Source organism: Rosa chinensis, chromosome 4 (genome assembly GCF_002994745.2).
Source record: "Rosa chinensis cultivar Old Blush chromosome 4, RchiOBHm-V2, whole genome shotgun sequence".
NCBI classification, from domain to species: domain Eukaryota; kingdom Viridiplantae; phylum Streptophyta; class Magnoliopsida; order Rosales; family Rosaceae; genus Rosa; species Rosa chinensis.
The window spans coordinates 60,801,439-60,935,845 of NC_037091.1; the positions used below are offsets into that span (position 1 = coordinate 60,801,439).

The 134,407-nt window shown below is 37.4% G+C and overlaps 14 protein-coding genes and 1 non-coding gene across 25 annotated transcripts in view; 8 read left to right on the forward strand and 7 right to left on the reverse strand.

Annotated features, from left to right (window-relative positions):
- Positions 1-161, forward strand: part of LOC121052525 (E3 ubiquitin-protein ligase RNF126-A) — a 1,667-nt gene extending 1,506 nt beyond the window's left edge. The window contains exon 5 of the mRNA XM_040517744.1: positions 1-161. This exon is cut by the window's left edge and continues 67 nt beyond it. The gene's annotated coding sequence lies outside the window, so the exon portion shown is untranslated.
- Positions 162-2,055: 1,894 nt separating this feature from the next.
- On the reverse strand, positions 2,056-5,512 carry LOC112196399 (truncated transcription factor CAULIFLOWER A). 2 transcript variants are annotated; one of them, XM_024336724.2, is made up of 9 exons: positions 5,352-5,512; positions 5,048-5,267; positions 3,545-3,623; positions 3,397-3,461; positions 3,184-3,283; positions 3,057-3,098; positions 2,749-2,790; positions 2,513-2,637; positions 2,056-2,427 (listed from the first exon to the last, which is right to left on the reverse strand). In XM_024336724.2, the coding sequence occupies exons 2-9, from the start codon at positions 5,230-5,232 to the stop codon at positions 2,322-2,324; spliced, it is 744 nt and encodes a 247-aa protein (XP_024192492.1). In that variant the 5' UTR covers positions 5,233-5,267; positions 5,352-5,512; the 3' UTR covers positions 2,056-2,321. The 2 variants fall into 2 exon arrangements, with proteins under 2 accessions (XP_024192492.1, XP_024192493.1); XM_024336725.2 differs by having other exon boundaries at positions 5,048-5,502.
- Positions 5,513-13,324: 7,812 nt separating this feature from the next.
- On the reverse strand, positions 13,325-18,343 carry LOC112196400 (agamous-like MADS-box protein MADS2). Of its 2 annotated transcripts, none has more exons than XM_024336727.2 (8): positions 17,909-18,153; positions 16,542-16,620; positions 16,291-16,355; positions 16,012-16,111; positions 15,556-15,597; positions 14,393-14,434; positions 13,955-14,094; positions 13,325-13,863 (listed from the first exon to the last, which is right to left on the reverse strand). In XM_024336727.2, the coding sequence occupies exons 1-8, from the start codon at positions 18,091-18,093 to the stop codon at positions 13,779-13,781; spliced, it is 738 nt and encodes a 245-aa protein (XP_024192495.1). In that variant the 5' UTR covers positions 18,094-18,153; the 3' UTR covers positions 13,325-13,778. The 2 variants fall into 2 exon arrangements, with proteins under 2 accessions (XP_024192495.1, XP_024192496.1); XM_024336728.2 differs by having other exon boundaries at positions 13,334-13,863; positions 16,291-16,352; positions 17,909-18,343.
- Positions 18,344-45,329: 26,986 nt separating this feature from the next.
- LOC112196064 (protein BIG GRAIN 1-like E) lies at positions 45,330-47,002 on the forward strand. The gene has a single exon (XM_024336346.2). The coding sequence runs from the start codon at positions 45,807-45,809 to the stop codon at positions 46,788-46,790; it is 984 nt and encodes a 327-aa protein (XP_024192114.1). The 5' UTR covers positions 45,330-45,806; the 3' UTR covers positions 46,791-47,002.
- A 7,514-nt stretch (positions 47,003-54,516) lies between these two features.
- Positions 54,517-59,139, forward strand: LOC112196084 (squamosa promoter-binding-like protein 6). Of its 2 annotated transcripts, none has more exons than XM_024336382.2 (5): positions 54,517-54,730; positions 55,487-56,186; positions 56,981-57,093; positions 57,798-58,556; positions 58,815-59,139. In XM_024336382.2, the coding sequence occupies exons 2-4, from the start codon at positions 55,549-55,551 to the stop codon at positions 58,535-58,537; spliced, it is 1,491 nt and encodes a 496-aa protein (XP_024192150.1). In that variant the 5' UTR covers positions 54,517-54,730; positions 55,487-55,548; the 3' UTR covers positions 58,538-58,556; positions 58,815-59,139. The 2 variants fall into 2 exon arrangements, with proteins under 2 accessions (XP_024192150.1, XP_024192149.1); XM_024336381.2 differs by having other exon boundaries at positions 54,518-54,730; positions 56,981-57,117.
- Positions 59,140-60,324: 1,185 nt separating this feature from the next.
- LOC112199700 (UDP-galactose/UDP-glucose transporter 2) lies at positions 60,325-61,383 on the reverse strand. The gene has a single exon (XM_024340676.1). The coding sequence runs from the start codon at positions 61,381-61,383 to the stop codon at positions 60,325-60,327; it is 1,059 nt and encodes a 352-aa protein (XP_024196444.1).
- A 622-nt stretch (positions 61,384-62,005) lies between these two features.
- On the reverse strand, positions 62,006-63,848 carry LOC112195812 (protein CRABS CLAW). The gene is made up of 7 exons (XM_024336011.2): positions 63,692-63,848; positions 63,218-63,382; positions 62,924-63,023; positions 62,725-62,773; positions 62,556-62,631; positions 62,353-62,418; positions 62,006-62,266 (listed from the first exon to the last, which is right to left on the reverse strand). Exons 1-7 carry the CDS (start codon positions 63,782-63,784, stop codon positions 62,261-62,263), a joined length of 555 nt encoding a protein of 184 aa, XP_024191779.1. The 5' UTR covers positions 63,785-63,848; the 3' UTR covers positions 62,006-62,260.
- Positions 63,849-74,779: 10,931 nt separating this feature from the next.
- LOC112199701 lies at positions 74,780-77,045 on the reverse strand. Its single transcript, XM_024340677.2, has 2 exons — positions 76,169-77,045; positions 74,780-75,831 (listed from the first exon to the last, which is right to left on the reverse strand). The coding sequence occupies exons 1-2, from the start codon at positions 77,043-77,045 to the stop codon at positions 74,780-74,782; spliced, it is 1,929 nt and encodes a 642-aa protein (XP_024196445.2).
- Positions 77,046-78,339: 1,294 nt separating this feature from the next.
- Positions 78,340-78,411, forward strand: TRNAD-GUC. The gene has a single exon. It is a non-coding gene; the product is annotated as a tRNA-Asp (tRNA).
- On the forward strand, positions 78,363-85,721 carry LOC112196523. 6 transcript variants are annotated; one of them, XM_040517542.1, is made up of 15 exons: positions 78,363-78,799; positions 79,171-79,278; positions 79,374-79,508; positions 79,607-80,167; positions 80,395-80,542; positions 80,673-80,735; positions 80,833-81,174; positions 81,299-81,847; positions 82,237-82,979; positions 83,064-83,149; positions 83,233-83,451; positions 83,814-83,942; positions 84,343-84,681; positions 85,102-85,217; positions 85,371-85,721. In XM_040517542.1, exons 1-15 carry the CDS (start codon positions 78,686-78,688, stop codon positions 85,481-85,483), a joined length of 3,765 nt encoding a protein of 1,254 aa, XP_040373476.1. In that variant the 5' UTR covers positions 78,363-78,685; the 3' UTR covers positions 85,484-85,721. The 6 variants fall into 6 exon arrangements, with proteins under 6 accessions (XP_040373476.1, XP_024192657.1, XP_024192656.1 ...); XM_024336889.2 differs by having other exon boundaries at positions 80,860-81,174; positions 82,126-82,979; XM_024336888.2 differs by having other exon boundaries at positions 80,410-80,542; positions 82,126-82,979.
- An 11,115-nt stretch (positions 85,722-96,836) lies between these two features.
- LOC112197583 lies at positions 96,837-100,579 on the reverse strand. The gene has a single exon (XM_024338318.2). The coding sequence runs from the start codon at positions 100,501-100,503 to the stop codon at positions 97,012-97,014; it is 3,492 nt and encodes a 1,163-aa protein (XP_024194086.1). The 5' UTR covers positions 100,504-100,579; the 3' UTR covers positions 96,837-97,011.
- A 4,748-nt stretch (positions 100,580-105,327) lies between these two features.
- LOC112196132 (cytochrome b5) lies at positions 105,328-107,996 on the forward strand. The gene is made up of 4 exons (XM_024336436.2): positions 105,328-105,633; positions 105,847-106,317; positions 107,276-107,342; positions 107,487-107,996. Exons 2-4 carry the CDS (start codon positions 106,231-106,233, stop codon positions 107,729-107,731), a joined length of 399 nt encoding a protein of 132 aa, XP_024192204.1. The 5' UTR covers positions 105,328-105,633; positions 105,847-106,230; the 3' UTR covers positions 107,732-107,996.
- Positions 107,997-108,485: 489 nt separating this feature from the next.
- LOC112198015 (peptidyl-prolyl cis-trans isomerase E) lies at positions 108,486-109,805 on the forward strand. The gene is made up of 2 exons (XM_024339021.2): positions 108,486-108,851; positions 109,324-109,805. The coding sequence occupies exons 1-2, from the start codon at positions 108,551-108,553 to the stop codon at positions 109,536-109,538; spliced, it is 516 nt and encodes a 171-aa protein (XP_024194789.1). The 5' UTR covers positions 108,486-108,550; the 3' UTR covers positions 109,539-109,805.
- A 2,290-nt stretch (positions 109,806-112,095) lies between these two features.
- LOC112197901 (fructokinase-like 2, chloroplastic) lies at positions 112,096-115,284 on the forward strand. Its single transcript, XM_024338859.2, has 5 exons — positions 112,096-112,341; positions 112,623-112,903; positions 112,987-113,627; positions 114,029-114,500; positions 114,863-115,284. Exons 1-5 carry the CDS (start codon positions 112,301-112,303, stop codon positions 115,090-115,092), a joined length of 1,665 nt encoding a protein of 554 aa, XP_024194627.1. The 5' UTR covers positions 112,096-112,300; the 3' UTR covers positions 115,093-115,284.
- Positions 115,285-115,925: 641 nt separating this feature from the next.
- On the reverse strand, positions 115,926-120,088 carry LOC112198111 (probable 6-phosphogluconolactonase 1). Of its 3 annotated transcripts, none has more exons than XM_024339163.2 (4): positions 119,945-120,088; positions 118,953-119,144; positions 118,733-118,868; positions 115,926-116,887 (listed from the first exon to the last, which is right to left on the reverse strand). In XM_024339163.2, exons 2-4 carry the CDS (start codon positions 119,120-119,122, stop codon positions 116,396-116,398), a joined length of 798 nt encoding a protein of 265 aa, XP_024194931.1. In that variant the 5' UTR covers positions 119,123-119,144; positions 119,945-120,088; the 3' UTR covers positions 115,926-116,395. The 3 variants fall into 3 exon arrangements, with proteins under 3 accessions (XP_024194931.1, XP_024194930.1, XP_024194932.1); XM_024339162.2 differs by lacking the exon at positions 119,945-120,088 and adding an exon at positions 119,709-119,871; XM_024339164.2 differs by lacking the exon at positions 119,945-120,088 and adding an exon at positions 119,541-119,692.
- Between the last annotated feature and the right edge of the window lie 14,319 nt (positions 120,089-134,407).

The window sequence follows — 134,407 nt, forward strand, 5'->3', positions numbered from 1 at the left end:
ACAGTCGTATATAAACGCAGAAGTGGATTGGTTAAGCAATCAAAATTCTAAGGATTAAGAAGCCTTTTGAATGATCTCTATATGTTCCATTTCTTCAGAAAGAGTGAAGCTGTAAATACAATAATTCTGGGCTTAAATTCATTTTTCCATGGGGAAATACACCAACTCAATTTAATTCTATAGATATAGTATGTAAACTCCATCCACATTCCACATAATATCTTCACTCACACACAAACACACACACATCTTTCTTAAACTCAGACCAAAAAGAATATCTTTCTTTATACAACTAGAAACAACCATTTAGTCCCAAAGAATATACTAACATCTTGTACATGATTTCTGTTTTCATTAGTTTTTTCTTTCATGATAGTCACTTCTGTGCATGTATACTTGTCTTTGTTTTCTTTTCGTACCTTGTGACATTATTTGCCAAATTAGACAACTTAAGGTATATATATATTATGTCGCAAAGGGTTTTTACTTCCACTAAGATAGAAACCTTGATTGGTCACCTTAATGTAGAAAAGCCCAGCCCTGAATGTAGTTCGCTTAAATAGACAGGAAGACTGTCTCACAAGATCTACAAGTTAACAGAGAAGTCACAAAACAATTTCCCGAAAGTTACTGCGCAATTGATATGCAGAAATCTGTAGAAATTTATAGGAAGTCATCAAGGTTTTTTTTTTTTTTGTTCCTCTCTTTAAAAGAGGATCAAAATATTTCACTCTTACCCCCACGGTGACTCAAACTTAGGATCTGGATCTTAGGTGATGTAGGACGAGAATGGATCCAGTTTAGCCGAAAAACCATAAAAGTAAAGAAGCGGCGTAGAATCAAGAAAAGTGATTGGAAAATAGGTAACTCAAGCGTAATCAGATTACTAGCAGCTGGAATTTTCAAGAAGATTTGGTTTTGGACTTTTCGGGTTTCTCGTACGAAAAGTCAGGTTTTGATTTTGAATCAGATTTGACTAACTTTTGGCCAGAATGTTCATTTGAGACGCATGATACCTTTCCAGAATGGGAACGACGAGATCTTCAAGACTCACTTTAGTGAACCCTATCAGATTTAGGCCAAAATGTATCGTCTTAATTATCCGATTCGTAATTTAATATTTTTAGGCTAGTTTTACATTCTTTTTATTTTAGGTTTTCTAGTTTATTTTGGATTTGTTTTGTTTTAATCCGTGGGCTTTAGGGTTTCATTGTTAGTCGCCCTAGGGTTTCTTTCCCATATATAAGCAACCTTAAACGGCTGCAGAACCGATCTTTCAACTTTTAATCAATAAAATAGAGATTTTCTCTTTTATCTCTGGTGGACTCCAGAACCCTTTTGTTAGGTTTATTGCTGGTAAACCTAGTTATCAATCTGATACCACTTGACGCAGTCGGATTGATAACTAGGTTTACCAGCAATAAACCTAAGCAAAAGATTCTGGAGTCCACCAGAGATAAAAGAGAATAATCTCAATTTAATTGATAAAAGATGAAAGATAGTTCTACAGCCGTTTAAGGTTGCTTATATATGGGAAAGAAACCCTAGGGCGACTAACAATGAAACCCTAAAGCCCACGGATTAAAACAAAACAAATCCAAAATAAACTAGAAAACCTAAAATAAAAAGAATGTAAAACTAGCCTAAAAATATGAAATCACGAATCGGATAATTAAGACGATATATTTTGGCCTAAATCTGATAGGGCTCACTAAAGTGAGTCTTGAAGATTTCGTCGTTCCCATTCTGGAAAGCTATCATGCGTCTCAAACGGACATTCTGGCCAAAAGTTAGTCAAATCTGATTCAAAATCAAAACCTGACTTTTTGTACGAGTAACTCGAAAGGTCCAAAACCAAATCTTCTTGAATATTCCAGCGGCTAATAATCTCATTACGCGTGAGTTACCTATTTTCCAATCACTTTTCTTGATTCTACGCCGCTTCTTTACTTTTATGGTTTTTCGGCTAAACTGAGTCCATTCTCGTCCTACATCATTAGGAAGTGAGTGTTCTAACCACTGAGCTAACACTATTTCGTCAAGTCATCAAGTTCACTAAATAAAATATTGTGAAATTTTTTGCAAACCGAATAAAGTTTGGCAATACATAATAATTAGCATCATCGACAGAGCTAGAGAATTGTTCCAAAACCCAATAATTTTGGATATCCTGATCGATCGTTGGCTTTGTCTGAAAATCTACCTTTCACCACTCAGGTTCACATTATAGCAAAATATGTGGTGAAGTACTCTACTAAACCTTAGCATCATGCTACAAGCTAGTGCACTTAGCAATTAATAATATTACTTGGTGATGATATTCATGAAGCAAAGCATCCAAGGTGGCATGAATACAACGATGGCTCGAGAGTAAGGTCGAGCTGGTTCCTCCTCACTTGAAGGAACTGATCATTTTGCTGAGTGCCCCTGCATATATCAAAACCATATACTTTATTATACACAGGCCCAAAATTTTATTATTTAACTGTGAAGAATGGTTTTAATATATTACCCCATGTTCAAACATGGAAGTGGAGCCTGTGCTACCAGGTTAAGGCCATGGTTTTGCTGCTGTTGCTGCTGCTCCCAATTATGAACCTCCTGAGCTTCCGCTACATTCTTCTCCTTCTCCTTAATCTATATTGGTAATGTTGATTATTCATGAAATCAGAACCTAATGAAAAGATGAGCCATGCATTATCACATTAAGTAGAAAAGACTTTGCTAGCATATTTTTAAGTTGATGACCTTCTTTGAAAGCAAGTTATTTTGCTCCTGCATTGCCTTCTCCTGTCACAGTGCAGAACAGAAAGAAAATTATGAACAGATTCTGAGACTGCGAAAGTTCAATTTAATGGATGTATATACATATATATGTATGCATGCATACAACTTACAAGTCAAGTATAATTGTCCTCTCCTTTCACAGTCAAAAAAAAAAAAAAAGTAATGTATAATTGACTTATATGAAACAAAGCCCTTAAGTAATTACCATGAATAACATTAATTTGCTTAATATTAAGTTTAGTTACTAAGTATATGCAAAATAGCCGAACCTTTCTCTGAAGTTCGGACATAGACTCATGCATGAGTTGGTTCTGCAAGAAGTCAGAAAATATTTAGTGCTATAATCAAACTAGCTAGCTGTAGACCATCATTAATCAACCCATGCAGCTAGCATACCTTTCTTGATCGAATTTGCTTAAGAGAATTGTCAAGCTGTTGCTCCAAACTTTGGATCTCTTTGATACTCAATGAATCCAGATCTTCTCCCAAATAGTGCCTGCAGATCGATTGGTTTAAGTAGACATATACAATGAAATAATCAATTCAGGACAGGAAAACTTAATTAGTTGGGGCAAGTTATTACGAGAGTAGTAAATTAACCACATATACCTAAGGTTTCTTTGCAGAAGCTCAACTTTCACCTTCAGTCTAGCATGTTCGAAGGTCCAGTTACCCTGCATTAATTACCAAGTGACCTAACTAATTTAGCATAGAACGCATGAAGACCTCAGTCAAGTGAAGGCAAAATGGCAAGTACCTGTGATTCCAAATCAGGTTCGACTAGCTGTCTCTCTGCGTACGAGTACCGCTCATAGCGTTCAAGTATATTCTCCATGCTGCACAGTCATTACGGAGCATGACCATATATATCTAACAAGTACTTAACTCATATATGCAAAAAAGAGAGACAATCTACAGTGCCTGACTATCTGTACTTAACCGTATTAAGGATAAGTGCAGAGAGTGAGGCACTACAGATTATGAAGTCGATCGTGTCGATTCAATTGGTTGTTGAATCTACACGAAGATATATAGCTTACTAGGATCAATATATAGTCCCACACTCTATGGGTAATTCAACTTAATAATAAGAAACACATATGAATATCCTCGTCAAAGATTGGTCAATAAAAATCTATTATATTAATTAAAGTGGTATAATTACTTGTTAAAGGTTATTCTAAGGCATCTTCATATATACCACACCTTTTTCTAGTCCGAAATATAAATCCCGGGCAAATTTATAGACTGTTAATTTCCATAATTCTTACCGATAGTTATTTGAACTTTATTGTTTAAAGACTAAACAAGTGCATTACACAAACAAAATGAGACTCTTTTTGTTTGATGAACAAGAATAGGGACTTCTGTCAAAGATTTATTGAGAAAACAATGCCCTAACTACTGAATTACATGTTAATTGGCAACAAAGGGAACAATGATGTAAGAAACTAAGAACTAAAAGTTAGCATATTTCCATTCTTTAGATTTAATTTTTAATACTCAAAAAAACATTACACAATTTACAAAAATCAATAAATAACGGTTTAGCTTTGTACACCAAAAAGTCCATGATTTCAAGTTGCATTTAATTTCTTTTAACTTTTGACTGTGCTGTCCTGTTCTCTTGAGGACATGTGTGATGATGGAATATTCCAGCTTCCCACTCCTTTATTTTTGTTTTCTGTGTTGATAGATTTCTGCTTTTTTCATAATTTCTTTCTTAATTTGCTGAAAAAAAATTATCAAACATTTTAAATTATGATCTGGGTTCAATTCCATAGTTAAATTTTGTGTCAATTGCAGTAAAACGTACAAAATGATATACTAATATAGGAAGTTGCACATCAACCCAAACCCAGGCCATATATGCCTGAGTATTCCAAAAGCAGATGAAGTACTCATAAATCTCACATTCATATAGGATTTTTTCTAGGTCATTCACACTTCTACTTAAGTTAGCTGGAGTCCTGCTTAATATCAAATTAAGTACACTTGACCATCATATCATTTCCCAGCTAGCTTGAATCCACATGACAAATTCACAACTTTAATAAGAACTTGATCTTATTAATTTTTTTTTTTTCTGACAATAAGAACTTCTTCTTAATAAGCACCGTTGTACTTGCATGATATTCACCAAGCTTGAATTTAAAATGACAGATAAGAAAAATAAAACTACTAAAAGAAAACGAAGCAGGAGGAGGAGGAGGAGAAGAAGAAGAAGCAGATGGCTAGCTAGGTTAAGAGAGATTAGTACCATGAATCAGTTGAGTATTCAAAGAGCTTCCCTTTGTTAGAGAAGACAATCAAAGCAACCTGAGCATCGCACAAGACAGAGATCTCATGCGCCTTCTTCAGCAACCCAGTTCTTCGTTTCGAAAAGGTGACCTGCCTGTTGATCTTGTTCTCTATCCTCTTCAGCTGAACCCTACCCCTTCCCATATTGATGATATACAAAGCTACCTGCTAGCTTCCTCCTGAATCAATGACTTTCCTTTTTTATTTCGATCTTTCTGATAACTACCCAAACAAGTTGAAGCACCAAAAAAACAAAGACTAACCTGAAACTAAAAGTTTCTAGCAAAACTGCAAAAGGCAGTGAGAAAAATTTAATGGGTTTTTTCTTCTTGTAGCTTATAAATTAGCCATATATATGAGAGAGGATTGTCTGAGGAAAAGAGCATGTGCAGAAGGTATATATGGAAAAGGAAAATGGGAGCTTAAAAGCGGTTTCATAGAGAATAGGGTGGTTTTGGTGGAAAACAAAAAACCGGTGTGGTTTTTAAGGATGCGCTGTCGACTTCCTATTCGCTGCAAGTACTATGCAGTCCTTTCCCTACGATTGACAGCTCGCACATTGGTACGGACGGACTTGTGTGTATTGCTACATGTGTACGTCATCGCGCGGTTAACTATGAACAGTAGGAATAGTTATTACAGTAAGGTAATAGTTCGGTGGGTTCACTTCATCACTCGTACTATTGCAAAGGATAGATTCGGAAATAAGACTAACAAAACCTATATGGATCGTAAAAAAAAAAAAATTTGAGTTGAAAACCATTTATCTGGCCTTCGAAGGTAAAAGAAAATCTATCGAGTCTAAGAGACTTTAGTGTCTGAAAACGCGAGTAGTGCTATTTAATTAGTAGATTTTGATAATAACTGTATATGTGTTGTACAGGTAATTTTTTTGTTATGGGATTCTTTTTTCCTTTTTCGACAAATTTTATATAAACATTTTACTATACTAATAAGAAAAGCCATGTGTGGATGCCTGCCTTCCAAGCAGGTGCAGGATATGTAATTTATGTGATCCAATTCCTGTCCATATAGTAAACATCATATATTTCAAACCTGCCGACAATCTATAAGGGAAAGAATGGCCTACATCCTGACCCCTCCAACCCAAATTTAGAAACCCAGCTACTCCCCATTCACAAAATCAAGGATTAAAATATCGAATATCGAGAAAATATCGATAGTCTAAAAAATGAAAATTTTGATAAAAATATTGAGGAAATTTCGATTTAAGTAAATTTTTGAAAAAAAATGATGGAAATTTAGAAAGTAACATGGAAATCATTAATTAATTTTCATGAAATATTTACATGCATGATCAGTTATCTATAGTATTTAAAAAAAAATGTTTGATAAACTTAATTGTATAATGATTGTAATAATTTAGATCATAATAAGATACACTGACATAACAAAAAAATAAAAATTCTACATGAGAAATCTCAAAATGACTTAAATAGGAGATTGTAGAGTTAATTATCAATTATAATAATATTTTACAATTAAATAGATATGTTAAAATGAATATCGGTCTTCAAGCAAACAGGAAAAGTAGAAAATGGTCTATAGAAATACATAGAAAAACTTCTTCTTCTTTTTTTTAAGAGAGCCAAATGTTTACTATTTAGCAAATTAGACAATCAGAAGATTTATAAGCATGGAGGGAAAAGACTCAAATCGCGATACATGACCCTATAATTTTTTTAAAGTTTTCCTCTTTAGATGTTATATAGTCTAGTCGGATTGGATAAGGACAATGGCTAGTTTTCATGAGGTATCAGGTTCGAACCCCATCCTCGTCAAAATTTGGCTTTAATTTTAGTCAAAATACTTTATGACCAACCCACATATCTCGGGAGGTGACAATAATCTCTGAATTTCTAGAAATATCTGGAAATTTCAAAAATTTCTCACAATATTCTCTTGGTAAGTCAAAGATATATCGAGATCCTAAAAAAAAAGAAATATCGAGGATATTATCGATTTTTAAGTCCTTGCACAAAACCTTATCTCTTTAGGAATTCTTGTCCAGTTGTCCCCAAGGTTATATAGCCACTCAAATATAGACAAGAACATGTTCCACGACAGTGTAAAACGGGCTGTAACCGAGTTGTTTTCTTTCTCAGCCACCTCGAGCTCTACCACCACTTGGGTTGTGTTCCTCTCTTCCTTGTAGTTCCAATGTGACAATGTCACCAACTATGCACATCAAATCGATTCCACTACGGTGCATCGAATAAAGAAATTAAAACGGGTTCCAATTGGGTTTTTCCTCTGGCCACCTCATGCTCCGCCACCATTTGAGCTGTGTTTTTCTCTTCCTTACGGTTCCAACTCCACCAACCATGCACAACAAATCAATCTGTAGAGGGAGAAAACATATATAATTGGAAATTTCTGGCCTAAAACATTTCAAGGTGAATTCTTCATTCCTCGTTCATATATACTTGGAGTAGGCTCCAGTTATAAAAATTATAGGCGAGGTATAGACACAGGCAACGCCATCGATTTCATCATTTTTGGCAGTGAACGGCCGCCAGTATATGTACACTTTGGTGTTTGGTTACCTAGAGTTATATGAGAATGAATTTCTTTCTTTTCCGAAATTTGAAAAGATGAGGGGGGAGAAAGCATTCAGTAATGATGAACTCTTTTGGTAATCACATAACACAAGTCGTTAACTTATTTCTATGCTTAACTTTTCACTAACCATCACAAGTGGTTGAGTTGGTGAGAGGCTCCAGGTTTGGAACCCCCACACTCGGGTTTGAATCCCGACGATGTTGATTGGTTAAATCCCAATCTATTCTTGGTAACCGGAGGGAGGAAGTGTTCTGACATGATTCCCCGGCACGGACTAGTTTCTGGGCCTATGATGTCTTTGAGAAAACCATGTGATCTCAATAAAAAAAACTTTTCACTGCTAATTTATCCCTAACAAAGAGATGTAGAAACAATATGTAAAATTTTGAAAACTTGTCCATGCATCACTACACCAATAATACGATCAGACGATAGTTTTTCGCTGTCGTCTGATGACCCTCTTTGCTGTTAACTGAGCTCCTACTGTCTGATGGCTCAAACAGACAACAACACGGTAACTGTTGTCTGAGATTGTCCTGCATAAGAGCAACGACTAACATGAATGTTGTCTTAACACAGAAAAAACAACAACGTCTTATATGCTTACTGTTGTCTCTATCAAGTTTCTATATCAAAGGATTAGCTTTAGTCTGTTGATTGAATTTAAACAAGACAATAGGTTGTTAAAAATGACACTGGCTGTCCAATTTTGATACTATAGATTTCTCTAAATAATTGTTGTCTGAGTTTTTACTGGACAATGATTTTTGATGTAGTCTCGTTGTGCTAAAATGGCTCCAACAACAGTTTTTGTTATCTTTTTAGTTGTGTTTAACTCTCTCTGACAATTGTTTTTACTTAGTTGAGAGTGGTCTGAAAGTGAATCATGATGTATTTTTTCCTTGTATCAAAGAACGCCAATATTTATTGAATGAAACTAAAGAGTACATGGGGCAATGCAATAGCATTGAAAAAAAAAAACTACTATGAACAACATTTGGACTTCCATAAATGTAACAATTGTTCCATATATGGGAAGTAGTCAGCTTGGAGGCTTGGATGGTTCATTCTTGGCGTAAGCCTTCACTGCATGGGGTGCTCGCTTTTCCGCTATGTAATATTCCATGACCAACGTAGAGAGCACATCAATGTACAACTGGCACTTGCTAATATCACTTCCAAAGTTGTTGACACACTTCCAAAAACAAAAATAATTTGCTGAGAAGAAATCAACTAGGGGATGAATTCAATCACAATTTGCAATTAGGTTGAAAATACAATCCCAAAACTGATTAAGACTAATACCAATGGAATTTTGACCATACCGGAGTTACTAAGGTACAAACCAGAATGGGGTAGATAACTGTAAGCAAGTGGTATTCAAGAAACTCAAAAAGTACCCAAATGGCAATAGCTTTTCCAAGAACAGCCCTAGAAATTTTCTTCTTCCTCCACAAGAACACATCAGCAACTGCAATATTTAATAAACCAAAGACAATTTATTATAAACAAAACAAATGAAATACAATAAAAGATGACAAAAAAGATCGATCTTTTGAATTTCTCGACCTCAACAACAAGTGATTTTACAATTCAAAACAAGCAAGAAGCCAAATTGAAATTGATACTTGAACCAACCTAACTTACAATTCAAGTACAGGTTAGGTTAGGGAACAACTGAAGGAAGATAATTTAAAGTTTGATTAATATGTGAAAAAGTATAATCCTTCTTAAAATTGTTGCTTGCATTACTTGTGATGAGGACAAGTTAACACCTTTATACTCATATTGACCTTTCAAAATGGAGAAAGAATATGCATTCTGCTGGTATAAACTTTCATGATTTGTGGCTTGACTAGCAGCAGGGTTTTGGTATTGGTTCACAACCAAATTAGTGTTCAAAGTCATGATTTTGTCTATTACTAACTTAGAAGCTCTACTTCAAATGGTCATGATTTTGTCTATTACTAACTTAGCCCATGATTAAAATCCAATACTAAATCAAAAAGAAAAGATATAGTAAGTTATCCCACAAGATTGGCTGATCTTGAACAAAAGAAAATAACAATAAACCACTTAGTTCAAATGCATAGATTCTATCGTCTCACTTTTAAGTAAAAGAAATGCAAGACAAATGTTAGGATGCAGAGCTATCCCCAACACCACAACTAAGTACCACCAAAATGAAGTGGCTGAAAAGCCACATGGATGTATCAAAATCAAACTAAGCAATCCAAAATCCATCATGTTTCAATAGCATCTAACTTCAGCACAATAAAACCTTTTCATTCATACTCAATGCATTTTCATTTGGAGAAATTTCAATTTAATAGTATTCTCCAATGTTTTCTATATAGTCTTAATGTCATGATGTTTCTTTTTGGGTCTTATGAGTGACTAAAGCATAAGAGGTAGTGCTACAATTTGTACAGAATTAGATGCTTACCTAGAGTAATGTAGAAGCATGACATAACTACCTTTTGATGCACAAAGGCAAGACTGAGGGATTTCTTTGATGGCTGCAGTACTTTCTCAAAGACACTTGTTGTACCAGCCCTGAGGACACCAACCTTAACATTTGGAGTTCTGGCAGCCCTAAAGACTAAAAAGAACCATGCTTGCTTATGAAAGGCATGTTTACAATTTCAAGTTCTCATAAATCACCCAATCACTGCAATCATGACATATTTAGTTTCTAGAGTTAGTTCCTTTAAATACTAGTCAACATCAAAGTAAAATTTAGTCAAACGGAGGGAAGTAGTGAAAATTAAAAATTTGGCTAAGTGTTAAATTTAACTTCGGCGCACAAATATTTTGAATCCTAAAACTCATGCAACATCAATTTAAGTACATTGTTTGAAAGAGAGTGACACAATAGACAACTAAAAAACTGTTGCGTGAATCAAAACAATCAGACGACATCTTTTTCAACCATTGTATTAATAGTAACTGCACAATAGCAATGTAATAAGAGCTGTCTGAGTAAATTCATTCAGGCAACATCAAATTTCAACCATTGTCTGAATAATAATGAAACAACACCAACATTTATTATGATATCTAAAACTAGTTATTTGAACAACATCAATCTGAAAATTTGTTGTCCCTTTAAGAAATGCGGACAACATCACACCTATTTGACAATAACTGTTGTATGATTGAATCTTACACAATAGAATAATTCTTGTTGTTGTCTGAATATTTCAAAGAGAAAATTAGATATAAACCCAAAAATATAAGCTTCTTTTGAGAAAAACCCATAGATATTTTTTTTCTTTCAATTTACACCCATTCTACATAAGCAAACCTTCCATATAGAGTATATGTCTATAATTAATAGTTTTTCTCATTCTTTGATATATCTAATATGCCCTTCTGATTATGGAGAGTTAAATTAAGTATCTTGCTTAATCTTATCATCCATTTGAATTTGAAATATTAAGCTAAAAAATCAATTCATTTTGACTTTATCATAATCAATTACGTCCTTAATTTCTTCCTTACTTTATATTTTGATTACTGACTTGAGTATATATTTCTATATATGCTCATTACAATGGTAGTTCATTTCCAGCACAAATTTCAATTCTTGTTTTCCTTATATGTAGGTATTTTCTTTTCAAATAGATTTTCAATTTTCTTTTCCTTGATGGGGTCAATTATTGTTTCAAAAGATGGAAAGAGATTTTGATTCAATCACTGGGAGAAAATGTTTTTCTTGCTTGAAAGAAAGGGCGAGGGGCAAGCAGGTATGATACTTTTCGCTTGTGTCTATGAAGCACAACTAAAGAAATGTTCTTAAAGAAAAGAAAAGGATTCAAGATGGGGTCAAGAAATGGGAAAAAAGCTTGTGTTATTATGTTTTCACTCCTAGGCTCACATTCGGTGCCTCTCTATATTCTCGAAAGATTTCTAGTTGTAAGGTATATTTTGTTCTTGGATTACTTTTTTCTTCTTTTTAGGTATATTGTCATATTAATCTCATGATAGCTTTTTACTCTCAACTACTACATTTCTAATTTACCTACTAAGTAATTAAATGAAAGTGATGCTTGAATACCATAAACCTTCAAGCTAAAAAAAGATCGTATCTTCTACGATCATAGGTATAATATAGTAGAAAACCTAATAAAGAGGTATGATACAAAAAAAAAAAAATGATTGTAATATAGAGGTGTCCGTGTCATACAAAAAAAACAAAACAAAAAACCTCCTATATATCAGATACATACTTGAAATCAAATTAACTAGAAAAAGTGTTTTGATGATTAGGTACCTAGCTTATTATATAGGCATACGCATATAGGTATAATATAGAGAATTTCAACCTAATAAACATGGTCAACTCGCAATGATAGAGTACCTAAGAAAGAGGTTGATGTTAAAAATGATTCTAATAAATAGGTTGATATGAAAATTTCTAGAAATCAAGTTAGCTAAACATACCTGTCTAATCTTTAGGTTGTAATTTTAAAAAAAAAATACAATCTATTAGTTGGGTTAAAAACTTTAAACTTCTACCTTTAGGTTAGGTTGCAAGTAAAACATAAAGTTACTTTTAAAATAGAAAGTTTAGATTATCAAAAAGTAAATATCACATTCACTTAAATCTATATAACTTTTGAATTCAGAAAATTATGTCAAAAAAGATCTATAATTCTAGCATCATGATGAATTTAATGAAAATTGCGATAATAATGGGACCAATAAAAAAATATACAATTAAGGTATTTAAAGATGACGTTAATTTTGCTAGTTGACTTATGTTTGTCAGATTTAAATTATAGCAATTTGTGTAATTTTTTGGAAAATGAAATCTAATATTTTATCCTAGTTGGCAATAATTGGGTGTAGATTGAAAAGAAATAATAGGTTATAAAAGTAAATTGAGATTGGAATTTGTCTACTCATTTCATTTCATAGCCCTTTTATATGATAAAGTAATCTGGGGTTCACATCCAAAACCAATTGGCAATGGGTGGAGTGGCCCAAACCCTTATAAACCCATAGGCAAGGTCCCATTTTTCCCATGTGGGATGTATATATATTCTCAACACGCCCCCGCACGTGTGGCGAATTTTCAAGCCACACACGTGGACAACTTGGGTGACGTGGAGCCCGTGTGGCCGTTAGACATGCACACGTGGGTAACCTGGCTCTGATATCATGATAAAGTAATCTGGGGTTCACATCCAAAACCAATTGGCAATGGATGGAGTGGCCCAAACCCTTATAAACCCATAGGCAATGTCCCATTTTTCCCATGTGGGATGTATATATATTCTCAACATTATATAGGGATGAAATTACAATGGAAATATCGATTAACATCAATTACAATGATGATAGTAAATATTGATTGTGATGTGATTGCAATTCCTTGATTCCCTCTCCGTCTGTTTCTTTAACAAAGGCACATAATGTGCTTTTCCTTTAACATAGGTGGGTTTTTTCCAGTAAATTTTCTAGAAATTGGGTGTATAATGAAATGTCCCTATTTCAGATGACAGAAAAAATGTGCGTAGTTGTCTTATTCAAATATTGGCATAATGATGTCCGCTAGACCATTATTAAGGTTCCATTGCTATTTTGAACAAATGGTAAATGGCTCAAAATTCAGAATTTTAGATGAAATATTGAAGAAACACTACAAATTGACAGATAAAAAGATAATGGCAAGTCTTTCAACAATCGGTGTTTATGTGATTTTTCTAATGTCTTTCTTTTGTTGGGATAAACTGACAATTTGGTGAAAAGAAGTGGAATAGTATTAAGTTGGTAAGAGCCTCCAGGTGTGGAACCCCTACATCCGGGTTCGAATCCGGCCGACGCTTATTGGAGTTAAATCCCAATATATTCTTAGTGGCCAGGGGGTAGGAAGCGTTCTGACAAGATCCCCCGAGCACGGATTAGTCTCTGGACCTAGAAAGCTTTTAAGGACACCGTGTGAATGACAAATAAAAAAACAAAAAAAATTGGTTATTTGACTTTTATACCTATTCACGCTGGTTCGATAATCATATACAATCGAACAACACTAGCACTACAGTTCACTTGTGTTTGATCGATTGGTCCGTAGAACCACCATATTAGACAGCTCCGAGACTTCACAGCATCCATTCTGGGACAAATCCGCTACGAGTTTGGGTTGAGGTTGCTACATTTACCTCAGTTGTTACCTCACGACTGTGGCTGTAAATCCAAATGTAGAACACAAAGATCAAAAGGAGAATATTTTGATCATTGTTGATTATAAAACCCCATAAGTCAATTATGTAGTTACCCTATCTGCAGTGCTTTGTTGTTGCATTGTAAACGCTCAAATAAACCTTGATCTGATTGAGCAGTAGACGGGTGGCCATTTGGAATACTTAGCTGCTTTGCTTTCCAGGAACGTTGAAGGCCTTCATTACTTTCTTCCAACTGTGACCAACACGAAAAGTCAGAACCAAAATACATTGATTAAATTCAAGATTCAAGTATAGGGCTCCGGCCATTTTGGATATTAGTTTGAAAATTCTATCAAGTGGAAGGACAAGACTCAAGTAATGAAGATAGTATATGATTATATATATATATATATATATATATATATATATATATATATAAAATCCTATCCAGAGTGAGGCCTCACTCTGAAATTAACGTGATATATATTAAATCATATATATATATATGAAAGACCAAATATATGATATTAATTATTATGGCTAATGTATACCTTCCTTCTCAATTCATCGTTTGCTTCTAGTAGCATCTTTTCCTGCATATGCAATTCTTGAAAGACTTAGATTGGTAAAATAGCGCAGTCATATATATAGTCCTTCTCAGGTAAGGATATCCTTACCTTAGCCTTAGGAACAGATTTTCAGTTTTTGATCACTTTTCGATCACATATTCACATTTTAACCGTTCAGTTTTTAGGTCATAATGTATAGATCACTTCTGCAAATTTTCAGCCAAATTGATGATCGTTAAGATATCGAACTCGATTAAACCAATGAACGAACTGAATCTGTCAAACCGGATCCGTTCGTGTTCATTATTGTAAATTGCAGTTTTGAATGCCTTGCCGATCATAAATTTGACTGAAATTTTGCATAGATGATCTATACAATAGGACCTAAAAACTGAACGATTAAGATGTGAATATGTGACCGAAAAGTGATCAAAAACTTGAAATCCGTTCCTAAGCTATGGTAATGACATCCTTAGCCAAGAAGGACTATGTGTGTGTGTGTGTAGGTTTGCAATGCTAAGGTGGTCCGTTCCTTAGCTAAGGAACGGATTTCCATATTTTGACAACTTTTCGATCACATATTCACATCTTAACCGTTCAGTTTTTAGGTTCTAATGTATAGATCACTTCTACACATTTTCAGCCAAATTGATGATCGTTAAGGTATCGAACTTGATTAAATCAATGAACGAACTGAATCTGTCCAACCTAAACAGTTTGTGTTCATAATTGTAAATTGCAATTTTGGATGCCTTCACGATCATCATTTTGGCTGAAAATTTGCATAAGTGATCTATACATTAGGGTCTAAAAACTAAACGGTTAAGATGTGAATATGTGATTGAAAAGTTGTCAAAATATGAAAATCCGTTCCTTAGCTAAGGAACAGACCTCCTTAGCATAGCAAGCCTGATATAAATATATGTATATATATTAATTGATTGATGATAACATATTAGAGTAATGCTATGTGAATTACTATTTTTTATCCCACTTGAATCCTACCTTATATGACAACATCGATAAATGAAATACTCTAATATGGAGGCTTTTATACTACATTAGGTGTCATATAAGATAGGATGAAAACGAGTTCCAGAAATATGGTTCATCTAGCATTATGCAAAAGATTAAGATTAGTATACCTTCCTCTGAAGATCTGAAAGCTGTTCAAGTATATGTTGGCTCTGCAAACGAATCAGGGTAACTTTTATAAAAGTATTCATATAGATAGTGTCTGAAAATGATGGTTTCTAAGCAGCCAAAAACTCGTTTGAAGATGATAACCACAAGCACAGAAGATATACAACCAACCAGGTTGATAATTGAAACTCTAATATTCTCACCAATCATTGGATGCATTAAGATAAATAGCACAAAATATAAGTAAAATAATAAATAATTAAGCAACAGATATGCTAAAACCGCATACTTGTCAAATTTCAGTCTCAAGAGTAAGTCTGTTGACGGTACTCAAAAAGAGATTAGCCTCGGCTAATTAGAAACTGATCGGTGAAACTCATTGTCCTTAAACTAACTGTTACAACTAGATTAGCCATTCACAACTACTATATTTCGTAGTCAGGAAACAAAATTGATACCTGTCTTGACCTAACTCGCTTCAACGACAAATCTAGTTCATTCTCAAGCTGCTCAAGCTCCTTTGTGTCTAAATTTTCCAAATCTTCCCCAAGAAAGCGTCTAAGAATACCAAGTGAAAATCCACAAATGAGTACTAATGACAAATGTGATCTATCATTTTGGAACGTATCAATAAGGTGCATTATGTGCAAAGTGATCCAGTGCCAAATTCTGTTGACAGAATGTACGAGTCCTAGCTAGAGTTCAAATCTATCAATTTGGTATCAAGATCGATCTACCTCTGCGTACGTTGTAGGACCTCAACTTTCAATTTTAGGTTCTCATATTCTTCATATCTGCTCTGCTAGATAACATGAAAGCAGTTCCATCAAAATCAACAAGGCATAAATAGGACATGCGAGATTTGGAAAAGAAGCTGTATGGTGGAGGAAATGTCATTACCAACATACAGCTAACACAGATTGAGAGATTTAACTCAGAACAAGATTTGGAAAACAGGCAAGTGCTTCATATAACCTAACTAATTAACCTGTGTATTCTGAGCAGGCTGACCCGCTTCCAGTGCTGCATAAGTGTATCTTCGATATTTCTCAAGTGTCTTCTCCATGCTGAAATGAAATTAAGCAACCACCAATAAATGTACGACAATTAGAATGAGGGCATGCACCGCTGCTAGGAAAGTAATTAATTTACAAATTGCTCAAAGCATCTTAATTATCGGTACAGTTGATTAGGGCATGGAACGGATCCTTGTGCATATTGTAAATTTGATAAGATATATATGATAGGCAAAACAAGGAATGTAGACACAATCTCTTTCTCATTGAACATTCAAAACTTGATATCTTAAGTAGAAAATTATGAAAGGAGAAAATGATGATAAAAAACCTTACAAGAGTTATCAATTAAGTTCACAATAAATTATTAACTATTAAAACATTTCATTAAATAATGTGATAATGTCACATCAGCTGTCACATAAGATGAAATTTAAGGCTTTGTTTGGTTCGCGGAAAGAAAAGTAATTCTTTTGTTTTTCTCTTGGGAAGAGAAATATAATTTCAAAAAAACTTTCAATTCAATGTTTGGTAACATAAGAAAAGTTATCCGAAAAGTTGCTAAAAAAATTTGTAAATAATGCAATAAAATAATGTGTTGTGAGTAATAAATGTAAGAAAAAAATAGGGAAAAGTGATTCCTTTGAAGTATGGAAGAAACCATTTTTCCCCTATTTTCTTTTGCTTCACGAAAATATTTCCTTTTCTGTTGCATCTCAAACACAAGAAATGAACAAATTTCCTTTCACGATGCTTACTTTCCGCAAACCAAACGAAGCCTAAAAATGTGTTTTAGTTAACAATATTTCATATATATTATATCTACCATAATCACATTCAAATAATTAAATATATATGATTCTACTGAAGATTATTCTAACTTGTGGTTTGACAAAGAGAGAATGTCTATGAACTGAAATTTTCTCACTGGTTGAAATACAAGTGATACTAGTAAAATCAGGAGTATTTGGAGGTTCATTAGTCATTACACATAATTAATTCGTGTATAACAAAAGCTATTAATCTAAAATGTTGTTTTAAATCCAAATATAATATTAATTAGAATTTCAAGAGGGATTACTCGATCTGCACCGAAGTTAAACAACTCTACAAACATATTAAAGGGAATTACCAGATATTGGAATGCCCCAAATATCAAAGTGGAAATTTCAATACGTACAGTAAATCTATATATCTTTAAACAGTACCTGTATATAATCATCTGCAAAAGCAAACGATCAATTTCCCTATTATATTATAGGGTACCCTTAAACCCGAAGATTAATCCTCAAATGTAAGTATGTATTTATAGATTAGAGGCCGGCGGGTGTGAAGGTACCTGGGCCCGCTGCAGAACTCATAGAGCTTGCCACGGCTAGAGAAGATGATGAGAGCAACCTCTGCATCACAGAGAAGGGAGAGCTCGTACGCCTTCTTCAGCAGCCCGTTCCTTCTCTTTGCGAATGTTACTTGTCGATTTATCTTGTTCTCGATCCTCTTCAGCTCCACCTTCCCTCTTCCCATCTCTCTTTTTGTCTCGCTCAATAGCACCGCCTTAGCTTCTAATATTTTATTAATATATAAATACTGTTTGACATGGTACTAGGTTTTAGTTTTCCCTTTATTCTTGTTCTCTGGGGCTAAGCTACCTCAAATAGCTAGGCTTTACTTTCATTAAGGTTAGGATAATAAGAGGGGAATAAGGAGTTAGAATATGTACTGTTTTTATTATAATTTCTAATGTACTCTGAGGGCTACTTGCAATCTAACGATTCTAGGAACCAGAACGCACTATACACAACGCCCTATTTTCTTTACTGGTTTATGACTGATGAAGTGTTGGTTACTTTGTTTCTCTCCTTTTCAGTCTTTCTGAAAGGATTCATAATTGTTTGCGACTACTTATTGCTACAAAAGGACACCAATGTCAACTCCTATTGTACATTCCCAACTTTAGGGTTTCTACGTGTCGATCAGACACTGGACTTGGGACCTTGGTGCTATGTACTGTTATTTTCATCCGGACGATTTTGCCCCTGGTGGGTCGCATTTGTGTAATGTGTCTCAACTATTTTGTGTTGGACTAAAAAAAATGTTTTTTATGTATCTAGTTTGAGAAATTTTATATACACATCTTTTAATTTTTGATTTTTATACATGCAATAAATTTCATTAATTAGATTTGTGTTAGATTCAATTAACGAAATTTCTAAACTATATATCTTATTTCTTACATGGCTAGCGACAAGTAACTAAGGGATTGGATTTGACTTTATCATAATTACTTTGATTTTTTGAATGATAAAGTTTTTTGGATTTTCTTATAGAATTCCACAAACAATAAGTTGTGAACAAGATGAAACAAGTAGAAGGAATGGAAAAGAAAAGTCAGCCTTTGATATCTATGAGGGTTGTTGTATCAACATCCTGGACATATATATTCTTTTTCGTAATTTAAATTTTGCTACATCCTTGAGGGATGTATAAAGTAAAAGCCAGACAGACAAGAGAAGAGAAGAGAAAAAAAAAAACTGAACATCTGTGTTAGGGAGGCAAAGCGGATAGAGAGGGGCAAAAGAGGAAGTTCAAACTAAAAGTTGGCTGAATTTTTAAAGGGATGTGTATTAAGAGTTTGGGGTGTTGTATATATAATTGGATTAAATACTGTTTACTCCCTATACTTATAAAGTTTAATCGTTTCAGTCCTTGACCTTTGAATTTCACCTAAAAAGTCCATGAACTCTCAATTTCCTCCCAATTGGTCCCTGCAGTCAAAATTTTCTGTTAAAGTTGCTGAAAATGTCTATTATGCCCTCACTTACTTTTTTTTTAAAAAGTTATTTTTTCTCTGTTTTATTTCTTTTTTTCATTTCACCTCTTGAAGGTCTGTGGATTTGAACCATCTTGATGAGGAGATAAACAGAAGGAGGCAAAAGAGCCAGAAGAAGAAGAGGTAAAAAGAAAAAAAAAGAATAAAAAAAAGAGAGAGGAAGAGAAATATATATATTTTTAAGTAAATGAGGGTATAATAGACTTTTTAGGGGAAGATAACCGAGTTTTTGATGGCAGGGACCAATTGGGAGTTCAGAGACTTTTTAGGTGAAATTCAAAGGTTAGGGACTGAAACGATGAAACCCTATAAGTATAGGGAGTAAGCAGTATTTAATCCTATATAATTTCTCATCTAGATTTTGTTTCTATTAATTTTCTTTTTCCCGTTACCTTGTCAAAACTCTGAAATTTATTATAGATTGAGTAGAAGCATGTGCTTTATCAACCTTTTAGTAGGTTTGGTTGTTGCTTATTGTGGATACGATTTCTTTTGTGGGCACTACATCTTATTTTTTTAAAGCGAGAGTAATGAGGATAATAAATCACATTTGCAATGATCGTGGACTAAACGTACTGGTACGTAAATCTCGTTGCACTCGTGACTAAATGTACGCGTAGAACTTAGGTAAAGTTGTTCGATGCAGGACAAATCAATGTTGTTGTATATACGGCAGTGAAGAACAACGAGCGGACCATCAGTGTTATTGGTGTGGTACCGGTAGTGTGGTACTACTACCTTACTTGTCCTTGATGATTCCAGTGAGAATAGGCAAGTGGGTTTCATCGTAAAAACCTCCATGGAAAAAAAAAGGCGTCTGTTTTATAGACCTATTGCTATTGATGGGGATTGGGATCTCCAAGAAAGTTCGACATGGAGTTTACGTACCACTCCTGGAAAAGGACCTAATGATCATTCACATCCCAACTCCGTAGTAGTACCCGTATATACATACGCATGCGTATTTTACTGTGTCCGGTTCTTGGTAATTGACTGCCTTTGACGCGATTGGTTGATCGTAATAAGCTTCCGTGTCTAGTTTCAATAGGTTGATGGGTGCTAGTTGTACAGAGACGCGATTGATGAGACCACGCTGACTAGTGAGCAGTGACTACTACACTTTTTTTGTTTTTTTTAGGACTAGATATCATTATTGACCTGAAGAAAAACAAAAAAGCATCGACACGTGTCGAGCGCTGAATGTTTCGTTTTTGATTTTAGTGTGGCTCATCTAATTGGGCTTAGGCCCAAACCGAATTTGATTAGAGTGCGTTTTTAAGTTGATTAGTTCTCGCCCTACTCCCTTTTACGCATATCGTGTGATATGGACGATCCGATCTGTTTCCTTTTATTTGCGAGCAAATTTCATAAGACCATAGCGATGAGAGTGACCTCAATTCTTGGTTTTGAGTCTTGTGGTTGGGCGTTTTCGTCTAGGGTGTGCAACAAAGCCGCTCATAATGTGGCTGAACAGGTCTACTGCAAGTACTCTAGTCGACTGGATCGTCAAGGCTCTTTAGAATTCGTTATCACGATGTTTTAGTCGATAACTGACCCAATGGGATGTGTTACTTTTTCCATCTTGGGGACTCAAAATTGCAATCCCTATTTATGATGGAAGATGTTTATCGTTTTCATGAAAACACGGAAGGACCCAAAACAAGGAGGAGACAAGAGTGACTTTCTTTTGGAAATAGTCACTACTAGAGCAAGCAATGACTTTCCAAAGGGCATTCGAAAAACATGAATGCGATATGAAGCAAAGAATTTTATGTGATAGCTAATGGAGCACTACAAGTGTAGCTAATATAGCCACGTCTTAGTTTGGGTATTTGGTGATGCGGGAGAAATACTTTGATTGGTTCCATGGAGTACTTCAGGTGCCCAGACAAAGACTGAAAAAATCAAAAGCCAGCACTTGATCGATAATAATTAATCTAGCTTTCGTTCTCATTATAATATAGGATCCTTGACCTAAAATACCAAAATAAGCTAAAGTTATCTCACTTACCCCAGCAATAGATTTTTATTCTCACTAGCCCAATTTAAAGTAAAATATTAATTTTGCCCTTAACCCACTACTACAGAAATTGAATCAGACGACACCTCTCAGACGATGCTATGCAATTATCTGTCGTGTGATTGAATTTTTTTTTCAGACATCGTTTTTGTAAGAGCCGTCGTCTGATAGGGACTTAGGAATTAGTTCAGAGGACGTTTAAGATAAAAACTGTTGTGTGACGCTAAAAAAAATTGAGCGCCAAGTTTCCCACCGCGTTAGGGCCCCAAACCCCATATGAAACCCCAAATTTTCCGTAGCATGTATTGATCATACGATGAGAAATAATATAACTGTGGTATGATCAAATAGTTTAACAGAAAGAAGGGAGATTTCCCACCACCATTTTTCTCCAACTCCCTAAAGGAGGAAGTCAAATTGATAGGAGACAAACTTCAAATTTAAAACTGATACTTTCAGACCACATTGTTATGAATTTCTGTTGTGTGAGTCCTCGTCCAAATTGATAGGGCATGTCTAAATTGATACAGGTTGGGCTTGAAACCCTAACACTTAAACTAAAAAAATAACAAAAAACTCAAACCTCCTCACACAGTCACACTACACTCTGCCTCGACACCGACCCAAAATCGAAACCTAAAACCCCTCACTCTCCCGACAGCATCTCCGCAAAACCAAAACCTACAACCATCACCGCCTACACTTCAAATCCATCAGATCCAAGACCTCTGTTCTACACCAACACCAAATCCATCATATCCAAAACCTAGACCTCTCTCCTTTCTCCCTCTTATCTTCTACACGACTACACCTATACCCCAAATCCATCTCTCTGACAAGCAAACCAGTTTCCACATCAACCTAATCTGCGAGGAGCCTCTCCGGCCTCAATGATGATGTCGTCACCGTCCAAACTCTTGGTTCAAATCAAGCCTTTACTTTCCAGCACCGATGGGTATCCAATTTCTCTTCTTTTCGATTTTGACCTAACTTTTTGATTCTCTGAATTTTGATTTATGATGCGATTGTTTTCTTTGTTGCAGTAAGAGGACCAAGAGGGAGGTCATCGGGCTCAAATTGGAGGGTCCGAAGATCATAATCGGAGCTCTGGTAGATGGCGGAGGTGAAACCTGCTGGAGCTCTGGTCAGGAAGGAGTTGGTGTTTGAGCCTTTATCAGAGGACTCCCAGAGGCTCTGGTGCCAGAAGCTCCTCGAATTCATTGATTCTCTCGGTAATTGTCGAGATGTTCTTGTTTCAGTTTCATTCAGCTCAAGCTAATCTTCGCTCGAAGTTAGATTTTTTATTTTCAAATTTTTCTTAATTTTTGTTGTCTTTGAAAATGATCAGGACAGCCAAATAGGCTGTTTGTTTTTGTGAATCTGTTTGGAGGGAGCAAATCGACTTTGAAGATTTTTGTTGATGAAGTGAAGCCGCTTTTTGATGATGCTGTTGTTCAATTTACACTGCAAGGTTTGAAATCATGTGCATAAGATAGTTATTATATGTTGTTGAGCTTAGGATTTGAAGTTGTATTATTATTGAATGATCTATGGACATCTTAAAGAGTCGGTTCGGCTCTTTCTTTCCTCGCTGTCATAGCCGACAAAGCTATGCTATCAAACAATTTTGACTATTATCTTTAATTTCTTAGATCTAACTTCTTCTTTACAGAGCTGAAAGAATTGGCATAATTTTGTTTGTGTTCAAACTGTAGAGAAGGTGAGAATCTTGACATTTTTTTACAGGGAACAGATTATGACATTTCAACATTAGAAGCAGTAGTAGTTTTGTCAATTTGACTACACTTATGGTTCTTTACATGTGCAGGCAAGTACAGAAAGAATACCAAAATTGTTGGAGTATGGTTCATGTATTGGGCAAATATGAGAGTTGTTGGTTTTGGTGCTTTGAAATACTATCTTCTCCTTGGGTTGTGTGGTGAGAGAGGAATAAAAGAATTTTGAAAGATAGGGCAGAGAGGTTGTAGTTTTTAGGGATAATTGAATATCTGACATCCTAGTGAATACCTTTTTATTTAAGCACTTGAGCAATGCATACGTTTTGAGTCAAACACCTTAATTGGGCTTGAGTTTATGAGGGCTAGTTGACTTATTTTTGCTTTTAGTTGGTCATGCATAGGTGTTATAAATTGGTAATTGTCCATTTGCTTTTGTAAGTATGTTATGTAAACAGTAAAGCCTTGATTATATTTTTACGGTTGTAATTCTTTTGTAATCTAGCTAGGTAACTAGTGCAGGTTAATTTTCTATTGTTACACTAGAAAGGTTGTTAGAGTGGTGCACAGATTGTTGACATGTGGTGCTAATCTGTGCATCTATCTACTTGTATAAATAGTAGCTGCTAGGACCACAATTGTATTCATTTAGTCATTTTCTAAATTGAAATATCAGTTTCTTCTTCTGCATTTTCTTTCTTTTCTCCAAGAAATACACAAAGCTTTCATGGCATCAAGAGCCAGGTTGTGATTAGGACCGGAAATATTCATCGGAGAACTGGAAAGCTTCATCGGAGCCCTAGCCACATTCATGGTGGATTCTAATCTTGATCGATTCTGTTCTTGATCATCTTTTTCATAGAGTTGGATTTCTCTTTTCAGATAAGCTCAGCCTCATAGTTCTATGATTTGATTTTTTCAAGATTTGTTGAAAATTGTTGTTGATTTGTTGAAGATTCATAACGCAAAAGCACATAGTTACTGATTCAAGCAAGATATTCATTGTGATTGATTGAAAGTTGGAAAAGAAAGATTGAAACCCTAGCTTTTTCGTTGAAGAAATTCAAGATTCAGATTCTCAATTTACCTTTTCCAAGAAGAGAAAATTGATATCACTCCTACCTAGATAATGTTCAAGTTCACAGATCATTTCCTTGTGCTCGATTTGATGTTCCTTTGAAGTTGTTCATCCATAGTATACAGTTATGGCTCTTTTCTAGCTACTACTAGTTCTCAATCTCTCAGCTCTACTTGTTGATACTGAATCTACTTGTTCACACTCAGATCTTGCTCTAATTCACTTGATCTACCTATAGTTAAAGATTTTCACTATGGTTCTACCTACTGCTTCTCTTGTGAGTATGGGTGCTATGCGCTCTTCTTAGTGTGTGATGCATATATATTGAATTCAAGAGCATATTCTTGCTGCTTGTTAGAAAGATTATTCAATATTGAAGAGTTTACTTGTGTTGGTATATTGGATCTACACGAAGAACTGGTAAATCTCAGAGAAGAATGTTCATGAGTTAAAGTTTTGTGCCACAACCTTGCCCATATAGAAAAATACAGAAGAAACAGGGGATTTCTAGTTTTTTTGGCTTTTGTGAGGAACTGAAATTTGCTCATTCAAGTTGGTTGAATTGTCTTGGTTTGGTTCTGGAAATTCTCTTAACTCTTACAACACTGAGGAAGTATTGGTTTTCTGTCGCCTTATAGTCATGGATAACAACAAACAACAACTCATCTATACGCTTTCGAGCATTTATAATTTACTGCTTGTGAAGCTGGATGATAGCAATTACATTACATGGTTATTTCAAATGAAAAATATGCTCAAAAGCCTTGGGTTAGAGGGATACATTGATGGTTCATATTCTTCTCCACCTCAATTCTTGGTGACTGATGGTAGCATAAATGCTGGAGTTACAAGGGAATTCCAAGAATGGGAAAAGAATAATAAAGCATTTAATGACTCTTATCATTGCCACTTTATCTAGTGAAGCATTATCATTTGTGGTTGGAAGCAATAATTCATGTGAAGTTTGGAAAAATTTGAGGGTGAGATATGGTGTCTCTTCTAGAACAGCCACCATGCAACTCCAAACAAACCTGTACACAATTCAGAAAGGTAATGATACCATATACAAGTATTTTCAGGGAATCAAGGACATTACTGATCAGTTAGCTTCTGTTGGTATTCATATTCCCGATGAAGAGATTATTATCATTGTTGTTAATGGCCTTCCCTCTGAGTACATGACTATCAAAATTGTGGTCAAAGCTCTGATCACAACTCTGTCAATGAACAAATTGCGTTCTCTTTTACTTGATGAGGAGTCTGCTATTGATCAATCTACAAAGACTATGCAGAATAGAAGCATACTGTTATCAATTCTAGTGTCGTTTCTGGTATACCTACTTTCAATCACTACAACACACCAATCACCTCTAATGTGCATCACTTTAATGCTCAATCACCTAGTTCTACTACGCACTTTGGGATACCACAGAATGACATGATCTCACGTGCTGCTATCAATGTGCCTAATGCTGCCTCTATTAATGTGCCTAATGCTGCCTCAAGTTGTCAAGACATGATTCTGCGTTCTACCAATTTTGGTGCCTCTTAGACAATGCCTAATTCTGGATACATGTTGAATAACAATGCTGGTCATGGAAACTACTTTCCTGCACCTACACTTTCTTATGGCTATGCACCTCAAACTGATGGTTTCATGCCTCAAAATGGCACCTTTATAACTTCAAATGGGAGATTCATGGCTCAGAATGGTGGTTACACTCCTTCTTTTCAACATAACCACTCTAAGCAAGGTTTCTCTCATAATAATGTGTCACAGCAGCAAGGTTCTCTTTCACAAAAACAAGGCTCTTTTTCACAAGCTCCAAACAACAAATCTAAGAATGGTCCAACAACGATGGTTGCTCATAATAGCTTCAATAACTTTGAGGTTACATTATTACACTCGAGCTCATCTCATCTTGATTCTGTTGCACCAATTGATGCTCAAAGATTTCCAACATCCAAAATGGAAATTAAACTAGAAGCTCTGGGGAATCTTTCACAATTGCATATGAAAATAGAAAGGATCCTGTGCATGATGTTGGCAGCCAAATTGCCATCGTCCCTTCCAAAGATAGTATCCTTTATGCACAAGAAGACTCAGATCATAAGGAGCCTATGGTGTTGTCTCGAGATGGTCATGAGCTCAGTCAGTCCACCGTGCTAGAGTCAGCTTTGCAACCTGGGACAAATGCTGCAACAAGAAATGGATTTTCTGAAATTGAAAATGACAAAGGTAGTAAACTGGAGGTGCTTTCAAGGTTTGAACTTTCTCCAAACATAGTTGGCAAAGGTGGCTCCAGAAAGCAAAACTATGAGTCACCAAGACTAGCTGAAAACATCTCTAAACGCATGAATGCTAGTATTGAGCAAGCTGAGGCACAACCTCAATTGGCGTATGGTCGGGAAACTATGCAGCTATTGAGTAAAAATCTGATGAATTGTAGGCAATATTGTCAGCCTATGCAACTATGGCCATCACTCCCACTTATTCCTCCTGGTTGAAGTTAGTACTTGGATTGCTATCTTCATCAAAGACATGTACTTTTCTTCGCAGCATACTTGACTTTCCAGCAGATTTGAGAAGCAACTAAGGTGCAACTAGCATATCAGTTTATAAAGGATTGTGCTTCCACCATATCAATATCTTTGTGACAGCTTGATGATTGCTCCCCCTCATCAAGCTGAGGAGGGGTGTTAACAGTAAAGCCTTGATTATATTTTTACGGTTGTAATTCTTTTGTAATCTAGCTAGGTAACTAGTGTAGGTTAATTTTTTGTTGTTACACTAAGGTTGTTAGGGTGGTGCACAGATTGTTGACACGTGGTGCTAATCTGTGCATCTATCTACTTGTATAAATAGTAGCTGCTAGGACCACAATTGTATTCCTTCACTCATTTTCTAAATCGAAATATCAGTTTCTTCTTCTGCATTTTCTTTCTTTTCTCCAAGAAATACACAAAGCTTTCATGTTATACATAAACTTTGTTTTACATGTGAAAATAACCATGCATTTTTTTCTTGGAAAGTCTATTGTACTACTTATTGATGATATGCATAATGTGGTCCGTATTTGTTTTTGACATGCTAGCTAAATTACAAGTGAAGGATTGCATATGCAGATTATTCCAGAGCAGTGTCGAAAGCGGTGCTAGTCTCCTTCTTGACGGAAGAAATGTTATGGTATTTAATTGTTCTCACCCCAGTTTAACATTAATAAATTCTTGCTATAGACTAGTTTATACAAACTCAAGAAGCATGCCACAGTCTGTTTGTTGTCTGTACTTTTAGAACCAAATGTTGATTTTAGTATGTCATGAGACTCTGGAATGTGTTTTCTTAAATTTTCTGTAGTTGTGGTTGTGTTCTCTCGTTGCCTTTTATTAAAGCACTAATTACCTTAAAGAATAATGTGACTGTTCTTTAAATATGTAAAAGAAGAAAACAAGGAAGAGGAAAAGTATAAGACTTCCACCATATTAGCTTCACATGCAGACTAATGTTTACTCACTGCTGATTGTTGCTGTACCTTAAGTACTATCTGTGGCATTGCTATCTCTATCAGCAGTTTTTGTGCTTTTTGACATCCTTGGGTATTCAAACAGTGTCTTATCTTCACTGCTCCTTGTCCTTGCCCTTTTCTGTTAATATGAACTCTGTTTTGTCTTCATCTGTCACTTTTGCTAGCAAGAGTTATATTATCACCTCATGATGCCAATTGAGGAACATGTAGTGTTTTGTTTTGTTTTTTTTTTCAATATCAAATGTGACGAACTTATTTTCCTGAATTATTGTAACTTGGGAGGTTTCTTTGTAGATACATTCCCTGAATTTTCTGAACTTTACCATAGGGCTTTTGCGCTTTGCTATTAATATTTAGTTTTTAATATTAAGAAAACACATTCCAATCTTTGCTATTAAGATTGTCATCTGGTCCAATCTTTTCATACGTGGTCAGTTATATTTTCATACTTTACATCCAATCTTTGTCATCTGGTCCATAATTATTGAACATAATGTAGGCAAACCTGAGGGCTTGGTCTTACTACAGATATTATTTACCACTGCAATCTGATTATCAAGTATTCAGAAGGAACTAACAGGACCTGGGTTCGTTTACTCTTTACATAGTCACCATAATTTTTCTTTACTTGTACTTTTTATTTATGTTAAAGTAGCCTCTGATTGCTAACTAGTCTAGTCCATTCCTGTATTGCAATATAATGTACAGTTTAAAGTTTTTTGAACCATTACAGTACAAGTTTAATGTTTGTGAGGTAGTCTTATTGTGGGAGCAGGTGTGGATGTTTTTGGTGACAATATATCATCGCATTTCACATTATTGTCTTATTCAGTAAAAGAATACATGAATTAATGCAATGAAGCTAGGATCAAATGGTGGTGGAATCTAGTCCAACTACACAAATTGGGTAGACATAGTCTAAACATTGGGCGGGGGGTAGTTTTAGAGACATTCTTTAGTACATGCATGTTTGGCATTTGTTATTTGTCAATTTATTTCACTATGGGATTGTAGTTAGTCAAATGAGTATCCATTTTTCTCTGTTGGTGGATCTTATTATATCATTAATTAAGGAAGCAGTGTATACAGAATGAGCATAACTAGAATGTTAGAGCTTACAATGCATTTCAATTCTCAAAAGAATTCATCAGACCTATGATAATTGCTATACCATGGAGTAGTGGTTACCATTGCTCAATCTTGAGTTTGATAAATTCTCTGTCATCACTCAGTTTTTATATTAAACTTTCTTGTTGGGAAATAATGTTCTCAGCTGTGCCTTATTTATGTAAAATTCCATTACAGTGGGCTAGGAGAGCCAACCATGTTTATGGTCAAGTGAAAATTGATGAAGTGCGTAATGAGCTCGCAAGTTATGTGTTGAAGAACATCCTCAAGCTGTAAAGTATGCAGTTGCTCATGCCCTACAAGCTGTGAAGTGAAATAGGCTAGAAATGTGTTTTTGTGCTCCAAAGTGACAATTTAAAGTACATTTCTTCACTTATTTTGCTAGTGGAGTAGTATAGATGTGCTCCATATTTTGGTGTTGGAGTAGTATAGTGCTCCTTTTTGGCAATATTGTCTAATACATTTCGGTACAATTATGTGGATTATAACAATATTAGATATATATTGGTAATTACTATTCATTTGGTGATTTTTGATTTCATTATTGTCAAAAGCGTTACACCACAATGCATGCAGTTCGGCATGTCGTGTGAAAGCAAACATATCAGTACACAATGTTCACAACAGCCATCCATACTGTTGTCTGAGAGTAATATAGATCATGGATGCTTTCAATGTTTTAGTTGTGTGAATAACAGTCACACAACAATTATAAAAAAAAATGACTTCTGAATCACAATCACGCAACGGGTTCTTGAGTTGCCCGTTGCCTGAGTGACGTTCACACAACAGTTAATGATGTCGACAAGCTATCGACAGCCTGTCGATATGCTGTCGATATGGATGCCGAGTTCTTCAGATGACAGTTCTCTAAATCATGTTTCATCAGACGGCAGCGAGATATACGACAGTCAGCTCCGCATCAGACGACAGTTTTTAGCCGTCGTCTGATTCAATTTTTGTAAGAGTGACCTAATTAATAAACTACATTTGCCTCTCTCTCTCTCTCTCTCTCTCTCTCTCTCTCTCTCTCTCTCTCTCTCTCTCTCTCTCTCTCTCTCTCTCTCTCTCTCTCTCTCTCTCTCTCTCTCTCCCTCTCTCCCTCTCTCTCGCTCCCCCTCCCTCCCCCCTACACCTAAGATCAGGCTGACCTGATCCTCCTGTGAGAGAAAGGGGTGTTCATTGCCCATAACTGTAGGGACAATGTAATACCCCAAAAATTCGTTATTATTTTTTGAAGATTTTCTGAATTAATTTAGTGGTTGTTGGTACGAGTATGTGGTTCGTGGATGGAGCGGAAGTGTTTCGGACGAATTTTTATTCGAAAAGTATGGTTTTAGGGGGGGTGCAAAGGTTGACTTTTTATATGTTGGGTTTCTATGAAAACTTCCTTCACGAAAGTCGTAGAGTGTGTCGATACGAGTTCGTGGACATGTGGAACGCAAAAATTGGAGTTCGTATGAGAAAGTTATGTGCATTTGATAATTTGGGAAATTTGTAACGTCCCGAACCTAAATTCACGTGTTTACTAGTCATTTGGACGGTAAACAACTTTTACTTTCACTTTTACTTTCGGTTTAGTACTTTTAATGGCCCTAAAAGTTGACTTTTTGTTCGGGTCAAAATTTGAGAAAATGTTCTTCATGGAAGTTGTAGAGGACGTTAAACCGAGCGCGTGCATATGTAGTACGTAAAAATCGGAACTCGTATGCGAAAGTTATGAGCGAAATAAGGAAGTTACTGTTCATGGTAAAATTTTGATTAAAATAGAAATTTACCCAGGGTAGGTTTCCATTTCCGGAAACCCACCCCAGCTCTTTCTCTCTCCTCCCCCCCGAGCTCTCTCTTCTCCGGTTCGGCCGTTTTCCTTCTTCCTTCAATTTCCGGCGATTCCGGCCACCAACCGGCGTGCCACCGGTCATCAGAGGAGCGCCTCCTCCCTCCGATCACCCTAGCAACCTTGGTTTTCGACGATTTGACCGGAAAAGCACGGATCGAAGCAAAATCCCCTCTGGCTGCAGTTTGAAGCTTTTGCCGATTTCCGGCGATTCCGGCCACCTCCGGTCCCCATTTTTCCGTCGAAGGTTCGGTTTTCATCACTGATCATTTCCCCTATGGCCTTGTATCACGATTTATTGTGTAGATGCCGAATCGACGAATTGAAATTCTAGGGTTCTTGAGGATTTCTGGGTTTTTGTTCATTGATCGATTTCGGCCGTTTTTAATTGTTATTTGGGAATGTTGTAGTTGAGAAGTTGAATCAGTGTGTTGAAAAGGTGCTACTGCCAAATTTTGGTGGCCATCGGAGATGGTGGCGGCGGCGCCGCCACTGTGGGCGGCGGTAGCGGCGGCTAGGGTAGTTTATAAATTTCAATTTTTAGCTAGTTAAATTCTATAATTATCATAGAGCTTATATATGAAGTTTGGTGAATTTTGGAGGAGTTTGGAATTGTTTGTGAATTTTTGAAGTTTGGAGTTTTGTGGTGGAATTATGGGAAATCCGGCCGTCGGATTTCCCTCGTTTTCATTATGGAATATGTAAATTGAGGAATTGGAATTGTGGAAGAGATTTGGGTTGAATTTGAGAAGTATTGGAGATAGGGATTTTCGGATTTCGTTTAAGTTCGTAATTATTTTATCGGATTACCGTTTATGGAAATATAATTGTGTACAGGGCAATGTCGCGAGCTACGGATAGATGAAGGAACTCGTTTGCGTGGTTGCCAATAGTACTGTGAGTGGACGTTTGTTTTTAAATAAGTGATGCATGCATTTATTTATTAAAGCATGTTTTATTTTATCAACATATTATTTTCCGAGCATATAAAGTTGATTGCAAATGATCTTATGGATTTGCTTTTAAATAATGATTCTCATGAATAATTATGATTTATACCGGTTGTGAGTTTCGGTTATTAAGTTATTATGCTCGGATTCGAATTTATAATTGATGTTGATTTTCGACGAATTATTTCCGAGGTGATTTCCGGAATTATGCTATTTATATTATATTCCTATTCGTGGATTTGAGATTTTTGGAAAGATTTTCGAAATGGGATTTCGATGGAATTATTTTCTTGTTTATTTATTTGATCATTGGTTTTGGCATTGGGAATGCCTCATTGACAACCTACTTATTCCTTTAGCGTGTGGGACACGCTGTCAATTTATACTACTTTACGAGAATTTCCGAGTACGGTTGGGAATCGTACCCGTGTTTTCTTTATTCGTGGGATATGGGGAAGCCCTAAAGATTTATGGGATTTTATTAGTTTTTACCCACCATACCTGGGTCGTTATATATATATTTATGGCTGGCTAGCCTATTAGTACTCCTCCCTGCTTACTATGTGTTTGTGGGCGAGTAAGAGCAGAGCATGGGATGCTCCAGAGTGTGGGACACTCCGACCCGAGCCTGGGAGGCTCCCTTCTTTCGTATGGTGAAACTTCTTCCCCATATTTTATCTTTATTTGACTAGCGGGGCTAGTCCGATTTTCACTGTATCCAGCGGGGCTGGTCTTATTTTTCTTGAGAAATGAGATTTTGGTTTTACGATATAGTTTTCGAATGTGGTGACTAGCGAGGCTAGTCGATTTATCGTTTTGGAATTCTTGGATTTAAAGCTAAATGTATTTTTCTAATTGTTGCATGCATCGGTTATTAAAGAGAATAAATGTGGGAAAGTATGAAATCCTTTTTACTTTAAATTGTTTATTTTTGTCCACTCACGCTAACGTTTTTCGTCTACTTTCCCTGGGCCTTTCGGTTTCTAATGCCCAGTTTGCAGGCGAATTAGTGGAGGTCGGGCGTACATGACATTTGAGGCATAGTTGTCACTACTTCCGCAGTGTAGGATCGCTTGATCCTTTACTCTTTTTTTATATCCCTGCGTATAGTAGTATTGCTCTGATTAACCTTTGGGATTAGTATTTTTGAGTTTTGTGTTTTGTGAAAGTGGAGTTGTTGGTAATTGGGAGCAGGGTGACTCCAAGAGTATAAGGTTGGTTTGCTTGAAGTGTTTTGTGTGTTTTACAGGTTTTTGGGTAGTCCATTTTAGAGGTAACTCTGCCGAATTTTTGGTAGAGTTATCCCTAAGGTGGGCCCCACAGGGCCACATCGGGTTTCAGGGTGAAATTCGGGACGGGTCCTGTCAAAATTTCTATAAATAGGAAAGAATTCCGGATTTTTTCATAAATCCCAGAATTTCTCTTCTTTTTTTTTTTTTTTCCATTTTCTCCCCCAAAATTCTCTCTGTTCTCTCTTCTCAGCCCCTGTGCGACCCGACCTGAACCAGTAGATCCGACCCTACTCAATCTCCCTCCTCTGACCACCTCTAACGACAAGACAAGGCAAGGAACGTTCAGACCAGCATCGCGAGCCGCCCTATGGTGGTCGGTTGCATCGTGGTTCGCCCGAAACAGCAGATCGGAACCGACGAAGAATTCACGATCGGGACTTGTTCGAAAATCCACTTTTCCAGCGATGTCTCGGTCGATCCTTCTTGGTTTTGGAATCTCCTCCTCCTTTTGATCATCCATATCCCTGCCTTGAAGGATGATTTTTCATGAGGAGCGAATGATCAAAGGTTGAAGATCAGCGGTGCACAACAAATATGAAGATCGATCAAACGACAGCGATTGGTCGATCTTGCAAACTTGATCTAGGACGATTGACCGATCTAGGTTTAGCTCCAGGTATAAAAGTTGCTCAACTCTTCATGATGAACATTTCTGGATGGCTTGATTGTTGTGATTTTGAGCTTGGCTGATGGTGGTGCACCACCGCCTGTGGTGGTGTTCCGGCCATGTAAGGAACAGTTTTTGGTTTTATATATTATCTACTCATCAATACGAGCGTTTTGATATATAATACGTAATTTTTGGAGATTGTATGAATATGTTATGATTTTTACAGTTTCAGATCGTTCAATTATTCGATCCGTGAGGATTCGAGCATTCAATCGACTTGTGGTTTTGTTATATCGATCGTAGAAGTACTCCGGAAACTTTGGATGGTCTCGGATGTGGTTTCACCTCGATTGGTGTTACTTTCGGGTTGTAGTTCGATTTGGGGATTCAAACTTTAATCGCTTGCTTTGAAATTAGATGCTTTTGTACCACAAGTGGTATTAAGATGTGACATTGATGTGATTAGGTACGTGGAAAGTGTGTTGAGTGGATTGTGGCGATTAGTGCTTCTCTTGATTTGTGTGTGAAGACGTAGCGGGATTCAGAGGTGAGTAATCTCACAATGTTCATTTACGAATGGAGTTACCTTTATCGTTTTGGGAATTATTTATTAACTGCAAACTATAGTTGGTATTATTAGGCAATCTTGAGTGAATGACTCCGTGTATATATATATATATATATACGTGAAATATATATGTATTGGTGGTTTTTGTTGATTGATGAAAACAATATGCATGATTATGCTCATTTATTGTTTTGTGGTGTGGCTTTTCGGAAAACAAATGATTGTGGAAATGTGGATTTCTATTGTTTTGAAAAGCATTGAGATTTGTGTAACATTTTGAGTCCTGTGCAATTTCTTTAATGTTTTATTCTGAGGCACTGAGAGGTCCGAGGAATTAAGGTCAGATGGTGACCTTAGGCAGTATATCGAGTAATCACGTCTTTGGCCGGATGAGTGGTTACGATTTCAGTTAGAGCTCTAGTCTGTCTGCCAGTGTAATTCATGGGGTAACGGAGCGAGGTTATATCTAACTCATAAGTTTGTATTTTAAGGAATCAAGGAGTTAGTTGCTTTCCTTATATACGATTTATAAGGAATCAAGGTGTGAGTTGCTTTCTTTATTTCGTGTTGACAGAAATCAAGGTGTGAGTTGCTTTCTTTTATTACGATTTGAAAGGAAATCAAAGCGTGAGTTGTTCTCATTTATTTCGTGTGTTAAGGAATCAAAGTGTGAGTTGTTTTCCTTATCATTTGGGTGAGTTGCATTACCATGGCTTTGGATATCGTGATTTGGAAATCCACCTTTGAGCATCAAATATGATTTCAAACACTTGAAGGGTTTTGTTTTGGACTATGATCATGGATTTAAATTCTGAATTGAGACATGAGCATATAGATTCCTTTATGAGTAGTCTTGTTGATGCATGCTATTGAAATAAGTGGAATGTTGACTCCTTAAAATTTGCTTATTGACTGTTGGGTTGAGAGGACTTAAGCATGTTGTTTTTGTTGCTGGTTTTTGAGTTTACTCATACAACCTTGCAAAAGCTTACCGGGTTTGTGTTTGCAACCCGGTGCACTATTCCATGGTGTAGGAGTTTATCCTGCAGGTTAGGGTGAACGTGGTTGAAGCCGTAGATTTTCCTTGCTTTTGTAGTGGTATGTTTATTACCTAATTGTGCCATGCACTTGTTAGTCTTCCGCTGTGTAACGAGTGTATTGTGTGCAGTTACTTATTGAATTGATATTTCAGTTTAATTTGTAAACTTTGCTTAATGTAATATGTGACTCTAAATAACGAGTCTGTATTTACATTGTGGGTTCACGATATCGTTGGGTGCCTTGTTTAAAGGAAAAAATTTCTCAGCTAATTAGTATTAGTGTCCGAACCATCACGCCCAGTGCTCTGTATTTGATGTAATTGTATTATTATTGTGTCTGAAATTCGGGACGTGACAGACAATTTCGTCTCTCTCTCTCTCTCCCTCCCTCCCTCCCCTGCACCTACGATCAGGCCGACCTTATCCTCCTATGAGAGACAGGGGTGTTCACTGCTCAGAACTGTAGGGACAAGTTCAACGACCTCAAACTCCACTTTGTTGTTTCGCAGCAAAACGACGCTTGTTGAGTAAAAATTGCACACAGTGAGCGAAAATGTCACCCAACATAATTTCACTCGTATTCATTTAGTGAATGGAGTTTTAATTATTTCGGGTTCAACCCATTCAAGACAGAATGTGTCTCTTAATTACAATCCTTTATTTCATGGAAACACCCTTTGATTCCATTTATGAAGAAACCAATTGTGGATGTGTATTTGTTTGTTTTTGTGACTGCACCCGAATTTGAATGGGTTGCCTGCGTACCCTTGGAGAGGGATCAAGTCACTCATAGTTCAAGAATTCCAATGAGTGAATGACCCATTGGAAGGTATTGCTTTTTTGGAATGAGAATAGTGTTTGGACGAATTTGGTGTGAGTGAACCAGGGATTCAATTTGTGTCTGTGCTTTCTGGTGTTTGGATGAATTTGACTGGTGAGGTCAGGGATTCAGATTGGATGAATTTGACTAGTAGAGTCAGGGATTCTGTTTGGACTTGCGGTTGCATCTAGTGGGTCGCTAGATTGCCTACATACCCTTGAATAGGGATCAAACCGTTGTAGTTCACATGAATTTCTATGTCTAGTTTTATACCAACTTTTGGGCTCGACGGGTGTATGTATTTTGAACCCGTCAAATGTATTTCTTTTGCAGACATCCAAGTCGTAGAGTGCCTGTTGATCTACTTTGGGCACCCAAAATCCCGAACATTGTAATGGGCCTGGAAATGGGTTTTTTGTGTTGTCCCTTTACATGTTGACGAACAAATTCAGTTGGGCCCAGGCTCAAAAAGTGATCTGAACACCCATTGCGAAGAGTTGAGTTTTCATGCCGAGTCCCTACTTTTATTTTCGACAAATCGAACTTTCGGGCTCGGAATTTGCAGTAAACCTCTGTTGATGAGCTTGCTTCCCCTTTTTATTTTTAGGAGGCCCAGTGACTCGTGTTACTTTCAATGGACATGCAATATTGGTGAAGCGTCTAATCATTTATTTTTGAACTGGATATATGAGATAAGCTTGCTTCCAGTTGTATTCGAGGAGGCCTAATACACCGGGATGGCCGAAGACTTTTCCACCATGCTGGTCTTCAAATTAAAATTAATGAAACATCTTGTTTTTCATTAGTTTAGTTTGTTTGCACCAGTAATCTTGCATTGCACCACCGCTTCAAAAAGAGACATGCTGCACCCAACTTTCATGTAATAGGCAAGCTTCTTTAATTAATGCAAACCTCATGTTTAGGTGTAGCTTTTGTTTTGGCGTGTGTAGGTATTCAACTACAGACTATATTGTTTCTCAAAGTGCTTGTTGCCATCTTCATTTGTTTGATTAATGCCACCGTGTGTTGTCTTCTTTTGCTTCCCATTATTGTGACTAGGTGACTGCAGTGGCTTGATTTGATTTATATGACCAAAAATGTTGGTAATTAAAATACCAAATGGTCCAGCCGTTTGTATTGCTTTTCTGCAGCCATTTAGTAATTAATCAACGAGAATCCCATTTTGATGTCGAGATATTTATTCTCTTTCCAGTTTTGGTATTTTTTTTAACTCATATGTATCAGTTGGAGCAAAAACCACTTGACTGCAGATTTGTTCACTTTGTGGAGTCATCATAAGCAACAACTTCTTGTCAACTTCAAATAACGATTAACTAAAAGCGTTGGTCGATCACGGAGAAAACTTTGGTCGTATTCATGAACGACCTCAGTTCTCGTAAGTTTTGGTAGGACGACCATGATAGCTTCATTTTGGAGGGAGCTTTTAGCACTTTAATGGCTGTTCATGAACAACCATTTTATACAATAACTCTTGGAGGAGCAGCACCATGTCAGAGGAGTTTTGAGCATGAAACTTGGCTATTCATAAACAACCATTCTTATTTCAATGCTCAAGCATTTAAGAATAGCAACAACGTCGTCTTGACTGGTATAGGAAGACTCTAATAGTTGTGGTCATTCATGAACAGCCTATTAGAGTGTTAAAGGGCCATAAGACATACGAGCATCAATTGGAGATGCGGTATCACAGGGAAGGCATATGTATGATAAAGTAATTTGGGGTTTACATTCAAAACCAATTGGCAATGGATGGAGTGGCCCAAACCCTTATAAACCCATAACCAAGGTCCCATTTTTCCCATGTGGAATGTATATATATTCTCAACACGTCCCCGCACGTGTGGTGAATTTTCAAGCCATACACGTTGACAACTTGGGTGACGTGGAGCCCGTGTGGCCGTTAGGCATGCACACGTGGGTAACCCGCTCTGATACCATGATAAAGTAATCTGAGGTTCACATCCAAAACCAATTGGCAATGGATGGAGTGGCCCAAACCCTTATAAACCCATAGGCAAGGTCCCATTTTTCCCACATCCAAACCAATTGGCGATTGAGAATATATATACATCCCACATGGGAAAAATGGGACATTGCCTATGGGTTTATAAGGGTTTGGGCCACTCCATCCATTGCCAATTAGTTTTGGATGTGAACCCCAGATTACTTTATCATGGTATCAGAGCGGGTTACCCACGTGTGCATGCCTAACGGTCACACAGGCTCCACGTCACTCAAGTTGTCAACGTGTATGGCTTGAAAATTCGCCACACGTGCGGGGGCGTGTTGAGAATATATATACATCCCACATGGGAAAAATGGGACCTTGCCTATGGGTTTATAAGGGTTTGGGCCACTCTATCCATTGCCAATTGGTTTTGGATGTGAACCCCATATTACTTTATTAATGTATACCTGCAGATTGCTTTTCTTCTCTGTGCGTCTCCTCCTCTCTGTATTTCTTTTCTTCTTCTGCTCTATAACATCTTCTTCTCTCCTCTGATCCCCTCCTCCCTGTAGAGAACGTGCTTGCTTTTTATAAGCAGCCCTGGTCAGCTCGAGATAAGGATATCTTCAATCTTTGAATTTGACTTGAAACTATAAGTTTCAAATTTGAAACTTGAGAAACAGTCTCCATATCTCTGCGTGAAGATTAAGCTTGCTAACTTCTTTGTTTTCAACGTGGCTGAGTTATGAGTTGCCACAATTCTTATCTTGAATTTCCAAGAGGTGGAGCCAATCTCATTCGGTGGATAAGCCAAAATGTATTTGAAATATTTGGATGATCAGTGTTACTTTCAAATGCAAGATTTGTAGTTGACCCACCTTAAATTTTCAACGGGGTTTGACTCCTCCTTGTTAATCTCAAAGCTAGAGTCCTTTCTTTTTGAAATGAGACCCACTAGAAATTCTTGATTATGATCAAAAGAAGACCACTTGGAGCTATTCACCCATAATTCTTCTTCTCACCATAGTGGCTGGGTCTTATCCCATCATTTCATTAAGAAGGTTCATATATACAAACATATATAGATATGTGCATATAATTTTCACCCTTTTTTTTCCTTGTCAACAACACTGAATCGCGCGACGACGTTGGCCTAGAGTTTATGGTTGACGAGCTCCACAGGCTCCGGCGCGAGCTCCACTGTTGCAACATTTCGATCGTGTAAAAATTCTCGCCGTCCCTCTTTGATTGAGATCTGACTGTGAGACGTCGTCGTTTCAATGTTCTTGGAGATCTGAGAGTGTGTGTTTGTATGTGTCTCTTGTGTGTTAATGTCATTGGAGTTGAAGGTGAAGAGGATGGAGGAGGAGGACAGAGATCGGAGCTTGAAGGCGGCAGAGGCAGAGCAGCCGGCTCAGGCCTCGTCTCTTTTTCTACATGTACAGAGCTCATAATTTTAAGGGTGGTTCTAGTTGGACCTCCAAATTTGGTATTTGGACCTCTTATACTTAGTACACCTCTAATTTACTTTTTATAATACTTGAAAAGCTAAGTAGACCTCCTTATTTTTACCAAAACACCCTTGAACATGAGATACAATAATCTGTTACTCTTACTTTTTATCTCTATCTTCAACCACGAGAAGAAGAATGAGGAATTAAAATCATATCATATTGCTCTCTTATGAGTATGTCTCTCCTCCACCAAAATTAATTAGAGGGTTGGTTATTGATCTTGATATGTTGCTAGAATCGCTTTGAATTTGCTAAAAGAATGATTTCAAGGGTTTTGGATTGGAAGATTGAGTAATAACTATATCATAGTGTTCAATTAATTTAGTTTAAGAACATTCCAAATCAGATATTTTTGAATTTAGTTTTGTATTAAATGATGGACCATGTATAGAAATTATTATTTTTACTTAATTGTTTTAGGTAAATTATAAAACTATATGGCAATATAAGGAAATTCCGGAAAAAGGAAAAAACAATTAAATTGAATGTTATATTTGGGGAGGTAAGAAGAGTATTTTTTTTTTTTTTTCATTTTTCTCTCTTTGTCCTTATTTGTCTTTTCATATGACTTGACAAAATCTATTAATAATTGAAAAAAATTGGATGTCCAACTAGAACCACCTAATTTTAACCTGAAAAAAAAAATGCAAGGCGGCGGTGGTGTTAATGGGCAGTAGCTTGATCTGCAAAATGGATCCAAAGCAAAGTAGCTAGATTGAATCATTCCATTTCTTAAGAAGGGAGAAGACATGGGTGCTCAGAGTATTTTCTGGGTGCCCAAATCAATGTTTTTAGGTCAAATATTGCAGGTTTGATTAATATCCATATTTGTTATATAGGAGAAAAAAGAAATCGATATTAATATCCCTTAATATCCATATTTGAGGGGGCAATAAAGGTCTATTGGGGGACAATGAATGTTTTGAATTGATGTAATCGATCTCCTCTTTTTTTTCGTACTCAAAGTTTTATTTATCTAATTTTAGGGAGATTAGTTTCCATTTCAGCGACCGAAAAGTTTATTGGGGGGCAATAAACCTTTCCGTCTCTCTATGGGATCTCCGACGACCTTTTTAGGGACATCTGACGAGGTTTCATAAACTTTTATGGCCTCCCAATAAAGGTCTGATGGGGGCAATAAGGGTTTATTTTGGGGGGGGGGGGGGGGGGGGGGGAATAAACCTCTCCGGTGACCTATGAGATCTCCGACGACCTTTTTGGGAACCTCCGGTTAGGTTTTTAGAGAAGTCCGATGGGTGGCAGCAGGTCACCGGACTCCGATGAAGTCTCATATGACTTCTCTCTCTTCCATTTTCTCTCTCTCCCTCTATGTAATAAAAGAGTGAGGGCAAAATAGTCTTTAAAAAAAACCTCTCCGGTGACCTATGAGATCTCTGACGACCTTTTTGGGAACCTCCGGTTAGGTTTTTAGAGAAGTCCGATGACTGGTAGCAGGTCACCGGACTCCGGTGAAGTCTCATATAACTTCTCTCTCTTCCATTTTCTCTCTCTCCCTCTATGTAATAAAGAGTCAGGGCAAAATAGTCTTTAAAAAAAAAAATTTAAAAACCTAATTAGGTATTAGGGAAGACCGTATTAGAGTCTTTATAAGTAAGTGACAACAAAAATAAATGGATGGTGTAAGGAGGAAAAAAGTCCATAGAATTAATGTAAATGGTCAAAATCCAATATAATAAATATTCATTCCTCTATAGTGGGATTCAGGTTGTTAGCTTACAAGAGCACATCCCACATGGAAGAAAATGCATGCATATATATCCACTCTTATCTTATCTAGAACGCTTTTTTCTTCTCTTTAGCTGAGAATATAGCTGGTAACCCAAGAATTGATTGAGAACACCCCAGCCCAGATACTTGACGACTGAGGATATTGCTTGCCAGCAATTCGGTACACTCATTCTAGATCGATACTGTGGCCTAGATATTGGGTGAGACTAGGCTAGGGGACATCTTAAGGTCCTGTCCCATACTGTCGTTGCAATCACAAAAGAATTGGGGCCGCTGTTCCCCGAGTTTCGAATCGGCTGAGGGGGTTATCTTAAGAGTCTCAACAGAATTAGGGTTAATACTTTTATTTTGTTGCATGCATGTACTTCCCATCTACTGTAAGTGGATACTTAATTTTGGGTGTTAACTGTTTAGTTATCTATTGTTAATCTATTTGTTTTACCTTCCGAACCAATTAATCCGGCCAATTTGTTGTCACCGATATGATTCCGATTGGAGTCATTAATTTCCGTCAATTTAGTGTGAGTTTGGTTTTGTGAAAAGAGAAGTATATATAAAATGCGCATGGAGGCTTCATTTGTTACCAAAAATAAACACAAGACCGAATTTAATTCTCAAACTAAAAGAAACACATACCTACGAAGCTAACCCATAGGATCAAATAAGATATTATCATTATCGAAGGTTTATAATTAAGTTAGAGTAAATATCTCATGATGCGACTACCGTTTTCACCATCTGACGACCAAATCGGCAGAAATTAGCTAAATGGAAAGACGCATATGGACGAAGTTAACAAAAAAAGTCGTACGCACTGAAAAGGATTACAAGACCTGAAGCATAGGGCAAGCTTGAGAGAGAGAGAGAGAGATGGGACTGATGGGAAAACGAAGACCATGGAAGTTAACTTTTGGAATGCATGGTGCACAACCAAAGAAAGCTACTGAACATGTTCAACATAAATCTAACATGATTGTACAGGATTGGCTGAGAGAATATGCAGATGCAGCATTTCTTTGGCAAAATGTGAGTGAGTGGCGACAAGCATATGTTTATCGACCCATTGACGCACCACCGTACCATTCTCATCCTAATATGCATACCATTTTTGTGTGGCAGTCCAATCGTAGACCTTAGATATGGGGCGGTATATATAAAATTAAGTTCTATCATCTGGAAATTGTACGTCTGTGATTTTGATCCTTGTTTATATATAAAACATATTTGACCAGATCAACTGGGTTTGCTTTGGCAAATGATCGATATATAGGGCATGCTGTGCGTGCTCTTAATAAATAGCCGTATTAAGGTGATGAAGCTACGTTTCAACAAGATAAGAAAGAACATTATCGAGGAGTTCATTATCCTTTTGAGTCATTGGGGTCATGATGTATTGCCATTGCCTTATTCTTCTGTGACCATTGATTTTTTAGGGTAAACACCTTGGGGAAAGTTTGGTCACGGTGCCCAACTGCCCATCAAATAATGATCCTTCTCTCTCTCTCTCTTCTTCTTCTTCTTCTTCTTCTTCCTGATGAGTTTCCCTACAAACTAGTTGCAGAGTTCGATTGTGATATTTGTATTTGATACTAATTCTGTGCTTAGTTCCAAATTAACATAATGTGGTTTCAATATGTGGTTTCAAAGTTGCAGTGAATTTAGGGTTTGATACCGAGTGTTTTTCTATAATTACAGAGTGTTTATCTCCATAAATATGTTACTTTAAAATTTAGGGCTAAATACTGATTATTATCCTGTAGTTTGGGTCTAAATATTCAGTCATTGAACTTCTAATTTCATCAAAAACACCCATGCACTTTCAATTTGATCTAATAGATCCAATCTGTTAGTTTTCCGTTAATTGAGTCCGTTAACTTGCTGACGTGGCATATATGGGACCTATGTTTTATGATGTGATGTTGAGGTAGTATGCATAGTCAGTTTAGGAGTGAGTCTCACTATTAGAAATCTATCAATAATTTTTTTTAAAACAAATAACCCAATTATAACTGGAACCCACAACTGAAGATTAACAAATTGGACATATTAGATTAAAATTGAAAGTACGGGGGTGTTTTTGATGAAATTAGAAGTCCAGAGACTGAATTGATTTTGGACCTAAACCACATGGTAGTAACCAGTATTTAGCCCTAAAATTTATTTATTTGTTCGTTCAATTTTAGAGTAATGTGATTGGATGAAATTCTAAAGTACTATTGAGAAAATTAATACAAAAAGACGGATATGAAAATAATAAGAAATGCTTGATTCAATTATTGATTAGATGAAGATGAAATGTTATACATTGTTTGAGGAATCCTAAATGTTGTCGGGATAAAAGATCGTCAATTTAATCCGGTTACTTCCTTATTGAACTAACCCTAATTGCATGGATGGCAAACCATGTGATGGGGTAAACGCACTTCTCTCTGCTACACATCAAGATCATCCTAGCCTCGGTAATGGATATATCGAAGTTGGTCGTAAATGATGGATACTGACATCATGCAAATGTACAGTCCAAGCCTTCGCACGTGTGTTCGCAACCACACGCACGTACTGCTGGCTACCCCAAACACCAAGGAATGGGGGACTGCGTTGTGCACTGTGTTTTTATGGGCCAAATCAATTGACTAAACCAAAGGAGTTCAAAAGGAGAAAAGAGAAATATATGAAAGCTATTCATGTCTAGCTCTTTACGTATCAAAAGGCTACTCCACAATATTTTTTTTTTTTTTTCCTTGGTGGGACTTTGACAATAGATTACACACCAGTGACACCAGAATGGTTTCAGACTAGTTTTTTTTTTTGGGCAATGAGACTAGTTTCTATAAGTTCAAATAAAGAGAAGCTTGTCTAGTCATTTTTTTGTTACAAGGTGTTAAATGATTGTATATTGATTTTGATGACAAATCCTGCGGTTAGTAAAATGGAGACCAGAATGCAGACTGTGAAGATATATAACAGCTTTCATGTTTGATGAGTCGATATAAAATTTATCATAACATTATTCCTCCACAAGAAAAAAACAGAATAATCCAAACTCGGTGTATGAAGAAAATGCTAACCTTAGTTATATACACGTGAAAAATTGATAGATATTCCTTTTTGTTTTTGGTAATTTAGACGTCATGATGTAAATTTATTGAAAAATAGAAGAAAATGAATACATCAAGAAAGGCTGGAGGGGATATCAATCTTACCCCTAAAAAACTGAAGATACTTGTCTCTCCAAGAACAACAAAAAACTACCGATCAATTTCACAATATGGAAGTCATCGATCAACTGCATAGTTCTATTGTTAAACACATTTTAAGTGCATGAAACAAATTTAGGAGTCTATCGTTGTGATGCAACTATGTTATTTCTGAATTCTGCACTATGATAAATATGTAACAAAGCCCTTAACCCTTTAGAGCTTTGACCGAGTTTCACCCATATTTCAAATCTGATCAATAAACCTTGCTATATATGAAGTCGACTTGTAGTAGTAAAACCATTCTCTAATCAGATCATCCTATTTGTAGCTGAACCTTGAAAGTAAAAAGTAAAACTCCTCCCCAAAAAGGAGGAGGCGTGGCAGATATTACTGGGCCATAACCAATCTTTTGATCACTTGGCTAGAATATAAGAGCAAGTTCACCCGTTGAGCTTGACCGGTCAAGACTATTCACTGTTTTTTTGCCTTGTATTTCCACTATTGAGCTTGACTAGTCAGATACTGTTTACAAAATGTCACGACTAGTCAAGTTTTTAGTCGAGTTCTTGACTAAAAACTTGACTAGTCGTGACATTTTGTGAACAGTATCTGACTGGTCAAGCTCAATAGTGGAAATATAAGACAAAAAAACATGAATAGTCTTGACCGGTCAAGCTCATTTATGTTTTCTGTTTTATTTTTATTGAAGAGTGACTTCAAAGCTCACAAAAGGCTAGGTGGGTGTAGCATCCACCAAATTCTCCAGATCCATAATGATATCTGTTGGTAAAAAGTCAGCAAGCAGTACATGCCTATAGCCCCATAGCCAGCACCCCACTACTTGAGAGCTGATTCCCACCTTCAATTCTTCAAACACTAGAAGCCCTAGAATCCAAGGCAACACAGCTCCTTGCTCTTCCCCACCACCATTTTCATCTCCCTCTCTACCTCTACCTCTGGTTCAGTTTCATATTAGTTTGGCAAGATATAACTAACTGTGAAGGATATGTATATATAGATACAGCTTATGTATATATCCATAAAGCCATAAAGCTTTGTTTCCCTTGTAGTATTACTAGTACCCCACTCATCTCTTCTATCAGTACTAAAGCACAAATCCACATCAAATCAAATTGCGACTCTTCCATGGGAAAAACCTTCATGATATAATATTATTATTGCTATAGCTAGACACAGCATTTGATTATTTTAAAGCAAAGTTCCCACTACTCACAATCATTCCAAAGTTCAAACCCATCAATCTCTCCACAATCTCACAAAACCCTCCTTTTATGCTCTACCCATCTCTCCCATAAAAACCCATCATCCCCCGTGAGATATCACTTCATTTCAAGGTCATTGTTGAACCATGTCATCCATTGCAGGACCTGCAGACCCGGGTGAGAAGGTACACAAGAAATCCTTCCACCGGAGGAACGACTCCGGGGAGCTGGACGTGTTCGAAGCTGCACGGTATTTCTCTGGCTACAACGAAGCTCCGACGATGATGATGAAAGAAGATAGATCGTCATGGAGAGGAGGCAGAATTAGTCTTGACATGCCAATCCGAAACGTGCTTGATCAACAGCTTCATCATCATCATCATCATCACCATGCGGTGGATCAGAAGCAGAATGTGAAAGAAAAGATCAAATACAAGCAGCCAAGCTCTCCAGGTGGGAGACTAGCTAGCTTCTTGAATTCACTTTTCAATCAATCAGGTACCAAGAAGAAGAAATCAAAATCCAGTACCACGCAGTCTATGAAAGACGAGGAGGAGAGTCCAGGTGGGAGGAGAAGAAGAAGAAGCAGCATTAGCCATTTTCGAAGCTCGAGTACTACTACCACCACCGATGCCAAGTCCATATACTCATCTTCAAGCTCTGGCTTCAGAACACCTCCTCCTTACGGTGCACAAATCGCAACGGCCAAGAGCTACAAAGATTGGAGAAGTTACTCAGATCACAAGCCGCAGCAGCAAGTGGTGTCCAATTTGTCCAAGCATAGTGTTCTGTCACATGCAAAATCTACACTCTTGGATGAGAAAGTTTCATCAAACAGAGAGCTAAACTGGTTGGACGAGAAATTCAAATACAACAACCGGCTGTCGTTGTCGGAGAAGTACAAGAATTCAATAGATCAGGATCACAACAAGGGATTGTTGAAGAGGCTGAGTGAGGTGGTTGATGATGATGATGATGATGGTGCAGAAAGTGATTCGAGCTCCGATCTTTTCGAGTTGCAGAACTATGACTTGGGGGGCTACTACTCAAGCGGTTTGCCTGTGTATGAAACTACCAACGTGGATAGCATCAAGAATATCAGAGGAACCCCGATTGCAAATGCCTCATAGGCTCATAGTCACATAAGCTTTAGTACCGTGTATTATTTCATTGTTAATTTGCAGTATGGGATATGATCATATAAATTTATGTTGGATGCATGCATGGATATTGTGGTCGACACGGAAGTGAATTACATTTCCTGACTTTCCTTTTTTTTTTTTTCTTTTTTTATTCCTCTTCTTTATCTTCTGGGAAAGTTCTCGCAGTGCTTTTCTCTGTATATACAGTTGGGAATGTTTGTTTGTCTTTTGCTTTTTTACTAGTAATTAGTTTGGAGCTATATAATCAGAATTTCCAGTACTAGCACCAGTTTGGTGGATTGGCTTGACTAGACTTGATAGGCATGCATGTATGATATGATCCTTGAAATTTTCCACTGGATTATACTTTTCTGGAGAAGTATGGCACGATCATCATATCATACCATGTGACCTGCAATGTGTCTTACTTTTCGATTATGAGTTTGGACACAATCATGTCAATTTTTCCATTAAACATGTGTACGTTTATAGTTATCAGTCTTACATGCGTCAGATGTCTGCACTGCGGATCACCACGGCCTAATTGCACAGGCTGTTCGAACGGTGGTGTTATATCGTTGAACAGCCGTGGCAAAATCTGCACAAAATGCAGTGCAGATACTAGATCGTTGTAAATTTCAATTTTTTGGAACATCTACCACCATGTATTAGATTGAAATTCTTTTGCAAGAATTATTCAGATAAAAAAAAAAGTGGGTAAAATAATTTCTTACCATCCTTTTTTATGTGATAGTTATTGTCAGCACAATTCCAATCATCAAATTCGGCCAACCTGGAAACAATGGTCTACTTGTCTGTGGAATGCCACAATCTTAAAATGGTCGAATCAAAATAAAACCAAAATTTAGTTGACACAGGTTCTTTTATCTCCACAATGACTTGTTCTAGCTAGTTACGAAATGACTGCAAGGTAGCTCAAAAGAATACAAAGTCCGCACTTTATCTATTTTATAATGTGTATTCTCACCTCTTAACTAAATTTACTCATACAAAAATTGGACAAATAAAAAATTTATTAGTTGTTTAACAAACCATCTCCGCAATTTAGAAAAGCAAAAATTCTTCTAATTAGCTAATGTTTTGCCGATATAATCATTGTAGAGAAACCTAAAAAATAAACGATTCAATCATATAATACCAAATGAGTAAAGCTACGTACAAATCGTGTCTTTTCAGTATGTCCACGCTAGATCCGCCATATACATAACATGTAACGGGTTATGCCTTGTGTAGTGGGGAGCAACAGGTAGGTTTTTTGTAGTGGGGTGTACAAATATATGCGAGGAATGAATTGGTACTTATCTGATTTGATTCCATGGAGGCATGGATGCATGGGAAAAGCATAAAAGTTTAAGATCCGTACTAGCACCTTACCTCTCCTACCTTTCTGTCACGCTAACCTCAAATAATTAAGCCATTGATCATGTTATTTAACACAAATCCTTTCTAATCAAAATAATCGACAACAAAAAGGCAATCAAGCATTATTTCATATTATGATCTAGGGGTCATCATGGGCCGGGTTAGGGCCGGCCCTACCCTAAATTTTAGGGCTTAGGGTCGGGCCGGGACAAAATTTAGGGCTGGGTAGGGTCAGGCCGGGGTTTAAATATGTTAACTCTTACCCGCCCGAAAAGCCCGATTTGCTAGGGCAGACCTTCCGAATAGGGCCAAATGGGCCGAAAAGGGCCTTATTTTGTATAAAAAAAAAAAAAAACATTATTTTTTTTTCCTCAAAATGTGGCTCAATCATTATATAGGTAATACAAGACTCATTGTTTTTGTTGATCATATTTAATACACACACACACACATATATATATAGAAATTAACTTATAACATTTATTAATTTAGTTAAGGTGGTTATATTTAATTAACTATCTCTCTAAATCTATCAATATTAATTGTTGTGTAACAAGGAAAATAATAGTTAAAGTAAACAAAGCCTATGTAATAGAAAATAATAAAAATAATATATAAATTTTAGGGCCAGGCTTCATTTGCATGACCCTTACCCTACCCTATTTGAGAAATGGTAGGGCCGGGTCGGGCTTCGGCCCTACGGGTAGGGCGGGTTTAGGGCAGGCTTAGGGTCGAAGTGCTAAATGATGAGGCCTATTATGATCACTATTAGAAACAATATCTCTAGATTCTGTACAGATTAAGCCAAAGTAATCAGTTCGTCTTGCAAATCTTTGAGCTGTTAACTCTGGAAACTACAAATCAAGACTATTCGAGCCAAAAAGAAGGAAAAGAAAAAAAGATCTTTCTATATTCTTTTGGTTAGGGCTGGGCATTTTAGCCCGGAAGACCGGCCCGACCCATCATAACCCGGCCCGTACGGTCTGGGCCTTAAAAATTTTCAAGCAAAATGATTCAGTCTGGGCCCGAGCCTGGTGTTTTAAAAAAAAAAAAACAAAACCGTTAGGCCCGTATATACCATTATTATTTATTTATTTATTATTTTATTCTCCTTAACTCCTTATTCTTCTCCCCACGCGTCAATACTCTCTCCTCCTCCTCCTCCTCAAAAAAATACTCTCTCCTTCTCCTTCAGTTCTTTCTTCTTCCTCCTCCTCTTTACTTCTTCCGATCTTCCTCTTCTACTAGACGACCTCGCCATCAAATCCTCACATTCGCTCTTCTTCAAGACCCTCCAATCTCGAGGCTTCGACCTCGATTTCAAGCTCGTCGACGATCCTAAGATCAAGTTACAGAGATACGTACGGCCAGCACACCTATGACGCCTCGATTTCAAGCTCACCGACGATCGCAAGATTGGGTTTTTGCAGAAGATACGGACCTAATTCTCAAATCTGTAATTTCTCTCTGAAATTGCAGATTCCGAGCACCACCCAAATTCAAGATTTGAGGTCTATAACTGGTGGCTTTGATTCAACGGATCGATGATTGCTTTTATTGATTGTTTGATGCATGTTTTGATTTTGAATGTTGATGTAGTTTATGTTGAAATATGAAGGAAGTAATTTTACGTTCTTGGTGTACTGAGAAGAATTCTGATTGATTTAGACTCTCATAACGTTTTGATTCATATTGTAGTATTGTAAATTCATGTCCTTGGTTTTCTTGATTGAAGAAAGTGAGTAGGAATGGGCAAACGGGGGGCGGAGGCGGGGTACCCGTGGGTTTTCCCCACATTTGTCAAGCGGGGGTGGGGGCGGGGTTCCCCATCACAGGTGCGGCGGCGGGGTTTCCCATTACCCATGCGGGTTCCCCAATTTTTTTTTTTTTTTTTCAACCAGGCCATTTTTATAATTTTTCGGAATAAGGATCCGACAGTTGGATTTTCGTATAATTGCATAAAACAAGTATTTGGGCCCGAAAGCCCGGCCCGAAATGAAACAGGTCGGTCCTTGTTGGTTGCAAAAATGGCTTTGGGCCTGAACCGTAAAAAAAGGGCCGGTCCCGAGCCCAGCAAAATTTTAATAGGACCCGGCCCATGCGCAGCCCTACTTTTGGTAATGATGCAAACCATCCACAGAATTGAAAGACCCAAAAGCGTATACATACTAAACATCTAAGCCCAGCCATAGAGGTGGTCAATGACAACGGTATGCGAAGTCAATTTAATGCAAATGATATCAAGTTGGGTGAGCTATTGCTGTCGCTATACGAATGACTGGTCTCTACCATCAATCTTACACTAGTTAGTACAAACAAATTGGAGTGGTCTGAAAATTGGCCTCTAACAGACTCAATTGATTGATGTGGCTGCAGCTTCAAACACAAGGAATTGAACCACATGAAATTGCCAATTTTGAAGGCTGCATCACTTATTGTTAAGCATACTGAAAAAGAAAGTAGAAAACTTGGACTTAAATATCATCAATCATGAACCGTGATCCTTTTGGTTTTGGATAACCTACTGAAAACTGAGCAATGATGTAAACAAACACAGGCATGGATTTAAGTTCTGTAACTACCAGAATGGGTGGTATTGGGGGTCCAAATTAACTTATTACTAATTGATGTTGATGTTATTAATTACTAAGCCCACAGACCCTGAAATATCAACAAGAAAGAAATGACCTGCTTTTCCCTGTGCAAATCAAATATGATCTCCTTCCTTTTATAAAAGGAATCTGCAAAGTGAGATCTCCAGCTCCCATTAACCTTCTTTTCACTATAATGGCACTATCCCAAATATCAAATCCACCCTGGCGCAACTTCTTCATGCCACATTTAATAAAGCTATTCTCATCACATTTACTAGTCCATTTACTACTCCAAGATTGAGACTCTACTTACATATAGATAGATAAGTTTGCAGGAAATAAGTTGGCGATGGGTGTAACTTCGATAGAATGTTAGACAATGAGTACGTACTTAACCATAATCTGTGAAGTCAAATAGAATATGAGGCAATATTGTATATCAAGCTATTACAATATTAAGCTAACTAGTACTTCACATTCAACCAACATTCAACACAAGAGACCAGTCTAAGAACCCAGCACAGAACCAAACTAATGAAAATGGACAGGAACAATGTATAGACACGCGATCAAGCAGAACACCAAACATTATCTCTGCCAAATAACCCTAACACCCATTAAAAAAATCTCTAGTGGAAACATGAATATGCATACCTTTCGGCGTGGAGTTCTCGACTTTGTGTTGATCTGCCACAACTTCTGGTAAACCAAAGCAGAGACAACAACCTTCTTTAATTTATTCCAACATGTGGGAGGTTCCTCTATGGTTCCCATCAAACCAGAGCCAACTATATATGTCTTGGATATATCCATGGCCAAATGCAGGGAATGTTTCTGTTATCAAGCTAGAATTAAGCACAGACTAATCACGAGCTAGTATTCCACAAGTAACCACAACTTTGGACCAGATCATAAGGATCAAACAAGTTTTATGGTTGGTCCTCATTTAGGAAACAAGAGCAGGAGTCTCACCCACTCCCAGGATGAAACTTATTGTGACTTGGACATGGCGCAACAGCAAATTAAACATCATATCAGGTATGATATTAAGAATGACAACCAAGTACAACCAGAATATGAATCAGTAGCAGACAACATTGGGAGAGGATTTAAAAAGAGGATTCAAGACTTCAGGTAGTCATAGAGACTTACAAATATATGGTCAAGTTAGAAATGGGATCAAACACACAAACACACCCCTGGGATAGCAACTATTGGGTCATCATTATAACAGGCAACAAATAAAGAACATTAACAAATGGGTTTTTTACTTGAGTGGATTCTGATCACTGATTAAACCATCTTAATTTGATGAGTGAATTTTAACACTAATTTCATCAAGTAATCAAGGTATCTGATGAGGGTTAGGGTGCGATTTGTGAATTTGATGTCATTTCTTGTTTGGGCGTAGTTGTTGGGCTGTTTTTTGAGTTTGGGCCGGGGTGTTTGGATTGTTGGCCCAAATCTTGTATTTTTTTACTGGCCTTTTTGAGTTGGCCTATATCTTAGTAGCTGCATATTCTTGCTAGCAATACACCCTATCCACCTTGGGAGGCTCTACCAGTTCCATAGGCGGCCGGGGGAGCTGAATAGGTTGAAGGAGGTCTGCAGCTGCAGAATTAAACGGAGGGTTGGGAAACTATGTCCTGCAGAGCATTTAACCCTTTTACTAGTTTTTTTTTTTTTTGAGAATAAACCCTTTTACTAGCTTGGAAGTGTATTGAGTAAAAAAACTAGTAAAATAGGCGAGGGCGTTCACACAAACATACATCTCTGAATTCCATATTAAACTGATCGAGCAATTCAGTATTGAGGAAAAAGTTCACAAAACCAAATTTATTTTTCAGTATGTTCTTTATTGTCATGTCTTGTGTAACAAAGTGTTGCACTTGATCTTTATTGGCACTTACTCTTTTTCCTTGGGGGCACAAATGAGTGTTCATCGAGTAAGAAGTCATTTGGGTGCAAAGCCTGCAACCATGACATTCCTCAAATCTTGCTTGGATTTGGAGATAATATGGAGATAAAGACAAACAACCATGATATTCCTAAAGGCCCATATTCATAGGGACACGTATGCATGATAGCATGATCACCATGCTCGCTACTTGTTTGTCTCTACTCTCTACACTCACTCAGGAAAAAAACCAAACACTTTGTTAATTTGTTTAGTATTTCTGAATTAGCTTGTTGATTCGAACACAATATATAAGTTTGTAGTTAAAAGAGTTTTTAGCTTCGGATTGGAATATTTAACGGAACACTTTAAAACTTTTTGTTTAGTTTCTCCTTCCACAACTCAATTATTCACCACAACTATTTTATTCATCAAATTTTACTTTGGATTTGAAGATGGAGATGGAGATGGATCTGACTTGATGTGGAAGGAACATAGAACTCACACACGTATCATAATGTTCACTGTATTTTTGTCTCCGCACGTCACATACAGTTTGTAGTCGAACGATTCTATATCTCCCCTATCTTGAAATATATATAGTGCGGAGCACCGTAAAACGTTCGGTCTCGTTTATTCTTCCACAATCTAATTATTCACACATCCAACTGCATATATGTGTGACAGCTACGCATCGATGGGTGCATATCTTTGTGGATCACACACCAAAAACAAGGTGAACGGAAATGTCGGAACCAATCAATCCCTAGCTAGCTAGCAAAATTGGCTCCATCCATCCATCGACAGGTGGCAGTTGGCAGGTCACTCCCCGCCGGAGCATAACCCTTCCTTCTGTGTTTCAGCTTTTGCAGACTACTCACAGGGGACACGTGTCGCCCCACCCACACACACAAGTGGCAAACTGGGTTGTCTGGGTTCTTCTCTTGTCGTTGCTCACTGGTTCTCTCTCCCACAGTTGGAAGCTAGCTAGCAATGTTTTGAATTCAAAAGAAAACTAGGTTACAATGAAGGGTGTATATGTAAACATCTTAACATCCATTAGAGAAATTTCTCCGATGCTTAAGAAAGACTAATCTAGATGTGTTAAAGATAGTACCAATATTTGCATATAAATAGTAAGACATATTTTGCTTCACAAACTTAACATCCCGACAAATTTTTCAAATCCTTAAGACCCACTAATTTAGATGCGTCAAAGATGGTACCAACATTTGCAGATAAATAGCAAGGCATGTTTTGCTTCACAAACTAGTACAGCAACATGCATGGCTGTCATTCTATCAAGATTTTTAGTAAAGGCAATTATATCATTGAGTTTGCCTAACAATTTAATTAGGCGTACTCATGATCTGATTGTCCAATAACAAAATTACCACATATATAACGATTTATGTCTTAAGAGTAATTTCAGTATTACACATATCAAATAGTATAAGCATGATGCGTCAATTTACCGCACATTAATGTATTAAATGAGTATTAATTTTTTAAAAGAAGGCTTTCGAATGAGTGGACAAGCCTGCCCAAGATACCTTCATGGAAATGAAGGAACCATTAGTTTTTGATTGAAACAAAAGTAACTACTTATTAGGTAACTCAAAAGCAAAGTACCCAAAGGGTGATTGATGGTGACAAAGTAATTGAGCTTGTTACCTTTCTAAACTCTAACTCATTTGTTTGGAGAAAACTGATGAAGCAAGAGCCTCCAATCCACTTTGTCTCTGTAATAAGATGCAGAAGATGTGTACACAATTGTAATTTCGGCTTTGCCCTCTCAAAAGCTACAAAACAAAGACCTCGACTTGCTTTTTCGGACAGAGTCGTCGTGGGTGTGGCAAATCTTCTCTGACTTATTCATCACACACTCTGTGCCTGCTTCTACCTCACCAAACATACAATACCTGAAAGAAAGAAAAAAAGTTCACTCTTTCTTCTTCATTTTCATCAAGTCACTCTCTTTTTTCTTCTTCAGCTGTCTTTTTCCGTTGGGATATTGGGTTTGGTTCCCGAGAAAACGAGCAAGAGAGAATTGGGTATGTTTTTAACAGCCTATTTCCCTCCTTAACTGTTCAGTGGCCATTTTTGGTCATAGTTTTTATGTTTGTTCTTCAAATGGGTATTCGTTTGTTTTTGCTTCTTTTAAAGATGTAATCTTTTATCTGCTTCTTGTTCTTTGAGCTTCCAAATACATTTCAATCTCTTTTATGGAGGTTCGAATGTGAAAGTCAGTGGAACAAGTGATTCTGTTATCTGGGTTTATGTTAGTTTAAGTTTAAGCTATGAATGTTCCTCTGTAGTCTGTATATACTATATAATGTTTATGGGTGATGAAGTTTTATTGCAAAGGCTCTGTTTGGTTGTTGAGGAAAACAAAATGGAGTGGGAATCTGCAGCAGGCTATGCATTTTTCTTTGCTTGGTTTTCTTCTTCTTCTTTGTTCTTTACTGGGGGATCAAGAACCAGAGAAATTCAACCAGGCCTTGTTTTTCTTTTCTTTTCGTTCGATCAGCAACAAATAAAGTATGGTTACTTGGGGTACTTAGTCATTGGAGCTCAAGTTCTAATCTTTCTATTAGATGGGTTTGTTTTAGTTTGGGCATTCATAATTGTATGAGTGCTGATGTTATTGCTTTTTTTCTGTAGTCTCCTCAGTGTTTATTGATTTTGTACTTCTATTCATCTATGTGCTTCTTTACTTGCATAATATTAGTATACAATTACTTGCATTTTTCTGTTCCCATGGTTTCTTTGCAAATTGAAACTTACTTTGCTTTCGTGGTTTTTGGTAGGCATTTCTGTATTAGTGTCACTGCATAATTCCTGTGACTTTTTGGTTCTGTGTTACATACTCATGGAGCCTTGGAGTTTCGGTTCAGAAGGGAAAGGGTTTTTACTTGCTGATGAGATGGATATACCAATTGATGCATTTGCAAGGAGTACAAAAGCATTCCTAGAATGGGATAACAAAACTTGCTTTAATTTCGATAAAGAATCAGTTGAGAACATGGAGTTCATGGATTTGGGATTGCCTGATACAGTGAGGGAGCCTTGTCATGGTAACCAAGTAGTGGATGTCTTGAGTGGTGTCGCTGGTGTGGGCTGTAATGATTCTAGTAACAATACCGTAGCTTCTCCTACTTGTTTGATGACTTCAAGTTCATCTTGGGGTGAAGGAGAATCTGGCTCCAAATTTTCGAGTCCAGTCTATGAGTCTAGTAGCCAGGATTCATCACTTATTGCTTTGAAGCTAGGGAGGTTGGCTGATAGCAAATATGGACAGGATAGTCAACATCTGAAAGAGAGGTCAAAGAGAGCTCGCACAAAGGGTCCACACTATCAGACTCTCACCTGCCAAGTTCATGGTTGTAACATGGATCTTAGCTCTTCAAAGGAGTACCATAAGAGGCATAGAGTTTGTGATGCTCACTCAAAGACTGCAATAGTTATCGTTAATGGCATTGAACAGAGGTTTTGTCAACAATGTAGCAGGTTGTTGCTTCTTTTCTTGTCCCTAAGTATCTGTTATGCCTTTGTTTTGCCTGTTAGTTTTTAATTTCTATTCTTTATCAACTGCATTTAATTATAAAAAGGTAGGATTAATTGCTATCCTTATTTTGTATCTAGAATGAATCCACAGATAAGAGTTGTTTAATTTTCAAGTTAAGGGAGGTATTTCTTTGTTGACTCATGAGGAACCAAATGTTATGAAAGAGATGTGAAATGCTAAAAGAGGCATGCCATGTACATGAAGTTCACAAAGCTACAAAAGTGTCTTGTAGGTGAATCTGCATTTTCACACCCACCTCAAACAGGGCACAAGGAAAGTTATCTTGCAGATTCAGCACTCCACTTAAATATTTGCTCCTAGGAATTGTCACAGATTAGGATCTCATATGCATGGTGAGGGATGAAAAATTCCATGGACAGTGATATTTAACCTCATCTATTAAAGCATTTATAAGATTCCCTGCTTTTTGTTTATTTTTCTATGCCTCAGTAGTACTCGAATAAAGTTCAAGTCAACTTGGACAGTGATATTCTTTTCTGCTTCATATTTAATGCTCTTTAACCTTAATATGACTTTTTGTTAACTAATATGCCTTAAATTAGGTTTTGGCTTGCGTTCTGTTACTTTAATATCTGATGATGAATATAGATCTAATGAATGTCCATTTCTACTTTTCATCTCCATATAGTTTTGAAGTATGACCAAGGTCTACTATACTATTTCAATTTTTTCACTGTAATGAAGTATGACCAAATGGTATCTTTTCGGTTATTAGGTTTCATCTGCTGGCTGAATTCGATGATGTTAAGCGCAGTTGTCGTAGACGCTTAGCTGGCCACAATCAACGCCGCAGGAAGCCTCAACTAGATACTTTTGATTGTAAATCGCGTAAGTGGCTTCAGTCATATCAAGGTATGATATGCCTCAGCTCCCTACTACTGATATAACATCCTCATTGGAACATTTTTCTGTGGTGATTTCTCAATGGGAGAGATCAAGATACTAGAGGAAAGTGGGATAATTTTTTAAGTTTCCAAAATGCTATGGCCATATATGCCGCATAAAGTTTTATAAATTTTGATGGAACAGACCTTATGGCTAGAATTTCCTGGTAAGAGCAAGATAACTTTATGCTATTCTTTAGTCCCACTACATTTGAATCTTTTGACCAGGCTGTTTTCTGTCATTTTCAATAAGAATTCCATCCATTAAAGCTAAAAGGAGGAGGCTACATCAGACACCAATGGTGTTCCTTTTAGTTTTCTATAAAGTTTATTTTGGGAGCTTCTAAGGAGAAACAATGACTGTAATAATTAAAATGGTGTGCAAACAATTTATTCCTTAAAGCATTTGATTCCAGCAAAGATATTGTTTCTCTAGGTGAATACAATTTGTCTGTCTAATCATACATTTTCTTGGTTCAGGAAGGAAGATAAGCCTATAATAATATATTGTCCTTCAAATCAACATAGATGAGAGCCTGTTAAAACAACTAATACTGAACGTGCATTAAAAATCTATATTAGTAACTGTGAGGTAGGATAACTTCATGAGCTATGATATTTACTGCTAGGTTTTGTATGTGTTTGCAGGCATTGGATATCTTGGAACTTCCTTGCCAAAGAGAACACCGTTTGTCTTTTCAGATATACTTCCAGGTGGCATTCTATATCCAGAAGAATCTAACGAGTATGGACATATTAAAACTGAAGATGAATCAACTTACAGTCAATGTGTGACACCCATAACAAACAGGCCATTACCTCCAAACTCTTTCCTCCAACTGCATGGCCTCGGGAAGCAACATGCTTCAGAAGTTCCTTCGTCAGGAAGTGAATTCTCAGTTTTTGATAGTGCATCACATGTCCAGAAAGCATCTGGGGCGTCAACCTACCAGGGTGCTCTCTCTCTTCTGTCAGCTCAATCACAGAGCTCAATCCATTCAGCAAGAAATCAAGTGGCTACCCCTCTGCAAATACAGAGAACCCATCATGGTGCTGGTCAAATTAATGAACGGCCTTCCACAGTAAAACCCTTGGAAAAATATGGACGAAACAGGTCCTTCCCATGCAGGATAAACTCCATGGGAACTGACCAGATGGACTCAGTAATGATTTCTGATTCTAGTCATGCTGTTGACTTCCAACTTCACACAGATAGGGTTTTCCAGGAGTCAGCTCGCTTCAGTCACAAGTATCATCTTTCTCCTGAAAATGGACCAACTTTTGATTTGCTCCAATTGTCTTCACATTTTCAAAGAGTGGAGCAAGAGAGAAACTTTTTGCAAATCAAACATGAGCAGGGGGATTTCTACTGTTTCCCGCAATCTTAAGTATCATTCAAGTGACAATGTGAGTGTTTCCACTTTAAAACTCTGTTCATATTCTTTTGTATTAGAACTGTGTAGCACCTTTTACAAAGATTTATTTAAAATGGGCATCCAAAATCTAGCATCAGCAAGAAGAATCAAATTATTTAGTCCACTTCATAACATAATAGAGATAAATATTGCAGATATTAGGGATGAAACAAAAACCATGAATTTCCTGGATCTGTCTCCTCATTTATATATCTTTATAGATGATATTCATGATTTGATGCTTCTGCAGCTTGTTGGAGGCAGTTTGGATTGGCTTCATCAGGGAAAGTCCAACTACATTGGTGCATTTCAGAGGCTGGTAGAAAACTTTTCTTTTCCGTAGAAGTAAATAACGAAAAAGCCGTGTAGAGTTCTTTAAGCTTTATATTATAAGTTGCATTAGACACCTCTGTTCTATTTATCTGCTTACATTATGCTCATTCAAGGATTACACAGTTGAATTGGGGTTGTTATCAAACTGCTCATGCTTTTTTGCATAGATAATGTTGAAGGCACAAACCATCATGAAAAACAAAAGGAATGGATCCACCAAAAGTAGTGTGATGATTCCATAAGATATCTTGAAGCATTGTTTAGTTGATAAAGTTATGCTGCAGCATGATTGAATGAATTTCAGATCAAAAAAAAAAAAGCATGATTGAATGAACGACTTATATTGGATTTCCTCAGGCTTGGGAACATGATGACTTGGAAGGATTATTTTTTATGTCCACTATATTTATATAGATTATCCCACAATCTCGTGTGAAAGAAAAGTTTACTGTCTTAGGAAATCATATTGGGTATTCATGCGAGCCTTAATCAATCAGAGCAAAAAGTTGGGTAGCTCGTCCACCCATGAAGGTTGAACCAGCGGCCAATAAAGGGGGCAAATACTGGTGGTTACTTGAATTTTATATGATGCAATGCGCTGTGGAATAATACCATTTCGAAGGTAACAAAATTGCAGCCATCAGCTGCCATTTGAATAGTTGAAACCTGCTTATTCTATTCATGTTACGATTCACAACTTGGATAGTTGGACATAAACAAAGAAAGCCTTTGTGCGCACCAGCATGGTTCATTGGTTCAAAGCACCCAGCCAATGTCATTATGTCAAGTGCCTTGCTAACCTCTGAAATTTATTAATGCAGAAAGAAAACTTTAAGTAAAACCTCCAAAGTAAATAAAAAAACAAACCACCAAAAAAGAATATAGGAATGTGGTCCAAGTCCCGGTACACCAAACCGGCAGAAGTTGAACCATGATTCACCAAATCATGCCAACTCATGTGAAGACCAAAATTGCATTGAAATACGATATCGGCAAATAATCTCCCCACTTATCATGCCAGATTGAAGATAGTCTAGAACAAGCAAGTCCAGATTTGAGATTTTGAGGCTCGAAGCAAATCATAAACATCGAACCCCTAACCATCACAAAGAGTAAACAACATGCTGCTAGCCAATTGCGCATCGATGGGAATAAATGGGAGACCAACAATGTTTATTCAACAAAACCTTGATACTCATTATGCTACAACCACATCTTAAAAAAACGGAAAAGAATATGACGAGCCATTTACAAAAATGTATTCAAATTATGATCCGAGCAAATCAGAGACAAAATACAAAAATCTATTTGTCACACACACCTATGCTGAATTTCTTGCCTACTTCCCCTCATTTTGAGGAAAAAAACAAAAAAACAAAAAGCAAAAAGTAAAACAAGTGAACAACAAGAAGCCCTCGTGTTATTATTCACACCAAGGCCTTGTTCACTTCATTGTCCTCATCAACTTCTAATCTTGTTTCATTTGCTCTTGGGCTTATCATCAATACGGCGTCTTTGATAGACTTTGCATGCTTGTTAACCTGGTTTTCTGGCACCATCTTCAGTATGATTCCCGCGGCTATGAGCATTAGCCCTGTACCATGCTGTTCCGTCAATGGCTTTGTAAATATCATGTACGACAGCAACAATGTCACCGCCTTCCTGGCCGTTGTTATCATAGCAGTAGTGGCGGCTCCAAAAAGCACAATGAGGGATAGCACAGATACTTGTCCAACATATGTGGCCATGGCTTCAAACGCTAAGACCCCATACACATAAGGATGCTCGGCGCAAGAATTCCAGGCCTTAGAGAGTTCTCCGGTAAGAATCATTGGAGGAAGTAGCATCGGCAAGCCAACTACTGTTGAGCAGAACAACATCTCTGTCTGGGTGGTGTCAGGGTTGATTGTAAAGATTGCTTCTTGCACATTCCCCATGAAGGCATCCATAACTAGCGCGCCCGATATCATCACCACACCCAATATGCTGAAATTGGGAGATGTATTTGCATCTGCTAATGTGAAAATGATGAGACCAATAACTAGGAGGATTGCGGATATGTACTCATGAATTGGGTATTTCCTTCTCAGACCAGGAATAAATGCCCCCATAACCATCACAGGCAGAACCTTTGTGGATTTGAACATAATTTGGGCAGGGTAATTGAGCCAAGCCAAGGATCCCTTGGTCAATCCATGAGAACCCATAAGAACAGCGGAGAGCTTCACATATGTTCTCCATGGGTTCACCATTTTCTTGGTGGTGAAACCTTGGAGGTATATGAACGCTAGGTACACAAATCCTTGTACAAAGGTGAAGTACCATCCATAGCTGAATTGGAGACGATTGTACACGTACTCCTCGCAAATGCCATTAACAAGATAACCAAAGAAAAACCCAGAAGAACAAATGAGGAATTGTTGCCAAACCGGCCTATCAGAGAGTGATATACCAAAGAGGAACCTAGCTTGATCCTCATTCTTCATCTTCACGAATTGATCAAAACCCAACAAAAGGCCAGCACTGTTAAAACCCGAAGACTGGGTTTTACTGCTGCAATGCCGTAATGTACAACTAAAACCCCAATGTTTAATAAAAATGGTCGGTTTGTTGGAGGAGAAAAATAGCAGAGGCAGATTATATGTAAAAATTACTAAATTTTCGAAGCCTTTTTTAGACCACCAATAGGCAGCGAGAGTTTCATGGGTTTGACCAAAAAAGAGAAGTAGAAGAAGAAGCTCTCTTTTATGTTTCTCTCTGGCTCTTTTCTATTAGGGGGAGGTGGAAACTGGCAATGAGGGTCTTAATATGACGTATTTAGGGATTTAACTTGATTGTGAGCTTTTTTCCCTTGAAGAGAAAATTTAATTTATGCTTAACAAGTAATCCTCTTCCTTAAATAATCATGGTATTTATAGCAAAAATAAAATGTTCTCTGAGCCTTAGATGTCACGGAGTATAGTCGTTAGACTATATATAGAGTAAAACGGAAAAGAAAAAGAAAAATAGTGATTATAATATAACACAGTAAAATGAAGGAATTAATTCATAACCATCTTATAGAAATGGAAACTTAGTCATTAATTAATACCACACATTCATGAAACTCTTAAATCTTAATGCCATGTTCATAATGACTAGGAAACAAACTACAACGACGGAGTTAAAGTTCTAACTTGAAACAAACAAGACCAACATAAAACGACTCAGTTACAAATATATATATAAATGCATCATAGCTAGATCTTGATAATAAGCTGAACCAGTAGCACTGCTACATCGATCCTTCTCCAGTTCTACGTCCTGTCGTCCTCCATGTCATAAATGCCAGTTTTAGTAGCCTAGCACAATACGACGCCGTACTCATTCCTGCAAAATCTGGGACCTTGTTAATTACCATCAATATCTCTGAACTTTGAACGAGTAATAAAACTTGAACAGAGTCAAATTCTTACGTTGAGTTTGTTACTGCTGCCAGAATCTGATGCAGCAGTTGCTGACGGAGTAGGGTACCTTGCCCACTGTAATATCGACAGCTATCTAGTTAGGTTGACGTAAAAAGTACATATGAAATCCAACCAGGTCTACCAGAAAAGTCTATGCAACCGTACGTGAACACTGAACCCTAATTAACTGCAAAGGATTAAAGCAACCTTACATTTTTGGCAGCAGCACTAAAAGCTTCACGGTGTGGAATCTCTGGGTTCGCTGCTTTAATCCGCTGGATCTCCTCTCTATATACAAGTACAACACAAATTAAGGTGCTTATAATGATGTGACAATTATGAACGATGTGAAAACCAAATATAAAAATTGGATCCCCTCACTTCATGAAGCGATTGTAAGCAGATGGAAGCCTGTGTTTCTTCTCAGGTGCTGCAAGTTAAACAAATGAACACGTACTCATATTATAAATCCAAATAAACACAAAAAAATAAAAACAAAATCATATTTCATGTAAAAAATCAAGTAATCAACTAGCTTAATACTTGTTAAAATGTGGTGATAGGCTGGCTAGCTACATACGTTTACAAACAAAGGGTGCTTTGGGGGATGATGGACTCTCCAGAGATGTCGGTGACGATGATGACGATGAATGTCCCCTCCTTGAATCAGTGGAAAAGCTCTGCGAGAATTTTCACATGAATATTCAAAACAGTACGTGGACAAATTAACCTTCATCAATTAGTTATCAGCTAGTATTATATAAATTGATAATATATATTATAGCTAGCTAGGGTTTTCTTTCTTAGATCTGCAGGACATATAGGTGTCTTGTATTCAGGTAAAAATACAAATAAGATTATAACTACTAATAACCTGATGAAGAGTCAAGGTGGTAGGGTAATCATTGATCTGGCACTGATGAGGTGCTGGTTGGAGCTGGATTGGATTGTTAGGTCTGGTGGTGAGAAAGGAGAGGTTACTGCAATGACCACATTTCACTGTCACTGTGTCCATCATCCGCTTGCATGGAAGCCCAACCTAGTATGGTTACATAACATGAACATAAACATTAACAAACCAACACAACACAGCGAGCAGATCGATCTGTTCGATTTAAAACAAATGACATTTCTTATAAGCAGACCCATTAATTAGTACTTTTTGTAATAAGCAGACCCATGTAAGGGTATGACTCTGACAAAGTTGCTTGTTGGAGAGAGAGAGAGGGAGAGAGAAAAATGATTGTGGTTTCATCAATCTATGAGACAATAGAGGGACAAAGCTAAAGTTGGAAAATATATGCATATGCTTCTAAATATATATAGGCAAACTTGATTGAGTACACACCGCAAGAACGGTGTTGCAGAAGTTGCACCGAACGTAGCAAAGATGCTCAGATGGTTGAACCAAGTCCATGGTGACTTTGTCTTCCAGGTTCATCGTGAAAGAATGCTAAACCCACTTGAAGATAAGAAGAAGAGGTGGTTTAGGCTCTCCTGGCTAAAGCTATGTAAGTTTGGGGGGTGTGATGAATGAGAGAAGTGGTCGAGGGGATTATTATTATAGTATCTAGCTAGGTCATGTTGGAGAAGGTTGAAGTAGTAAAGCTAAAGCTAAGCGTCAAACAGAAAATCTAAAGTTACTATGTCTTTAGTCATCATCAATCGTACAACTCATTCTGCAGAGCTCACTTGCATAAACTTTTGACTAAGATCGACTATCTCACCATTTTCTCGTGAATATATTCTATCATATTGCCATGCCCTGTTCTTTTTAACCTTGGCATGTGTGTTAATTAGGGATGAGGTCTTCTGATAGAGATTTTGGTCTCCCGGTTGTCTTATTTGCTGGATACATACATTGATACATATACTTTCCAAGTTCACCCAATTAGTAATCAAATCCGATTTGCCTTTTTCTTTTTGTTTTTCCTTAATTGATCATTCTAAAGGTCTATTAGTTGATTCTTAGCCGGACAAAATGGACACTTGAATGAATGAAAAGATACCCCTCTCCTTAGCCTAATATAGATTCTTCGTTATCATACTTCTTCCGAACATTTGGAGTAATTTTAATTACATTAAAAGTTTCATATCAATTATTAAAAAAAAAAATGTTTCATACCAAAGATCTTCGCATCATCCATTCATTTTTCTCTTTCATCGTTTAGTGTTCAAAACTTCAAATTCTAGGCCACAAGTTTTGGGTAGAGAGCTAAGTTAATTTTCACCCCTCATTTTTTAATTTTCTCTAACGATGAGCTAATATCGTCTAATCTTATATTTAAAAATAAATAAAATAAAATAAAATATAAAATAAAAATTAAACTAAGAAGACGCTAAAATGGGAAATATAATATGCTAAGCCATTTCATTTGTCAAAAAGTTAGTTAAAAGCTGGTAAGTAACGTTATTGTACTTATGCGATAAAAATAAAAATAAAAAAGGTTTCGCGTATGAAGTTGATGACTATGGATGGATATGTATGATTGTATCATAACATCACAATTCACCAACCTTTAATTTACGTTCATTGTAAATTGGTTTCGCGTTAAGAACCTCAAGTCTCCTCCAAAGGCAAATAAGTCCTATTCTACTTTACTTTATCATATATATTTCAATTACCTAGCTATGATTCAAAATATGTTATACATGCACCAAATTATGATATCATTTCCACAGAAATATAGTTATCATCGGATATATGGTATGTCCCATCAAAATTTACAATAAGTACTAGAGAAACAATTCTGAAAAATACTATTTAGCCAATCGGTGTGATATATCCTATTACCTATAGGCTTCCTAGAGGACTCCAGGACAATTCACAAAAATAAAGCTTGTTGGGAGATCGAGCTTGGATTTATATCTATCCATGTGCATATGTACGTGCGTTTGAAGCTTTGCATATATTCTTGGTGGTTGTAAAAATTTTATCCCAACCAACTCGTAAATATCACTAGCTAGTTGTACATGGCATAAATACATATATGCAAAGTTGTTTGAGCAATTTGAGCAGGCCATCATGACGATCAGCTTTGTGTTAAATGTATTTCTTTTTTTTCGCTGAAAGATCGAGGATAGGAGCTTTGTTTTAAATATCAAAATACCATGAACGAGATTGGAGTTTGGAGCCAACTAGAAATGAACCAGCTAGCCTAGAATCGAAGGAACTGAATGAGTTGAATGAAGTAAAAAGTTGAGGTTGAACGAGTGAGATAGAGTGAATGAACTGAATGAGAAATTTTGAAAAGATAGTAGTATAGCCTAGCTAGTGCATGGCAGTGAAGATGGAAGAGAAATATGGGTCCTGTCCTCCATTCCTTCTTTTGTGGGTGCAATGCCAAACATGGAAACCCGAAAGTGACCCGTCTTTAAATACAGGTCACTTCCTCTCAATGGCCAAGCCAGGACATGGGTTGTGCTCAATTAATTTTGGCGCCCTTTTTCAAGTTGATGGGACGATTCCATCAGTTTCCCAAACAAGAAATAAAGCCATTTTCACCACTTGAATCTGCACCTCTCATTGTTCGTATAAAACCATTTTCCCTAGGTGCCCTAAGTCCTCAGTCCGATCGATTATGTGCAGACTAGTATATGTAGGCGTTAATGGCTTTCTGTGTGGATTGGATTGTATTGGACGCTTTTGGTTTAGCTGCATATGCATGCGCACCAGATTCCCATGTCTTCTTTGAACCTTACCATACTTACCAGACCTGACCAGAACATACCAGAACAGATCGACCGGACCAGACGAGCTAACCAACTATTCACACCTTGGATCCAGCTTGTGGTTCAGTTCCTTAACATTTTCGGAAATAATCATTGGATCCATAGTCATCTCCGTTTTGCATCTGAATCGGGAAAATCAGATTAGATGGATACACGATCGATCATACCTATCTCTTTATAGGCTTCTACTACGTACTATAACCTAGATTTTATCATTTTAGGCACTAGGTGGTTAGCTACTTGGCTTTTGAAACGTCATGGTAAATAACGTTAGCTTCAATTATTGTATTTCCCAGCGTTAACTCTATATTTTGATTTTGCAATGTTAATTATAAGGGTAAACCCTAATCCAGCTTTAAAAGTCAGAGTCCAAGCTTAACGTACATATCCTATATATTTGATACCATATCTAATAATTCTCTTTCCTCGCTTTGCTTCTTTGTTGAATATATATATAAGTCGAGTCAAGTTTGCATCAGTGATGTACGTAATACCTCTCTTAAGAGTCTATGACATAATTATGATAATTAAGATTTTGAGTCTGTATCATCCATGTCAATATATGACTTTCAAGATTCTGCCCCTCCTTTTCATCATGGAATAATTAAGAGCAACATACATGTCCTCCTGCTTCACTTCCTGAAAGTTGTTCATAAATTTGGCGCAAAATTAATATCGCCATAATAATCTCTTTATTGAGAACATCATTTTATAAATAATGTTACGACTTGTCACAAAAACTATATATATATATATAATTTTTTTTTTAATCGAAGGAGGTCAGCCATTTATTGAAATTGAAAGACTACAGCGATAAGATGCCCAAAAACATCAAAAAAGAAATAAAACAGTACTAAAGGAAAGTTACAAATGAAATAGAAAAATTTAAAAGAGAGTTTCTATTGGGACCTCCAAATCTGCTCACTTGACCTCACTTTATTATGAATTATTAAATGACATATATAACCTACTATAAAATGACAATAATTATATCAAAAAAATATTATATTTATTTTATGTAGACTTTCTAATTCAATAATATTAGATTGTATTTCTTATTATTTTCCTTATCTATTTTGATTTCCAATTTCACTACATACTTATTAAAGCATTCATATATATTTAATAAGAATTAAAAATATGATTAAAATCATGTGACATAAAAATGTATGATATATATATGTTGAACGCATATTGGAGAGGGAAAACAAAATAAATTCTCTTATGATTTATGATCTAAATCTAAGTCAATCCATTATATTTGTAAAAAATAAAAATAATAAATAAATAAAAACTAGCAGTTAAAAAGAGATATATATATATATATATATAAATAATTAATCATGTGGTACAAAAAATACAAAAAAAAATAAACATTAAAAAACAAATGAAATTTTTTTTTTTATAGAATAAAAACAAATGATTTCTTCATATATTTTTTTTGCACAACTAAAATAGAAAATAAAAATAAAAATAAAAAAACAGAAAAGTTCATGGCATTTTCTTATTGATTAGACATTAATTTTTGAAACTCAAGTTTGATTAAGAAATGTATATTTAGTTAACATTGATAGAGTGATTAAATCATTGAAATGACTAAATTTTTTATTTTAAAGATAATAATTTGCTTGCAAATTATATGAGTGAGGTTATTTGAGGAAGTTTAATGAGGTTTAGTGAGTAAATTTAGTTTTTGAAAATTTGATAAGAGGTGTAAAAAGCATAGAGGTCAAGTGAGTAAATTTGGAGGTTCCAATAGAAAAACTCAATTTAAAAATGCAAGAGTAGTAACGTCGAGATGCAACGCTGATTTTACACTATGGATTGCAGCCGTGTAATGAATTGAGTAGTCGGTGGTTTGACTACCCATGCAACTCCAACGCCCTAATTGACAAAAGCCAACTTGGCGCCGAAATGAGAGCACTCTCCCACCTAAAGATCGAAGCCGGCCAAGGGTGTCAGAACATGGCTATGTTGGCAGACGATCTTTCACTAACAGATACCAAAGAATTGGGTCCTGGATCCAATACCAATAAAGCACAGGAGCCCCAATCCATTCTTGCAAACAAACAGCCCACAAAAGATAATGGGTCGCAGTCCAAGCCCAACGTCCACCCGGATCCCAGATCCGAATCCATTTGCAAAAACCACCCGGATCCTAAATTCGGATGCAAAACTGTGGAGGCCCAAAGCCTCTTGTCCACCCATGGCTGCTCCGACTCATGTCCAAAACCTCTTGAGCCCAGTACCCACTAGGTCGTCTCCCAGTACCCACCGCATCTGGGCAATCCACCTTACCGCCGGCGGCACACCATGTATCCGCCATGCCGCCAATCAAAGGGTCGTCGTTTGCCTCACCACGCAAATCTCGAAGATCGTCGACTGCCCAAACAAGGCCGCCTACACCACCACGCACCTATCCAAAGGCCGGACGGGACAACAACAACCGCATACAATCCGGCCAAAGGAAAGTTCCCTGTCGTAACATCCGATTAACCACCGCTTCAACAGCATTGCCGGAAAGAGGCAACCGACTGAGGTCACCTTGACTTCTATCCGAACCCCACCATTCCCAGTAATTACCGCCACCCTGCAATGCCATCTCAATAGAACGTTGTCCCATCGACCCTGCCCCAGCAGCGCCCAAACTCCCCACAGGAGAACCACTGCCACCAAAGACAACAAAGATGAAAACGAAGAGCCGAAGTCTGAAAATTCTACATGAATGGAGTAGGTATAGGTCACGGCGAACGAGAGAGGGCCGCCGTTCCACAAACCCTAACAAAGCGCTCTGCTAGGTCATTTTGTCTCTCTCTCTTGATACCCTGCCATGATGTACAAAAACTATATATATTCTTAGATTTACTACATATACGATGCTTAAACACATAGTTGACCTGACAAAAATAAATTATGTCTTCATAGCATCTTTAATAATTCATTTTAGATGTAAGATTATTATTTATGCAAAACCCGGCCACTTTCTCTATCACACAATTATTCTTTATTTCTTGTCTACGGACTACGGCTATATACTATACGCATATGTACAAGAAGACTGGCTGACTGGGCAGTGGTTTTCAACTTGCAATGAAAAGAGAATATAAGCATGATGGAAATCGGAAGAAAATAGAAAAAATAGAAAATTACATAGTAGCACCTGACCAAAGATATAAACACAGAAAACCCACCTTCAATTTGTTTTATACAAATAAGGACACAAGCTCAGGCCCAAATCCAAATGAAGCCGGCCTGGCTTCGAATTTTGATAGAAAATGACTTAAATGCCCAATTTTCATAACAATTTACGCTTATGCCACTGTGCATAATACTCAACGACCGAAACCCAAAATCCCAAAACTCAAAATGCCCAAACCCAAATCAGAAACCCTAAAATCTCCAGCGACGGATCCAAAACGCACTGCAAGATCTCCGAAGCAGTAGCACTCAGCTTGAATCTGGCTCCAATGGAGGTTGGTAAGGTAAGCTCTTACTCCAATTTTTCTGCCTTCGTTTATGTTTCTTCGTTTATGTAGCAGTAGAATCGATTGAAACCTCCAAAGTTGAGCAAATCGAAAGTAGCAGTAGAATCGATTGAAATCTCCAAAGCTGTGCAAATCGAAAGTAGCAGTAGAATTGAAACCTCCAAAGTTTGATTTACTCAGCTTGAAACCTCAACACTTATATAATCGATTTCGAGGATTTGTATAGTAACTACTGTGTCTCTGTGTTGTTTGATTGAGCTTCTTGTTTGCTTGCTACTGTTTCTTTGTGTTGTTTGATTGAGCTTCATGTTTGCTACTGTGTCTCTGTGCTGGTTGTGTTTCGGTGTTGAGAGTTGGATATGATGGCTGGTTTTGGTGGAGATTGAGATCTTGTGGTATTCATAGACTCACATTTCGAGCGGATTTAGTGTTTTGTAGTTAGTGTGTGTATAGTCCAGTGATTCACAATTCGATGCAGATTTCATACAATGTTGTTACTGTTTGTGTTCATTTCGGAGGTCCAATCAGTGCATAACTACTGTGGAATTGCATTTGAATGCCTGATTTTAAGATGGAAGTGTAGTTCATCAATTAGATATACTGCTACTGCTACTGTAGTTCAAAATATACTGCTACTGTGTTAATGTTATATACTGCTGCTGTGTTAATGTTATATACTACTACTGTTAATGTTATATACTGCCCACTCTGTTAATGTTATATACTGCTACTGTGTTAATGTTATATACTACTGCTGTGTTAATGTTATATACTGCTACTGTTAATGTTATATACTGCCCACTGTGTTAATGTTATATACTACTACTGTGTTAATGTTATATACTGCTACTTTGTGTAGGTGAGAAGAAAAACTTTGGCATGTAGGAAAAAGTTTCCAAGCACAAGAGCAAGATTAAAGAGACAAAAGCAGAAAGAGGTGGAACAAGACAGGGAAAAAGAGGAAAATGCAGAAAAGGAGGAAGAAGATGAAGAAGAACAAGGAGGGGGAGAAGAGGATAATGAAGAAGAAGAGGAGGAAGAAGAGAACGATGGAGCAAGGAACAGAGGCAAAGGCCAGAAACAATCATATTGCCAATACAGGTGCAATATGATTGCCTTCCACGACGTGCTTCATAAAGTGTATGAGCAGCTCAATCGTGAAGAAAAGATGGGATTGAAAGCCGAGTTGAAGAAGACGCCATTTTGGAACTTGATTAAAGCTTATGATAAGGGATTGATGACTAAGAACACAATTGCAAAATCAAATCGGGAGATGCATAGGTTAGTGCAATGCTACAAGCCGGCTGAGAAGAAATTTCAGTTTGGAAACAAGTTGGCAGAAATAAGTGTATCGGACATGCAATACATTTTGGGTTTGCCAAACCAAAAATCAGCTATCACGGTGCCAAACCCAATAGATGATCCTAAGAAGCCGACTGATCATCCTCTTGTTCGAAGGTTCTTTCCAAATGACCAAAGGATAAAAAAAGCAAGAATCATGAGCTGTATTGATGAGCAGTTAAGGGAAAAAGCTCCAGGGTGGATAGAGAACATGACAAAGTTGTTACTACTGCATTTGTTCATCACACTACTGTTTGCAAGCTCGGGGTCAACCTTAGGATGGAGCTTCGTGAAATGCATCATGGATATTGAGACAATGAAGAGATATAATTGGGCGCGAGCTGTTAGAGACTATTTGTTATTGTGTTTGGAAGCTGCTACAAAGGGAAAAGCAAGGCAAATTAATCAGTGGATGTGTAACATTAATCCCGGTAAGTCACTACTGCTATTGCTACTATTGATACTGTATAGTAAAATTATGTGTTACTTATATCTGTTTTGTTTTTGTTATAGTATTGGATATCCGAGAGGAGTACTATGCTTGTTGAAATTGAAGCAGAGAAGCAATGACTCCAGGGTGCGTCAAGTGGGGTCTCCCTCAATTCACAAAAGAATTGCAGAAAATGCAAGTTGATGAAATAGAGATGATGGATACGCTAATGTCTGCTCCTGTATGTGCTTCTGCTACTGTGCAATATGCTACTAACTTGAAAAATATTTTATTGCAGATTGATAATGCAGTGGCCGACAACAATAGAAGCAAACATGGCAAAGAAAACAACGACGATGACTTTGAGAACCCTCCATCAAAGCATGCTGCTACTGCACAGGCAAAGGGGCAGAAAAGACAAAGAGAAGAAAAGAAGGTCACAATAGCTGCCAAAAAACCAGCCAAAAAGCGGGTGGCAGAAAAGAGAGCAAAAAGTAAAGAAAATAAGTTCTCGAATGAGGATGCTACTGCACCAGCTGAAAAGGAAAAGCGTAGAAATGAAGAAGAGACAGATGATAATGAATCAGAAGGTTTCGAAGATGAACATGAAGACATGACATTAAGAGATTGGGTAAGTACAATGAAAAATTACATTTATAGTAGCTACATGTACATTTTTATTAAAATCATCTTTGTTTTGTTTTTTAGGTGGATATGAACGGCATGAATTTTGCGAAAAAGATGGACGAAAATAGAGGAGAGGAAGGGATGCAAACAAAAGGCACAAGTGGAGTAAATGTCAATGATATGGATTTGGATGCAACTGAGGAAGAAGAGGTAAATAAATTTAAGTTTCTCCGGTTTCTGCAGATTTCTTTTGGTCTACTTCACTTTCGATCTTTACCTTGTTTTGATATAGTTTGATTGGTAACAATGTGATATTGCATTATTTTCTAATTTTTTTGAGTTATCATTTTCTTTTGATTAAGGATGCTACGGATGGTATTGGAGGTGACTTTAGCTTTGACACTAGATTGTTGGGGGGGGGGGGGCAGGAAAATGAAACAAACCTTGTGGATTAGGATCGGGATGGAACTGAAGGAGGAGAACCAGATCAAATGGAAAGGAATGAAAAAGCTGCTACTGAGGCCGGCGCAAATATTACGGATCAATTACTAAAAAACATTGTAGAAGAGATTGTGAATGAAGCTGAAAGGAACGAAAAAGCTGCTACTGAGGCAGATGAATGTGCAAGGAACGAAAAAGCTGCTACTGAGGCAGGTGCAAATATTACGGATTAAATCCTCAAAACCATTGTAGAAGAGATTGTGAATGAAGAGTACAAGAGCAAGTATGATTTGCATTTATATGGTATGATTGTGAATGAAGAGATTTGTATTTATCTCTATTATTTTTGGATTAAGTTATTTTTTTTGCGTTATATGGTTTGCATTTATATTGATTCATGTTGTGTGGATTGCAATGCTAGTTGTTTTGATGTTGGGATATTGAAAGTTCATAATTGGGTGAGGTTGTATGCTACTATGTGCAGGAATGATCCAGCTTGGTTCAAGGAATGGGAAGACTTGTTGGAGAGTGAGTATGACGAATTTGGCTATCCAAGCACTGATGAAGAATAGATCAACACATTGGAGCATTGGCAAGATGTAGCAATGTTGAAACAAGATATGGCGGGAAGCGCTATCGAGAGCTGCAAGAGGAAGCAAGCTTATATAGAGAGGTTATGGGATGAAAAAGAAGAAGTGTCAAACAAATACAAAAAGTTGAAGACAAAGATGAAGAAGAATCAAGAAGAGATTAGAAAATGGAGAAACAATGCAGACAACTAATGATGATAGTGCAAAGGGTAGAAAAAGATGAAGACGCCAATGAAGATGCTGCTGCTGCCGCTGCCGCTGCCGCTTCTCCTCCTCATGCTGTTGCTGTTCCTGCTCATGCTATTGCTCCAACAAATGAACCAAGGACACGATCAATGATAAAGAGAATCAAAGAAAGAACCGATCGGAAAGAGAAGCAACTAGAAGGTTTTGAGGTGCAGAAACCATTGAAGAAACAGAGGAAGAAGAGCAATTAAAGGACTTCACAAACATATTAGTAGTCTATTTTGGTGCACCAATCGTATGGGATTCGGTGTTAAATCAGTCATCCAAATTAGTATATATTTTCATGTGCAGAAGATAGGGATATGTTTGTAGATTTGCTATTGCCTATCATTTTTTGATCTTTCAACAAGCAGGATGGGAAGGGGATCAAAATATTGAATTGCAAAGGTTCTTAAAAGTTGAAATTGACTCATCACCACTCAAGAGGTTATGAAGGGTCTGTGGGCAAAGATACAAGCAAAGGGGAAGAGATCAAACCAGTTTGAGCCACTAACAACAGAGAGGTTGCAGAGAGAGACAGTAGCAGCAGCAGCTATTAGAAGATCTGAGGCTGCTTCTGAGCTGGACAAGGACAACAACCAGGTAATTAAAATTTTGTTTAGCACAATTATGTCTCTGCAAATTCTGCATTTGTTTTAGTTAATTCATCTAAATCCCTGTGAGTTCCTCAAGACCCAAGTTTGGTTCTGTTGTGTTGTTCAAGTGCCTTTAGGTACTTTTTAGTAAAAGCATTATTAATCAGACAAGAGAAAATATTTAAATAAATAAAAAAAAGATTCTTTTATTTGTTAATCACCATAAAATCGGGGAAAGAGCTTCAGCTTCCTTCTGTAACGGCCCCCAAATCATTAAAAAGATAAATAGTATTTTATGAACATACATGCTTGAGTTGAGCTTTCCCCTCCAATAAAATAAAATGGAAAAAAAAAAAAAAAGTTTTCTAAGCCAAACCAAATTTTAATGTTAGGTTGGTGTGATATTTTCTTGGGGAATTGTAATGTTGGAAGGCATTTGATTGTGGTTTTCGGGTTTGGTGACCAAACATAAAATGAAAAAGATTGAATATACGGTAGAAGATTGAACATAAAACAAGGCAGCGTGCCGCTGCACCGCCAACAAGCCCTGCTACTACACTAAAACATTTTTCTACTACACCTGTTTAGGAGTGAACATAAACAAATCTGCTACTTCATTACTAGAAACCAAAAATATCAATCACTGAAATTAAACTTTTTTCTGTAATTTGCTACAACGAAACAATGTCATCTGCTACTGTTGAATAAGCTACTGCTTGAAAACGATCATCCATGACCATTTATCCCTATAATACTCAGTTCCTAATGACATAAAAACTTCTCAAAAACTCAAAAAATTAATCTGAGGCACTGCTACTATATAAAAATGCAGTGCGAACATATATGAATAAAAAAATTGCATGTGATGTTGTTGAATCATGCCATCTGCTACTGTTGAATCAATCTGAATCAATCTGCTACTGCTGAATCATGTCATGTGCTATTATTACTGTTGAATGTGCTACTGTCTCAGATCGCCACATTGCATGACCTGCGATTGTGGTGGCCAAGTTGATCACACCGTGTGCATTTCACTGGTCTGGACTCTTCCCTAAACGACTTGATCCTCCTTGTCCGTGGTCTTCCGGGAGGTTTTCGAGTCTTAGGAGGCTGCAAAGCTGAATCACCAAAACTACTAGGATTGGACTTATCAAGATCCGGGATTGGAAAAATAGGAAGATCATAAGCACTTCTATAGAATGAGGTCTTCCAGTAATCTTCAATGTAACGGTAAGGGATACGGTTCGCCTTCTGCATTACTTGAACTGCATGAGAACATAGGAAGCACCTAAACTGCCACCAAGCACAAGAACACTCCCTCTCAACCAAGTTTACCATGACGGTGCTATCCTCTGTACAAACTTCAAAAATTTCATTAGTAGACTGGCTAACTCTCCAATTTCTCCCTGTTTCTATCCTTTTCGACAACTTTTTCTCAAGCTTAGGACATAGCACACTCCTCCAAGTAGAAGATTGAGCCTTCCTTTCACAAAACATCTCCATAACTCTCACACGAATGCCTTCAAGCAACTGAGGCAGCGGCATGCATCTCTCATCCTTGACCATGTTGTTGAAGCTCTCTACCAAAGAATTACTCATTTCGCCATATCTTTTAGCAGGGAAGCAAGCAATAGCATAGTTTTCGGGTGGCAAGTTACCAAGAAAGGACTGACCCTGCCCACAACTTTGCTTCCTAAATTCTTCCACCTTTTCATTGAAGATATCTAAAGTCCTAGCATATGCAGATTGTGTAAACAATCTCACAATGTGTTCCTTAAAAGTAGAACCATAGGAACTTAGATACCTGCCATTCAAATTGTCCTTTAGATGCTTGATACAGTAGGAGTGCGGCGCATTTGGAAACACCTTTTTCACACCATCCAAAAGACCAGTTCCACGGTCTGTCATGAATACAATAGTCCGGTAGTCACTCGCCAAGATTATTGCCAAATGTTCAAGGAACCACCTCCAATTCTCTTTACTTTCAGCATCAACAATGGCAAAGGCAAATGGGAAAACATCTGGAACAAAAAAAAAAAAAACAAAAGCAAGAATAAATAAGACAAAAAAAGGATCAAATATAAGAACTGCTATTGCTTTAAAATGCTACTGATACTGTTACTGCTATTGGCATAAAGAAATTCAACTTGACAATAGGAAAGCATGCAAAACAAACTCACATCTGATCATCATGTGAAGATCACAAGAAAACACAATAAGGGCTGCTACTGCCAGGTTCTCAGAAATTACACTAAAAATTCACATTTAATCAAAATTTACATATGCTGCTACTACATGGACAAAACAAACAAACAAAAATCATAAAAGAAAACTCAACTTTAGAAGAAGTTTGCATACCTTTGTTCCCTGTTTTAGCACAAGCACCCAATAGCATCCCCTTATACTTGTTTTTAATAAAAGTCCCATCAAGGAACAGCATAGGTCGACAATATTTGAAACCGTTTATGCAAGCCCCATAAGATATAAACAATCGACGAAAACGATTATCAAGAGAGTCAAGGATGCAATATGAACCGGGGTTAGTTCTCTTTAATGTGTCAATATACCAAGGCAATAGAGAATACCCAAATGCTTCACTACCATGTAACATCTTATTAGCAGCCTCTTTTCCCCTATATGCCATGTGATAAGGAATATCAAACCCATAATCATGCTTGAAATACTTGACAATATCCTTGGGCTTAATTAAAGGATCGGATCTCACTTTATCAGCCATAATAGTGGAAATACCTTTGGATCCTAGCCTCTTATGATTTTGATGCCGGACAACACCAACACAAGAATGATTATTCACCAACTTTATTATATGGAAATAACCACTAGCCTTGTTTAAGGAAGCATAAACGTACCAGTCACACCCATCGGAATCTTTCTTGGCACAAGTAGTACTAACACGGCACTTGTCATTCTTAACATAGTTAAACTCAAACCCCTTCTCAACTGCGAACTTGCACAACTTATCCCGAAATTCGACGGCACCACCAATGAAAACTTGACCAATCTTATATATATTGTCATTCCAATCACTAGACATATACTTCCTTTTAGACTTGTTGCTCACAAAATTTCCAATTATCAAGTTGTTGTCATCCTCAAGGTTTGAATCATCACTACTAGCATGATCTTCATCAACAAGTTCAGGGATATTCACAATAGCATTATCCACAGTAGCATGTTTCACAGTAGCAGCAATTTCCTGTTTATCGACACACATCTTGGAACAAGCTCCAACTTCAAGAACATGTATATCTATAAAGGGAAAAGTTAGCAGTTGGAAGATATCCAACATGATCAAAATATCATTGTCACACTCTAAGTAGTAATTGGGGCAATCGTTAAGTGCATATCTAAAAACAAATTGACCATCCTTGAGGTTTCGAAACCATGAGGAAATTTTGGCACACAAATTTTCATACGTGGTGCTTGATGACAACGGTAAAAGAATAGTCTCTGTCCGATATGTAAATCTTCCAAATGTTGATTTTGACATACTATAAAACACATTTAGAAAACTATTATTAATGTTATATACTGCTATTGCACAACCTGAAAGCAGAACAATTAAAACAGCTACTATGATAATAGTAAAACTAAACATCACATCAAACACCTGCTACTGCTCTACAAGATATCAAACCTCACATACACAATAATCAACCACCTGCTACTGCTATTACACAAATTCAAACACCTGCTACTGCTCTACTACAATCATAACACAATTATAAACCATGAGACACAAAAATCACAATACTCCAATCATGCTGCTACTCAGACCTCAAAATTCAGGATTGAATATCATAGCCATGAACTATATTCCCATACCAATTATGCAAAAACACAGAAGGTAACAAAGCCAACACACAAATTCAAAATTGAAAAGTAAAAAGAAAAAAGAAGAATCAAATTCAACCTAAAACGAGTTCAATAATTCAAAACGAAACAAATTGAACCAAAACTAGAAGAAATTCACAAGAAATTGGATGAAACAGTAGATGATCAAAAACTTAGAAAGCATGAAATTGACACAGAAGCATGAATTTGAAGCATGAAGACATGAAGAATCATAAAACTAACCTGGAAATTCGATCGGTTTCAATAGGAGAAGAGAAATTCGATCCGTTTCGGGTTCTCTCACTGCGTTCAAATTAAAGAAGAAGAAGAAGGGGTCGCTGATGTGAGAGAGAGAGAGAGAGAGACGGTCTCTCCTTGACGTTAGCATAAAGGGAATAAAGAACTAAAAAAAATAAGTTAAGGGCAAATAGGTAATTTATCTTATAACAGGTGGCAAGTTGAGAGCAGATTGTCATTTTCTATAAGTTTTTGTCCTTGGATGTTTAATTTCATCTTTAAAGGATGTAGCTGTCAAACAATTTTCTGTCAATAAATTGTATGTAATTTGTTAAAGAAAAAACGGTTAAAAATTAAAATTGGGGCAGCCAATACAATAAACTGGATTGGATTGAACTGGATTAGAATTTGTCACAATGTACAAATTTAACAACAAAGTCGTTGTAGTATAGTGGTAAGTATTCCCGCCTGTCACGCGGGTGACCCGGGTTCGATCCCCGGCAACGGCGAATTTTCAATTCTCTTTTTTCGCTTACTCGCCTGTTACCCTAATTAACATCACCACCATCAAACCAAACCTTTTTGGACCGACCAACCAAATCGCAGAGTCACACACCACCAGGTAATCTCAACTCCAATCCTGGCCCACACAGATCCGTCTTCATTTTGGTTTCCCGCCACTCCCTTCCCTCCATCTCACTCCTCAACGTTACAAAAAAAAGTTAATTCGCCTCTCGCCGCTCAAAAAAATCTGACGCTGAAGCTCAGATTCTCAGACCGGAAATGGCGAACCCTAACGGCGCCGCCGTCAAAGAGAAACCAGACGATCTGGAAATCACCTCCATCGGTTCCCTCTACTCCGGCCCTTGGGACAAGAAGTACTGGAGCTCCTCTAGGGTTCGACTTCACTTTCCCTTTTCCCCTCTTCTTCATTTCATCAATTTGATTTCTCTACCTCTTCTCAGCTTATTATACCTTAAGCTTGATTTTCAATTTTGCTGTAATTAGCGGTCCGGATTGAATTGAAATCTTAGGTTAGTGAGAATTGAAAGGTTTAATTCAATCGAAATGAGTAATTAGCTTCGTAATTAGAGATATTACAAGTCGGCTAAGCTAGGGTTTGAGGTCGTCACGCTCAATGTGCCCAGATGATGAGGAATCAGATATTGAATTTCTTCTTCTTCTTCTTTTTTGTTGCAGTTTTGATGTGTTTGACAATTGATTAGTGGTGTAGTTGCAATTTGCTGAGTTGTAATATTTTTGTGTAGGGGAAGGATCGATATCCGTATCCGATTGGGTATGGAGCTGTTCGAGCTCATAATGGGAGTACACATAAAATGGAAATTCAAGAGGGTCCTAAAGGACCTTTATTTTCGGTCAGTTGCTGTTGATTTTGAGTATCAGTGATGTTTAGATTGTGGTTGCAACTTGTTGTTAAGGATGAAGTGAGAGATTCTTTATGTGTGTGCAGATTATTGCTGCCGATGGACAATCATGCTCCGGGCAAACCCCAGATATTGCTTGGGAGAAATTCCAGAAGAAATGCTTTCCCCGCACGAAGATTTGGCATGGGAAGAGATTTTCGTGCAAGATAGATGGTGTGGAGGTGGGTATTGAGTCGCTTTTGTAAGTGGTTTACTTCAGAGTTTCTTTTAATATGCGCAGTGGGATAATGTGCTTGCTTTCTTGTGGTTTTATACACAGTTTTTTGGGTTTAAAAATCCATTTGTCCAGAGGCTACTTCGGGAGCTGGCAGCAGATGTTAACGGAGCAGCAGAGCAAAGTTTGTTACCCTCGAGCTCCTCCAATGGAGCTTCTAGAACAGACATTGATAACCGCTCCCCAGAGGCATATTCAGACTTGGGAAGACCACAAATCACAGGGAAGAGAAGTAGGAAGCGTGAAAGTGGAAATGCAAAGTCATCCAGTCGGACAGGCATAAATAAGACTACAACTGAAGATCTGGTATCCATTTCTGAAGCTTTGAGTCCAATAAAAGGGAGTAAGAGACATTGTAATAATGGGAATCCCATGCCTTCTTTAAATGAAGAACACGATATACCAGCAGTGTTGCCACCATTAGTGCATTTAGTACCGGTTCATCAAGAAGAGAGTGAGATTTCAGCCAAAGATCATTTGCCATTGGATTCTGTTGGCTTCTTCAATCATCTCAGCAAGGATAATATCCCTGAAGATTCAAATGGTCCTGGAAAATGTAAAGCCACTCCAGCAGCCATCAACATGTCTGTGGATGAAAGAAAACCTGTGAGCACATCTTGCCTTTTGTTCCTCTAGTTTCTTGACTATTTTTATCCTAGATTCACACCTGTAAAAATATCCCATAGTACTTAAATGCTTATATTGATTTACTTCTTCAAACTTGGCTTCTATATGCTTGTTGAGAAAAGTTGCCCCTGTGGGAGCAGTTTTTCTTATTTCACGGTTCTGTATGCATTTCCTGTTGAACAAGAAACATTCTTAACTTCTCACAGGTTGATAGGTCTCAGGGTACCAAGATGGAAGACATTAGTTTTCCAATGGCAACAAATGACCAATATGTAGATGCTACAATTCCACAAGATTGCCAAGGTCTTACTGATGTTGAACTTTTTGCTCCTGATACCTTAGATTTTACACAAGGTAATCATTACTATCCACTTGTTTTCTATTGTGGTCAACTGTGATTGCCCTAGTTTGTGCCTTAAAGAATAGACAATTGATCACTGTCTTCCTCTTTGTTCATGTAATGATTTCCACTACTTAAATGCAGACAAAACAGCAGATTCGTCTTCAACTATCCAACTGTTTGCGCCTGATACCTTAGATTCAGAAGGTAATCACTACTATCCATTTGTTTTCTATTGCGGTCAACTGTGATTGCCCTAGCTTTTTCCTTGAAGAATTTGATCACTGTCTTCCTCTTTGTTCAGGTAATGATTGCCACTACTTAAATGCAGATAAAAATGCGGATTCTTCTTCAACTATCCAAGATAGAAGCACCATGGATGTGGTCATTGCTGATGGGCTGACTGAATCACATCCGGAAGAAGAAACGCCCACTGTTAAATCAAATGCAAGTTCCCAGAATATTGATTTTGATTCAGTTGGTCAGGAAATGGCAAAGTCCATGATGACATTTCTTCTTCCACAAGCCATTCCACTCCTCAATAAGGGCTCTAGGAAGAAAAAGGGTTCTGGTATCCCTTCAGAAGTTCTGCCTTTTACAGTGAAATCTCAGAAGGAAAGCAATGAAACCACTGCTCCATCCCCTGGTGCTTTATCAAACATTGAAACCTTATAAATCATACACTTAGCATTTCCATTTTGTGGAATCTGGTGTTATTTAATTTATCAACTTTGCAGTCAGAGTATTTACTGTCTTCTCTACACTTTCAGGTTTAATGCCTTCCAATAAAGATGCAAAGGGGAAAAAGATGCATACCCAATCTACTGATATTGGTCCAATTGCTCCAACAAAGTCTATTATTCCTGACAGTTTAGATGATGATCAAAATGGTGACCACGTATCCAATCACTTGATATCTTTGTCTGATAAGGCTGAACCTGATCAGCATAATTCTGATGGTGCATTCCCTATGAATAGTCATGGACATCTTGTTTCCAGCAATGAGCATAGTCATCATCTTGCTGCCAATGAGCATGGACATCTTCTTGCTGCCAATGAGTATAACAAATTGATAGATGATCAGCAAGAGACCAGAGGAAGCAAGGATGCATGTCCGTCTAAGGAAGTGGGCATGGCTTCAACTGGGAGGCTTCAGGAATGTGGTCAGTACATACTTGAGTCTCTTCCAGTTCGTGCAACTCCATATAGAAAAGTCTTTTCTGAAGAAATCACGGAGAAGTTCCATATCGATGAATGCCCAGTAGGTATTACTCTCAGTTCTAAGAATATGAATGAAACTGCAGTTGATCCTACCAAAGGTAATTTTCTGACAGAAACTGTTCCACTTTACTCGTTGCTTGGTTTTCAAATGCCAGCATACAATAACATGACTCCTTTGTCTTACTATAGTTTAGCCTCTTTTTTTTTTTTTGGTTCTTTTCTTCTTCTTCTTCTTCTTCTCTCCCTTCAATAGGATATAAAAATACTAGGGAGCTCAACTTCATAGTACTATTTTGTTTTTTTTTCTTTTCCCAGATTGTAATATGTTCTGCGTTTTATAAAATTCTAACCAAACCAATTATTCTGTTTTGGGTAGATACTGTTGATGATAACCAAAGAGGCATGTTAAATTCTTTAAATATATCAGAGAAGGAAACTGCTGCTAAGACATTGTCTACCAAAACTGAAAATCTGTCTTTTTCTCAAGTTCCCAAGTTGGTGTATACCAGGAAAAAGGTTCAGACTATATCTCATATGAAAGGCAATAACAGTGGTCCAGTCTCAAAAAGTATAATATGCAAGAACAATGTACCTGAGACATATCCTTCCACAGAAACTCTGCAGGTGGGTTCTTCTGATGACAATTCAAATATAAGGGATTCATTTTGTGCTGAAGCCAAGATTGTTGGACGCTCCAGTTTGAATGCAGAGAAACCTTCGATGAACTCTAAAGCTGTATTAAACAGCATAGGTCCAGCTGTATTACAAGATCAAGCATTATTAGTTGGTGAGAAAGATACTTCATACTTTCACGATTTGTTTGTCTCACATTTAGAAAACCAGGTTGACAAGAATGTGGTTGACCATGAAAACCTCCTACAGTTCAAAGACTCTGAAACATCTCATAAACAAGGGCCGAGTTTCAGTTGTGATCCCAATAGCATTCCATTTGGTTCAGATTTGAAGCCTCACAATATGGAACTTAATAATGGGCTAGTGGGAATTCTTGAGTTTGTGGGATGCTATACCCATCCTGTTCCGGTTTTGTCAGTGTTGTTGAGCACAAAGGGAAATCACATTTACATTTGTGTTTTATGTGGCCTACTGGTTGGTAAGGACATCAGCCTGTTCATCTACAAGGTAGACATTGAGGAACCGAAGGTTGGACACCCTTCTCTTGTTGGTCACACATCAGTAACTTTGCCGGATCTAACCGATTATTTTGGTGGAGTAAGTTCTTATATCTAATTGGGTTGGTAGGCTAGTCTGCTTTATGTTAACATTAGTTGATTATAGTTATAATTCTTTTGCTAGATGGCTTTGGGAAGATCCTGTCTACAATTGACCCCAGATGGACAGTGTCTTGTTTTACTTGACAGTATTAAAACTCCTTTCTGCAGGTTAATTTCCTTTACATATTTTAAAGTAATGACGTGAATTGGGAGTAAAGCTAATTGTAAGAGTTTCATTTAAATGTTCTCAGGCAAGGAAAAACCCATTGTCTGTGCACCACATGTGCGTCAAGCTACTCTGAGGAGAATGCTGTTAAGATTGTCCAAGTAAAACTTGGTTATGTTTCATTAGTGGCAAGATTGAAAGCAGTAGAGAGTCAAAGATGTATATTGGTTTGTGAACCTAGCAATCTTGTTTCTGTTGGAAAGACTGGGAGACTGCATTTGTGGGTCATGGATTCAACATGGAGGTGTGTCTTTGAAGCCTTGTTTCTCAACATTTCTGATACAAATGTAGGTGCCATCCATTAAAATTTTGATATTTGTATGGGAATACTGTTTCCCAAGCCCAAGTAAAGGTTGCTGCTGTAGATTCTGTAGCAATATGCTATTATTATAGATAGACCATTGATTAAGTATGCATTCTGTGTTGCTTCAGCTTTTATTTTTATCATTTTCTGGTACCTATCATTTTAAAATCTGATGGTACCTGATATGTTTAATTAATCTTTGTTCATTTTTGTCAACATTTGTTTGCTACTCTGAACTGTTTACTTGTCTATCTGTTCCTTTTGTTCAAGGCAGCTTAAGAATCTAAATTCCTTGTTTGCAGTGCACAAATGGAATATATGGTTATGCCATCTGAAGATTGCATCTCCCCTGGCATAGTGGAGTTGAAGAGAATTCCAAATTGTACTCATCTAATTGTCGGCCATAATGGTTACGGTGAATTCAGTTTATGGTATGTCTTTCTTAAACACATGTTGTCCTCTTTCGTCGAGTAAAATATCAGTAGTTCACTACTGTACGGAATTGTATAGGCTCAGTTGTTGGTCCTAGCTGTGTTACTGGTGCCGGATTGTTTTCTGAAGTTGAACATTAGTTCATCTGGCTCAACAAAAATGAACATTCAGTCATATAGCTTAGATCAAAATTTCATCACCGTTTTTCTGTGGTTTAATTCATCTCAGTTGAAGGTTGGTTTGCTTAATAATTTGGGAGTATATTAGGTTGGAACTTTTCTGTTCACCTAATTGATAGGGAAACTAGATTGTGAAAACTTATCAGAAAATGGAAATATTGGATGATAAATCTGTTTAACTATTCATAGTACTCACACCACTGGGCATTTTTTTTTTCAGGGATATTTTTAAACGCATCCTTGTGTCAAGGTTCTCGGTACCAAGTGCTTCAATTTGTCAATTTTTTCCTATCAGTTTGTTTGCTTGGCAAATGAATTTCCCTGTTTCTAGCCACTTTGATATGGAAGAACATGTCAATCAAATTATGGCTTCAACATCGAAGAAACAATTTTTGTCTGAAGGGGAAGATGTTGCTGTATGTCTTCTTGTTTCATCTTCTGATTTTGATGCTCAACAAGACTATGAATCAGGTGACTGCCACCCAAATCCAGTTGGACGGTGGAGGCTAGCTCTCATGGTGAAAAATACGGTGATCTTTGGAACTGCATTGGATTCAAGGTGCATTGACCTCTTACTTAAACTTTTCAGGGGCATTGTAGTTCATGACATTGGGATCATTGAATTCTAAATTGTGTTGTAGTAAACCCTTTTCTTTGGTAGCATAGCTGGAAATTAAGATGTTTAGTGCAAGCAAAAATGTTTTGCATGGATTTTCAGGAATGAAGTTGCTCCAGTTTTCAGTGGTAATTAGTTTAATGACTGAAAGATTATTGGTCCAAGTAAACAGGGAGTAGAGATTTCTGCCTATAGGAAAATGTGCAGGATCATGCATCCGGGTAAAGATAAACATCAAAGGCCCCGTGCATGTGTTTCTTGGATTATTTAGAATGTATTACTGATAATTTTTGTATTAAGCTGAGAGTGCACAACACAAATCATGTATTCAACTCTTATTTAATTTTTGAACTCGCTGTGCAGGGCTTCTGTCATCGGTGCTTCCGCTGGACTAGGGATCTGTGGTACTTGTGATGGACTTGTGTATATGTGGGAGCTATCTTCAGGAACTAAGCTTGGCACCATGCATCATTTTAAAGGTAATGCATTAATCGTTAACCATATAGAAAAGTAGATGCTAGAAACAGCTCTTCTTCAAATCATTCGACAGCAGATCTCCTGGGGACCATGAATTGATTTACTTATTTCTGTTCAATTCATGCTTTCTATATAATCTTTTCTTACTGTATCAGGTGGCGGTGTTTCATGTATTTCTACTGATGATTCAAGGTCAGGTGCCGTGGCCATAGCCGGGGACAATCAAGTGTTGGTTTATCTGCGCTCCAGAAAATATTCTGTAAACTGACATGCAAACAAGTTATTTTCTCTCTTGCCTGTGTTAGATATATATTAGATAATTTCCAGTGATTAGTAGTTAGTACACTGACATTTCTGCCTTGTTGCCACTCAGCGATCTTAGCTAACAAGATTTAGATTTCTGATCAGAACTGTGTATCTGCCAAAATTAGAATCTCAGATTGTAGACGCTAAACAAGGAAAGACTAATCTAACATTTTCTAGTGCTTTAAGCATCAATCTGATTCAATCATAATATCAAATATTATCCTTGTGGTTAGAACAGATTTCACAGATTAGCCAAAAAAGAACAAATTGAAGCATTCAACAGAGGTTCTGTGATCAACATTCTCATGATCTTCTTCAAACAGATACAATGGGATCTTACAAGTTTCATCATTGTGGTCAAACACAAGAATGTCATACAAACAAGAAGGAACATTTGGTGCGCGCCTCTGAATATGAATATTGCAAGTTTTTTACTCTTAAGCGTGTCTCTGAAGAAATACCTTAATATTCTGTAGAAAAATCAAATCCATTGAGCTACCGCTGTAAAATTCATCAAACATGTGCGCCATGGTTTTCAAAGAAACAAAAGCTTTAGAGTAGGCTACAAGCTAGAACTCGTCCTTATGTATAGGGCGTAAGTTAGGGTTGGAAAACTGGAACCAAGATCAAGAAGTACCAACCTTACTGTCTTTGCACCTACCTTTTGCTAACTGTAGTTGTGAAGTCCTAGTGTGCACCTTACTCTTTATATACGACGCAAGCGACGGAAAACCCAAAAACCAGACTAAACAGAGGCCCTCGTACGTTCCCTTTGAAAAGATGTCGGTCGTCGACGAGTCTCCAGTGAAACATGGTAAAGTCACCGTCTATCTTTTCCGATCTTAATTATTAACTCTGATATTCAATCCCTTGTTACCCTCCACTGGCGTCGAAATTGACTCCATGCTTGAGGTCCACCCGGATAACAAGAATAAGCAACGTTTGGAGTTTGAGCTCCTTCCCTATAGGTATCACAATCCCTATATATATGTGTGTGTGTGTTTTTTCGTATGATCACGTAACAACTGAGAATTCAAAACTGGGAAATTTGAGTTTTTAATTTGGGTAGTTTTCGGTTTGATTTATTCCTTGTAAAATTTTTATTGCATGTTTTGTAAGCACTCTCATCATTTCTCTGTGCTTTCAATTTTTTACTCTACTGTATGTGAGCTGCATGTACGGGTCTACTAAGAGTGAATCATTTATTTTTGTAGGTCAATTAAGAAGCTCCACCGAATTGCCTGCAACACTAGTTGCTCATCTGTATCAGAATGGGCAAGTCTTCCTAAGGACATTCTCTTTTTGATGTTGCACAAGTTGTTCGAACCCATTGACCATGTTCGTCTGGACGCTGTTTGCAAGCATTGGCATAAAGTTTCCGAAGAGCATAATCATACAACTCAGCGCTGGTGCAACCTACTTCCAATGCTCATGATTCTCCCCTCCCGCCGCCGCCCCCCCCCCCCCCCCCAGCCGAACTAATTAAGCAAATGGTTTATAGCCTTTCTGAAGGAGAAACCTATACGAATGTTCAATTACCGGTGCCCTATGATATATAGGAGGTGCTGTGGCTGCTGTCATCGGTGCTTCAGCTGGTCGAGGGATCTGTGGAACTTGTGATGGACTTGTGTATATGTGGGAGTTATCTACAGGAACAAAGCTTGGCGCCATGCATTATTTTAAACGTATGCATTAATCGCCAACCATAAAGAAAAGTATATGCTAGAAGCAGCCCTTCATCAAATCATTCAACAGCAGATTTATTCCCAAAGCATGCATCATTTAAAGCTGACTGACGATCGAGTTAATTTACTTATATCTGTTATATTCATGTATTGCTACTGATGATTCAAGGTCAGGTGCCGTGGCCGTAGCCGGGGATAATCAAGTGCTGTTTTATCTGCACTCCAGAAAATAGTCTGTAAAATTGACATGAAAACAAGTCATTTTCTCTCTTGCCTGTGAATATTAGTTATATAGAATGTTTTAAAAGGCGAGCCTTGAGACGATCCTAAGGCTTAAAATGCGTGAGGCGTCCATGAAAATGAGTGTGTTTTGCTACCAAGGCGACGAGGCTCCAAAGGCGTCACACAAGGCGAGGCTGAAGGCATTGAAAGCGAACGCCCATAATTTTTTTTTTTTTAATAGCTGAATTGGTGATCTGAAAATGTATCTGTTAATCAAAGACTCCTATAAAACCTGCGCCTCTATTTCTGTTAAGAAAAAATTTTCAAATCTATCTTGTTGTGTTAAGTTTTGAATGTTTAAATTGATATAGTTTGATTGCCGATTCTTGATTTTTTTTTCTTTCAAGTATATACATTCATGAATCCGATGAGATAGAAAGAGTCCATCTTAAACATATTCTGTTCGTACAAGTAGTCGGAAAACATCTACAATGAACCTTGCAACTGTAAGTCATTGGTTCTGGTTTCAAACTGATGTAGGGCGAGAATGTGCCCAGTTTAGCCAGAAAACCATAAAAGCAAAGAAGCGGCGTAGAATCAAGAAGAGTGATTGGAAAATAGGTAACTCACGCGTAATGAGATTATTAGCCGCTGGAATATTCAAGAAGATTTGGTTTTGGACCTTTCGAGTTACTCGTACAAAAAGTCAGGTTTTGATTTTGAATCAGATTTGACTAACTTTTGGCCAGAATGTCCGTTTGAGACGCATGATAGCTTTCCAGAATGGGAACGACGAAATCTTCAAGACTCACTTTAGTGAGCCCTATCAGATTTAGGCCAAAATATATCGTCTTAATTATCCGATTCGTGATTTCATATTTTTAGGCTAGTTTTACATTCTTTTTATTTTAGGTTTTCTAGTTTATTTTGGATTTGTTTTGTTTTAATCCGTGGGCTTTAGGGTTTCATTGTTAGTCGCCCTAGGGTTTCTTTCCCATATATAAGCAACCTTAAACGGCTGTAGAACTATCTTTCATCTTTTATCAATTAAATTGAGATTATTCTCTTTTATCTCTGGTGGACTCCAGAATCTTTTGCTTAGGTTTATTGCTGGTAAACCTAGTTATCAATCCGACTGCGTCACAAACCAGGCAAGGATGCCTTTTTTCTTCTCAGATTTCATAAACAAGGTGCCCAACTATTACTTTCATAGTCAACACTCAACAATTTCAAGTGTAAGATTTACATAATTGCAGCTGATTCTAGAAATCAGAACTACAAATTTTCAAGACGGTGACAGTTATCGCATATGAAGTCTAGGTACAATTGTTAACAGGGTTTGAAGTTAGCACTTAGTATTCCTTGTCATTAAACACCACTCTGGGATGAGAAATGAGGGGTCGGCCAAGGGGTATTAATTAGGAAATGCTTCATAATCACACTCTTCTACACTCGTTATGAATTGTTAAGCACTCGTTCTGTTAAGTTTTGAATTGCTGGCTCTCCTGCATTATATTTTGTTTGAGCAATTGAATTGGATATCCGTGTCCGTTTATCGTGGCATTTCAGGGGGTCTGAGTGTCTGACTGCTCTAGTTCCATATTGTAGCACTCTGGATTAGAATATCAGGTCCATGCGTGAAGAGCTGATATAAAATTATAAATAGTATTGTGGAATGCCACTGCTGCACTACACCAGCAAGATAAAAACGTGTTGTATTTTTGATAGTTAGGTGTGCCAGATATGCATTTTTGTTAAGCACTTGTTCTGTTAATTGTTAAGCACTTTCTCAATTGATATAAGTTTTGTTAAGCAATTGTTGTTCTGTTTAAATTGATATAAGTTTTGAAGTTATGTAGTGCAGGCACAATGAGTTCCAGTCTCAGTGGGACAATAACTTAGAGATGGACTAATAATGTTTCTTTTTTTTTGTTGCTCTTAATGTTTTATATATAAAATTAGTAATTACATAAATATAACACGTTTATACGTAAGACTTACGCCTTATGCCTCAAGACGAACGCCTTATTGAGACTCTCTCAAAAAGGCCTCGGCGTAAACATTATTATAGATAATGTCTAGCTCTTGGTACACTAGAATTTCTGCCATGTTTCCACTCGGCAATCTTAGCTAACATGTAAATACTATTGAGAAATAGAATGTGGAGATCGAAGCCAACATTTTTACTGTAGCAAATTGGTCAACGCCGATTTCCGGCCACCTCCGGTCATAAACCCAGGTCCATTAGAAGCGCCTTGAGCCACTCTTCATGCTCGCCAAGTTTCATAACCCAGATCGAAGCATGGACGAAGAAAGCATAATTGGAAAATTTCACTATACTTCGGAGTGCTTAATTGTTCGGCCACTTCAAGGTATTTTCTGACTTTGTCACAGTTGAGAAAGTTATTGGAAATGTTGAGATGATGCTGTGGATGAAATTTGGAGGCTGGAGGAGGAGTTGGCCGCCGCATGAACAGTGTCACCGCATGAATAGTGCGACGGGTGAATAGTGCGGTGTATGAACAGTGATTTAAATAATGTTTTTGTTTTAGTTAGTTAAATCACATAAATATTGCAGAGACTATATGTGAAGTTTGGTGAAGATTGGAGGAGTTTTGAATCGATTATGAATTTCCAAAAATTAAAAGTTTAGGTTATCGATTTACGAGAATCTGACCATTGGATTTTTTTGGAATTCATCTTAGAATTTGTAAATCGACGAATAGAATTTGTTGGTGAAGTTTGGATTAAATCTGACGAAAATTGAAGGAGTAGAGATTAAAGGAGACGATTAGAAATTCGTTTTAATTATCGTAAAGTTAATTTCCGTCCTATAATCATTTTGTTTACGCGCGATTATTTTTGTACAGGACGTGAGAAACCGCCATTTGAGGAAACTTCGAATAAACGGCAAGGTTAGCCATATACTGTGAGTGGACTTTTGTTTTAAATAATGATGCATGCATTTATTTTGAAATTATTGATTAATTTAATTATCATTTTATTTATTGAGCATAATATTTTGCCTTGGATTATAATTTTGACATTGTTTTTCCATATGAATTTCGGTTACTAATCTATTATGCTCATATTTGGATTTATGATTTATTTTAGGAAATATGATTTAATTTTTGGAGATTAATTATGAATTATTTTCAATTATGATTTGGAAATGGATTTTGAGCCTTCGATAAGTATCTCTGATATATGGTTTTTATTTGAAATCATGATTTTCGACGAATTATTTTCCGAGGTGATTTCCGGAAATTTATAATACATTTCTATTTGTCGATATTGAGATTTCTGAAATATTTTTCGAAAATGGGATTTTCAATGGAATTATATTTATCGATTATTTCTCGCCTAATGGTTTATGAATTCGAGATTATTTTGGCGTGCGGGGCCATGTCGTTGGAATATGCCTTTTCTCGTGAGTATTGGAGAAGCCTTACTGATTTTCGAGTTTTCGTATGGTTTTAAACCACCATACCTGGGTCGTCATATTTATTGCTAGCTAGTCTATTAGTACTCCTCCCTGCTTACTATGTGTTCGTGGGTGAGTAGAGCAGAGCATGAGATGCTCCAGAGTGTGGGACACTCCGACCTGAGCCTGGGAGGCTCCCTTATTTGTATGGTGAGAACTTATTCCCCATATTTGATTGATACCTTCAGCTAGCGGGGCTAGCTCGATTTCTTTTGACCAGCGGGGGTGGAATGTTTTTTCACGAATTTTCGTGTTGCGAGAAATATGTTTTATCCACGTTGCATGCATCAAAGTTTTTTTAAAAGATGAGCATATGGGAAAGTATTAAAGCTTTACTTTCATTTGAATGATCTTATTTATTTATTTTTGTCCACTCACTCTAACGTGTTTTAAATTACTTTCCCCTGGGCCCTTCGGTTTCAAATGCCCAGTTTGCAGGCGAATTAGTGGAGGTCAGGCGTACAAGGCATTTGAGGCATAGTTGTCGCTACTTCCGCATTGTAGGATCCCTTGATCCTTTACTCTTCTTTTTATATCCTTGTGTATTAATATTGTTCTGATAACATTTGGGATTAGTATTGTTAAGTTGAGTTTTGTGTTTTGTGAAAGTGCAGTTGATGGTAAATTGGGAGCAGGGTGGCTCCAGGAGTATAAGGTTGGTTTGCTTGAAGTGTTTTGTGCGTTTTACAGGTTGTGGGTAGTCCACTTTCGGGGGAAGTTCTGCCAAATTCTTGGTAGAATTCCTTCTAAGGTGGACCCTGCAGAGCCTCTTCAGGTTTCAGGGTGAAATCCGGGGCGGGTCCTATCATCTATAAACATAAATTGCACACATAAGGACAATGATGAACAAGAAGTGCAGGCAAAGCCGTTGGAAATATAATAGGACACATGATAAGCCAATGCAATCGAAATGTTAAAATATATTTCCATCAAATTCCAGAAGCATATACAAGTCTTCATCCCAATTTCTCAACAACAAAAAAAATGAAAAAGATCTTAAGCCAAAAATAAAAATATAACTGAACAATTATCAAGTACTACTAGACAAAGAACAATACTGGCTCTAGGATGAAAAAGATTTGTCTCCAAAAGATCAATTATTGTTTCCCTCTCTAAAATTTACTTACTCTGCTGCCAAGGAAAGCCCAGAACGGCACCATGGCTGATTGTTGAGATGCAGTGATCACATCTTTGATTCTTCAATGTCCAGCAACTTGGACATATATAACTCCATCACCTCACCGTCATCCTCCTTTGCCCCACACTTTGTACTATCTACAACCTCCATAGCGTGACTCCCACCTTGGTACGTGGTCAAGCATATGCCCGAAGGTTCTATAGTCAATACCAAACCAACTCGTTCTCCTCTCGATCTAATAACTAATTTTTCAGGAATCACTGCCGTGTCTTCTACTTCATTGTTGTCTACGATTTCCTCCACCACAAAATGTTCTGCAGCACACAAACAGTAAGTCTCCTTAATGGCTCTACATGCTTCTTGCTTTAGATTTCCAATGGTGGCACCAGGTGGCACTACCACCAATATCCCACCATGCTCCAAGTAATGATCATCAATTCATCATGATCTTCATTCATGGTTTTCAGCTTTCGCAACAGTTGGCAGAAAAACGTGCTTTCTTCGTCGATTCTAGTATAGTCCTTCACATATTGCATAGTGTCTAACACTGCTTGGGTGTCTAACTTTACATAATCTGATGGGTATGTCACAAACACATACTGGTACATGTATATCAAATCGCTATATATATTGCATCCAGGAACCCCAACAGCATCAGCTTTGTACTCAACATAACGATTTCTCGTCCTGTTAACAATGTAGTTTCCAACCCTCTTGCCATCCAGCTTTTTTAGCAACGTTTCAACTTGTTCACTATTAGCTCCTTCGTCTTGTAGCAAATCTCTGTGCTTTGTCCAAGTTGAACTCGAGTGTCTCTTTCTCTTCTTTTTTAGTGAATTCACAATCCTTTCGGCCACAGTGGCTTCACTTTCTTCCAGTTCAATTTTTGAAGAAGCATCGTAAAATGAATAAGCAGCAACAGCAAGTGAATTTTTTTTCCATGCCACTATATTACATTGGCCGAGCATGATCAGCCATAGCATACGCTTTAATAGATCCTCGATGGTATTCAGTTTTCCTAAAAATCTACTTTTTCCTCTGTAATGCTTGATTATTCCCTCCACTTTTTTCGTCGCTCGTAGTCATCATTACAACTTTCAATTATCTCTTCGAGCGTTAACAATTTCAGAGATTCTAGAGCCTATTTGTACCTAGCTTCCGTCATTCCAAAGCTGCCACGGTAGAAGCTGTATCCCAATTCTCCAAACCAAGTATGTTTAAGAGCAACCGCATAGAGCAGCCGGAGATCCATCGGTCCCTTCTTCGCCACGTCTCTTAGGTTGATTTTTCTACAAATTAAGAAAAGAAGGTTAAGATGGCGTTCGGTAATGTTTTCATGCCTGAAAATGAAAATAAGGTGAAAATGGGTTCTGCGACTTATTTTTGAAAACGTGAAAAATAAATATAGAAAATATTTTCAACTTTTACTTGGGGAAACTAAAAACAACATTTTCACTTTTTCTTTCTCCTAGTTTATAAAATAAGGAGAATATTTTTTCACACTAAACTATCAAACACATTTTCAGATTTGAAAATAACAATGTTGTTTTCTCATTTTTATTTTTAAAAATGTTACCAAACATGGCCTTACGTACATGCATATATACATCTAATGAAATAAAAGACGAAAAATGAAATAAGTACATGTTGTTAATTATGAAATTAATCAAATAACTAATTACAACGTTCCGAGATTTGTACAAATTCGATGCCACAGTTGCATGATCTTGGTCCCAGAGAAACTCGCAACCCTGGGCACGTTGTATTGTGAACAAGTGACCATATCCATTGCCATGGATCAAACCATATAAGATACAATTGGAAACATCAAACATCCACGACAAGTTCTTTCTTCAGTGCTTTCACAAAATTGAGCTTTTCTTCATATGGTTGCTTAAATGCACCATTGGTTGGAGTTATAAAATGGTAGTTTCTTCTCGATGCTAATGACATCCCCAACCTGAAGTAATAATTGAATTCATATAACTTCATACATATGTTCGTTCTATGAACATAATGAATATAAATTTAGAAAAGAAGGTTAAGATGGCGTTCGGTAACGTTTTCATGTCTGAAAATGAAAATAAGGTGAAAATGCGTTTTGCGACTTATTTTTGAAAACGTGAAAAATAAAGATAGAAAATATTTTCAACTTTTACTTGGGGAAACTAAAAACAACATTTTCACTTTTTCTTTCTCCTAGTTTATAAAATAAGGAGAATATTTTTTCACACTAAACTATCAAACACATTTTCAGATTTGAAAATTACAATGTTGTTTTCTCATTTTTATTTTTAAAAACGTTACCAAACATGGCCTTACGTACATGCATATATACATCTAATGTAATAAAAGACGAAAAATGAAATAAGTACATGTTGTTAATTATGAAATTAATCAAACTAATTACAGCGTTCCGAGATTTGTACAAATTCGATGCCACAGTTGCATGATCTTGGTCCCAGAGAAACTCGCAACCCTGGGCACGTTGTATAGTGAACAAGTGACCATATCCATTGCCATGGATCAAACCATATAAGATACAATTGGAAACATCCACGACAAGGTCTTCATTGCTTTCACGAAACTGAGCTTTTCTTCATATGGTTGCTTAAATGCACCATTGGTTGGAGTTATAAAATGGTAGTTTCTTCTCGATGCTAATGACATCCCCAACCTGAAGTAATAATTGAATTCATATAACTTCATACATATGTTCGTTCTATGAACATAATGAATATAAATTTAGAAACATCCAAAAACTAATTTCTCCAAATAAATGTGATCGAATTCACAAAACATAATTAAATATTAGTTCTCTTTTCTTATATAAGAAAAAATACTATAAGATCTTAAGTTTCTCACATAAGAGCTCTTGAAATTATCTTGTTTAATTAGCACATCAGTAATTACTAATTCGATGTACAAATATCTACGGAAGAAGATTTCAAACAACAGATTGGATGGTTGGATACAAGAAAGCAAGTTTGATTCATAGTGCGCTATTACCACAGTAACTTACAGAGAAAAAAATAATTAAGTGAGAAATCAAGCTAAGCAATTATAATCAAGTAATAGACTCTAACCTGCGCCTCGACAATGATCACAAGATAGCAGCATAGATTTGTGATCAACTCCCATGATCTTCTTCAAAAATGTGCAATGGAATCTTATATATCGTCATCCTAGTAAAACTCTAAAATGTTGTACCAACAAGAACGCACATTTGGTGCACTTGGAATACATATATTACAGATTTTTCTCTCTGCATGTTTCTTGAGAAAAACCTTAATATTTTGTAGGAAAATCGAATTCATTGTGCATCATGGTTGTCAAGATGTTTGTGCCAAACAAACGTAAGACAAAGGAAAAATTATGAACTCTAGGTTTTACTATTTGATAGCCATCAAATCTATCGATTTGCTACAAGTCGGCTACAAGCTAGAATCCAACCATATATTTATACTGGTTAATATTAAAGAAAAAAAAAAAGATAATTAGGATTTCCTTGTGTAGATTCTGAGTGCATCAAACGTTCAAAGAGAATTTGTAGAAAAAGATAATTAGGATTTATCTCAATATCTTGTAGCCCTAGTTAGTAATTTTTCGTATTATACGCGAATAAAACACGTACTTACGTTTTATTCAAAAATACTTCTGGTTCGTATTTTTGAAAGGGACTCGTTAAATTTCCCGTACTTTTGAAGCCAAAAGTATTATACACATACTATACATGATTTTTACCTTTTTTTTTCCATATTTTACACATATTATTGAACAAAAATGAATATAAATTAATATTTTTAATTAAAAATTTTAATTATTTAATTAATTAAAAATATTTTGCCGAACTTTTCAACGAACTATTTGATAAAATGTCCGAATAATACACGTACGTATTTTTTGCGTAATGTATAGGTCCCGTTTTTTACTAACTATGCTTGTAGCTTTCAAAATCGTAAGCTTTTTCTTGTTTTTCCCAAAATTTTTATAGCAGGCAATAGTCTCTAACTCCTTCACAAAATTTTCCTTTTTCAGCTAAATACATATTCATTTTATTTTCCTATATCTTTGCTAATTAATTCAATGACTTGCGCGTACATATGCGCAGCGTGTCCTCTGATCTGGACCAAGCCCAACCGTAAAGAGAGTATATTTTTTGAATAAGCCCAGCCGTAAAGAGAGTATATATGTGTCTATATATTTTCGGAGACGAGATATGAATACCTTCAATTTAGCTGATAAGACCGTCACACAACACAACCCTTAAAATCCCAGTAGGAGGTACATCCCAGTGGGCTAGTTGTGATCTTCTCTTCAAAAAATGAAAATTGAGAGCCATAAACAATTTGCTATATCACATTGGTTTTGAAGTTTATGAAGGTTCATACGCAGAAACTTTTTTATACATTGATGTCATAACCAATCAGCCACTTTTGCAGCAGATTGATGTTGTATTTAGTACAGAATTGAGTAAATTCCATTCGGTGATTTACTTTTTGTAGGTTAGTCTATTAACATCTGGTTCTAGTTCTACATATGAAAAAAAGTAACCTGTTACTAAGGTCTCTGCGTTCTGATGTTGAAAATGAAAATACAATACCTAAATGCCCTCCAACTACAAAGGTGAGAGTGATTATCTCCAAACTTGGTTAAAAATCTGGGCTTGCTTTTACTGCAACATTGTCATAACTGTTTGGATTTGGAGCCAAAACTTTCTTAAGAATTTGTCCCATTTCTTTGTCTTTAATCCAAACCAGAAGTTGGTGCTATCTTATACACAAAATTGGTAGCAAAACATCAATGGACAATCGGATATATACAATTATACTGTCCAACACAGAAACTTGGACAAACCCAAACCTTGGGTCAAGGTAAATAAACAAACATTATTGTCACAATGAACCATCATTAGGATTACAAAATTTGAAGTGGAAGTACCTAACTTTAACCTAGTAATTCTAACTAGAGTTTGTAAGCTGCATGCTGTGTTCGAGCAACAATTTATAGATGTTCTCAGCTGTTGGACGACTCTGCGGATTCTCCTCAGTACATTTGCAGAACAAGTCAACAAGAAATGTTAGTGTGTCTAAGTCAGCCTCTGTTCCCCCAAGCTCTCCAGCTGATCGAGCCACTGGCTCGTCCATATATAGCAGAAGCGCCTCCAACTCATCTGTTAACTTAGGTCGTTGTCCTGTCACAATAAGGTCATGTATCTCCAAATCAGCTACTCCGGAGTAAGGAAGTTGCAAAGTCAACAATTCGGAAAGAAGGCATCCAAATGACCAGATGTCAACTTCCAGTCCATAAATATTTTGCTCATGCATTGTTCTCAGAACCTCTGGAGCCATCCAGCGAGGTGTTCCAACGCAAACATTAGGAGGAGGTATTCCTACATGAGCGACAAGGCAGGAATGCAAGTACGACTGAAGAGGCACCGCTCTATCAAAATCACAGAGCTTCACAACAGGGGTCCCATCAGCTGTCTTGCTATTCAAATCAATCAAAATGTTCTCACTTTTGATGTCTCGATGAATGATATTCTTTGAATGCAGCTCCACCAGTGCAGAAGCAACATTTTTAGCAATGCAAACAGCTAAATGCACAGGGACATGCTTCTCACCAGCTTTTGATAGCTTTTCTATGTAACTCTTTAAGGAACCCCCATTTATGTACTCCATGAAAATTGCTGATTGCAAAGTACGGGAGCCAGGAGTGCCATTCACTGAAGGAGCCCACTTGGATGATATCTGATGTCCATACAACTCTACTATGCAGGGGTGGTGCAAAGCACTTAACATTCTTACTTCCCCTAAGCAGTTGTACTCGAACTTCCTAACATCATCCCCTGAAGTCCCATCTACCTCCAAAGTACGCATTTTTGCTGCTAACTCAACTGATCCATATTTGCACTGAATGAGAGAACTGCCAGATTTGTTCAGAGTTCCATCAAAAGAGAGCAAAGAATGTGGCAAAGAACAACCAAAGTTGCTTCCAGAAAGAGGAACTTTGATCCGTGTCATAGGAATATACCTACAATAATATTCAGGATCTGTTTCCTTTCTCATGTCATTCGGACGACATGCATCAACTATCCAACGAGTCTCAGTTGAGTCAACTCTCTTGACTGGTATAATATTCCAAGCATGGGGCATGAAATCCAGGTATCCCCTAACAAGCTCACAAGGTACTCGAGGCTCCATCCGATCACATAGATACTTCAATAGCAATGCTCTATGTCTGCAAACACCATACTGCACAGTTCCTATAGGAACTAGGATAGATTTATGTCTTGCTTTAATAGAGCGGAGAGATTTCTCAGAGATATCAACAAAAGCATTAACTTCAACCGTCTGCAAGTATGGTTTAGTGGATAAATTAATAGGTTCACCGTTTCTAGTTGAGCAGGTGCATACAAAAGGCTTCCTGACATTTGCGTCAGGACCACCTTTGCGTCTCCGTTCAACACCAGCAACGCTATCACTCCCTCCAAAATGATCTGACACAAAGAGAGCAAGAAACATTGCAATCTGTCGCTCATCAGTGCGATTATCATTTAACTCATTCAAACGGCGAACCACATCTCTGGCAGACTGAAAAATTCCATCCAACTCATCATCCTTTCCGCTGTCCAAGAAAATAACTTCACGAGAGTCAAGAGGGAAATTTTCATCATAACTCTCCAGTGGCATGAACGGCCTATCACGTCCCGCATCATAAAAGCCATCTTGAAGACTGTCCTCAATACCGCAAAAAGACGTATCACTAAATTTTTGAGATAAATTTGAACAATCATGACTATGTACTTGATCAAGACGTAATCTCTTGTGCTGCTTATTATCCCCAACACCATTCTTGCAATCTGGCTGCTTAACATCCCCATTGCCATTCTTGCAGTCTGGCTGCTTAACATTCCCATCACCATTCTCACAATCTGGCTGCTTAACATGCTCATCACCATTCGAATTCTTCCTCTTGGATCCCAAAGTAGTTTCTGATTTTTCTAAACATGATGCTTCTTCATCTTTCTCACCGACAACCTCTTGACTGGCTGAGGATACTTCATTCTCGTAATCGTTTTTATCACCTTGATCTAGTGAAATATCATAACTAGATACACCACTAATCCCACCAGATTTTGGATTCTTGCAATTCGGCTTCTTGAGATCCCCAACATGCTCCTTCCTCTTGGATCCGGAAGTGGCTTTTAACATTTCTGACCATAATGCTTCATCTTGCTCACCAGCAACCTCTTGACTGTTTGAGGATACTTCAACCTCACAATCTTTTTTATCACCTTCATCTACTGTAGTAGAGTTAACAAACAAACAAATTTCAGCTTCTTGAGATACTAAACCTTCATCCTTATCCTCATCCTCATCTACTGCAGAATCAGTAACATCTACATTTTCTGTTTTGCTTTCTCCATCTTCCTTCACACGCATCGGCATGGGCATCCTGCCTTTATTTACGCATCCTGGAGCTCTCCACCGAAAATAACACTTCCTCCCATCCGACCTCCAACTTGCTAGAAACCTACTTCTCGATTTACTAGACACACTAATTACATTGGCTGAGCAATCCAACTCGACTGAAGAACTGCCAGACTCATCATTTCCATTCCCATCCAAATCGCAGCATATCCACGAAGGCACTACACACTCACTCGAAAGCCTATTGTACTTGAGATTCAAATTCCGGAGGCTAAGCATCAACCCAAAATCAACAACCCCCAATGACGTCAGCCTATTATGCGACAAGTCCAGGTTCTCCAACCTAGCTAATCTGGACAAACCCTCAGGCAATTCCTCCAATTTATTATTGGCAACTCTCAACGACACCAGAGCATTCAAATTGCCAATTTCTCCCGGCAAGGTCTTCATCTTGTTGAACGAAAGATCCAGATGCTCCAAACTCTTTAAGCAGCAAATCTCCGGAGGAAGGAAAGTTATAGAGAAATAACATACCGATAGCTTCGTGAGGAGCTTGAGTCCGGCGATCTGGCTCAAAATGGGAACCGCCAAGCACCGAGATGTGACCTTGGAGAGCTCCAGCTCCTTCAGCGCTTTGAATTTGTGCAGCGGCAAACCGTCGAACTCCGGCGACGAGATCCTCATGCATTCTAGCCTTGCCATGTCGCCGATCTCCGGCGACGAGAACAGATTGATCTCGTTGCTGAAGAACTTCAGCGTCTTCAAGCCTTTTAGTCCGGTGATGGATTTAGGCAGTAAATTGTACACATTTTTGTAGAGGTATAGATCCCCGACGTCGTCGCCGGAGTTCTCGCCGATCGGGAAGTCCAGACTTTGGCCGGAGACGTCGAGGATCGAGTCGGCTCCGGCTCCGGCTCCGGCGACGGTGCCGTCGTCGTCGTCGACGACTTGCAATGTGGAATCGGAAGTTTCTGGGTCTTCGGAGGTTTTAGGGTTTTCGACGGAAATTGGGGCTTCCATTGTGAACTAGGGCTTGGATCAGAAATCTGATTGGGAAAGAGTCGAAATTATCGGAAAAGTGGGAATGAAGATGATTAACGCGTGGGCCTCTATTTAAAGACCCAAAGTCTATAAGGAAAACATGGGCTCATTTCCTATGAGAATGAGGAATTGACAATGTGGGCGACAAGTGCAAGGCCTAAAATTGACCCGAAATAGGAAACAAGAAGAAACCCCAATTAAGTGATTAACTATCTTCAATAGGAAATGAGTGGGGAGAAGAAAATATAGCATGTATTCTTTTCTTTATAGGAATAAAAATATTTCCTTATCCTCGTAGGATTTTGATTTAGGAATGGGGAGTTATTGAGGAACTAGTTACATTGAAGACGAAGACGAAGAGTTGGTGAACCAAAATGACTTGTATTAGTGGTTGTCATTCTGCAAAATTATAGATTTATAGTAAACTAATTTATACTCGTAGTTTGTGTCTTTGTGATCTTGGATTGTGCCATGCTTCAAGGAGAAAATCATCATTATTTAACAGTTTCATTAAACACCTCTCCTGTTGATATATTATTTGCTTTTTTTTTTTTTGAATAGTCGCTATGTTTGTTCATTCTACTCAAGTCAGAATGACACGACTACATATTTTTCACTGCCAACAAAACGGGCAAGTAAGAAAAGTGGCATGCTAGCACTACTCACTATTACATTTAATGCTCACTTATTAAAAACTAGCCTATGAACTATGAAACATACATAGCAAATAGGTACAAAAGAAACACAAAAGTGCATAACTCCCTACAAAAATAGGGAATAGGAAAGTAAAGAAAAACTAAGCTAATTAGAAGGGCAACAACCTAATGGTCTAAAAGAACATCCCAACCCAAAGCCTAAGATGGCTTGGTCCACCTCAACCAAGCGCTGCCTCCCTGTGTAGTAGTCAATACACGCCGCAACTGCCCTCATCCCACATACCAGTGCCTCACGTCGCACATAAACCGATACCATCGAGCCGCCGCTTGGAAACAAATCCAAACCCAGCCACGATCGCAATCCTCCATAAATCAGCTGCAAGACCGAGTTTGACAGGACCATCATGTTTAGCTTTCACGTCAAGACTGTCTCAAAACCCACGGAGCACGCCCTATATGCATCACCAGTTCGGTAGCAACACCACAACGTCAGTACGACCAAGGTCTGTGCCGGCGTCAGGCTACCGCCGGATGAGCGTTGATAGACTGAGGAGGACCTGAGCGGAATAAGAGGAGAGAAAGCTAGGGTTCTCTCCGTAGGTGGTATTTATGATTCATCATCTCCTCTTGATATTAATTGGTGATAAGACTATTTTATTTCGAGTAATGTTCATATGGAAGGTTTAATTGCAACTTGCCCAACCTAAGTGATGAATATAGCTCAAATGGTGGTGAAAAAATTATGGTTGCGCACACTTAAATTTAATTACATTAATTGAAATTTAAATATTTGAAGACATTTGTTTATTTATTTATCTTTTTTATTTTTGGACTAAATACTGTTTAGTCATTGAACTTTTGCCCTAAAAACACTTCAATCCCTGTACTCTTAAATTTCGAACCAATAGGTCCTTGCCGTTACTTTCCATCCAAAATCTCGGTTAAATCGATGACGTGGCAATTTTTTGGGGCCAAAATGTCTATTCTACCCTTACTTTTTTATTTAATTTATATTTTCTCTTTTTTTTTTTCTTTTCTGTTTTCTATTCTTCTAGCCCCATGAAACCTCCACCGTCTCCTCCTCCACCCCCTATGGCATCCTATGCGGCGTCCCCGACACCGCCCTCCCCATTCGCCACCTGTATCAGCACCTCTATAAACAAAGAAAACACAAACAGAATATCAACCTTATCAATTCACCACTCAACTTTCAATCGAACAATCATGCTTTAATAATCAGAGAGATTTCAACCAAACTAAACCAAACTCAATTTAGTTAATTCCAATTATCACTCCACAAGTCTGAGCGTTCTGAAATCATTTTCGACCACAAGTGCTCAGAACTGAATTGCCATGGTTGGAAGACAAAGCTCGGTTCATCTCCACCCACGTTCAGTTTGCATCCACTTCAGAAAGCCCAGAATTAAGCATCACTGAGCGCCAAATTTTCTCTAGGACAAACATTAGCTTCGAAATCAAAACCAAAAGACCAGAGAAGCCGTTGTGGACGGTGAACTCCGACGAAGCCGATAACACCCAAAACATCAATTCCATCAAAACTCAACTATAATCAAAATCAAGCACATCAATGTGCAAAGCATGAAGAGTAGATGAATTTTCTCACCTGATGCATTACCGATTTCGGCCGGAGTTGCAGGAAAAAGCCTAGAAACCGTCGGAGAATTTCGGCGTATATTTTCGCTCCAGGGTCGACGGACGACCAAACCAAATCCAAATGGACTTTGGCGACGTCGAGGTGGTTCGAACGCTAAACCATGCCTAACCCCACTAGCCAACATTCGTCTTCTTCTCCCCAGATCGGATCATCTTCTCCGCAGATCGGATCATCTTCTCTCTCGGCCTCGATTTCGAGTTCGAATCAGATCTCCAAACAGCTGCTCCACCATAGAGTACTCCTCCGCCGACGCCGTTTGGAGTTTGGTGGTGTTTGGCTGAGGCTTCTGGAGTTTGGTGCGTGGTTTCAGGTGAGGTGTGTGAAGAGAAGAGAGGGAGTAAGGAGGCAGAAGAGAAGAGATAAAAAGAATAAATAAATCAATAAAAACAAACAGAAAAAGAGAAAAGAAAAAAAGAAAAAAAAAGAGAGAAAATATAAATTAAATGAAAAAGTAAGGGTAGAATAGACATTTTGGCCCCAAAAAATTGCCACGTCATCGATTTAACCGAGACTTTGGATGGAAAGTAACGGCAAGGACCTATTGGTCCGAAATTTAAGAGTACATGGACTAAACGTGTGAAATTAGAATGCCAGGGACTGAAGTATTTTTAAGGCAAAAGTTCAAGGACTAAATAGTATTTAGTCCTTTATTTTTTATAGCGATTTTTCATACTTCAATATCAATGAGAATAAAAAAGGGCATGCACTCAACCCACTCATTTGTCCTCAATGAGAATATTTCTAAGGGGCCGTGACCACTTACTCAATTTTAGCTTAAAAATTGCCCACTTACTACACTAAGAATTTTTTAACCTCATTTACCCAATCTAACATCTATTAACACGATTGCCCTCATTTTAATTTATAAGTTACACTCATATATATATATATATATATATATATATATATATATATATATATATCTCATCCCTCCAATCTGCGCTTTCTCCCTCACTCATCCTCCGATTCCGATCTGCACAGTCCTCTATCTCTCTCTCTCACTTTGTCATGACAGCTCCGGCGCCCCACCACCGACTTCGGGCCAACACCTCCATCGCCATCAGAGATGATCTCAATCATCATGGGTCCCACCCCAAGCCAGCCCCAAGATCAGAGCACTGCATCCAGATCCAAATTGAACCTCCGAGCGCCGCCGTCACCCAAACCACCAATCCAACTATCCAACGCCCATTGCCATAACTCAGCCCCAATGCTGATTCGACTCCAATCCCAGCTCGATTCGACTCCGCTCCCCTTACACAACCACACCCCGACCACTCCTTCCAACCGAGAAAGACGAACACGTCCCGACCCCAACTTCCCGGCCTGAGATAAGCCAACAACCTCCCATCCAGCCGCACAACTCGTGCATCGTCTAGGCCAGACGCCATCACCGGCGCTGTGGCGCAGCCGGATAGGACAGAGGTACACCAGCAGCGTTCTCTAGGGTTTGGCGAGAGAGAGTGATTAAAGAAGTATATGTGATTATTTTGTTTATTATGATTTGGTTGGGCAATAATAAGATTATTGAGGGGCAAAAAAATAATTATTGGAAGACAATAATAAGATTATTGGAGGCCAATAAAAAGATTATTGCGGGGTAATAATAAGATTATTGGGGGGGAACAGTCGAGATCATTGGGGGGCAATAATATGATTACTGGGTATTATTGGGGGGTAATAAAATCAGACGCCGAAATCCCGTCATCAGTCCGGTAGCCGGATTCTGGATTTCGGTGACCGGTTACCGGATTCCTGTCACCGGAGTCCACGGCCGGCCACTGGTCACCGGAGTCTGGCAAGGTTTCCGATGACTTCTCTCTTTAAGTGACAAAGAAGGAGAGGGCAAAATTGTCCCAAAAATAAATAAAAATGAATAAAAAAAAATACTTAATCGGGTATTAGGGAAATGATCTCTTAGAGAGTTTGGGTAAGTGGATAATCTCTTAGAGTGTTTGGGTAAGTGGGGTTAATTAACCCCAAAATTCGATAAATGATCATTTCCCCTATTTCTAAAAGTCATATTTTCCTCATTTACATTCCTCTAAGGAAATCTTTAGCAGTGCACAATGGAGTCATGAGCCACACAATTGTCATGTATATGAGTGACTCACCTAATCAACTCAGGTATCTTTAATAACACAACCCACCGTAAACAAGTCCCTAGGCACGGATCCAAGGGTGGGCTGAGGTGTGCTGCAGCACACCTCAACATTTTGGAGAAAAAAAATGATAATATATATATATATGCTGCAACAAGCCAACAACTCTTTTTTTTTCCTCCCCTTATCTCCTCGTTTGTTGTCCCCTCCTCACCTTTTATCCTCTTCTCTCCTCTTTTCCGTCTTTTCTCCCCTCTTGTGTGACTCCCCTCCTCACATTTTCTCCCATTTTCTCCTCCTTCCTGTCTTTTCTCCTCTTTTTTGTCGTCCTCTCCTTACCTCTCTCTGCACATCAGCGTCGGTCTCTCATTTCTCTCTACCAAGTCACTCACTCCTCTCCTCAGCACTCTGCTCTCATTCTCTCCACTTTTTTGAGGTATGAATTTTTTTGATGAAATTAGAATGTGATTTAGGTTAGAATTTGGGTATTTCTAGTTTTGTTGATGTAAGGGATCATTAATATTGTTGACTCATTTTCTAAGCATGTTTCTGAGTTAAAATCTATTCAAGAAGTTGAAGTTGTGGAACAAATTGCTGTTCGGGAACTTGAAACTGGAAAGTGAGCTAACCAGACATTCAATTTGCAAAGAGCTGGAGCTACACAGTGGAGTTCAAGGTATTATTCTATCAAGAACTTGATGAAATTGTACAACTCAACTAGTTCAGTCTTTAAAAACATGATAGATAATGGACTCAATGGAAAAAATACTTGGAGAGGTTTGGGTGCTTCTAAAGCTCTCAGATCATTTGACAAGTGTTATGCAATTGAGATATACCATCAAAACGAAGTAGAATCTGCCAAATTTTTAAGAATAATTTTTCGTGCCAGCATAAGGTAAATTTAGCACACCTCAAATTTGATTCCTGGTTCCGTGCCTGCAAGTCCCCATGCCTCAAAAACAACCTTCACAAAGGCGTAGAGCTCTCGCTCTCCCCATCAATCTCCCACATTCGTTTAATCTCGACCTTTTAATGTTAAAGAGGGTGGATCAAGAATCATAGATAACGTTTATCCACTAGGGTCACGTTTATACAAAATCCACAAGGGTACGTAACCTCTTGCCCACGCAAGTTAGAATGAGTTGGGCCTTTCTTAAAGCCCAACGAAGATTCCACAGAGGAAGCAAGAGAGAATATCTGGTATCCAATCCAAGAGCGAGGGAGCTTGGTTGACCAGAGCCGCAGGGAAGGAAGGAAAGGAAGGAAGGCGACGATGCCGACGCTGACGAAGCTCTACACAATGCAAGAAGCCTCGCAGCACAACACCAAAGACGACTGCTGGATCGTCGTCGACGGCAAGGTATTGTATTGCCTTCTCCATCATCTTCACAATCCTATTTCCTTTCTTCCACTCGTTACAACCAGTTGGATTGTTTCTACTGTTTTGTTTTGTGTTCCTTTACTGTTGGATCTGTATAGCTGCATCTACTTGGCGTCCTCGATTTTTTTTCTAGATAAGCTAGGCTCGCTGAAGCAAATCTGAGAGCAAGAGAGTTCGTGCTGCATACCAAACACCTCTTTGAAATTTGACTCTAATTAACTGTGGATTTAGGGTTTTTTTCTATTCAGCTCTATTAAGTCATGGGAGGGAAGCCCTATTAGGCTAGGTAGTAGGTTATGGAGGTATGCAAGATATTGTTATTGACATCAGGGTTCCTCTGTATGTATGCTTCGGAGTTCTTACAGTTTTCCAACTGCTTGTCGTGAAATTGGGTAAACTACAGATAATCAGTCCTCATAGTTAGTATAAACAATAAGCGGATAGGTGGAGCTGTCAAAATCAGTATGAAGTAGATAGAAATGAAGAGACGGCCAAATTTTTTCGTGAAATTAACTGGTGAATGGATAACTAGATGTTTGGTTGGTCAGTTATCCAATTGTTCCGCTTCCCTGGGTAGTTATTAATAATTTTTTATGTGGCTTCTATACTACAGTGCGTTCTTTTACATTGCATGTGTTCATGTAGGTAGGTTATTGAGTTTGGCAGTTTCATAAGTTTATTATTTGGAGTTGGGAATTTGGGATGTGGTGAGCATTTGGGTGTTTTTTGTTGTCTAAATTTTGAGTCTGCAGAATGTGTCGATTTCCTAGTGTCAAAGCAGTTTTGAAGTGATCCTTTGATTGTGATTGTGTATGTCCTAAGGCTGACTCCTACTTTCTAAAAAGTTGTCATCGTATCTTTTTCTGGTCATAATTTCATATCATGTTCCTCTTAGTAAAGACTCTCGTATTTACATATGCAGCTTTGCTGATTTCAGGTGTACGATGTGTCAACATATTTGGATGATCACCCTGGTGGAGATGATGTAATCCTTGCTACAACTGGTATACATCTGAGCTTCCTTTTGGATGTTCTATCCAATCTATTTGACTTCACCATCAAGAATTTGTTTCAGATAAACATCTAAAAGAGCAATGTTTTTGCAGCTATAAAGTTGTGATATGACTTGGTTATTGATTTCATTACAGGCAAAGATGCCACTGACGATTTTGAAGATGCTGGGCACAGCAAAAGTGCAAAGGAGCTCATGGAAACCATGTGCATTGGAGAGCTTGACACAGACACCTCCGCCTCAGCTGAACTTGAGAATCAACCAACTGGCTATCCGCAGAAGCTCATGATCCTGACAAAGCAATACTGGGCTGTTCCTGCGGCTGTTGTGGGCATCTCTGTGGTGGTTGGCTTCGTGTACTTGCGCAAGAAGAATACATGATTCTGCCATTGTTACTCGGAAGGGAATTAGTCACAATTTTGAATAATTAGGTGATTAGTAATTGAGAGAAGTGGCCCATTGGCCATTATTATATGATTACAATTTACAAGCATTGGGAACTTGCACATTGTGATTCAGAGATCGTTTTATGGATTTCAGATATGACATTGACAGATTTTCAGTAAGATGTGACTGAAATTTGGGAGTTTAGTTGTGGATTTCCAATGTCTACTTGAATGAAAACCGAAGGTTAAACCTGTTCTTTTGTGTGTTTCTATCTTTTTTCATTGGAATGCACCTAAATGTTTGAAGCTGGGAGAGTAGCCCAACTTTTGATAAGGGGAGGTGCCCTTTTGCCACCTTAATGTAGACCACCTCCATATCGTGGTAGATCGATCCACGGTCCACTAGTGGTCGCAGCTCTGCATGAAACTAGTCTATTCTTGCATGAATCGGATCTACATTTATGTATCAATGCGTCAACAAACTTCAAAATTTCTTAAGTACCAAAAAATCTTTAAAAAAAAAAAAATTGATTTTGAAATTCACCTCAACACTTTATAAATGTTCCAAATAGAAAATATTAATGATACTAAATCCGAAATCCCTAAATTAGGTCTAGAGTTCGATCGCCTCCAAGTAATAAGTTGAACTGGTATAAATCATATTTGGGCCAGAGGTGTTTTCTTAATCTTAAAAGGAAAGAGGGTACGGCCCAGTAGAGCAGATCTGATATAGAAGACGCAGCCCATAAGAAGAAGAAGAAGCAGAAGGAAGAAGAGGCACTGGGAATCCAAATTGGATTAGAGAGGAAGAAGAATGGCGCAGCAAGTGCAGAAGAACACACTGTACGTGGGAGGGTTGGCGGAGGAGGTGAACGAGACGATTCTCCACTCGGCTTTCATACCGTTCGGCGACATCAAAGACGTGAAGACGCCGCTCGATCAAGCCACCCAGAAGCACCGCTCCTTCGGCTTCGTCACTTTCTTGGAGAGAGAGGACGCCGCCGCCGCCATGGACAACATGGACGGCGCCGAGCTCTTCGGCCGCGTCCTCACCGTCAACTACGCCCTCCCCGAGAAGATCAAGGGCGGCGAACAGGGTTGGGCCGCTCAGCCCAGTAAGTACTCTTCTCATCTCCTCCTCCTAATCTCTACTTTACTTTGTTCTCAATTTCTAGGGTTAGGGTTTTACTTGCTTGGGTTTGTTGGCATTGGTCTGAATTGGGCGTTTAGGGTTTATGCTTCTAAATATGCTTAGATTTATTACACTAGGTTGCTTAGCTTCATACTTTAGGAATTTTGGTTAGTCAAATTGAATCCTCCATTCATGTCTTTTGCTGAGAAGTTCTGAAATTTAAGAAAAGAGTCAAGATTTGAAGTGTGAGTATATAGAAAAGACTGGAAGAGGTAGAAAGATATTGAAAACGGAACAGTGGAATAACATTTTTGAAGATGAAGACAGGACCATATTCAATCAAAACACTCGCTTTAACTAGATGTTCATTCTTTCAATGTGATGTTACTTCTTCTCAATCAAGCCTGAAATGTAATGTATGCTGAGAATTTTTTCTTTGTTTTTGTATTGTTCAGTTTGGGCAGATGCAGACACATGGTTTGAGCGACAGCAACAAGAAGAGGAAATGCTGCGCATGCAAAAGGAGAACAAGGCTGCCATGGAGGCTGCGGAAGAGTTGCACAGGAAGAAAATGACGCAAGAGCGAGATGGAGAAAAAGAAGAGGAGAGCGAGATCAAGAATGACCCCATGGCAATGGCTGAAGCAGAGGTTCTGAAACAAGAGGACTAGCTCTGTTGCTTCCAGGTGAGGCATCATAGGAAGATTTCATGTAGTTTTGTCAAATCCCTGTCATTTGTTAAGCGCAGTTGTAAAATCTTTCCAACGAAAAATGTACTTGATATTCTTAATTTCACATAGATAGGCAGGCATCCTTGTGGAGAACGGCTGAAAGGGTTTTGGTTTTTTTTGAGGTGCTTGGTTTTGATGATCACTGTATGTATGGGCGGACCTTAGCTTCTGTGATACCAGTTTGAAATGGATCTCTTAACTCTGCTACGAGCTTGTGTTAGATCATCATCTACCTTTGATGATTCAGATCACTGTATGCTTTGGGTGACTCTTAACTCTTGATCACCCAATTGGTCATCATTTAGCAACAATATCAAAAAATAGATAACTCTGCGAGTAGTAAATGCAATCTAGGTTGGAATTGTTTGAGGTCACACTAGTGATTAATCAAAGTTAATCGCTTAGTCACTCAGTTTGAGTCTTTGAGATGTACGCTTGAATTTTGAGAGTTGAATGCCTGAGTTGTAAAAACACAGTAGTTTGTCACAATTCAACTATTCAAGAATGGAAAAGAAGAAAAAAATGAGCCGAGTTGTGACATATTGGTTATTTCAAAAAGAATTAACACGTCATGGATTCAAATTAGCCACAGAATTGAGGCTTATTGGTTTCCATGGATTTGAAAAAGGGATTTTGTCCATTTACCCCATTTCTAGGGATTTTTTTCCCACTTACCCCATTAAGTTTTTTTAATTCTCTCTTACCCAATACACTCTAAGGGAGTCTTCCCTAATACCTTTTTTTTTGTTTTTAATTTTTTTTTAATACCATTTTACCCTCACTCCCTTGTTACTTAGAGAGAGAGAGAGAAAAAATAGAAGAGAGAGAAACCATGGGAGACTTCGCCGGAGCCCGTCACCGGCCGCCGGAATCCGGTCACCGGCCGCAGGATTCCGGTCACCGGCCGCCGGATTTCGGTCACCGGCCGCCGGATTCCGGCCAACGTTCGCCGGATTCCGGCCAACTTTCGCCGGATTCCGGCCAACTTTCGCCGGATTCCGGCCAACTTTCGCCGGATTCCGGTCACCGGTCGCCGGATTTCGGTCACCTACTGCCGCCCACCGGAATTTGCTGAAAATCTCACCGGAAAGTTTTTTTGCCCCCAATAGACATCTATTGCCCCCTAGTAGATGGGCAATAAACCTCTATTGCCCCCCAATAGACGTCTATTGCCCCCTAATAGACGTCTATTGCCCCCCAATAGACGACTATCAACCATGTATTGCCCCCAATAGACGACTATCAGCCATGTATTGCCCCCCAATAGACGTCTATTGCCCCCCAATAAAGGGGCAATAGACGTCTATCAACCATGTATTGCCCCCCAATAGACGTCTATTAACCATGTATTGCCCTCCCAATAGACGACTATCAGCCATGTATTGCCCCCCAATAGACGTCTATTGGAGGCCAATAGACGCCTATTGAGGTGTCTTCTGCCCACAGTTTACCCCTCAATAGACACTTTTTTTCCTTCTTTCTTTCTTTCCTTCTCGGACTTCCTTCTACCCACCTATTCATCAACTTTGTCCTCATCAAATTTCTCGTCATCATCAGCATCCTGTATCACATTGGTCAATAACAAACATCAGAAATTGGGCAAGGAGTCTTGCAAGCATTGACCAAATAAGATTGATCCGGCACGGGCATCAAAGATGTCTATTGTAGGCAACGACGCTAGCGACCCAATCGACCCAACTCTTGAAGCCACATGACCCGTATCAAAATCCTCCGAGAAGCTCCTGCACTCGACACCGACGAGTTGGACCTGAAACCAGCAACGGAGAATGAAGGAAGGCTTCGACGCAGGAGAGAAGAGGCCGACCAACATCGAACTCGTATCCACCGAACCCCAATCGCAGAGGGCTGAAGACCATCAGAAGCGAAACCGCCATTGACCACTTGGCTCAGACCCGAAGAACCGGCGTCGCTTCCACCGTCTCACCCCCTCCACTCGCCGCTCTCGCAAAGTCCACCTGAAACCAGAGATTTTATCTCTTCTCCACTAACAACGACGACGATGATCGAGGTCATAGTGGTCTGAGATCCATCAGTTTGTGTCCTCCTCCTCTGATGAAGACGACGCCATCGGCCACGACATGGTGCTTGTGATCGGGGAGGGGGAGAGAGAGAGGAGAGAGAGATGAGATGAGAGTGGTAGTGTAATTGTTTAATTAGTCTGAGGGCAAAATTGTTATTTTCTTTTAAATAGGGTTAGTGGGAATAAAAATTTCTTGGTGGTGTGAGTGGGCTAATTTTAATCTATTTTGGTGCTATTGGTCAAAATCCCTTTGAAAAATCATACAACATATTTCAATGTGCTTAGCCACGCTTATATGGGCTATGTTAATCTCACTTATATAGACACCATTGGCTCCATTTTCACGAATATCCATGTATTATAACAAAACATTTTGTTGACTTATATTTAATCCAACAAAATAAGGGTCTCAAATTTAAATCCCTCTTGCCCTTAAGCGCTAACAAGACATTTCGAAAACACACATTCACTTCATTTGCAAGACATCACCGGCACGCCTTTCGCACGTGCAAAGCCGTTGCCTCCCTCTCCCGCTAACCTCTACTAAAGAGTTGAAGAAACACACACACACTTATCAGTTAGAAGCTTCTTCTTCCATGGCTAACAGCAACAAGACCCAATAGTTGGAGGTGCTTGTACAACCAACAAGTTGAGCTCGTCCATGGCGTCGCTCTCTTTCACACGCTTTCTACAATTACCCAGGTTCTCTTTCTCTCCTCACTCTCTGAAATTCTGTCTCTTTATTCAAATCCATGTGGTTCTTGCTCCTTGTTCAAAACTGAGCAGAAATGGAAAATGAAGAATCTTTCTGGGTTCGCAAAGTTCTAGGCTTTATTGAGGATTTGAAATCAAAAACCCTGAAAAGGACCAGAATTTACTTAAACCTCTAAAACCCTACAATAAATTGTACTGGGATTAATCTTAGCTTAATTACCAATGTTAGTGATGGTTTTGATAGTGAATATGTTCATTGAAACTTGCAGGTGCCATTTGGATTGGCCCAATAAGCCGTCACTTAATTTAGTGCAACTTCAGGGTCTTAGATTACACAGTAAAAAATGGGGCCTTGCTGCAATGTCTAAAAAGATAAACAATTCGGAGAATTCAGCTCTAGATGCAATGAATGAAGAGGAGGTTGTGGTGAAGAAGAAGACATCTAGGACTTCTAAACGTACTCGGAAGAAGACAGCATCAGATAGTGATGCTTCGAGTGATGAAGATGTCGGTGAAGAGCCCAAGAAAACCCGGGGAAGACGTAGGAAAGGTATACTTCCTCATTGATATTTTTGTATTGTTATGTACAGATTATTGGCTGATTGTGCTAAACCGGTAACTTAATATGTTTAGCTGCATCTGCATCGGTAAGTGTGGAGGGAGAACAAACTGACAAGAAGGTGACGAAGAGAAAAACTAAGAAGAAGGTTGATGAGATTGAGCATCTGGTTAGTGAAGCTGAAGTTAATGAGGCTGAGGAGTTTACATTTGTTTTGGATGTGAAGGATGAGAGTGAGGATGATCTAGAATTGGAAATAGATGACGGGGAGGATATCAGCTATACTTATGGTTGGCCTCCTCTTGTCTGTTGCTTTGGAGCAGCTCAACATGCTTTTGTGCCATCCGGTAGGCCAGCCAACAGACTCTTAGATTATGAAATACATGAAAGAAAAAAAGATGCATTATGGGCCCCTGAAAAGTTCGTTAGGTCTCCTGGGGGATCTGCAGGCAGTGTAGCGATTGCTCTTGCAAAATTGGGCGGCAAGGTTGCTTTCATGGGAAAACTTGGGGATGATGCCTACGGCAAGGCCATGTTATATTATATGAATGCCAACAATGTGCAAACCCGGTCTGTTCGCATGGATAGTAGAAGAGCAACTGCAGTATCACAGATGAAGATCGGTAAAAGAAGTCGCTTGAGATTGACTTGTGTCAAACCCTGTGCTGAGGATTCTTTATCAAAGTCGGATATCAACATGGATGTGCTGAAGGAGGTAAATAATTCTCCTATGGAAATGAATTAACTTGAATAGTTCCTTGTTCATAGTTTTTATATCTGATTTATACCAATTGATAAATGAATGATATTTAACTTAAGTCATGCTTGGGAATTGGGTTTAGAAATAGCCACACAAAGCATTTCTTTGATATTGCTTGTTTTGACTTTCTTTGGGTTGTATAATTTGAGGGGCTGACATTTTATATCATGAGCACTGTGTTTTCTGCCAATATACTTGTAATGCAACTCCTGTTGAGAAATTTTCGCACATATAACTCAGAAAGTATCAAATAAAAAAGAAACATTAGACATGATCTAAAAGTGTAACTGAGTGTGTATGCATTAGATTGTTACTACTTGACGGTTCGAGTGCTCTCTGTTATGCCTATCATGCAGGCAAAGATGTTCTACTTCAACACACATTCTCTGCTTGATCAAAACATGAGGTCAACTACACTCCAAGCAATCAAAATTTCAAAGAAGCTAGGTGGAGTTGTTTTCTATGATGTAAACCTTCCATTACCGTTATGGCAATCATCTGAAGAAACCAAGTTGTTCATACAGCAAGTATGGAATCTTTCTGATATTATTGAAGTTACTAAGCAAGAGCTTGAGTTTCTCTGTGGAGTCCAGCCTTCTGAGGAATTCGATACCAAAAATAATGCCAGATCGAAGTTTGTCCATTATACACAAGAAATGATTGCACCACTTTGGCATGAAAATCTTAAAGTTTTGTTTGTGACAAATGGGACTTCTAAGATACATTACTATACAAAGGAGCATGATGGTGCTGTTAATGGGATGGAGGATCCCCCTATTAGTCCTTTCACTTCTGATATGTCAGCATCTGGAGATGGTATTGTGGCAGGTACACTCTCGTGATCTCCATCCTATGGATGTTACTTTATTTTAGATTATGTTGATTCTTCTTATTTTAGATAATACAAGTTGACAATATAAGGAATGATCATTGGTTCATGTTTGCGAGGTTTCTGCCATAAATAGAGTAATGAAATTATTCAAAAGCTGTAATGTATGTACATTCTGACAACTCTATACAACACATTACTAATTATTTAGGCTGGTATATTGTGGAAATGATAAACTTGGAATGATGTTTATCTCTGATGACAAGAACTGTGGAATTCTTGAGAACCTAAGATGATCATTGTTTTCTTCCAGTGTGCAATTCCCCTTGTCCTAATCTCTGTTTTTGTAATTTCATTTCAGCTCTCATGAGAATGTTGACAGTTCAACCACATCTAGTTACTGATAGAGAATATTTGGAGCACACAATCAAGTATGCAATTGATTGTGGGGTCATAGACCAATGGTTGCTCGGGCGATCGAGTGGCTTCCCTCCTAAAGAAGATATGGAAGAAGTGGTTACTGATCCAGATGGTATCAGGTCTGTAACAGAAATGGAATATCGCACATTACCTGATGAGGTCCTTGCATGACAAATAGAATTCATTCTGTCACAGAGTTGACCGAGTGTTTTTGCTTTCCTCTACTAGGATGTAGAAGAGCTGCCATGTAGATTAGTTTTGGTTTTGCTTCCCCAATTTTGTATGTGATGAATAGCCTTCATAAGCAAAGATTTAAAGCTAAGTTTTGCAATTTATCAGAGCTGGGTGCACTACTTTATCACACCTGCAGCTTTCAGTTTTTTTATTTTGTTTTTATAGTCGACCGTTTTGGATTAAAAATCAAGATTCTGGTTTTTTTTTTTTTTTTTTAAAAGAAAAAAAAAACTGTGGGGTTGATCTGTCAAAAATGTGTAGGCTATGATGTTACTCGTCTTTACAGTCAAAGAACTTCGATGATTTGGGGACATTGAAACATGTTTAGTTATCTTAATCTTATCCGGATAGGGTATGCATCCCACACGCTTTGTAGCGTCACTATTTTGAAAAAGATCAGATATGTGAAGTAGGTTTTCATTAATTAATGGGGGGTGGTTGAGGTTAGGTGAAGAACGCAGTTGTGCGATTAGAAATGTCATTTGGGGGATTACATTTCTGTTTCTCAATCAAACCAAAGATTGTTAGAATATTAGGTTCAAATTATTGAGAAATTTCGAAAAAAAAATAACAGATACAGGTTCCTTCCATAGATTATGATTTCTTAAGATACAAGATTTGCACAACTACAGAGCCTTTGGTAATCCACACGTAATCCAAATTGTAAGACCTGCCCACAAGTTCTTAGCTCACCAATCATTATTACATGGTTTTGTGATGGTCCTTAATCATAGTGTAGTTTAATGTTCCTTTGGACTAATCCTTAATCATTGGGGTAATAGCTATATGATCTATTCATCTTGTCCACGTTCCTTGGACTAGGGGTTACAACCTGTTAATGAGAAGAGAACTGAAAGACAAGCAAAAACACAAACTACACAAGTTTCTGGTCTGACAGAAAAATTGGCTCTTGCTGAATATATAGAAGGTACTCTTCGAAATGCCAATCAGGCTCCAGTCGAGAATTTCGTCCAATGTTCACAGTAAGTCCTATTAGCAAGTAGAACCAGAAATGGCTTTTGCATTAAAGACCCCAGATTTATTGACCTCTTCTTACAAAAGGGCACTCACACTTCTCTAACCCCATCAAAGAAGAGAGCAAGACGAGGCAAGATGGGGAAATTAACACAAAAGACTAGAACAAAAGGTGACTAAATGAAAAGGAAATGGAACAACAGGTGTCGAATCCCTCCACTACAAACAAAGCATACACTTTTGACATGAAGGGATCGACCCTGCCCTACTCGGAAAATTGAAAGCCATTGAGTTTTGAGGCTGCTGGTTTATCCATAAACCATGCCAAATTCCCCTTCAGTGGCTGGACAATTCCAGCAGGCACTGATGGGAAGTCCGGATCCACACCATCTACTGCCCGGTGTGCAGCCTCCGCTTTGCTTTCACCTGTCACGACTACGGCTACGTTGGATGCTGAGTTGATGACGGGCAAAGTGAATGTAATTCTCTCAGGTGGAGGTTTGGGGGAATCGGTTAAATAGGTTACCCACTCATCTTTCTCCTCGAGCGCTGAGTGGTTAGGGAATAGTGAGGCAACATGGCCGTCGGAGCCCATTCCTAGGAGGATTAGGTCAAACTTGGGGCAGTCACTTATATCTGACACACTGATCACACGAGATTTCACCAACTGTCGAATGACAAACTCGTACTCATCAGCAGCCTCCTCTGCTGACACTGAATCATTAATGGAATGCACATGACTCGGAATAATAGGTACCTGCATACAGGAAGTGCAAAGGAGAATGAAAATACAGATGGATAATGAAAACTAGCAAAATTAAGCTTAGCATTGCAATAAAACTAGCCACCATTCTCAACTACAAAGCTCCAATGAAAGAAAAGGCAAAGCTCAATATGACATTTGAATACTGGCAATCAGATGGACAAAACTTTGATCCATTTGTTCTCTAATACTGAAAAATGTTACGTGCATTCTACATTCAGAAATTATCAGCATAATCATACTCTAATCACTTCCTTGCAGCAGATACAAAATGCATGTTAGCATGCAGAGGATAAACACAAAGGAGTGAAAGGACTAATCAAAGTTGCAATGTATTGCGTGATTAGATGTAGCATGATAGTTCCCTACTAAGTCAATTGTATATTAAAAATGCATAGAACATTGGGGCAAGCTAATGAATCACCTCTACTACAGCTTTTATAGTAAAATGTTTTAGTTTAACTTGTTTCAGAAGCATAAATATAAATCACACTTTTCACCATGAATGATAGGATGCCAATACCAGTTTTAACATCTGAATACATCAAGGACACTGGTAGACAGCATCACATAACAGTAGTCATAAGGTTCAGAAATTGCAGCCCATATCAGAAGTATTTATTACAATAACTAGATTCTGGAGAAGCTACAAAATAAAGTTGAGAAAGGCTTCAGCCTTGAATTTACACGCAATTATTACTTCCTCAGATCTGCACCATCAAAACTCTTTCCAAAAGGGTTTTTTGTTTGCGATCTTTCAAGTTTCTCTGCTTCAGTGCACATGACTAGTAAAAAGAATAACCATTTTCCCCACCACATATATGTTTTCTTCCATTTGAATCACTAGGCAATGGAAATTAAGGAGAAGTCACCCAAGATGGCTTCACCTTGCACAATATAGAGAAATGCTGTGATAACCAGCTTTAAGCTGATAATGTTATGAGCACGAGAGGCAACTAAAACAGACAAGGGTTGAGGTGCTGCGGCAGGAATCTATCCCAATGATAATGAAGCAGAAAGGTGCAAAAGAAAACTGCAGTCAACCCCAAGTTGATTGGAACTGTTTCATGAATAAAATAGGTGGCCATGGAAAATATTAGTAAATGAAAGGAACGTTTACTGAAGTAGCCTCATGGTGTTCAAGAGGCAATAAATGACCCCAGAAACAACCCACATAATCTGCAGGAGTGATCCTTCCCTTAACCGAAAGCCAACAGTATCTGCAAGTTTGTTTAACTTGAATGACCGCCATCAGAAATAGCTGCAATCTATTAGGTGGTTTCAAAAGTGATTTGATTATTTTAGTGAATTTATAGACTTCAGCAAAAGGTTCTAAAACTTGAAACCAGACTCTATAGATACTATAAGCATCTTCGATCCAGCTCACAATTGTCTGATAACAGTATAAGGTAGGTTTGGTTGCAGGAGTAAACATTGATGGAAATGGAAGGGACTCAAAGTAGGGAGGAATTGGAGGGCCTAAGGTAGTAATATTGAAATAAACACTTGCAAGACCCAAACTGCATATACCGAAAAATAAGACGAAGGGAACTGTACACCATGGTTTTGAAGACATTTTGAGACCTAATTCATTCAACTCAGTTTAGACTTTAGACCTCTGCTCAATCCATAACAGCAGATCTACAGTCACATCCTTTTCTTGCCCTGTTTTCCCTTGGTTTGATCTTCCAAAGGAGAGAGAGAGAGTGCAAAGAAGAAAAATCAGATAAAAAGTATGGGAACCAATGTCAAAGTTTAATTTCCGCTGCACCAATTAGTTTCAGATCAAGCTACAGCCTGCAATGGGCTGGAAAATTAAAAAGGACAGAAGAATAGTACCTTAGACAAAAACCGGTCCTTTGCAAGCTTGTAATTGCTATCAACATGATTTTTTGCCACAACACGCTCGTCAGCCCAAAAAATATACCACTTGGCCCAGTCTACAGTCTTGTTATAAGGAGCTTGACAGAGTTTTCTGCTTTCCCACCATTAACAATACATCAACACAAGAATCACAAAACCAAAGGAACCAAATTTTGGAAAAAGAAAGAATTGATACCCCATTAATCCAATGAGAGAACCACCAGATAAAGCCATTGCAAAGACGCCGCGCTCCTTCACCGCTGCCTCTGATATTTCAGCAATGTAGTCTGCCAAATCAGTGCTAAGCTCATCCAAACTTTCATGAATTCTCAACTCTCTATCTTTACTAACCCCGGAAAGAGCCATGCTTCCCCACAAGTTTGACACACTATGGCCACAAAAAAGGATTGACAATTCAGATACAATAAAGAGAACCAACAATGTTACATTTCAATTACTACTAAAAAACCAAGACCAGGCAAACTCAAGGTTTTGTAGAAAGAGGACTAAAACTGATGAAGCCATCCACCTGCAACTCATGGGCTTTGAATTCCATTAGGGGTTTAAAAATCTATATCCCAAACAGTCCAGGAAATTCATAATTCCATTGAATTGTATAATAACAACAATGACCCATGAAACACAAATAGTGATAGTCATCAGTGTGTGCATAATTGAGTTCAAACTGCAATAAAACCAAAGGGTATGACGATCACAACGCAAAGATCTTTATGAACAGTCTAAGTTAAAAAATTTATGAATTTCACAGCAAAAGCAGACATACCCAGATCACAAAACAACCTGAACTCACATCCCATTACAGCAAGCAACTCAGAAACCACAAGAACACAAAAGAAACACATAATGCCATGCAATTTAAGAATACTGAAACTGAAACAGAAATGGCAGGGACAGCAAAACAGGAATAAAGAAATAAGAAACAGATGCTTACAAAGAAGAAGAAGAAGAAGAAGAAGCACAAGAGAGAAGACAGAGAAGGGGTGGCAGAGAGAAGGAAGAAACTGACGAAGGTGGAAGATGGGAATTAACACGAAATAATTATATAATATATATAAGGATCATCATCATCATCATCATCAAATATTCATATTACTTCTCTAAAATCCATGTACTGATTATAATAAAATACTACTACATTCACTAGAAGTTGAGAAAGAATTTATTTACCTTCTGGGATCCCACGTGCATCCAATGATCGTGACAAAACACACAGACGCAATCACCTCTTTCAAAGTAAACGGATAAAACCAAATACAGAAAAGAATGAAAAAAAGAAAATAAGTAACCCTTAATTCTCTCTCACTGTTCTTTTCTTTTACAGAAAAGAAAATCCCTCTGCCCTATATTCTCTGCTTACTGAGAGGAAGAGACAAAAACACAAAAGAAATTCAAAAAAAAAAAATGTCAGTGTGGATATTGATGAAAAATAAACTACACCAGAGTTTCATTAAAGGTTGCCCACCTGTTTCTGTTTGTTTCGGGACTAAAGAAACACTCGTCCTTCTGTGACGAGGACAATTGTTATGTTTCACTGTGTCCATTTATGGTAGGGGATTTAGACCTCCTTCTAATTGGTATTTAGACCTCCTTCTAATTTACCAACATCGCCAACCTGACCAACAAAAATTTATGGAAACCCTAGATATAGGGTTTAATGGATAATATGCCCATTTTCTGGATGTATTCACTGACCAACATGAATTAATGCAAACCTAGAAATAGGGTTTAATGCATAAATTGCCATTTTCTGGATTTATTCACTGCATGACCAACAAAAATTAATGCAAATAGGGTTTAATGCATAATAGCCATTTTCTGGATGTATTCATTTAAGCCTTCTATAGTCTTCTCAAAAAAAAAAAGAAAAAAAAAGCCTTCTATAGTTTTTGCAATTGCTATGTTGAGTACTTGAGTTTGTGTATTACTATGGATAAATGGAAACACTACAACTACGAGAAGAACACCCGGCCAAAACCGAAGATAACTGAATCTAACAATATGTTCCAGTATGTTATTTAATTTTTTTTTTTTGAGAATTATGTTAAATAAAAGTTCAATGGTTGAAAGTCATGCCACAAATTTTTTTTTTGACCAAAAATCATGACACAAATATTTTTTTTTATGATTTTTCAAAGTTATAAAAAAATAAAATTTAATAAAAAAGAACAACCGTTCAAGGTTCCATGAATTAATTGGAACGACACATCGTGAGAATCATGCCCTACGAATGGTGAGCTTATGGTACAGGAGAATTTATAAGGTTTAATATGTTTCGGCACCGTTACATTCTACCGGTGCTCCCATGAAACCTCCCAAAATACCAAACCATGAAAAGCCTAATTTTTATTCAAATTGTCATGTTTCTTAATGTCATCATTGATAAAACATGATCTTTTGAACGTGCTCTTATTTTCGAAATATGAAAATTTTTGATGATTTTCATATTTTATGATTTTTGAAAGTTGAAAAGCAAACAAATTTATATAAAATAAAAAAGGGGAAAATTTCACAAATGGTCACTCAACTATGACTCATTCGACACTTTGGTCACTGAAGTTTCAAATATATCACTTTGGTCACTCAACTATTACATTGTCAATCACTAGTCACTTTGTTAATTTTTTTCATTAAAAAAAATTATAAAAAAAATACTCTTTAGGTGACTTAAGTGATTGACAGTGTAATAGTTGAGTGACCAAAGTGATATATTTGAAACTTCAGTGACCAAAGTGTCGAATGCGTCATAGTTGAATGATCATTTGTGAAATTCTCCTCCCAATAAAAAAATCCATTTGATAATAAGTTCATACTTATTCTAAAAGTCATGCATGTTCTATAAATACTAAACTCATGATCATGGAACACCTGAATCTTAAATGACACATAAAATTTATAAAATGCCCCTTAATACTAAAATTTGATGTCTGAATATACATAGACCGCAGACAATTCTCCTAAATTTGACCCAATGACGACTATGTACTAATAATAGGTTTCTTTCGATTTTTTTTAATAAATAAATAAGGGATGAGACGATATTAACTCCTCAGAGACAAACGATTTAGAGAGCAAGTCTCACCCTCAAACCAGAAGATGAAGGGTCTACTACACTCTCGAAGGCCACCGCCCGTCTCTTTTTTTCTTTCGATAACCCCTTGATGAATCATGTTTCCTTTATTTTTTTGTTTGCTTGCATACTTTTGAATTTGTTGTTGTTTGCCTCCCCATACCAAAAGTAGTTTTTTTTCCTTCTCTTTAAAAAAGAGGATCAAAGGGTTTCACTCATGACCCTATAGTGACTCGAACCCATGATTTCGTATATAGGTAGTAGGTGCTCTAATCATTGAGCTAACACCACTTCGTACATGCCAAAAACAGCTATTCACACTTTTTATATTTTTGTGTATAATCATGTGACATGTGTGTCTAGTATAACCCCAAACCCATCGCCTACTTAGATCCACAAATTCTTCCACTAACAGGAGTTGTACCTGGGAAAACATGCCCATTATTTGAGAACACAAATTAACATGGGAACCCCATGATTAGTGAGTAAACAATGCAATAATAAAACCCACTAATCCACTGATTGAGGTGACCAACCTAAAATCCATGATCATAAAGGTACTGCACAATTAGGGTTGGACTCTTTTAAGTGACTAGTGCAATATGCTTAAGATTTTTATACTAACTTCCCTCTTAAATAATGTGGTAATTTGATGTTGCAGACGACACGTGGTTATGATGGAAAGTATTTTGTTAGAAGTGAAGACATGATATCTCACTAGTTAAATTTGTTATCATTTATAACTCAAATTCGGTAACAATCTGTGAGATCGAAGCAATTACCTTTTAAAATTTAAATAACAAGTATACGTTTTCATCAACTTGTAGCTCCATTCTTGTTTCTTTTTTAATTAATTGGATTTCATAGATTGAAATTTTCTTCTTAGTTGAAACTTGAAAGTGCTCATGATATTTCAATTTTTAGGCTATTATCGAAGAAGAATGTTAAATGAACAACTTTTTGAGTATTACTTGCATTCTACTTATGTGGCAGTTGAAGCAATAAAAAGCTCGATTTATCATAGAATTTCATATAATGACGTGGCTATACAACATCAGCTATCACATATAAGATAGGTACAGGTAATATCCAAAAAGTGGTTCACCTATTCATCATCGAATCTTAAGGTGCTAGTTGAGGCAATTAAAAAAAATGAGGGCAATGAATGAATAAACATGCATTAGTTAAGTAATTGAGATGACCAACTTAAGATCCATGATCGTAAACATATTTGGTCTTTTAAGATGATAAAATTTGTTAAAAAGATACGAGACTTACAAAGCGTTCTGAAAAATTGTCTCATAGTAATTAATTAAGACAAAATTAACTCATAAACATGCAAAACAAGCAAACATGTGAAGCTCGAATTCATCACTGCAGTTGCCTAATTGCCTACCATAATAAAGTTACTGCATTAGTTTTTATACTATAGAAGATGTCATGGTAGCCCATCTTTAATTTAATTTCCTCTAATTTGCTAGCCTCCACCTCCACAGAAGCAAGAAAACAGGACTTGCAAGAAAATGCTGAGACCCAAAGAAAATAAGAAGAAAAGTTTGGAATCCATTGCAATCTATATTAAAGAAACAGTAATGGCAAAATAAGTTTTTCTCAGTTCAGGTAAAAAAAGTAGATAGCTCCCAGCAAACAACAAATCAAAGTCCCCACATCATGGTGACAAATCAAAGACTTGCTCTACCCCATGCCCGTTTCTGAAGAATCTTATTAGCAATTTAGCATCATATCAACAACACACTGATGATGGGGTATTTTCTTCTTTACATTGTTTACTTCTTTTGGGGAGAAGCTAGCAAGCACCATGAACTACGGCCTTTGGCTGAGGCTGACATATAACATACATTGTACTCCCTCCATTCTAAGTTTCTAATTCTGACTCTTTCATTACAAAGAAACACAAAAATATTGACACCTCTGATAATGCTCTCATTTCTCAAATGCCATTCAACTAGTTTTTAGAGCAACTTCTCAACTTTAGCACTAGCTGCTTCTTTTTCTTCTTCCTATTCTTCTTCGATCTGTTTAAAACATAGTATAAGATACTAACTTTTTTCTATTAGTTGATAAGGACACTATACTTAACTGTTCCTCCAATAATATGATCAAATATATAAGTAAATATATTCTTTTCATGGTCTTACATATCATACTCTTTGATTCCATTCTATAATGGAAATTTTCATCAGCCTTAATTCAAGTTCATTAGACTGATTCCTTCCATTCTCTACCCCCCACTTCACAATTATTGAACCATTGAATGAGAGGGGGACAACCAAAATTGACCATACACCCATTGTTTTTATTTTCATTTTCCTTTACCAAATTCCATTGGCTTTCTAGAAGTCAGTTATAACATGTATTAATCAACATGCCTGCATTATTTTCTCTTCATAAGCATGAGTTCATCTACGTTAGTGTATTAGAGTATTAAGCAGAGCATCTTCATAGTTCATACAATAGTAAATCCACTAAATACAGTAATAAACTAGTTTGACCTGATTTCTAACGAGTCTAGAACTATATGAAGATTGTTTATTGTTATGGGAGATGATCTTCCATTGATGTACCAATACATTAGTAATTTAAATTATTTCCTAAAGTATAATATTGATCATTCGTTATATGCACTACTCGAGCTTACGACAAGATTAAGATTTGGTATTCTTAACTTTAAAAAGTCTTTCAAGGATCGGACTTTGGTGGTACTATTTTCTTTCTTTTTGCTCTGCTTTGGTAGTCCTAATTGATCCCGTAAAATTCTAAATTGGAAACATAGATTGCGTATGTAACACTAAAATGGAGTTCCAAACTAACTTTAAGTCACGTATGCCTCTGGTTCAATATGCTTCCTCAACATTTCATCTCAGCACTAGATTTAAAGGTTTCACAAGGAATATATTAATTGGGTGATGGAGTTGCAAGCTTGTTTTTCATTTTGTCAAAAAGCCAACAGATTAAGCGCTACTAGTCAATATGGTTATGGCTGAAAGCAACATTAACACAAAACTCACTTCAAATTTGGCCATCGAAATGATTGAATGGGAAAATTAAGATAAAGTACAAACGTGTGGGGAAGTAACTTCACCAAGTTTTTCTCCTCCACCTTTCAATTTAATCTTTCATATTGCAAATGGAAAATGGTATCTTTGATTATGTTAGAAATAGTCATTATCTTGGTGAGGAAAGTCATTAAATTAGAACATAGTCTAACACTCTAACATCTTGTATCAAGTGGTACATAATCAATCTGCCCTAAAATATTCTAACTTGGAGTTGCTCCCCTTCTTGTACATTCTCGATTTATAGTCACCGCTTTCATAAATAGACATATATAGGTAGTATGTATTTTTAAAATCGGGTGACTCAATACGAGTACACATCGCATAAAATAACAATAATTTACGATATATAGAAGAAGAAAAAATTGAAATGAAATCGAGATTTTTTTAAATGAACTTATATCTGGTCAATGGTTAATGTTAAGGTGCTATGATATCAATAGTAGGTGAACCGTTAGAAACAATTAATTAAGATTAGTCCTATAAGTAAGAGAGTTTCTATTGGGACCTCCAAATCTGCTCACTTAACCTCACTTTATTATAAATTATTAAATAACATATATAACCTACTATAAAATGACTATATATTAAGGACAATAATTATACCAAAAAATGTTATATTTATTTTATGTAGACTTTCCAATTCAATAATATTAGATTGTATTTCTTATTATTTTCCTTATCTATTTTCATTTTTCAATTTCACTATATAATCATTAAAGTATTCATATATATTTAATAAGAATTAAAAATATGATTAAGATCCATTTGCGTTGACATAGCGGTGACATAACAAATTGAGTAGCCAATAGAGCACTCTTTGCTAATTGGTGCTTGTTAGAATACATGAATTCTATAGAGCCTCCTGATATTATTTTGGGACATGCTCTCGATTATTATTGTAATAAGGGGTTTAGCTAGGCTCAATGTCCCTTCCTTGTATTCGGCAGTTTCATTAATCAAGGCTTGCGGGTAGCCGTACAAGCCCTTTATTTTCAAAAAAAAAAATATGATTAAGATCATGTGACATAAAAATGTATGATATATATGTTGAACACATATTGGTGAGGGAAAACAAAATAAATCCTTTTATGATTTATGACCTAAATCTAAGTCAATCCATTATATTTGTAAAAAAATAAAAAATATTTAAATACTTAATCATGTGGTACAAACAATACAGAAAAAAAAAACATTAAAAACAAATGATTTTTTTTTTTGCACAGCTAAAATAGGAAAAAAAAAACAGAATAGTTCATGACATTTTCTTATTGATTAGACATTAATTTTTGAAACTCAAGTTTGATTAAGAAATTGTAAAAGTAAAATTGAGATTGGAATTGGTCTTCTCATTTCATTTCATAGCTCCTTTATATAGGGATGAAATTACAATGGAACTATCGATTAACATCAATTACAATAATGATAGTAAATACTGATTGTGATGTGATTGCAATTCCTTGATTCCCTCTTCGTCTGTTTCTTTGACGAAAGAACATTACGTGTTTTTCCTTTAACACTCCCCCTTGTGCCAAGTCAAAGACAAAACGGTGCATGAGTTGTTGCCTCACTAAAAACCTTGCCAAATAACAATAAAAACCATGTGGGACAAAAAATACACCTTTGTCGAAGGAAAAGATCACAACGCACCTTTTACATTTGAGGATGACATGTGTGTGTTAGACTCCCCCTGACGTCTACACCTCCCCCTGATCTTTACATTAATCAAGGGAGCTTGGAAAATCTTCGCATTCCTATGCTTTCACATGTTTCTCAAATGTGACCTTAGGCAATGATTTGGTGAACAAATGTGCCACATTCTCCTCAGACCTTACTTGATTCACTTGAATCTTGAGGAGGGCATGTTGTTGCTGATTGTAGAAGAACTTTGACGATATGTGTTTTGTATTATCACCCTTGATATATCCTAGTTTCATCTGTTCGATGCAAGCTGCATTATATTCATAAATGCAAGTAGGCTCTTCAGTGGTAGAGCTCAAACCACTAGTCCCTCGAATATGTGTGATGATAGCTCTTAATCATACACACTCACGAACCACCTCATGTAGAGCAATGATCTCTGAGTGATTCGAGGAGGTAGCCACAAGGGTTTGCTTGGTTGATCTCTAAGATATCGCTGTGTTCCCAATGGTAAATACATAACCAGTTTGGGAACGACCTTTATGTGAGTCAGAGAGGTACCCAGCATCAGCAAAACCAACCAAAATGTCATTTGGAATTTCGGTGTAGTGAGTGGCACTTTTGCCATCAACATTCCTTGAGGGATTGCAGTTTTATCTGCGGTCCTTCTTGTCTCTCTGTAGGGAAAGAACAGTCCTAAGTCAATGGTTCCTTTTAGGTATCGAAAAATGTTCTTGATACCATTCCAGTGATGCTGAGCTAAATCTAGCTAACAAGTTCACCGAGAATGCAATGTCTGGTCGAGTACATTGGGCTAAGTACAATAATGCGCCTATTACACTTAGATAGGGAATTTCAGCTCCCAACACCTCTTCGTCATCTTCCTTTGGACGAAATGGATCTTTCTTTGCATCCAAACTTCAACCGATCATGGGAGTGCTAGCAGGATGCGCTTTGTCCATGTTAAATCTCCTGACTTTTGGACATACGCAGACTGGTGGATTAGTATTCCACAAACTCAATGTTCTAGTTCAAGGCCTAGACAGAATCGAGTTTTCCTAAGATCATTCATCTCAAATTCATATTTCAAGTAGCTCGCGGTTTCTCTTATTTCATCAAGAGTACCTATTATGTTCATATCATCGACATATACAGCTACAATTGCAAATCCGGAACTTGTTTTCTTTATGAATACGCAGGGGCACAATTCATCATTCTTATATCCCTTCCCAATCAAGTAGTCACTTAGATGGGTATACCACATCCGCCCGGATTGTTTCAATCCGTAAAGTGAGCATTTCAACCTAATTGCAAACGCACTCCGTGGTTTAGAGTCACTTGACTTGGGTAATGTAAGGCCATCAGGCACTTTCATATATATCTCTGAATCTAGATCCCCATAGAGATATGTAGTAACCACATCCATGAGCTGCATTTTCAGTCATTCGGAAACTACTAAGCTAACTAAGTAACGGAATGTTATAACATCCATTATGGGAGAGTATGTCTCCTCGTAGTCAATTACAGGGCGTTGTGAGAAACCTTGAGCCACAAGACGAGCCTTGTACCTTAGGACTTCATTCTTCTCATTACGCTTTCTGACAAAGACCCATTTATGTCCTACAGGCTTTACACTTGGTGGGGTTAGCACTACCGGGACCAAATACCTGTCTCATTGTCAGATAATCTAATTCTGCCTGGATTGCTTCTTTCCATTTAGGCCAATATGCTCTTTGTTGACATTCTGCAACAGAGCGTGGTTCGATATCATCGTGCTCTATGATTTCTTCAGCAACAGTGTATGCAAATACATCATCAATGTGTATGGAAGATCTTTCTATCAACTCATACGCACTTTTCTCAAAACCAAGTGCGGAGACCGCTGGGTGGTTTTAGAAGGCGCGGGGATATGGTCGAGGCTGGTTGTGAGAGGCTGCAAATCGCTGATCAGAGGCTGTGCAAGGCTAAGCCCGTGTGGGCTGCGCTACAGGTGGGGAGGAGGCCGGTCTGGATCAGAATTTTTTTTTATTGGTTGGTGGCTGCAGAAAAGAAGAGAAAAAAAAAACTTTTTCTTCTAGGGTTTTGGTTTTTTTTTCTCCGGAAAGAATCTAGAAAATTAATTTTTTTTTTTCTTGTCTTGGCTATTGGCTCTGAGCGTGTTGATAACGTGTAAAAGTAAAATTGAGATTGGAATTGGTCTCCTCATTTCATTTCATAGCCCCTTTATATAGAGATGAAATTACAATGGAAATATCGATTAACATCAACTACAATAATGATAGTAAATACTGATTGTGATGTGATTGCAATTCCTTGATTCCCTATTCGTCTGTTTCTTTGACGAAGGCACATAACGTACTTTTCCTTTAACAGAAATGTATATTTAGTTAAGATTTATAGAGTGATTAAATCATTGAAATGACTAAATTTGTTATTTTAAAGATAATAATCTGTTTGCAAATTATATAAGTGAGGTTATTTGAGGAAGTTTAGTAAGGTTTAGTGAGTAAATTTAATATTTGAAAATTTGATAAGAGGTGTAAAAAGTATAGAGGTCAAGTGAGTAAATTTGGAGGTTCCAATAGAAAAACTCTATAAGTAATTGAAAACAAAAAAAATCATGTTTTAAACTAGAGGATAATAGAGAGATAGAAGAGAGAAACAGAATATGGAGGAGGTAAAAGTGTATGTTTCATTCTCATTAGACCCTTTTTATGTAGGAGTAGGATTTACATCATAAGGACATAACTAATGAGTATTTATAGTGGACAGCCACATATATATAATATTTACAACACTCCCCCTTGGATGTCCACCAATTTGTGATATGGTGTTGGATGCGCTTAATGTTGTCTCATCAAAAACCTTGCCAGGTAACAAAAACCCAGTGGGATAAAAAAACCCTGGTCGAAGGAGAAAAATAGTGCAACGCGCATATGTCCTAGGTAGCATAATTTTGAATGCTCCCCCTGATGAGAATCTCTCCCTGATTGTTGCAAGCTTTGATCATGTATGTAATAAAATACATGCACCATGTATATTAGATATGGTGTGTCAATCACATATATAGGTGAGACTATGTGTACTTTGCATAAAGGGGACTCATCATGAATTGCAATTCCTGCAAATGTTAGGATAAAACCAATAAAACTATGATATTCTTAATAAATCTTACATGACATGATAAGAGTAAAACCAATTTCATATGCTGTTGGAGATGAAAAATTCCGTAGAGGAGTTTGACCCAACAATTAATGCGGACTGGAGCGGAAGCTGAACCGGGGACAATTAAGAGGTTTCAATTTGTCGTTGACTTGGTGTTGACGAAGCGTAGACTCCTTTTAGTTTCCTCCTTCTGTATTTTCCCTAGGAGAGCTCCCTTTGTAACATCCCTATGCGAGCTCCCTACGTAACCTCCCTATGCGATCTCCCTCCGTAACCTCCCTATGCGATCTCCCTCCGTAACCTCCCTATGCGATCTCCCTCCGTAACCTCCCTATGTGAGCTCCCTCCGTAACCTTCCCATGTGAGCTCCCTCCGTAACCTCCCTATGCGAGCTCCCTACGTAACCTCCCTATGTGAGCTCCCTACGTAACCTTCCTATGCGATCTCCCTCCGTAACCTCTCTCCGCAACTCCTCTTCGTAATCTCTCTCTGCTTCCTGGCTTTGATGAAGAAGCGAAGTCTCCTCTCTATCGTCGATGTGAGAGAGGAGGAGGGGGTACCTGCAAAAGACCCTCCGATGCCTAAGTCAGTATTTTCCCAATTGAGGTCTCCACTAGAGTTCGATGCCATACCTGGAGGTTATGCTTTCCTTGTATAGGCGGCTTACAACTTGGGCTGCAAGTAAACTTGCATGGCAAGATACCGACAACTTGGAGAGCAAGCCACCATTAAGGCCGCACTTACTCCTATAATAACCGTCATTCATTGGCGGCCATGATTGCCACACTAAATGCATTAACCATCACATTTATGGATATATTAACTGTCGCATTTACTGCTGCCATTACTTTTCTTTAATTGCCTCGATTGCATTGTCAGATTTGTTGACTACCCCCACATATGCTCAAATATCTATATAAAGATATTAGTTAAAGAATAACAATATAAAGGAACAATAATTGACACATTTACCTTTATCCGAGTATTGAAATTTAAGTATGACATACTTAGCCATAAATATCAATTTGTGTAATTGATAATTTCATACAGGTTCAATATGAGCTCTAAATAAATCATTACTTTGCGAAAGTTAGAATATGTTGCAACATTGTGAGCATGATTCGAATCGGGATCGTGGCCCTCATACTCAAAACATTTAGTTTGAGTCTTCACAATTAGAAGCATGTTCTAAAAGTGGAGTGAATAGAGGTTCACATGTACTCATGAAGAGAAGGGACAAAGGTCCTAACATAATTGGAGATCAAGAAACAAGAGGTTTTAATCTATTTGATTGTATAACAATCAGTGGAGGAATTTTAAGTCCTCATGTAATTGAGACAAGAAACATGTAGTTTCAATCTCATTATAAAGTGACAATTTTATATTAAATTATCAGATAAGATAATATTAGGAAATTAAATTGAAGTCGTCAAACTCATAAAAATACAAATCTCGATTCTGTTGAAAATATAATTGATTTTATTGATACCAATATGTGAATATCATACGCCAAAATAAAGGGGTGCTCATTTAGAGTCAATAATTGATATATGGATTAATATAACATTATAAATAAATAATCGTAAATTTGTTGTAGTCTAGTTGGTTAAGTTATTTGGTTCTCATCCAAAAAGACTTGGCTTCAAGTCCCAGTGATGAAAAATAATTTTGTTATTTTTTTCACAAAAAAATGAAATAGTGTGGGGTGGACATAAATCATTGATTGTAGACATAATTAAGAAAAAATTTAAGTATTCATAGGCTTAAAATTAATCGCTGCCAAGAACACCACTGCTGATCATGTAGCCAACATGTTATCCATCATCTACAAACAAAAATCAGATACGTTATGGTTGCTATATTCACTGAAATGTTCTCCACATAATTTTAATGGGAGGTAATCCGATGCATAGCGGAATTGAAATCAGTGATAGAGTTGAAGTTCTGAAGGCGTAAATGCGTCCTTCAATATCGTGCTCTAGGTTGAAAACTGGATTTCTGGTGAGCAAATCGATCAGCAAATGCTTGCCAAAGCTCAAATGGGTATTTCATCATAAGGTACTCATCTTTTAGACTCTTGTCAAGATAATGATGAAAGAAAATCATAGCCTTGGCGCGATTTTTCACTGATGACTTATTGTCAATTTTTAATGTCATCTCCGAGGTTGTTACCCATAAGGTGAAATTCGACATCAAATAGTTCTTGCCAGAAATTTCAAGAGGATCAAAGTCCGATTTTGTCAGATGCGTCATCTTTTTACAAAGAGAAAAGACGAGATATATCAGGATCCATAAGTATTAGAACAGTATGTTCTATGAAAAATGATAGAAAATTCATATACGAAACAGAGTTTTGAAGCGTTCATAAATATGAACAATGGATCTCATAGGGAAAACAAAAGAAAAACATTCGTGTAATGTCTGTAGAGCCATAGGTCTAAGACTACTTGGTCAGCGGACTCGAGTCTTGACTATTGGAACATGTAGTTCTCAAAGTCGCATATGAAATATAAATTTCAACAATTACATTATGTAACAGATACATACAAATATATGTAAATGATCGCATAAAAAAAATTGATATTCATATATAATAGGAACAAAGATGATAAACATGAAATACATATATCTGTTATACAATAATATAAAATATATATGTTAAATATGAAGCAATTTGTTGAGAATGAGAGAAACACTCATAGATTATTAGCCTCGCTCATATGCAACTATGTTGCACCATAAGGCTTGCGGATCAGCATGAAGTTCAAAGAAGAAGAAGAAGAAATCTAAGAGCAAATACGTGTTGATAATGTGTTATAAACTAGAGGATAATAGAGAGATAGAAGAGAGAAATATAATATGGAGGAGGTAGAAGTGTGTGTTTCATTTTCATTAGACCATTTTATATAGGAGTATGATTTACATCATAAGGACATAACTAATGAGTATTTACAGTAGACAGCCACACACACACACATATATAATATTTACAACAATTCCAAATAAAACCTCTAATATAACATTTCATTGTTAGAGAGGAAATGACACCCATGACCCAAATGATTGGAGATCCCTAAAGAGTAGGCAAAATGTAGCTGGGCCTGGATGGTATAAGCTATGGTTGGAGACAAGGCAATGGAAGTCCATGTGACTCATATAATCACCTGGTATTTATCTATTACATAATCAATTAATTGTTGGATTATGCTTCCCATTTCTGAGTGTTGAGCTAAAAAGGCATTTGACATATCGTTAAATTTAGACAGTCTTTTAGTTTAAGGATTCAAGACGTTCAGTTTGATCCAAGACTTGAGGCCTACCAGTACTAATTGAAAGTGAGTAGGGACAATGATTCAATAATGTTGATCTACTTTTGGCATATCAAAGCTAAGCAAGTACAAGTTGATTTCTTGTGCACATTTGTGAGACACACTAATTGGTCATTATAAATCTAGCTAGTACTACTCTCTCCATATAATTTTTTGGTACTTGTTGTTCGTATCAAAATTTATATTGGTATGAAACTATGAGTTTAGGACAATAGCGGTTATCCGACTTTGTAAGCAAAAATTACAAAGAGAATCTCCATGGATACCAAAGTTACCAACATCATACATATTATTGGCAAAAAGTAAAAGTCAAAACAAAAAAATGTCCCTCTGCATATGGCATATGCGTCTTCGATCATGTTGATTTCAAGAAAACCATGATGAATGTGAATGATTAAAAGAGTTGAGCATCTAACTTTGGAAGGGATGTCAGCAACTTCTATCATGCTTGACTTCACAGAAATTATGATGAGTGTGAACCATTAGAAGAGTTTGGCGACTAACTTGAATAGGATGCTAAAGAGACTACCAGTAGGCAACACACAACCTCCTCATCGATCCTTCAATCTCTATAACGAGGGAAAGGAAGAGGAAGCTCGACGGATTGTGGTTGCGGCCGGGCACTCCACACATTTAGGATCACATATTTCCCCACATAATGGGAGATATTTTAAGTTTGATTTCAGGTTTGATAGGCCATGATGAATTGATGATGCTTCATTGGCTGTTTCAATACGTTAAAATTGTACCACACGCCACATGCCAACGAACTCTGTTGAAATTTAATGTTTGTACGTTTATGCATTTCACGAAAAACAGAGGGGTCCTTGATGAACAGCCAAATGGTGTTGAGCAAGGAAAAACCTAATCACTTTTGTCAACAAGTGAAGGAAAGAAAAAGAGGGTCTAAATCAGATGATGTAAGAAGAACAAAACCCACTTGTTTGTAAAGTGGACCACTTATCTATCATGAAGCCACACTATTGCTTTGGGGCTCCCAAAATGGACAACTTCTCTTGTCAATTGATGTGCATATTTTGCACCAGATGAAATCATCCATGTGTATTTCCCACTCATATATCAATCCTTCATCATTTTGATTGAGGCATATTCCATCTCCATCACCGGAGTATGACCCTTCTTTGGGGGATTGTAATTTTCAAATGGGGTTACCTAAAAGATAGTTAGGCAAATTGAACCAGGAAAAAACAATCCAACCTCAATGGATGGGATATAGAGCAACGCTCTATAAACCGACAAGCAACCACCTCCCCTCCTAGAGGCCACAGAAAACAAACAGTAACTATCTCTATCCCACTCAAAACTCATAATCCCTTTATGAAGTCTGTCA

Bases quoted from the DNA above. Each gene is read 5' to 3' on its own strand.
- LOC112196399 (XM_024336724.2), bottom strand. From the start codon at position 5,232: ATGGGAAGGGGTAGGGTTCAGCTGAAGAGGATAGAGAACAAGATCAAC. The intron at 3,462-3,544 runs GTACTTGCCATT...TAATTAATGCAG, and splicing joins AACCTGATTTGGAATCACAG to GGTAACTGGACCTTCGAACA. The intron at 2,638-2,748 runs GTCATCAACTTA...TTACCAATATAG, and splicing joins ATAACTTGCTTTCAAAGAAG to ATTAAGGAGAAGGAGAAGAA.
- LOC112196400 (XM_024336727.2), bottom strand. From the start codon at position 18,093: ATGGGAAGAGGGAAGGTGGAGCTGAAGAGGATCGAGAACAAGATAAAT. The intron at 16,621-17,908 runs GTACCTTCACAC...ATTTCATTTCAG, and splicing joins GAGTTCTGCAGCGGGCCCAG to CATGGAGAAGACACTTGAGA. The intron at 14,095-14,392 runs GTATACATTAGC...TGTTGGTCACAG, and splicing joins ACGATGAATTGAGAAGGAAG to TTGGAAGAAAGTAATGAAGG.
- LOC112196064 (XM_024336346.2), top strand. From the start codon at position 45,807: ATGTCATCCATTGCAGGACCTGCAGACCCGGGTGAGAAGGTACACAAG.
- LOC112196084 (XM_024336381.2), top strand. From the start codon at position 55,549: ATGGAGCCTTGGAGTTTCGGTTCAGAAGGGAAAGGGTTTTTACTTGCT. The intron at 56,187-56,980 runs GTTGTTGCTTCT...TTCGGTTATTAG, and splicing joins TTTTGTCAACAATGTAGCAG to GTTTCATCTGCTGGCTGAAT. The intron at 57,118-57,797 runs GTATGATATGCC...ATGTGTTTGCAG, and splicing joins GTGGCTTCAGTCATATCAAG to GCATTGGATATCTTGGAACT.
- LOC112199700 (XM_024340676.1), bottom strand. From the start codon at position 61,383: ATGAAGAATGAGGATCAAGCTAGGTTCCTCTTTGGTATATCACTCTCT.
- LOC112195812 (XM_024336011.2), bottom strand. From the start codon at position 63,784: ATGAACCTGGAAGACAAAGTCACCATGGACTTGGTTCAACCATCTGAG. The intron at 62,774-62,923 runs GTATGTAGCTAG...TTTAACTTGCAG, and splicing joins AGCACCCTTTGTTTGTAAAC to CACCTGAGAAGAAACACAGG. The intron at 62,419-62,555 runs GTAAGGTTGCTT...TCGATATTACAG, and splicing joins TTAGTGCTGCTGCCAAAAAT to TGGGCAAGGTACCCTACTCC.
- LOC112199701 (XM_024340677.2), bottom strand. From the start codon at position 77,045: ATGTGTGTCGATAAACAGGAAATTGCTGCTACTGTGAAACATGCTACT. The intron at 75,832-76,168 runs GTATGCAAACTT...TTTTTGTTCCAG, and splicing joins TGCTAAAACAGGGAACAAAG to ATGTTTTCCCATTTGCCTTT.
- LOC112196523 (XM_024336887.2), top strand. From the start codon at position 78,686: ATGGCGAACCCTAACGGCGCCGCCGTCAAAGAGAAACCAGACGATCTG. The intron at 82,980-83,063 runs GTAAGTTCTTAT...TTCTTTTGCTAG, and splicing joins TAACCGATTATTTTGGTGGA to ATGGCTTTGGGAAGATCCTG. The intron at 83,452-83,813 runs GTGTGTCTTTGA...CCTTGTTTGCAG, and splicing joins GTCATGGATTCAACATGGAG to TGCACAAATGGAATATATGG.
- LOC112197583 (XM_024338318.2), bottom strand. From the start codon at position 100,503: ATGGAAGCCCCAATTTCCGTCGAAAACCCTAAAACCTCCGAAGACCCA.
- LOC112196132 (XM_024336436.2), top strand. From the start codon at position 106,231: ATGCCGACGCTGACGAAGCTCTACACAATGCAAGAAGCCTCGCAGCAC. The intron at 106,318-107,275 runs GTATTGTATTGC...TGCTGATTTCAG, and splicing joins GGATCGTCGTCGACGGCAAG to GTGTACGATGTGTCAACATA. The intron at 107,343-107,486 runs GTATACATCTGA...ATTTCATTACAG, and splicing joins TGTAATCCTTGCTACAACTG to GCAAAGATGCCACTGACGAT.
- LOC112198015 (XM_024339021.2), top strand. From the start codon at position 108,551: ATGGCGCAGCAAGTGCAGAAGAACACACTGTACGTGGGAGGGTTGGCG. The intron at 108,852-109,323 runs GTAAGTACTCTT...TGTATTGTTCAG, and splicing joins GGGTTGGGCCGCTCAGCCCA to TTTGGGCAGATGCAGACACA.
- LOC112197901 (XM_024338859.2), top strand. From the start codon at position 112,301: ATGGCGTCGCTCTCTTTCACACGCTTTCTACAATTACCCAG. The intron at 112,342-112,622 runs GTTCTCTTTCTC...TGAAACTTGCAG, and splicing joins CGCTTTCTACAATTACCCAG to GTGCCATTTGGATTGGCCCA. The intron at 113,628-114,028 runs GTAAATAATTCT...CCTATCATGCAG, and splicing joins ACATGGATGTGCTGAAGGAG to GCAAAGATGTTCTACTTCAA.
- LOC112198111 (XM_024339163.2), bottom strand. From the start codon at position 119,122: ATGGCTCTTTCCGGGGTTAGTAAAGATAGAGAGTTGAGAATTCATGAA. The intron at 118,869-118,952 runs GTATCAATTCTT...GTGGGAAAGCAG, and splicing joins TCTCTCATTGGATTAATGGG to AAAACTCTGTCAAGCTCCTT. The intron at 116,888-118,732 runs GTACTATTCTTC...TCCTGTATGCAG, and splicing joins AGGACCGGTTTTTGTCTAAG to GTACCTATTATTCCGAGTCA.